The sequence below is a fragment of the Gigantopelta aegis genome, chromosome 3 (genome assembly GCF_016097555.1).
Source record: "Gigantopelta aegis isolate Gae_Host chromosome 3, Gae_host_genome, whole genome shotgun sequence".
Lineage (NCBI taxonomy): Eukaryota > Metazoa > Mollusca > Gastropoda > Neomphalida > Peltospiridae > Gigantopelta > Gigantopelta aegis.
This window is the reverse complement of record NC_054701.1, coordinates 51,923,575-52,040,726: the sequence shown is the minus strand read 5'-3', so window position 1 is coordinate 52,040,726 and position 117,152 is coordinate 51,923,575. Positions and strand designations below refer to the sequence as shown.

The 117,152-nt window shown below is 37.3% G+C and overlaps 4 protein-coding genes and 1 long non-coding RNA gene across 6 annotated transcripts; 2 read left to right on the top strand and 3 right to left on the bottom strand.

The window, feature by feature from the left end:
• Positions 1–3,854: 3,854 nt before the first annotated feature.
• LOC121368216 (glutamyl-tRNA(Gln) amidotransferase subunit C, mitochondrial-like) lies at positions 3,855–27,313 on the bottom strand. Its single transcript, XM_041492850.1, has 5 exons — positions 27,178–27,313; positions 24,050–24,100; positions 17,683–17,852; positions 15,182–15,285; positions 3,855–4,219 (listed from the first exon to the last, which is right to left on the bottom strand). The coding sequence occupies exons 1-5, from the start codon at positions 27,250–27,252 to the stop codon at positions 4,167–4,169; spliced, it is 453 nt and encodes a 150-aa protein (XP_041348784.1). The 5' UTR covers positions 27,253–27,313; the 3' UTR covers positions 3,855–4,166.
• A 170-nt stretch (positions 27,314–27,483) lies between these two features.
• On the top strand, positions 27,484–31,985 carry LOC121368218 (TP53-regulated inhibitor of apoptosis 1-like). The gene is made up of 2 exons (XM_041492851.1): positions 27,484–27,658; positions 31,524–31,985. Exons 1-2 carry the CDS (start codon positions 27,515–27,517, stop codon positions 31,608–31,610), a joined length of 231 nt encoding a protein of 76 aa, XP_041348785.1. The 5' UTR covers positions 27,484–27,514; the 3' UTR covers positions 31,611–31,985.
• Positions 31,986–34,120: 2,135 nt separating this feature from the next.
• Positions 34,121–40,713, bottom strand: LOC121368215. Its single transcript, XR_005957486.1, has 2 exons — positions 40,559–40,713; positions 34,121–34,808 (listed from the first exon to the last, which is right to left on the bottom strand). It is a non-coding gene; the product is annotated as an uncharacterized LOC121368215 (long non-coding RNA).
• Positions 39,639–63,205, top strand: LOC121368214 (nuclear speckle splicing regulatory protein 1-like). Of its 2 annotated transcripts, none has more exons than XM_041492849.1 (8): positions 39,639–39,659; positions 43,898–43,985; positions 46,527–46,595; positions 50,944–51,075; positions 52,173–52,380; positions 54,569–54,668; positions 58,228–58,320; positions 60,447–63,205. In XM_041492849.1, exons 3-8 carry the CDS (start codon positions 46,557–46,559, stop codon positions 61,195–61,197), a joined length of 1,323 nt encoding a protein of 440 aa, XP_041348783.1. In that variant the 5' UTR covers positions 39,639–39,659; positions 43,898–43,985; positions 46,527–46,556; the 3' UTR covers positions 61,198–63,205. The 2 variants fall into 2 exon arrangements, with proteins under 2 accessions (XP_041348783.1, XP_041348782.1); XM_041492848.1 differs by lacking the exon at positions 39,639–39,659 and adding an exon at positions 40,722–40,797.
• A 3,010-nt stretch (positions 63,206–66,215) lies between these two features.
• LOC121390752 (crystal protein-like) lies at positions 66,216–102,573 on the bottom strand. The gene is made up of 6 exons (XM_041522659.1): positions 102,478–102,573; positions 95,923–96,149; positions 78,661–78,775; positions 74,090–74,285; positions 67,596–67,726; positions 66,216–67,221 (listed from the first exon to the last, which is right to left on the bottom strand). Exons 2-6 carry the CDS (start codon positions 96,075–96,077, stop codon positions 66,229–66,231), a joined length of 1,590 nt encoding a protein of 529 aa, XP_041378593.1. The 5' UTR covers positions 96,078–96,149; positions 102,478–102,573; the 3' UTR covers positions 66,216–66,228.
• Between the last annotated feature and the right edge of the window lie 14,579 nt (positions 102,574–117,152).

Genomic DNA, 117,152 nt, shown 5'->3' with positions numbered 1-117,152 from the left:
GGGTAGGTGTAAACCACTTGCACCGACCAGTGATCCATAACTGGTTCAACAAAGGCCATGGTTTGTGCTATCCTGTCTGTGGGAAGCGCAAATAAAAGATCTCTTGCTGCCTGTCGTAAAAAGAGTAGCCTATGTGGCAACAGCGGGTTTCCTCTAAAAACAGTGTCAGAAATACCATATGTTTGACGTCCAATAGCCGATGATAAGATTAAAAAATCAATGTGCTCTAGTGGCGTCATTAAATAAAAACAAACTTTACTTTACTTTCAAGTATTATAGCATTGCACTGTGAGATCACAAAGTTGCGAGAGTTTAGTGAATTAGGCCTCAGGTTAGTTATATGGCAATTGTTCATGTTGAAGTATAAATTGAACTAGATAATAACATTATATTCTAAATACCGATGATATTCAACACACACCCCCCCCCCCCCCCCCCACACAATTTTACTTAATTTGTGCCAAATGACTTTAAATGATCGTAACATGACAGGGTACATACTCTCTTTTTAAACCTTACCTTATATAACATTAAGCATGTGTTCCAATTTCTAACAAAACGTGCTTGAAATTTGTTTTGCCCAGTTGTTTAGAAAAAAAGATGGGATCTTTTTAAATTCCCAATAATAATATATGATGCATATTTTATTTCATTCTACACCAAAACCAAAGATTAAACAAAACATATATAAATTAATATTTCATATTTTTATTCAAAAGCATCTTTGGAACAATTAGTCAACTTAAAAATATCATTTGACTTTATTCAGATTGAGAAACAATCAATTTAGTGAGTACTCCTTTGTCTTTGGCTAGTGGCTGACAGAGGAAACAATTTCAACATACCATTAAAAACATACACATTCCCAGCTAACCCACAGGTTTATTTTCTATAACTGCTATACCAATGCAAATTATAATAGCCTGTCATTAAAAACCAGTTATCTACATACAGTATCTAGAAGCATGTATTGCACAAAATTAATATTGTAAAATAAATGCATTTTTCGTTCCAGATTTCCCAGTTGACATGCAAATTACCCTGACCAATTAGATACATTTAATAATCAAAAGTAAATTTTTAATAGCACTTTCTGGAAAAAACCCTAGACTTATAAATACATTTTTTTTCTTTTTAAATCTTGATTTTGACCCCAACAAAATGACACCCTAAATGTCAAAATGGCATTAGTATCTAACTTTACCATAAACCGTACTCTATATAGATCTCAATAAAGGTCAATTTAGTGTGGATACCTATCCTCACTATAAACCTTACCCTGCACAGATCTCAATAAAGGTCAATTTAGTGTGGATACCTATCCTCACTATAAACCTTACCCTGCACAGATCTCAATAAAGGTCAATTTAGCGTGGATACCTATCCTCACTATAAACCTTACCCTGCACAGATCTCGATAAAGGTCAATTTAGCGTGGATACCTATCCTCACTATAAACCTTACCCTGCACAGATCTCGATAAAGGTCAATTTAGCGTGGATACCTATCCTCACTATAAACCTTACCCTGCACAGATCTCAATAAAGGTCAATTTAGTGTGGATACCTATCCTCACTATAAACCTTACCCTGCACAGATCTCGATAAAGGTCAATTTAGCGTGGATACCTATCCTCACTATAAACCTTACCCTGCACAGATCTCGATAAAGGTCAATTTAGCGTGGATACCTATCCTCACTATAAACCTTACCCTGCACAGATCTCGATAAAGGTCAATTTAGCGTGGATACCTATCCTCACTATAAACCTTACCCTGCACAGATCTCGATAAAGGTCAATTTAGCGTGGATACCTATCCTCACTATAAACCTTACCCTGCACAGATCTCAATAAAGGTCAATTTAGTGTGGATACCTATCCTCACTATAAACCTTACCCTGCACAGATCTCAATAAAGGTCAATTTAGTGTGGATACCTATCCTCACTATAAACCTTACCCTGCACAGATCTCAATAAAGGTCAATTTAGCGTGGATACCTATCCTCACTATAAACCTTACCCTGCACAGATCTCGATAAAGGTCAATTTAGCGTGGATACCTATCCTCACTATAAACCTTACCCTGCACAGATCTCAATAAAGGTCAATTTAGTGTGGATACCTATCCTCACTATAAACCTTACCCTGCACAGATCTCAATAAAGGTCTAATTTAATGGATACCTATCCTCATGTAGCATATTTGTAAAAACCTACCCTGCATGAAATCTCAATAAACTTAATTTTCGCCTAAAGACCTATAAATGACCCTGCACAGATAACCTTCAATAAAGGTCAATTTTGCGTGAGTACCTACCCTCACTATAAACCTTACCCTGCACAGATCTCGATAATTTTGGCAAAGTGCTACCATTCATTTTTTAAAAGACATGTTTTAGACACATTGTTTTAATATCAAGATTTCCCCATAGTTTGCATGCACACTGTAATGATCTAATGTAATCATATCTTTGAAGAGTAAACCTTATGTAGCATATTTGTAAAAAGCCCTACCCTCAGTTATGAAACATCTAAAAACTTAATTTTCGCCAAAAGACCTTAAATGACCCCCAAAATAACCTTCAAAGGTCACTTTTGCGTGAGTACCTACCCTCACCATAAACCTTAAATTGTACAGACCTCAGTAAGCATTGGTACTCATTTCTAACAAACCATGTCCCAAAATGTGGATGTTAAATTATGGATCTGCCCCTGAAATTTCAACCAGGAAGCACCCCTACTACATGTGTAATGGATATATCTATAAACCAAAGTAATAATATGAACATTATTGATCAATATTATTGGAAAGAATTAAAAGAAACAAATTATTTGTGTCATTTACAGCATATTATATATTCAGAAACAATGGTCTTAAAAATGTAGGTCAAATTGACCAATTATGAAAATCCAGAAAATCAAAATGGAAAGTTTGAATATTAAGTGTCACAAAACACAGTTTTAAAGAGTTTAATCTCCCTTATAACTGAAATTTGGTGTCTGTCCTGTGGACTGTTGTTTTGGGGTAGCAGCAGATCGAACAAAAATTTACTTTGACATACCACTAAAAGTATGCAAATTCCCAATTAACGTAAAGGTTTAGACAAGTAAGAGTTGCAGATCTGAAATCTACACATTTTTTTTTACACAAAATCAATGTTCAAACCTTCCTGACTCTTCAACATAGATAAATCGACCTGGCTCCTGGACTAATAGGTCAGGTCTTATATCAGTTAGTTTTTGGTGTTTGCCTATAACCCATACTTCTTCGCAATCAAGGTTTGCATGGTTTTTATGATTTTCTTTGGTGTTGGCGCATACTGTAACAAACGATACCCAAACAAAACAACATGTTTTTAATCATATTTCTTATCATGCTAAAAAAATTTACTGACACCATTTTAATTGCATTAACATCTTACAATACTTCATCTCGTGGGAATTAAACATACAAAGGCACTGGAATTTAATGATACATGTAATCACATTCCTTGATATCATTTGTTTGCATTTCTGTTATTTCAAGTTTTGTTTTGAGACTGTTTATGAAGTTACAAGCACTCGCACAAACATATGCCACAAACGTTTAGTTTAGCGTTAGGGAGACTGGGGTTAACTAGGACAAAATGTACGTATATTTTTCACTATAAAATGATGACCAATAGAAATACAGGCACCAAACTATCGCGCAAGGTAAACAACACATTTTGGATTTCCTAAAAAATTCCATGGGTATATTTAATTACTTTCCCCATCTAGAGACAATCGGCCAGTTTAGCCACTATGCGAGGTTAACTAGGTAACTATCGGTGAAGAATGTGCATTGGCCTATAAGCTATAACTGAGATAGAAATGATATTTCTCCATTTATTTGTTGGCAACACAAACTATAGAAGTACATAAAAAATTAAAGTCATATCGCTGCAATGTTGACCTTGGGATTGGTGCTGCTTTTGCAATCGGACAAGGTGTCTGGCCAGCAAGAACCATCCGAACAGCCTCTTTTACGTGGTCCACATCTCTACCAAACATGGTAGTTCTCTGCCTGTTGCTTATAATAATTTATATTTTAAAATTTGGCATTTTGCTTTCAAATGTTTCTCATTCATAAAAGGAAATGCTAATATGTACAAACACAGGAAATCTATTCCATACTACACTTGTATCAGGACAGTTTCTTTTTATAGTCTGTGTCCTTTGCTTTCAGTGGTATATTTCCTGAAAAGGAAGTAAAAAACCCAACTTAGATTTATCACCTTATTCTTTAAAATACTTTTAACATTTTTAATAATAATAATAATAATAATAATACAATAATAAATACTTTATTTAATGAGGGTAACTCAACAAAAGCTAATCTTCCTTGAGGCCATCATGTAAAAACAATACAGATTAATGCTTGGCTCAGACTGTCAACTACATGCAAACAGTTGGCCAACTTTCTGCTGTCACGACTTCTATGACTGTCTAGTTGCTAGTCTGAGTGCTCTTAAGACTTCTACGACAGCTGTTGTATCCAATTTAAAAAATGAATTGGGTCCAACATTTGTTGCTAGTCTGAACGGGCATTACAACTCAATGCGACACCCATTTGTTAGTCTGAGCACATTCATAACTTGACTGGACCGTGGTAGAAGTCGCGACAACCTGAGTTGGCAGTCTGAGCCTAGCATTACAATACATACCTTTATGAACAAATAGAAATTACATACATGGCATTAAACATATATATATATATACACAGTCAAATCCGCTTATTTGGATGTGCCTCGTGCAACAAAAATATATTCAAATAAGCGGCATATTCAATAAACCGAAGGTACAGTTTCGACATACGATATACCCAATTAAGACCTCTTGTTGATTTATGCAAACCCTAATTACGATTCTCCCAATTTGGGCCTCATGACATGTGGAATTTTCGTCAGAAACCGGTAAGTATTTTGTGTTAATAAAATACCGATTCCAAGTTCCATATTGTGACTCTGTTGTCATTATCAAGTTTGTCTATAAACTTGATAAATACATGAGGCAACAGTTAATGCCGTTTGTACACCTAGAAGTAGAAGAGACTAAACATCTAATGACCCAGATAAAACCACCGGAAGCTCAATTAGACTGGCCACAGTCAAATAATTAAAAGGCCATTATTAACTTTTTGATAATTAAACGGCCATTATTAACTTCTTTGTACATTTGTAAATCAAGTGCAACAAGACCCCACCCCCACCACCCAATAAAAAATCTTGAATAAGTAGTCATTTCCATGTTCTGTATTTTACCAGGACGTCTATCTGACTATTATCTGTGCGCATTTGTAACCGATTTGACAGGTAAACTAGACTGGCCAAAGTCAAATATCCGAAATATACAATAATCCGACATCCAATTAAGTGGATTTGACTGTATATATATATATATTTATCATATAATATCTTACATTTTCAGTGCAATCAAAGTATGTGATATTTTTCAGATCACATACTTTAAGAATTTGATAATGTTGCAAATTAGATGTAAATTAGTCGAGGTCTCAGTACTAGGTTTACTGACATTTAAGCAAACGTACTTGGGTGACACTCCATGATTGATGTATGCATTCATAGTCATCAAATAAAAACATTTCAATGGCAATTTGACACTGAAAGCTGTTCAGCGTTCAGAAAACAAAAAACGTTAGGCATAATTTTGATGTAAGGACATCTAAAATGACATCATTCGAGTTTGATGTTATTTCCATTCAAAAATACACCGCGCCACATATTCTTAAGTCATTTGAATATTTAGTAATGGCGGACTGGAATTAAAGTTGCGTGTATAGTTTACAAAAACATGTTGTATTAAGCTTGAGCTTATATGATAGAGAGATTATTACCCTTGTGTATTTCGGTATCGTCAATATCATATATTAGGAATAAAAATAATGTATTATGCTCGCCAGAGGCTCGCATAATACAATTTTTATTCCTAATATATGATATTGACGATACCGAAAAACACTGGTAATAACCTCTATATATAAATCTACAAATGATGTTATTTTAACAAATATTGCTCGAGTCTGTATTTATAAACAGCAGTATTTGGCTATGATCAGATAGCTTTTAGCAATTGATTCCAAAGTACTGGTCCAGAGTAACAGAAAGCATTTTAAAATAAAGTCACTTTAGGTCTTGGAATAAATAAATTTTCATCCTCTATATTTCTAAGGTTGTAGGGACTGTTTTCTCCAACACGTATATATTAAGAAGTCTGAAAGATAGTTTGAGGCTTTATTGCATATACTTTTATAAATTTGTAAACATTTGTGATATTGGATTCTTGTTTCTATTGTCATCCATTTTAACTGTTTAAATAGTGGAGAAATAGGATCTGCATCTAATATCCTAGCAGCTCTCTTTTAAAGTTTTAGTAAACATTCTAATCCATCTGATTATAGTTTCCTCAAAGTACACAGCAGTAATCAATGACTGGTAAAATATATCCATTGTAGAAGTTGCTTTTGCATCTAAATTTAAATACCTAATGATTTTCGACAAAAGATACAGATGCTTAGAGATCAAGGAACACATGTTTAACCCGATTTGTCCATTTTCACAATCAGTGTGTTTCAGATGTTCTGAATTTATTATAAGATATATCATTGGGAGTTGTGACTTTTTGTCTTGTTACTATAGTCATATATTTGGTCTTCTTTGTTTATACCCCCGTCACACCATAGCTACGTTGCCACTGAGCTCCCGCTGCGACCAAAAAATGTGGAAAGCGCGGGCAAAACGTGTTGGGAACGTACTGGACGCTATCTAGAACGTGAGAGGGTCCCCATGAGCGCCAGACTTCCGTGCTTGTTTTGAGCAGGCTCAAAACAAACGCAGAGGTCTGGCTCTCTGGCCCAAAGCGCACTGGGAGCATAACGGGAACTACCTGAGCGCAATGCAATCTATCTGAGCGTGTCGACAGCGTAGCAAGACCGAGTTGGTATCGCCGTCTGCCCAATCTGCGACTGAAGTACGTCAGAAGTATGACTGCTGTGCGCTTGTTCACGCTTACACTGCGTCCACACGGGGCTGCCAGTGTGATTATGTTGCTCCTGATGCGTCCATGGCGTTCTTACGAAGCTTGCTGTAGGTTCAATGAGCGTTTACAGTGCGTTTATAGTGCGTTCTGACTTTGACATGCGATCTAGTCACGTGCGTACACACAAATGGCATAAATACAACCTCATCATCAGTGTCACCTCCTCTTCACCATGGCTGCAGACTGTCAGAAGTTGCTAATAATTGGACAACAGATAGCACATATCCAGCAACAACAGGCACATAATGATGTGGCTGCTCTGAACATCATCAGAAGAAGGCGAAGGAGGAGGGCAAGGCCAAGGAGATGCTGGGTCCGACCATGGCTAGGTGAGAGGAGAAGAAGTCAGTTTGGCCACTACGACCGCCTGATGCCCGAGTTAAGGCATGAAGATCCTGCATCCTACTTCAACTTCCTGAGAGTAGCACCAGAAATGTTTGATGAGCTCTTTGCCAGACTTGGTCCACGATGCACGAAGCAAGATACCAACTATAGGAAGGCTATCGAACCAGGGATGAAGACTGCAATGACTTTGCGCCATCTGGCATCTGGTGAGAAGTATTCCGGCCTGAAGTTTGACTTCAGAATTCCATCGAATACCATGTCTGTCATAGTAAAGGAAGTCTGCCAGGCCATTGTAGACGAGTACAAGGATGAAGTCATGAACTGTCCAACCACCCCTGCAGAATGGGCTCCCATTGCTGACCAGTTTGAATGTAGATGGAACGTCACTCATGCCTGTGGAGCCCTTGATGGGAAGCATGTCGCCTGCAGAAAGCCATCGAACAGTGGAAGCATTTATCACAACTATAAAGGCTTCTTTTCCATTGTTCTGATCGGTCTGGTAGACGTAGATTATAAGTTCCTCTGGATAGATGTTGGAGGCCATGGACACATGTCAGATGCACAGATCTACAATGAATCTGAGCTGAAGGAGTGCTTAGATGATGGGTCCATAGGTCTTCCTGTCCCAGCCCCACTACCAAATGACGACAGAAACACAAAATATTTCATTCTCGGAGATGATGCCTTTGGGCTGCGGACATATCTGATGAAGCCCTACTCACAGCGCCACTTGACCAAGGAGCAGAGGATCTTCAACTACAGGATATCCAGAGAGCGTCGCATAGTAGAGAATGCCTTCGGCATCCTGGCCCAGCGTTGGCAAGTTATCCTGGGCACCATGCAGCAGGAACCTGGCACCGTACGGCTCATTGTGGAGGCATGTGTCTGCCTCCATAACTTGATGCGAATGCGCTATCCTGCCCTTCAGAATGCTGCTTTGGATCAGGAGGATGCCAACCATAGTATCATCCCAGGTGCCTGGAGGGCTGTTGCCAACATGCACGAAATCGACCAAATGAGAGGGCCCAACCGTGTCAGCACTACCGCCAAGAAACAACGTGAATACCTGAAGCTGTACTTCAACTCAGCTGCAGGGTCTGTACCATGGCAGGACAGGATGATATAGAAAGACCCAAGTGTGTTTGTCAGTGCTTCAGAGACAGTGTGTTTGTGTACCAGAGACAGTTTATCAGTGCTTCATATTCATAGACGGTGTGTTTGTGTACCAGAGACAGTTTATCAGTGCTTCATATTCAGAGACAGTGGGTGACTTCAGAATTCAGTGTGTGTTAGGCGTTACGTGTCGTCCTATATTACTTTCATACAATTAAACTAAACATTGTGCCCCTTTAATAAGTTTCTCCTCGTCTGTGGACAGATTGGTCGTCTTCTTCACCTTCTTTGCCTTAAATGATGTTCTTCTGGAGGATACTGGAGATGATTTACATGAAGGCTGATCAGGAAGGTCAGACTGGGTGCTGGCTGCAGGGCTTGCAGACCTGGAAGGAGTCTAAGACTCAGGTGTGGGGGGTGGTTCAGGCTGTGAACACGACCTAGTCGACCCTCGACCCCTGCCTCGACCTCTCTGCACTGGAGCCTTGCTGCCCTTAGCCTTTGGCATGGTTATGTGAGAGATGATGCTTCTAATCGTAGCGGCTACAACTGGACTGATCTCCTGAGGTCGAGCTCGCTGTATTTATAGGCGGAGCGCGAGCGTGGTCCAAACGTAGGAGAACGTAGTGAGATCGTAGCAAAAGCGACTTGGTCGCAACGAGATCGCATAGAGCGTAGTGGGAGCGCGCCGTTAATCAAACTGGGAACGTATAGGATCGCAGTGAGAGCGCAGTAAGCAAGTCAAGAGTGTACTGTGTACTACCTGCCTAATACATTTCACACATTTCTGTCAGTTTTCCATGATCACTGCGCTTTTCATGAAAATTGCAATGCAGTGAGGTCGCCGTGGGCTCACACTCTGGTGTGATGAGGGTATTATGAAAAAAAAATTGGAAAACCATTTTTCTACACCATTCAGATCTTGATATAATTTATCTTGAATTTAAGTAACAGATTTCCCTGAATTGTTGAATCATCTGCATACATAAATGTGTTACAATGTTTATTGTATAATGGAAAATACACATGCAATTTATGTATAGTTTAAAGAAAAGAGGTCCTAATATTGTGCCCTGTGGAACACCATAAATAATGGACTTGGGTTTTGATGATGCCATTCCTATAGTGACTTGCTGTATTCTGTTACTTAAAGCGGCAGTATCCGGAATATTTTTATTATTTAAGCATATAGAACAGAAAATCCAATTACGTTTGGTGCATATATGACGCCGCACTCTGCATTGCTTTCACTACGCTGGCTTATCCAGGTCAAAAACAAAGCCAGTATTTTCAAAGTGGGACACTTTTGATGGGCTCATACCGATCTCGGTTTTCATTGGCTTATCACAAGTATAGAACTCCCCAACAAGAGATCACGTGAGATTTCACAATTTTTGAACAAATTTAACTGTCTTGATTGAGGGGTCGTCTCATTTCTCCAAAACATATTTATATCCATAGAGGTATGGTACAATGCCTTTCCAGGGGTCGGTGGGTGGGGGATTTGCCTTGAAATTTTGACAGTGGCCAGCTGTTGGCATACACGTTACATGTAAGGGGGTGTTACTAATTACGTAACGCTCTAGGGGTAGAGGAAGAGGGTACTGTGTTCGATTTACGTAACATTTTTCAAGACTATATGTTATTTTTATTCATTACTTAGACCTAAAAAGGTGTTTTTTGGAAATGTGTGGTCAGTCTAGGATCGATCCCCGTCGGCGGCAGCGTTCAAAATAAGGCTTGTCCGCTTGTCCGAGCCAAGTGAGATTTGGCACGGACAAGCAGAATATGGCTTGAACTTTTCAGTTGGACAAGTGAAAATTTTGGGCTGAAAAACATGTATTTTGCGATTTTGTTTGGTTTCCGTTATCATTTTTAAATGCAGGAAACGGTACTATTGACGTGCATCTTTTCTGCGCATTTCCGGTCGATTGGGATACCCCAGTCACGAAGTACGGAAATCCCAGCGAATATCAGGTCAATTTAGACAGCTGTTAGTGTACGACTCGAGTATCGTAAATATGGAAAGCTGGTTAGGTGTAACACCGAAACCAAAGGCAGGAGGCAGCATCAAAATCAGTGATGCAGTCCACGGCCGGACAAATGCTGTCCAAAATGAACAGGGCACTATTTGATCAATTAAAACTGAAATTTCGGATCGTCCATGCACTAGTGAAACACGCCAGACCGTTCACCGATTTTGTCTGGCAGTGCACCGTGGACGAAATTATTTGTGTAGTTTTATTCCAATGACCATGGAGGTTAACTGAGATAATAAAGGTAAGTACTGTGGACAAGTGAAAATTCAGGCGGACAAGTGAAAATTACACCAGACTTGTCCTGTGGACAAGTGAAAAAGTTTGCTTATTTCTATCACTGGGTGGGTATATAAAAGACCATGGTATGTGATATCCTGTCTGTGGGATGGTACATATAAACGATCCCTTGCTAAAAAAAAAAGTAGCGGGTTTCCAAGGCGCGTGTGCAGGGATTTCAGTGGGGTTGGGGTTATAGACTGTGTTGAGCGAAGTTTATATGGGCCATGCTCCCCCAAAAAATACATTTCAATTTTTTTTAAGCTTGGGCAAGTAAGGGTTTCGACCTCCAATACCCTCCCCCTGCACATGAACCCGATTCCTCTCTAAGATTATATGTCAAAATTACCAACAGCAGATGGATGGAAGGATAGGATATGTTTTATTTAACGATGCACTCAACATATTTTATTTACGGTTGTATGGGGTCGGATGATTATTAAATCAATATGCTTTATCTTTGATGTGGTTAAACACCTACCCCCCCCCCAACTTTACCCTTTCCAAACGAAATAATATTTATTTGAATTTGTCGATTTTAACACGTAAAATTAAGAAGTGAAAACGTTCATTGTCTACTTTAGTATATTTTATTTAAAAAATATATACATGATTAATGTGTTACTAGTATACAAACTAAACTTTGAAAGTTCTACTAACACTTTATAAAATATCAATTCTGAAATAGGAAGGTACGACTGTCGATAATACGTTGTCAAGATCAAACCGGTTTTAACTAAAGACTCTAGTGCCGTATCCTCAACCGAACGTTCTTCGTACAACGCAAGATTTCTCTTTTAAATTTTTGAGACGAACCCTACAATTTTAAATCGGCAAACGCACGTGTTAATTGAAACTGACAACAGGCTGTTGTTTGTGCTTTGCCGAGCTATATGATAGCACAGGTGACGAATCAAGCATATACGTTTGATATCTGTTCATAGCGAACACACACAACTTTTTTAAAAGTGCATTTGAGCTTGTATTTCACATTTGTACATGATGTTATAATATGGTAACCAGAGAATGTAACTTTAAATAAGAGTGGAACAAGTCAAGAGAATTCCCTTTGCAACCATAAATGTTTTAACTTTTGAGTCAGAATTGAATGGTCTACAACATCAAAAGCTTTTTTGAAATCAAGAAATATGACTCCATTTAGATTTCCTTCATTCATTTTGTGTAACCATTGATCAGTTATATCAATAAGTGCTGTTTGGCATGAGTGTTTTAGTCTAAACCCTTATTGGGAAGAATATAAAAAGTCAAATTTTGTTACGTAATCATAAAATTGCTTGGCGATGTGGGTTTTTTTTTAATTAGCTTGGACAGTGTTGGCAATACAGATGATATTGGCCTATAATTTGTAGCTTCAGTTTTGTCACCAGACTTGAAAATTGGGATAACTTTAGCATTTTAAAAACATTGTGGATAAATCGTTAAAAATAACTTTTGAAAAATAAGAAATTGACAAGGCACCTATTTGTGGCCCTAAGTTGTCATCTGCAGACGATTTATTGACGTTCAAGTGCTTAATCTCATTATAAAGCTTATTTATTTGTACAGGTGCTATCTTAAACTTTTCTGCATTAGGTTCCACTCTTTCGAGATTTGGCATATCACATCCAGAATTATTTCTCAAATTTTTAACACAAGAAGTAAAGAAGTCATTAAATTTGTTTGCAATGTGTTGCCCTATTGTCTGTTTTCTGCTCTGCTGAACATGAAACATATATGGATTAAGTTCATGGATACATTTCCATAACGATCTGGATCTCTAGTCATTTACAGCAGCAGAATAACAGTTTTGTTTGGCTTTGTCTGTAATTGGTTTAGTTTTGTTCCTCCACACCTTATATTCATCCCACATAGGGGAAAGAGTTTCACAGGTTCAGTCTAGAACTAATAGTAGGGGCATTCCAAATCAATCACTTTCAGGATGCACATCTCAGATTTTAATGAAATTTGGTACACTTATACCGGTAGAAGTCAATGAGAAAACCTCTGAAACAAAATTTAGACTGCAAACTCAATTAATTGTCGATTTAGAGGTTGTTGATTTTTGACCTTGTTAAGGATACCACCCATCTTTAAAAGATATTGCATGGGGGAATGAGAAAGGTAGAGGTTGTCGTACCTGCTACTGATTTTTAGACTGGGGTTGTCTCTATGAGATTACAATGCATGTTTTCTAACAGAAATAATCAATTCCAGATCCAGTTACAGTGCTTCAAATATAGTAATATTAAAACTACCTTATTAATGCCATTCAAATATTAAACAATGCCATTGTTATTTCTGGGGTTTTGGTCAAAACACTCATCTTTCAGCTAACATTAATTTTTTATTACATACCTATTCAATCTTACTATAGTGATAAAGGCCTTTTGAAGCCGTGTAATAAATGTATTCTGTATCACACATATGGGCAATGTGCACCGGAACTTTTAAATGGGGAATTCCCTTTTTCTTTTTACTGCAGTTAGTGCCTTTTATTTACTTACGTCATAGATGATTTACAAATGACGTCATATCGTATTTGAAACATTACACAAGGCTTCCACAGAGTATGATTCTTAATGTTAAATGAATCCATGAAAGGAGTTTTGATCATAGATTTAACAAAGTGTTGTTATGACGTTAAATTAAAAACCGTTTTTGTAAAACATAAAGAAGGTATGTAATAAATACAGAACTTCTCATACGTTGTTTTCGCTTCCTATTTATTGCACTCGTTTATTTTGCGAAAGAACATTCTATTTGACTGCTATGCGGTCTTGTGGCATATATTCTTGTGCAAAAATAAACTTGTGCAATAAATAGGAAGCGAAAACAACGTATGTAAAGTTCTGTATATATCCATCATATTTCAGTGAATAATATTTTATTAGATAACTATGAAAGAAAAAAACCCCAGGTGTGTGTGTGTAGTTAATTAGGTTCTTTGTGTATAGAAAATGCTTATACATTTAAGTAGCAAGCAGTTCTTTGTCAATTTGTAATGATGCATTGTAAATTGCAACTGTGATGTAACATGTTAACCCATCAGTCACTTGTTGGATTTTGCACTAGCTAATATAACTTTATTAAATAGTATACAGGGATGTGATACCCATTTGAAAAAGACCTGTGTGTACCATAACCTCAACATGGTGCAGAGGAGTATGTACTGTTTTCTTATTGCCCAAGATTATTGCCCATGTATCCTTAGCATGGCTGTCTGCTGGTTAACTGCAGCACCATGTCCCCTTGTTGGACTCTCTGAATCTGATGGGTGGGGCATGGTTGAAAAATTATCAAACTATATTAACATAGATAAAAACAAATCTACAACATTTGTTGGGATTCTGAAAAGAGTCTTCACCAAAATTATGGATGTTTTCATAAAATGCAAAGAAATCAAGGCGATTTCTTCAGATATTTGACCATGGTTCCTCATTATTAAATCTTCAAACAACGGAGCCTTGCAAAAATTGTCACCTTTTGCTGTTCAGAACGGATTCCAAAGTTTAGCTAGCGAGCTGATGAATGTCAAAAAGAATGGTTCTGTGTTGGTTCTAAATGTCTTCTCAAATCCAAACTTCTATACAAAGGTCATGATTCGATCAAAGAGTGAGTGAAGTTGAGATATATGTAAAAGATATTTCTTCTCAGGGTGTTTTATGTGTCAAACAGATACATAACCTCACTTTTAATAAATCTCTCCTTCCATAATTCATCAAGGCGGGGTAATTAAAAAATACCCATTGTACCATTTATTCTAAACCCCTTGAAGTGTTTAAAATGCCAAAAGTATGGACACTGTCAGAACACTTGCTATGGCAAGATGACATATTCATGCTACAGGCAGTTTATCAAGAGTGCAAGACATTTCATACTGATATATCATCTATCAACTGCAAAAGAAATTACTTTGCATACTCTCGGGAGTGCCCATGGCATGTATTATTCTGTCTGTTGGATGGTGCATATAAAAGATCCCTTGCTACTAATTGAAAAAGTACACCGGCTATTGGTTATCAAAGAAAGGTACATACATGAAGAATTGAAGATCAACATCAGTATAAAAATTAAAAAGCAGAAAACATCATACAGATTACCCTACCCTATTCACCAGAGTGTTATCAGACTATCTTTTTACTTTGTAAAAGCTAATTATAGCTTTTTGTGAACTATCTGGTGTTGGGGTGTAGGGGGGCAATACGCAAAACATTACCAAACTGTAAAATTAAAATATTTTTGGTCATTATGCAACTTTCATAAAGCTCTTTAAAAAAATTCACAATGTAAGAAATCTCATACAAGGCCCCACTCTCCTCCATTCACTTACCTGGTGGTGCAACAAAGTAGTCTTCAATAGTTTTGGAAGCATTTTGCAAAATTTGGTTTTTGCAATTTCCTTCTGTAACTTCATCATTTCTTAAATATAATTCTCTAAAAAAAAAAAATGTTAAACAGAACAATACACTATGTGCTGACAAATTAAAAAATCATTTTCCATAATTCTACTAGTAGGTATTATTAAGAATATTTAGATAGGTAACAATTCATTAAAGCATTACATTTCGTTTTTAAGAAGACAAAACACAGCTTATTGATTGACACAATTTCATGGGGATGGTTTTATAATAAGCACCGATACTAGTCAATATACTGGGGATAGTTTCATGCTCCTGGGTCACTCACTATGTTCATCCACACCATTCATAAATGAGGATACATTCTAGTGGTTAAAATGGGACAAGCACAATAGATGCATTTTCAGTGATATACAAGTCACAGTTTCTGAATCATTGGTATGTAAAAAGACACTCTCAAAATGCAAGTTTCTCCTAAAAGTTTTTTTCAGATGGACCCAACAAATGAAGTGTTTATATGCGTAACCTGTCAACAAAAAACATTTGTTTTGGTATGGCTGAATTTTCTAGTGCTTTCTGAGACCAATGGTAATTGTTAATTCCAAAGGTAAACCTAATTTATGTGTTTTATATATTAACAATAGTTTTGATGATGGTTTTGCATGTTTTGTCTATTACTGCTATATTGCCAGATGAAACAATTTGGTAATAACTTTAACGTTGCTGTGATGCAATCAAGAAATACTGACATACTGAGTGAAATGGTACTCTAAAATATATATGAAAGCAAGGTTAGTTAGGTACTTTAATACTTTAAGTCATTGTTTTACTTAAGATGAAACAAAATTGGTACAAATCCAGTGCATCAATGATTGTATTTGCATCTCAGTTCTGCGTTATGTTGTCAGTAATTTGCAAGGCAACTTGTCATTGGCTGAAGTAAGAATAGCTCCGAACTTACATATACATACTGAAAGGTAGTGTATTCCAAGATGTGTAATAGCTGCTAGTCAGACATGACAAGCAGTTTGTGGCAGTCTGTTATGATGTTTGTTCAGCCTTTTTGTTAATGTATAATGATTTCTTACACGTAATCTTTTGTGTCTCATGGACTAATTTAATAAGTAACAGAATACAGTGGAAAACAATCAAAGATAAATGAATAATAGAGTGACTTTCAACAAAATGTGTTCAATTTATGCTTTGAATAACAGTTTTATGTCGTAAAAAACCCCAAACATTTCTCTCATATTTTATATAAATTATATTAAGATGATTTAAATTTACTGTGTACGAAGCCAAAACGAATGTGCAGCAAGCATCGGTCGTTGACCTTAAACATAATAATTATTAATAATGCAATTTTCTATTACAGAGTATCTGGATCAAATACAACCATGTTTGAGGAAGGAAGAAAGGAAATGTTTTATTTAACGACACATTCAACACATTTTATTTTACGGATATATGGCATCAGACATATGGTTAAGGACAACACAGATGTATAGAAAGGAAACCCGCTGTCGCCACTTCATGGGCAACTCTTTTCAATTAGCAGCAAGGGATCACAATGTTTGAGATGATAATGTATGCATGGCCTTTTTTATTTTATATCCACTCGGACAACAAAAAAAAAAAGAGTTGGTTTTTTTCAAACAGAACTAAATTAATTGTGCATTTTTTTTGTCCTGGTTCTTGAAATCAGACAGAAATAGGCAAAACATTTTTTTTTTTAGAAGTTTTATTATTATGTATGGTGCTCATTATCAAAATGTTTGTTTTTAAAAAAAAAAAAAATTCTGTATGAATTCTGTTATTTAAAAAACATTTTTTACTGAAATTATAGGGCTACTAATTACTGCACAGCTCACAGTTCATCGTTTTATTATTAAGTTAACCTTTATGTGTTTTTGACAAATGTCATGACATAGCTAAAAATTATTTATTTTTTTATACAATTTGTGTAAACATGGGTCAATATATAAATAAAACAACAATGTCCATTTGCTCATGGAATTTAAAATTATATTTTGTTGATTAGTTTATCTTAATACACTTTATATTGGAGTATTATTATGATGCATATACATTAAGAGATCCATTGCTGCTAATCAAAAAGAGTAGCCCATTATCTGTGTAGTCATTAACCATATGTTCATGTATAAAAAAATATGTGGTGTGTCCTAAAAACATTGGTCTTTCTTCTAGTTGGAGATTCATTTTGTATGTGTAGGATAAAAAAAATGTCCACAAACAGATGTTATTCTTCACTAAGGGTGACTATTTTTGCCATTTTATTTAAATCTTTACCAATGTTTTCATTTTGCACATAATGTTTGTTTTTTTAAATTGTTATTTCCAAAACATATGTCCTTTTTTAAACATTGAGCCAAATGGGAATTTTTGACAAAACCCCACTTATTTTTGCTGGTAGAAGGTTTAGCTAGTTTTTAGCATACCAAAGCCCATCTACCTGTTTTCTAGAACTGTGTCGAGTGGTGCCACTCCCTCAGTGTCCACATTGTACAGCTGGTTGGCTGACTGGATGGCGGCTGTCAAACATTTAATTCCTGCATCACTGCTAAATTCAACAAGAGAAAGTCGCTCCAACTGATCAACTAACAACTTGTCGATTTTTGGAACCTGAAAGAAAATATAATACTAAACTCTTCTTACAAAACAATCAATATTGAACCCAAACAAAACATGTTATATGTTCTCAAGACATCAGTCAAACATTTTAAAAATGAAAATTAAAAATCTCAAGACTTCCTCTGAACAAGAAATGTAATTCTTTTGAATATTTCTATCATCAACTATTAAGATCCAGCAACTGGAAATATTTAACTGCTTGGTATATTTTAGGTTGTACGAAATCAAATCCCATAGGCGACAATGTTACCATATGTGGTTAAAAACACTATATGCAATATATCAACCAAACTATGACCAATAAATATCAGTAACAGATTCATTGGCTATTGGATTTCAAACATTTGGTAATTCTGACATATAGTCTTAGAGAGAAAACCCGCTACATTTTTCCATTAGTAGCAAGGGATCTTTTATATGCACCATCCAACAGACAGGATAGCACATACCATGGCCTTTGATATACCAGTCATGGTGCACTGGCTGGAATGAGAAATAGCCCAATGGGCCAACAGATGGGGATTGATCTTAAACTGACTGTGCATTGAGCAAGTGCTTTACCACTGGGATAAGTTCCCATATATCAGTACTACAACCCTTCCCTCAAAGTATAAATTAAAGAAAGCGGAACTTTTCATGGCTCATTATTGATATAACTGATTTTTTACAACACCTCAATTTTTTTTCACAAAATAGGGTACTATCAGAGACTTTTCGACAGGTGTGTTAGTGCATTATACACAATTCCGGTTTCTAAATTTGCATTGTCGTAACGCACCGATCGGTATATTCACTCTATTATTCCCCACCTAATTATGAGCATATATGTGACTGAAGCATAGAATGGCTAAAAATTAAAGTAAATAATAAAAATCTACTAAATTCTGCAGTTTGTGGTAAAAAAAAAATAAGAACAGAAGGAAAAAAAAGAAGAAACCATTAAATGTGTACATATTTGACTGATAATACTTGAGTGTTTGCAATAATAAAAAACCAGTAACAGCATTTAATCAAGTTTTAATTTGTAAAACACCACATTCCATTCTTCGCTGTTTACGTCCGTGTTCTATTCAATGTTTGTTATCGTGATTTAACATGAAGATATACGTGTTTAAAAAAAAAAACCCCACAAAACCCCCCCCACAAAACAAACAAAATTATTAAAGTTATGGTAACACAAATACATATACATGTATATACACATACACATACATACATACATGCATGTACATAAATATGACTTTTCACCGGATATGACATTTATGGTTTCGGTAGATCTATATATTTCATTGCTATGTATATAATAAACATATATATATACACACACACACACACGTATATATAATGTAAAATCGAAAATTAAAAAAATTTATACACATGTATGTGTATACACAAAATAAAAACAAAAAATCAATAACATACATATATTTACAGAAATAAATATTAAATTTTCAAACGATAAAAAATAAATAGGAAATTTAAAATATTAAATATACTGGGGTTTTTTGTTCATTTTCTTTCTCTTTTTTACATATAAGTACAGAAATAAATATTAAATTTTCAAATAATAAAAAATAAATAGGAAATTTAAAATATTAAATACACTGTTTTTTTGTTATTAATTTTCTTTTTCTTTTTTTATATGTAAGTAGAAATATAGCAATGCTTTTTCATGCACATTTACATGAAATTAGAAATGATAATGGTATTGTTTCGCAATATTTATAATATTTTAAAGTAAATAATTTAATTTGTGTGTACAAAATGACATAATCTGATAGGAATTCCGATTTCACTGAGCCTGTTTTAACATACCAGTAAATGTATTTGACATACCGGTAGCTAAATATTCAACTTTTCAGTACTTATATTAAGAAAAGTCCACTGTAAACTATCTTAATCATGGTTATTTACCAAGAAAAGTCATGACTTTCCATGATTTCCACTGATAATGAAATTAACAGCAACTGCTTTAGACATTATACTTTTTCTCTCTCCAAAGGCTGTAAAAGTAATAAATTATAAATTAAATAAACGGAATACTGGTATTTCACAAATGTGGATTTCTAAAATCAGATGCAGCAATAAATAATTATGACTCACTTAACAGTTTTCTTCTTCAAATACCTGTACAAGTGTACTCTATGTATACAAGTACACTTATCGTTTATTAATAGTTTAAAGTGAATATAGGTACAACACCAATTAACTTATCACTAATTACATTAATTTCAAGAGATGCATTACATGCAGTATTCACACATGGCTTGTTTCATGTTCGATATATGATCACAGAAGTTTACTTGCTTAGCATGTACATGTATTTGATAAGTACATAAACAATAACTATCTGGTATTTACATTTTCAGTCAAAAAGTGTGGGGATTTTCAAAGCCAACCTAGAATTTATCATAATGTAGTCAACAGTATTGTAACTGTTATATGGCTTAACAGTCACTGCAGAATAAAATGTTTGGTTTTTGCTACATTTGTCCAAAATAGTCAAGGTAGGCAAAAAAAAGAGAGACCCCCCCCCCCCCCCCAAAAAAAAAACCCCAACCAAACCCCCCCAAAAAACAAGCATTTATTTTAAAAAGTAATAAACTGAACAAATATTAAAATTTCTAGTTTCTGGATATTTATGTAAATAAATTCTAGATTATAATTGGGAAAGTATTTTATTGTTATGGTCAAAATGTTTGGGGGTCAGTAGCAAAAACCAAACAGTTTGTTCTGTTATATCCCTCTAGTATTTAATCAAATCTCGCACTGCAAAACAAGCTCTGCAGTATCTTTAGAATAACTAACAATGAAAAGAAAATGAATATTTTTATTACATCTCAGCACATTTTAAATTTGGTGTTAAACATCCATTTCAGAAAAACAGCCTTCATAATTTTGGCCCATGGTCATTTGGACATTTGGCATAGATAATGAATCACTGAGAAGATAAACCCATGGCCACCACACAGGCTACTCCTACCAATTACTTTAATTTCAGCATTTTCACTTTCATTTGAGTTACATGTATTTGTTTACACCACCATCACAGCATTCTTTGATAGTATTTTTAACAGTAATTTCAGATATGCTTAGTATATTTTTAAAAAAAGCATCCTACATGTACATACATATTACATCTTACAAAACAGATACCCATTGCAACTAGTAGGCCTCCTGTAGACAGATTAACAAAGGAATAATCAAATAGAGTTTAACAAATGAAGAAAAGAAAATTTTATTCTGCCTTGTGCCTAAAAAAAAATGTGTTTCTGGGAACAGCCAGTCTAAATTTTTTTAAAACTACACTTGTACTCTTTTTAACCTAAAATAAAAAAAATTAAAATAGGGAAAAATAATTAGGAAAAGCCTTTTTTTTTTTTTAAGGTAGGATCGGTTTCAAGAAACACATTTTTTTTACGCCTTAATGGGCACACCACATCTTCACTCTTCTGTCTATATTGTATGTATGTCTTGAAAAAAAAAAATCTTCTTCTTCAAATGGTGTATTAGGGGCTGCGGAAGAGGTGTGGGCTGATAGGGCCACAGACTCCTCTTTTTTCCTGTTACTGTGCTCAAAAGGCCGGAAATGCCATAGGTCCTATGTTAACATCTGAAATTTAAACTTATTCCGGGTGAGCATGCCTCTGAACCCCCACTAACAGGTTCGGGCCCTCAAATACATGTTTTCTCTCTCTCTGTCTCTGTCTCTGTCTCACACACACACACACCACAACTTTTGAACTGACAGCACACTACTAGTACCCCCACCCCCACTTTCAAATACACTCCGCTGGCCCTGTACATAATTTAAAAAAAGTGTGTTGTTTCTAAAACACTTTTTCTTTTAGTTTTGTGAAATTATTGATTAAAAATAAATAAATAAATAATCGACAACAAACATGATCAATACCATGGGGGGAGGGGGGGGGGGGAGACGACGAACCCACCAAAACCCTCCCTCTCACCAAAAACAGTGAACAAAACACACAAATAAACACATGTCCATATAACATACATAAAAGGAAGAAAATATAATATTTCAACTAGATTTTATTCAAATAATATATAAATAATAATTTTTTAAAAATCCACACACCAAGAATGGATATAGGTTTTTGGCAACGTCTCGTTCTCCAGCGATTCACTGTTTATTTTTGTTGTATTTTGTCATATAATAGATCCGTTATGCAGTCTTTAGCCATTCTTTGTGCAATGCCTCAACGTCTGAAAAAATATGACCACTTTTCCTGTTCATACAGTGGTGGACAAAGTAATTTTATGCGACCAGTTGCTTCAAATCACACGACCTAACAGCTGTTTAAAGCGAGACTATAGTGTGTATAACAACGACAACCTCTATGGGGGACAAGGCTACTTGACATAATGGTACTAGATGAAATAAAATTGCATACATATATTGCCCAAGTGAAAATAATTTTTTGGACAACAAACACTATCACATTTATTACAAAGTGCTATTAACTGCCCTATCAAAAGTTCACTGCACTTCAAACTTTGACCCAGCCGAAACTGAGAGTGAGATTTGTCATTGCATGTTTGTTTTTCAAGTGGGTATTTGTACTTTATTGCAGTAACTATATAAAACCTCTCCGAATAATGTGTAGATGAAGACGCAGGTAGGTGACAAATCAAACTACTCAAAATGTCAAGAACAGGAAAATGGCACGTACTAGATAACCAGTGAAATGTTGCACCCATGAGCATTATTAAGTGTGTCCACTGATTTTCATGTATAACCTAAATATGTAAGGAAGTTTTATCATTTACAAATGAATGGGATAAGATACAAATGTAGATGTTGGGCTTCTTCAAAGTACGAAGTACGAGCTCAGTTTTTGCAACACTCAGATTAAATGGGGGTATGTGTCTATGTGTACGCAGTGTGCACATGCATGCGCGGATACTTGCATGTGTGGTGATGGTGGTGTGTGTGTGTCTGTGTCTGTGTGGGTGATCAAGCTCCACAATAATGAAAATCTGTACCTTTCCCAGATACTGGATGGTACATGGAATATAAAAAATCATCTGCATTAAACTCATTCTAATTACTGTAAAAAGTGGATCCACAGGCTTTATTAGCGTCCATTTGGATATGGTAAACCATTTAGTGATGCTTACAGTTCTTCAGTTTGTTTAGCTATACTGACATTGTGAAGGCACCATGCAGTGTCTTGTCTGATCAAATAAAAGGTCATGTTACATAATAACATTGGTTGTGGTTAGATCTACAGTAGGGATCTTACTTTAGTTACTTATATAACAAGGTGAAGTGCGGAGGGGCTGTTCAACAATTACACAATGCTCTCCTAGGGGAGGGATACCATGGGATACATTAGATAACGTTATGGGTGTGTGTGTAATTGTTAAACTGCCCCGAACATACTAAAGTGCTACACTCCAAAACCATTTTAAGTTAAAACTTACATCTACTGCACAAATAAAGCCTAATAAATGTTCTTAAATACATTATCAAAATGTGTACCTATACCTATTATCTAACACGAATATCAAGACGACCCTCAAGAGAAATGATACCCAATATAAGGTAGCCCTGTGAGACAGGTGGCTGCTTAATAGAGAATAACTAGTTAATGAAGCTTGATATCGGCTTTATTCTATGAAGGTAAGAATGGGAAATTTCCCATTCATCCTGAACAGGATAAAGCCGATATCAACCGTCATTAACTGGTTATTATCTTTATCCTGCAACCCAACAAATTTTGGAGTGGATAAGTATTTTATCACTGTTTTAACAAACTTGCATTCGAACACAAGCTGTCAGCCAAGTTGTGGCCTGAATCAAGACTAGTTACTGTACTTGTACATTTCACTGTTTGAGACACAAGCTGACAGCCAGAATCACATCGATTCGCGCCAGATATCACTTTTGAATATTCTTCCTGTTGTTGTTCATTGATAGCGCTGTAATTATTTACTGACTGTATATTCTTGTGTCCTGTTATTTGAATGATATCTGTGGGTGGAAAAGTAGTTCCCTTTGTACGTGATGTCAAAAGTCATAACATGCTAGTATACTGTTATGACTTTGCTTTAACAGGTCATCACAACAGGCCAGTAGGAACACTGGTTGCAGGATAAAAAGGATTTCACAGTGCATGGATGTAGCAAATACTAAACCATGTACTGAAGAGCCATATTCTTACCTTTGGAATTTTTTCTGGATCTATTGTTTCCCATGTAGGTGAAGATGGAACCTAACAAAAAAAAACAAAAAAACAATACTCTGTATATATTACATGTACTGTACATATACATTTTTGATTAAGTTGTATACCAACGTATTTAATTACATGTAGGTCTCCAAGCACCTTAGCAACGGATCCCTATTGTAATCGTTAGGAGTTATTTTTATTTTTCTATATTATTCTGACAAGTCTGTGAATCAGGAAATAAACACTTATTCCAGCATGCACACTGGTAATGGGCATGCTTTATGTGGTGCTCCACTGCAACCTGAGACTGTAAAATGTTCTCCAGAATACAAGATTTCTGGACAAACAGTTGTTTTCTGGAATCATTGACTCTACCAAGTTCACGGTTTTGCACTTTTGTTATTTCCATCCATTTGTCATATGCACTAGTTAGCTTTTCAAATGATTCAATGACTTTGCAGCATACATTCTGGGCTGACAATGCATTTCTTCTTTTATATACCCACAAATAAAGATGCTGTGTCACATGGAAGAGTGGCAGATTTCCTTGCGCCAAAGGCAGCAACTATATCAACTACCATCGACAGTTCATCGAGCTTTATGTTATTGTTCTTACTGCCACCACCATATCAGAACAAACATTCTTGAGATATAATACTTTCCAAATCATTGACCCCCCCCAACCCCATTTAAAAAAACGCTCCATGGGCCTGTGACTATACATGTATATATTGTAGTAATAGTCATATTTTTAATGTAAAACTCTATTGATTTTACACCCTTAGATTATGTTTTCAAAGTTTAGCGCCCTTACTGGCTTCCATACAAAAATGATCAATGTGTGACCTCATATTTTTACTGACGTCACTCACCTGTAAGTAAAAATAAATATGCACATGCAAACAACACTTTGATATATACTCAGTGTCACTATTATAGGGTCGCTCATATTGTTAGTACTAAACATGTTAACGATGCCCATTCAACACTAATTATGAGGCGTGGGACGTAGCCCAATGGTAAAGCACTCGCTCGATGCATGGTCGGTCTGGGATTGATCCCCGTTGGTGGGACCATTGGGCTATTTCTCGTTCCAGCTAGTGCACCACGACTGGTATAACTAATTTGGACTTTCGATTTACATAGCTGCTAGCCCGAGTACTCTGACTGTAAGAGAGCTAGACGGACATTTGGACATAAATACGCTCTCATTACAGTCGGAGACCAAGCTATGTATTTTTTTGGCAATTCCCAACAACCAAAAAGTTGGCAAAGATTTCCGCTCTAATATCACAATCCTATGTTTGACGTTAAATACTTTTACATCGATCATTTTCGAGTTAATTGATTTAAAAAATCAACTTATTAATCACTAATACACACACTACAGAAAGAAACCTGACAGCACCCACATTCAGCTAAGCTTCGCAAACTCTGGACAGCAGAATTCTAAGTTCGCCGACCTATATCGTGACGTTGTGTCACATGATCGCCCACTCAGCCATTCCGTCTACTAGGCGGAATCGCCCAGTGGGCGATTACGTGATCTACGTCACGAAATAGATCACCGAGCTTTGTAATTCTTGCGACGGAGTGTCACGAAGCGTAGCTGAATGTGGGTGCTGTCGGATTTCTTTCTGTACTATGTGTATTAGTGATTAATATGTGGATTTTTTTAAATCAGTTAACTCGAAAATGATCGATGTAAAGGTATTTGACGTCAAGCATAGGATTGTTGTGGTATTAAGTGGAAATCTTTGACCTTTTTGGTTGTCGGGAATTGCCAAAAAAATACATAGCTTGGCCTCCGACTGTAATTGATGTCCAAATGTTCCCGCTAGCTCTCTTACAGTCAGAGTACTCAGGCTACATAGCTGCTAGCCCGAGTACTCTGACTGTAAGAGAGCTAGACGGACATTTGGACATAAACACGCTCTCATTACAGTCAGAGACCAACCTATGTATTTTTTGGGCAATTCCTGACTACCAAACGGTAGGCAACGAATCCCGCTCTAATACCACAACAATCCTATGTTTGACGTCAAATACCTTTACATCAATCATTTTCGAGTTAAGTGATACAAAAAAATCCACACATTAATCACTAATACACATACTACAGAAAGAAACCCGACAGCACCCACATTCAGCTATGCTTCGTGACACTCCGTCGCAACAATTACAAAGCTCGGCGATCTATTTCGAGACTGGGCGATTCCGCCTTGTGCAGCAGTTACAGGGGTCGTCTCATAAGAGGAGGCAGTACGTAGCACATACTTCTGCCGTATCCTGTCGATAACACCCCAAATGTATCCTTCAAATTCAAAATGGAATCAATAATGTGTAATTGTTTTGGTTTAATGACGTAATGAAATCCAAATTCATCCAAAACGGCATTAGCCAACTCTTCCATGTTGTAACTTCGCTTGCTATGAGACGGACCCTGTAACTGCTGCACAAGGCGGAATCGCCCAGTGCGCGATCACGTGGTCTACGTCTCGAAATAGATCGCCGAGCTTTGCAATTGTTGTGACGGAGTGTCACGAAGCGTAGCTGAATGTGGGTGCTGTCGGGTTTCTTTCTGTAGTAAGTGTATTAGTGATTAATATGTGGATTTTTTTGTATCACTTAACTCGAAAATGATTGATGTAAAGGTATTTGACGTCAAACATAGGATTGTTGTGGTATTAGAGCGGGACTCGTTGCCTACCATTTGGTAGTCAGGAATTGCCAAAAAAAGATATAGGTTGGTCTCTGACTGTATGAGAGCGTGTTTATGTCCAAATGTCCGTCTAGCTCTCTTACAGTCAGAGTACTCGGGCTACATAGCTTCATGATAGCATTAGCACCTGTCTAGTCACAGCTCTCATTTTACGTTATTAATAAACAATATGTCTGTCCGTGATCAAACGTTGCCAGTTTCATAAATTTTCTTTTTCTTATTGGTATTCAAAAATTAACACTTCAAACCCCAAACTGGTATGGGGCGAAATGGCATGGGAGCAAACTGACTGGGGCGAACAAGTTTGGTGGCGAAACGTCAGGCACCACGAAATTGACCACATAAGAAACCCCATTAAATGTCAACAGTGAAAATTAATTTATATGCAAACATATACCTTTGAAAAAAAAGAACGCATACTAGCATGACCTCGCAATGATGACATTCGACAACATATTGCATTTAACATCATGACATTAAATCATCTGCTGCACTTGACGGCAAGAGTATCAGTTAAACAACAGCGCAGTAATACATACATTACAAACATTTTCGCAGTTATATGTTTAACGAATCCCCGTACCAAGTGTGTTATTACTACATATTGTAATTTAGTAAGGGATTCATTTTAAAGTATTATATGTTTCGAAATTGTATCGGGAGTAACATTTGCCCTATTTTTTAGAACCTGCAAATACACTGTTAAAGTTGTTACAAAGTACTTCCGGTTTAAAATGAACAGCGTGGGGGAAGAATGTCAGGACTTGAAACACAAGTATGATGAATGTTTTAACAAATGGTTCTCAGAAAAGTTTTTAAAGGGATCTAAAGAAGACACGTGTGCACCTCTGTTTAAGGTTTATCAGAAGTGTGTGAAGGTACACAAACTATAGAAAAGTGACAGCATGATATTTAGCTCGTCACCTCTAGTAGCCCTCCCCTTATAGTTATAACTCATTTACTGTATAATGGCTTATTCAGTTATTGATATGTTGTAGGGGAGGACTAAAGGGGACGGTGTGTAATACTAATACTTTGGCAATCGTCAACGACCAAATGGTAGCCACCTAATGTGTCTAAAATACAACCCACCCACCTAAATTTAATGTCGCAGAGCTTTAGTTCGATTTTTCCAGTCATGACATTAAACTTGCACGTTGTAGCGACAAGCAGGCAAAGGGCCACAACTCTATTCAAGTATTAATTTTGATTAAAAGATGACCCCATTTGAGCATACCATTGGTGCAGGGTTTTGTACTTTTACTGCTTGTGCCCCACAGATGCATCAATAATTTTAATAAAGTTGAATAAACAACATTTGCGATCCTTTATATCAGTATCATTACAGTGTAGATAAATTTAGAAATTACTGTTATATTGGTATATACTATAGTTTCTTTTGGACGTCAGTATAGAATACTAATATAAACAAGTTCCCGTAACAGACAATATTTAAATATTACGAGTGTGATCTTGCTGATGTATGATTGACAGGACTAGCTTGAATGAGCAAAATATTTTGCCAAATTATCTATTAAAGTTAACAAATTGCATAAACCCAGTAATTTTCATACAAAATATCAATTGTATTATTTCGCTAAATGAAAATACAATTTGCCAATTGTTTTTAAAATTGGCAATTGGCGAATTTGGCAAGTGCCAGAGCTAGTCCTGATTGGAAACACACTTATTGTAATATAAACAGTCTCTCACGGGATATCGTTTAGTATTCTCTAATTACTAACAGTACACCATGGAGGGCTACTATCTTAGTGAAATGTTTATTTTTGGATCTTAAAAACTATTTTCAAATTACAGCATGCAAATTAACTTTTTAAAAAACGTAATATACAGCGTGTGAAACCTTCTATATACACACACTCTTTTATACAGTGTAACCCCTCCAATTGACCACCCATATACTAAGACCATATGTATATGTAGCAGGGGTGGGGAAAAGCCCTTTTTTCCCGGTCTGGGACTGATTCTCGATCTCTGAGACCGAAATTATTTTTGTAAAACGTACGTTTGCCGGTCCCACTTTTGTCATTCTTGTCAGTCCGAAGCACCTGTCAATTTCTATTATTGGAACAAATTCCTATAGTCAGTGGACCGGCCTGCCCAGACATCAGTATCTCGTGCATGATTTAAAATAAGAAATAAATAGTGGTCAATATGGCTGGTGTTTCAGACGTTTGTGATTTTAAAGTCTGACAAAGTATATCGCCAGTCACTGAAGTCGTACCTACAGTAGTATCTATCGACTGCCACTAGGCTACACATTTGTCAAAGTCGCTGAGCCGGTCAAGAAATTAAACAGACCTTAACGATAACACCATTCTTGGTTTAGAGAGCCATCACGGTATTACACTCCAATTAAAACAAAGAACCAGAATTTTCAACTGGTTACAATCAACACCTGTCAACACCTATGTACAGAGCTCTGTCGGGTCGAGTGTCCTAGTCCGAAGCAAGAGACTTTTGTGCAATACAAACTGCTTAAAGTATACTGAAATAATCTATAAATGTATTTATTGTTCAATGTAGTGTATCCAATAATTATAAAGGATTTTAAAATTAACAAAAGGTTTCCACCTTTTTTGTTAACAAGTGGGAGTAAGCAGAACAGCTACATGTACTGGTTATCTCTAGAGCCAGTAGAGGTCAAATTTCAACCAATCAGTGATGACGTTATTAATCTCTTTGTCTAAACATGTGCTAGCTCAGGCTGTCAAACACTTCAACGGTGCCATCTTTTATATATATAGGAATTAAAATTCATAACTTTTATTCCTTTTTTATATTATTTATTCCATTATGTAAAATATATACAATTTGTGGGGTTTTTTGCTGATGTGATAAAAAAAAAGATTCATGTTTTCATGTGTATCGTTTCGCGTTCATGATTCAAGATAAATCTATACAAATGTCACTATGATTTTTAAAAAAACCCTATTTGACAAATATCGTCTTTTAAATGTTCTTTTTTTTATTCCTTTCTTCCCCCCCTCCCCCCCCCAGTAGTGACGACATCATTTGGGACCGATTGACAATTTTATTTTTCCCCACCCCTGATATGTAGTCATAAAATACTAGTCTTAAAGACTACTGGCTATTGTGGATTCCGACTGCTAATGTAATTTTCTGTACTCTGTACGTTTTTACTCCACAAATGAGACTTCTGCACTAAGTAACCTATCATACTGGTACCAAACAATAAACTGTCAATTAATTTACTGAATGTATGGCACTTGGTCTGTTTATTGTGTAAGTTGTACATAAGAATATCAAAAAGTATAAGTTGAATAACATGTCATTAGTGAGTTCCGTGGTCTAGTGGATAAGCTACTGGACAATCGAGCTGACGACAGTGGTTCAAATCCCATCAAAGCTGGCTCACACATTCATTCGTCCTCATCTATCACCCTCTGCCTATCATTCTCATTATCTTAATATAAAAAAACTTTTCAGTTTCTCCCACAATTTCAATCTGTTTCAACCCTTTCTGTCAGTTTCCTCCGACTCTTGTCTTCTGAGCTGTCGACACCATCACCTATCTGTCTCATCTTCATCCACGGGTCCAATCTCTGTGTATTGCCCTGCACCCACCTGGCATCCTTGTCCTCTGCCGCTAATAAAAGCTGGTCTGACCCATGGTACTAATGACCGCCGGTAGTAGGGGTGCATAGTAGGTAGTTACAAGTGTCCCTTAACAATGCCAAAAGTAACTACTGAACACTCCCCGAAGTGGTCAGACTAAGCCCACAGCTAAAAGCTAATGGGGAATGACAGGTGTGTGGCACAGATAGCCACAAGAGACAAGCACCTGTCACGGTTAGAGAGACAAGAACTGGGATGTGGAGGTGGACAGTGAAAGAAGTTGAAAGATAGGAGGAGTTGCCAGATCTGAAGGAATGAAATGAAATTCAAAGGAGAGAAAGGAAAGGGGGAAGTGGAATAAAAAACCCAAAAAAACCCCAAAAACCCATAAGCATCTGTAGAATGTGTATGGCCCATTATTGCGTGCTTCCATAAAACACCATGTTCAAACACGCCTTTCCTGAGCACAACCTCTGACTTAATCAGAGTTCTGCATACAACAGGGAAGTATTAATTTTCATCAAAGTATATGTATATTCTGTACAATTCTTCATTTTGTTTTTGAGTAAGACACGTGATTCATAAGTCGTATATTCATACTGCTTTTGTGGCAGTATACGCCCATGATCCCTGAGGCAGTGTTGTCTGTTGAGACTTGTTAATTTTCAACGTGTACTAGTTAGGGGAATTATCAATCTAATTAAAATTAGCTCCACTGGTTAATTAATATTACATGTGGATCTAACAGCACCCTGTTAGAGCTCATGTCCAGTTGACCGTTTATTCGACCAATCAAAACCATACTTGCATAATCATGCCAGTGATTTCAATAGAATTTGAAAACATTCAGGATTTTGTCGAGGTTATACAAAATGATTTGGGTGAATTACGAAGTATGCAGGAAACTAATTTCAATATAATTTTTTTATATAAAATTCATTTCAAGACGAAAAACCCCCCAAAACGTGATGGTATAGCCATAAAATCTGTTTATACTAGTACACAATGCAGAGTTTATTACTGCACTTTTACAAACTAACTTTTTCATGCAATTTTCATAAAATTTATTTTTAATGATTTATTATTTTTTTGTATGTTGTTGTTGTTGTTCTCATTATTATATTATTATTATTATTATTGCAGAAAGCCATACAAGAGAAAAAGTTTGATCTGTATGAAATTGAAAAAAATGTCTTGGGGACGAATGAGGAGAAAAGCCCGCCATCATGACCCTGATTTGGCACAATGTGTAACTTATGGAAATCACCTGTGTTCGGAACTGGCCAAATCTGTTTTATGTGACTTATATTAAAGTTTGAGGTGCAAGAATATGAAAACAGTAATTTTGAGGCAAAGTAGATAGATTATATATTGCAATGTTTTGCTATTTTTATATTCATAAAAGATTCAAAGCCTTTAGTTGCAAAATTTAACTGCAGCGGTTTTTGTAGAACTTACATACATTTTATAACTTATTTTCTGATGGCAATATTGTCGTCTTGTTTAATATACCGGTATCCACATTGTGCATTGTGACTAGAGAGGTTTTCTGAATTGTGCTGCTGTTCCTTGGAAGATTTCAGTGGTTATAAATTGTCAAAATTGTTTAATAATGTTTGTTTTTATTCAGGCTGTATGAAAAATTGCACTGAAGTTGGGACTATATTTTATAGTAGTTTAATGAGGTGTAATATGCCTAAGCAGACTTTCTGCCAGAATGTAATGTAACGATACATCATAAACATAAATCGGATCATAAGTACCCTTATTAGGTGGTTATGGGTTAGAAATCTTTTCAAATTGGACACTGAATTTCATATACTTTTTCAAATTTTAAACAGCAGTTATCTTACAATAATTTTTCTAAAAATTATAAAAATGTATCCATTAATTTTCAAGATTTTAGTGTACCTAATTTTACCTTTCATACCCTCTGGCACTGGCAGAAACCCTGCTGAGCAATATTCTCATGCATTTTATTACATACCTATTCAAACTTACTATAGTGATAAAGGCATTCTGAGACCATGTGATAAATTTATTTTGTATCGCACATGTGCGATCTGGACCGGAACTTTTAAATGAGAAATTTTTCTTTTTACTGCAATTAGCGCCTTTTATTTACTGACGTCATATATGATTTACAAATGAGATTTACAAATGACGTCATTTCGTATTTGAAACATTACACAAGGCTGCCGCAGAGTATGATTCTTAATGTAAAATGAATCCACGAAAGGAGTTTTGATCATAGATTTAACAAAGTGTTGTTATGACATTAAATTAAAAACCGTTTTTGTAAAACATAAAAGAAGGTATGTAATACCAGTAAATACAGAACTTCAAATACGTTGTTTTCGCTTCTCATTTATTGCACAAGTTTATTTTGTAAAAATAAACTTGTGCAATAAATAGGAAGTGAAAAACTTTATATGTGAAGTTCTGTATATATATTGCATATGGGTTTTTTTTCCAAAGATATAAATTTAAATTGATAATGATAAATAAATAGAATATAGTAAACTTGCTACCATTACCAAGTTTGTCAATCAGGAAATAACTTCATTGTTACTTGCTAAAGCTCATGACAATTGAAAATTATTTCACTTGGAATATGATATGATATGAAGTTGTGAAGTGGAAGTTCTATTAATTTATTACCTCAGCAGTTACTCATAAAGGAAAATATTTTGTAACATTAGCTGCTATTGGATGATTTAACTTGTCCAATAAACCAATGACGTTGTCAGTACTAAATTTGATGTTGTCACGATTTGGCATACACGCATTAAGTAGTTTAAAGAGTGCGTTTATGGCTTTGTTTTTAGTTTTAAGCTTCATTACTTGTAATGAAATGTTAGTTTTATGCAATTTATTATATATTTTTTTTTTAACAATATATAGAACTTTGGCTTTTAAAATATTTCTGTGAACATTATTAAAATACAAGGTTATAGCAGTATTTAGAATAGTGTGTAAAGTGGTTTACATAGTTTCTGTATACTGTAGAATAATAAACTTGGTACCTGTTATTGTCAAATTTATTTCCCTCATGAAATAATCTTTACTTATGACTTGCTAAAGCACATGGCAAGTAAAAATGATTTTAGTCGAGACATAAATTTGATAATAACTGGTAACTTTTTTTATTCTCCTCAACTTCTGTGTTTATGTTCCAATGTTAAATTTTCACATTTACCTCCATTTCTAACATCCTAGATCAAAGAAAACTGGCTTATAGTTGCCCCTGTATACGTTCATCTTAATGTGTAAATGTTTTAGTTAAAAGTTTTAATTTTTAATGAAAATACTTTCCAATTTACCTCAATTTTAAGTGTTTGCATGTAGGTCCATTTCTCGCTAACTAGATCACAGTTTTGGATTTTTTTTAAACGATACCACAAGAGCACATTGATTTATTAATTATCGGCTGTTGCATGTCAAACATTCGGAAATTGTGACATATAGTCTTAGTGAGGAAACCCGCTACAGTTTTCCATTAGTAGCAAAAGATCTTTTATATGCACTATCTGACAGACAGGATAACACATACCACAACCTTTGATATACCAGTTGTAGTACACTGGCTGGAACGAAAAATAGCTTAATGGACCCACTGACGGGGATCAATCCTAAATCAATCACACATCAAGCGAGTGCTTTACCACTGGACTACGATAATGTAGATCAATGAAACTTGGTTTATATTTTAACCATATGCAACTATGAGCAACACCAAGTAAGGAAGCAAGACATTTAATTCCATGGAATTCCTTATAATAATGAAAAACATTGCCTACAATTACTAGTGTGATGGTTCAACACCGAGATCTCCTAAATTACATTTATAACCAACTTAATTTTAATTTCCATATCAAATTTAATATTGTCTCATGAGGATCAAATGCTGGTAGTCCTGTGCAGGTGATCTCTTCTGTCATTTAATCAATCATTAAAACAGAATTTTTAAGTAACGAGTTAATAATTCCACTACTTTTTTGTTTACACACACACACACACATACCAGGCCCATAGGCAGTATTTTGAGAGTAAGGGATCGTTTAGGCTTATGGTGAGACACGAAGTGCCTCACACGAGGGCGCTGCAATTTTGTGGTGACGAATATTGAAGAAAAAAGTCACCATTGGTGGGGGGTCGACCGACCCCCTCCCAACCTCCCATTTGCTACGGGCCTGCAGAGATTAATGGTATAAGTCATAATTCCAATGAAGGAGCCAACTAGAACAGGACTTAACATACGCATAGATCACAGTGTATTGTATACAGAAGCTGGGTTGCTTTGATCATCTGTCTCTTGTAAATTAATGTAAATTGATTGCTGTTTGTAATAGTTTCTTGGACGATAGACAAGTACAGCAAGGAAGACGTACAGCACCAAAAGAGCAAGAAACACTCCAACGGTCAAATCTGAAAAATAACAAACAAAAACAAACATTTTAAGATGTAGCTTGTGTTTATTGCCTCACCACTGTGAAGGTAAAATCTGAGGGATGTATGGGTCACCGGTATATTAAAGAACATGGTGAGTGTAATAACCAGTCGGTGGAAACATACATTTATAAAATATCCTTTGGTGCTATTCAGGTAAAATAGACAATGTGGTGGCAGCAGTAAACTATTTTCTATCAATTCTAGTGTTCTCATTAATGAAGGCAGCCAGTTAAAATAATGATCATGGCAAAAAATATCGTGTGGAAAAATAATCACAGCAGTTTTGCAATTGCAGAGATCTAATGTCGTTTTTGTTTTGTTTGTTTGGGGGTGGGGAGGGGGCATAGCAAGTATTGCCTTCAGTTTAATAAAAAATTATGGCACCAAGGCAAATTTTTCATTTCATTAAAAATCCAATGACGGCAAACCAGTTTGGGCACTACAGCATGTTTTGGTGCACAATGGCAACAATCAACTATTGGATGTTAAGAATTTGGTTATTCTTTCATATTTCATAATCAGCAAGGGATCTTTTATATGATATACCGATCGTGAGACAGGAAAAATATTAATCAGAGAAGAAGTCCACCGAGGGGATTTGATCCTTTGACCAAAACACCTCAGGCGAACACTGTTGACTGATCTAGATCTTACCCCTAGTCTGTCGGTATTAAAAGACGTAAATAAGTAAGTAAATTTATGTAAAACAAAGAGGCCTATCGGTTCCACTAGTTAATTTTCAATTTTGTCAGTTGTAAATAATTCATTAATTTGTAACGACCACCGTACAATATCCAAGTTTAAGAATATTTGAAAATGTTCAAATTGAATGTTTTATTTTTATTTAAATTAAACAATTTGTTTTTTTAATATTACAAATTCCAAAATATCTCTCTTATTAGTTTGTGAAAACTGTCCCAGAGAATCATACTACCAAATTTCAGAACTATTCAGTGAAAACGGCAGACGATTTCGGTGTTAAATTTCTATTTACATTTATTTTTATGAAATAAAAATTCACAAATTCTAAATTTTCAAATTATCTCTGCATATTAGTTTGTGAAGACTACCCCTGACTACATATGACCAGCGTGTTATATGTCAGATGCTTTTGTTTTAATTACAGGTGTCACTAATGGGTTACTTCGGGCGTCAAAGTTCACCGATTTTTTGTGTGGCGTTTTGCTTATTTTTCATACCAAGTTTTCGCATTTTTACTGGTTTAAGCCAAAAATTAAGACCAGGTGTGGATTAGAATACGAATGTATTTATTTGGATTGCCGATCATTTCACCGCGTGTTCCACATATTGCAATGTATATACATACATCTCTAGTTAATTAACATTCATGTTAAAGGTGAATATAAAATTGAAGTGACAAATGTAAAATTAAGTATGTATATACTATTTTGTCTGACTAGAGCCTTAATTAAAAACTTACTTCAGTTAGTACAGCCATGTATATTTAAAGGGTTTAGCATTAATAAACACATTTTAAGTTCATCGTGGATGGCAATATTTTTGTTTATGGTTATTTTTAATGATTAAGTCTTTTAAATATATGATTCTTAATTCATGAAATTTGTTACAATGAAAAAAAAAAAAAAAAGCCCACAAAAGCCAAGAACATCTAGAACCGCCTCCCAAATTAAACCCATAAACAAGCAAAACCACTGCTAACTCATTTTAAGAACGAAGTATAAACGACATGGGCGGGATGAAGCCCAGTGGTAAAGCGTTCACTTGATGCGCGGTCGGTCTGGGATCAATCCCCGTCGGTGGACCCATTGGGCTATTTCTCGCTCCAGCCATCGCACCACGACTGGTATATCAAAGGTCATGTTATGTGTTATCCTGTCTGTGGGATGATGCATATAAAAGATCCCTTGCTGCTAATCGAAAAGAGTAGCTCATGAAGTGGCGACAGCGGGTTTCCTCTCTCAATATCTGTGCGGTCCTTAACCATATGTCCGACGCCATATAACCGTAAATAAAATGTGTTGAGTGTGTCGTTAAATAAAGCATTTCCTTCCTTCCTTATTCATATCAGCATTACTACCAAACAGCTATATTGGGTTGCAAACGAATCACTACACATTTATACATGGATTCCAATTAATTTTGAGGGTAGAATGATGGAAATACATGTTAAACAGGTCTCAGGTTAACACATTTTGCCCGATAATCTATATCATGTTAGCCCGAATTCGACGTTTGTATCCCGTCTCGTACGCTTCAATGTATCTGTTTGCAAATTAGACCGGCCTCGGTGGCGTCGTGGTTAGGCCATCGGTCTACAGGCTGGTAGGTACTAGGTTCGGATCCCAGTCAAGGCATGGGATTTTTAATCCAGATACCGACTCCAAACCCTGAGTGAGTGCTCCGCAAGGCTCAATGGGTAGGTGTAAACCACTTGCACCGCCTCGGTGGCGTCGTGGTTAGGCCATCGGTCTACAGGCTGGTAGGTACTGGGTTCGGATCCCAGTCGAGGCATGGGATTTTTAATCCAGATACAGACTTCAAACCCTGAGCTAGTGCTCCACAAGCCTCAATGGGTAGGTGTAAACCACTTGCACCGCCTCGGTGGCGTCGTGGTTAGGCCATCGATCTACAGGCTGGTAGGTACTGGGTTTGGATCCAAGTTGAGGCATAGAATTTTTAATCCAGATACCAACTCCAAACCCTGAGCGAGTGCTCCACAAGGCTCAATGTAAACCACTTGCACTGACCAGTGATCCATAACTGGTTCAACAAAGGCTATGGTTTGTGCTATCCTGCCTGTGGGAAACGCAAATAAAAGATCCCTTGCTGCTAATCGGAAAGAGTAGCCCATGTAGTGTGGTCCTTAACGATATGTCTGACGCCATATAACCGTAAATAAAATGTGTTGAGTGCGTCATTAAATAAAACATTTCTTTCTTTCCGTTTGCAAATTAATACGGTTCAGGTACAGATGTTTCTAATCTGTTCGTTCTACAGTGATGATGACCCAAGGCAAGCATTGTATACAGCGGAGATTCGTATACAGCTTATGCTTATTTGAGGCGTGCAGGCACGTGACGGTGCGTCCTAGCGGATGATACTTACGTTATGTTATTCAATGCTACTAACAGTAGCCTAAGTTCCAATAACGAGCTACTCTCGGATACTAAAATTCAACAATTATATATAGCTCCCCTTTACCTTTCATGGACCGTTCAAAAAGAACCCAAATCCTTCATTGAAACTGCGCAACCTTTCTGTTTGGCTTAATCCTACAGGACTTTTCAAAATTACCATAGCACTAACCACCACCCGCTGCCGACTCGTCTCCCACCCACCCAACCCCTTTCCTGTCCTGGGCAGAGGAGCCGGCCAAGGCCGGTACCTGTGCCCATGACAGGCGTACGCTACAACAGCTTGCTTTGAATGTTCAGGTAAAACCCTATGTCCGGATTTAATGCTACTAAATGCAGAGATCGTTATACTTCCTGCAAGGAACATCAACACCCAAAGGAATCAACTTCAGATATAAAGTGAACATTATTTTCCTACTGAGATGATATTTTGGATTACGACAGCACAATTCAACAAACCCGTATCATGTTCAAAATACCACGTCTTTGTTTAATTTTAATGCCAGGATGATGATATAAAATTCTAAAGAAAACTACAAAAGAGCAGAATATCAGGAACTAGAAAGCAGGTGGCTGACATTCGGTGTGTTCTTGTGAAATAGAACATATCGGGATATTTTATGGGAAGCCGTAAGGGAAAGCGGAATATGGTCAGTTAATGATGACGTAGTAATAAGTTGTAGACTACATGGAAGGCGCAAGACTATGGGGTCCGGGGGCATGCCCCCCCTCCCCCGAAATTTTTAAATTTAGACGCTCAGGGAGGTTACATACTTAAAACGTTAATATCAATAACCAGTAGCTAGCTACGGCTCTGGTAGTGACAATCCTACATTAAAGCATGTCACGTGGACCAGTAGATCATAAGCTTTGAATTGTTAACTATTAAACACACTATATATGGTCATTTGGTTACTACGGGAGTGAACTTTTACCGATTTTTTTTATGACATTTACCCAATTCTTCGTACTCCAGTTGGTTCTGGGGGAGAATCCCCCGAATTGTTCTACAACTGACGTAAATTTGCTACCAAGAGTGTCATTGAACCAGTTCAGCTATTTAAAAACTTTTTTTTTTTAAATAGGCCTACAAAGACCTACATAGTAAATTGAAAATAGTACATTGCAAAATGATAAATTTTGTATATTCATTGTTTGCTATTATTTGCGATTATAAAATTTTGAAACGAATTATTGATTGTATCGTTCCATTCTTCATTGTAAGTAAATATTTCATTTGATTCAACAATTTGGTAATGACTGGTGTTTATACATGTATACGTAAGAATACAAAAATATATTGTGAAAAGTGCCAGGCGGATGTTGCCGACAAATTTGCTGTCTTTGAGCAACTCATCTGCAGTGTACGGATTATCCCAGTATCCCGGAGATACCAGAATTTAATTTTGAATACCAGACTTCAAGAACCCAGTATCCCACCGGGATACCATATAAGGTTCTTGGTTTTTTTAATCATGCATTTTTATTTTTTGCTGAAACAGTGAAAGTCGTCATTTACTGGTGAAGTTAAGTAACAGTATTTTTTAGCTCTTACTCAGTCTAATGCTATGCCGTAACAATATCTCCCCCAACTCGTACTCAGTCTAATGCTGGGAACCGCTAAATTGCTATCGTTCTTGTTGGATGTTTCCTCCCTTCAAATTTTATTTGAGATATTGATCGATTCCACATCTGCAGAAAATTGATACAGGTAGGTTTATCGTTAGTAATGTCAAAAACACTTATTGATTACTGCTAAATATTAATTTATGTCAATATTACGCAAAAACAGATGTAGCAAATCTTTTTGCGAATTTCACGAATTCTGTGATTTTGATTGTGGTGTAGCAATAGATTGGGAACGAGAACGGTGTCGTCCAAATTTGTTATGATGTTATTTATGAATTTCATTTAAGTGGGATACTAAATTCTCAGGTGGGATACCAGATTTTGAATTGTTAGTATCCAACTGGGGTACTGCCCAAAACTTTTAATCTCGAACACTGCATCTGTCTGGTCAACCAGTCAATTTGTCAAATATTGTGAATTCGCCGATTTCCTAATATTTTTTTACGATTTGATAAGACAGGAAGGAAGGAAATGTTTTATTTAACGACACACTCAACACATTTTATTTACGGTTATATAGCATCAGACATATGGTTAAGGACCACACAGATATTGAGAAAGAAAACCCGCTGTCGCCACTTCATGGGCTACTCTTTCTGATTAGCAGCAAGGGATCTTTTATATGCACCATCCCACATACAGGATAGCACATACCTTTGTTACACCAGTCGTGGAGCACTGGCTGGAACGAGAAACAGCCCAATGGGTCCACCGACGGTGATCAATCCGAGACCGACCTCGCATCAAGCGACGGCTTTACCACTGGGCTACGTCCCGCCCCCTAAATAACTGAACAGGATGTGTTATCATAAATAACGATGGCGTTCTCACAAAGAAATATCAATAGCCATTTCCTTTCATTTGTTAATGGCATTAATACTGGGTCCGCCAGAAGTGGGTGAAGTTTACTATACTATAGTAGTACTAGGTAGCCCAGGACTGGGTATAGCCTACTGTAGGTTTATTAAAATATGTATCTACCTATTTGCTGGTAACCTAGAACTGAACGTGCATCTCTCTCTGTCATTCTCTATAAACTGATGTTGACTGACTGACTGACTGACAAATCTATCAACATGCCTCTATTCTCAAAAGTTTCAGGCACGTACCCACTGGGCTCATCAGAAGAATTGCATTATAAAAAATGGGCGGGGCAAACTACACTCAAAACAAGAGTAATGTCCCTTGCATTGTTTCAATATGGACGTGCGCGATAAGAGGTGATTACTAGTTTATTAGTTCAGGAACATTGGGGTTTAACCCGGAAATAAATAGTACAAAGCTGATTTTTTTCCAGGATAGATGCAAGAGATAATTAGTAATAACATATCAAAAGTCCCCAAGTTTCCGAGGTGTACTAACTTTACTACAGACGTGTTATTGTCATGTTATCCATTTGCACATGCAACCCATTTTCGTTATTTATCTTAGGCAAATTAAGCCTGGTATCGGGCGCACATTTTTGACATCTGTGTCGGATTTTTAAGAACAAGAAGATCAAGAATAAAAAAAAATATATATATTGTGGAATGTACGGATGTTTTATTTAAAAACGACAAACAAATACATTTGAGGGTAGCCAGAGTACTCTATAAAAGTATACGGGTATGCAGTCAAAACGGCCCCATGATGAAACGGCCCAGAACATGTAAGTCAAAACGGCCAAAGAAAAAAGTCAAAACGGCCAAAGAAAAAAGTTAAAACGGCCAAAGAAAAAGTCAAAATGGCCAAAAGAAATGGTCAGAACGGCCAATAGGTACTATCACGTTAAATTGATTCCCATTAGTAATAATTAGTAATCAATATAGCCTATATAAACATATATATCAAAACAACCAAAACAACGGAATCACTGGTAACAATTTATTAGCCTACACAACGCAATATACTATTGTAATTAAGACCACCAATTAACATTTTATTTAACAACACTGAATTCAATCACAGAAAGGGGTGGAGGGTTAGTGGACCATCTAGGTTTTCCGGGTGAGTGCGTATCGTCTGAACGAGTTCCTAGTGGCGCTGCTCACCCGGGGGCCACAACGGGCCTGTCCCCCAATTTACTAATATAATTAAGACCACCAATTGACCTTGTATTTGAAAAGAATTATAACAATTGAACGTTATATTTTTGACGTTCATGCGATAATAAACACCAAAACTGTTTTGGTGTTTATCATCGCATGAACGTCAGAAATATAACATTCAATTCTTAAATAATAATGAAAATAATATACACACACAACAGCTCATTATAAGCTCAATGGGCTTTGAGGTAGGGTTGGGGTTTGCTTGGTGCAATCTCTTGTATAATGGCTCGGGAGATGGGTTTGGAATGGTTATAATAATAACTATTCATGTTTCTCCAAAACTTACCTGTACTTAAAATCTACATATTAACACAGATGTACTAGTACACTAACCACATATGTAGATTTTAAACTCTTTGTTTATTTAAACATAAATAAGACGCAGATAATATCCGTGTAGTTAGACCGTACTATAAAAACTGTCTTTGCACAGTTATCTTTCTTGACACTTGTGTAGATGAAATACATTTTTAAAGTATTATAACTAAGGCCGTCTTGACTTTTTTCAAGGGCCGTTATGACTTTTTCACTTTGGCCGTTTTGACTTTTGTTAAGGGCTGTTTTGACTTTTTCACTTTGGCCGTTTTGACTTTTTTAGGGCCGTTTTGACCAATTATTGTAAAGGACCGTTTAGTACTGGGGCCGTTATGACTACAATCCCTCTATAAGAGAGCTAGACGACTACTAGATTAGTAGATGGACATTTGGATGGTTATAAAACTCTCGATACAGTCAGAGACCAAGCTATGTAATTTTTTTGCAATCGCTGCCCATCAAACGGTAGTCAAGGATTCCCGCTCTAATACCACAACAATCCTATATTTGATGTCAAATACCTTTACATCAATCATTTTCGAGTTCCTTGATTTTTAAAAATCCACATATTACTCACTAATACACACACTACAGAAAGAAACCCAAAAGCACCCACATTCAGCTAAGCTTCTGGAAACTCCGATAGCAGTTTACTAAGGTCGCTGCCCACTCTGATTCCGTCTTCCAGGGAACATATACAAAAATACGAAAAGATTAAGAATAATAAAAAAAAAATATTGTATGGATGTCTTATTTAAAATGACAAACAAATACATTTGAGGGTAGCCCGAATACTCTGTAAGAGAGCTAGATGGACATTTGGAAGGTTATGATGCTCTCATTACAGTCGGAGACCAAGATATGTAATTTTTTCGCAATCGCTGCCCATCAAACAGTAGTCCAGGATTCCTGCTCTAATACCACAACAATCCTATGTTTGACGTCAAATACCTTTTCATCAATCATTTTTGAGTTCCTTAATTTTAAAAAATCCACATATTACTCACTAAGACACACACTACAAAAAGAAACCCAACAGCACCCACATTCAGCTAAGCTTCGGGAAACTTATAGATGATCGAGGTGGCAAGCAGCGTGCAGGACCGTTCAGAACAAACCACCAAATTTTAAAAACATTTTCATATGACCTAAAAACTCCATATATTTGAATACTTTAAAATACTATTCGAATATTTCGAATGGCAAATTAGCAAGTGAATATTAAAATATTCAGACCGAACACTAATGTACAATGTAGGTGACGAAAACTGGTTACTGATGTATTTTGGTTAAGTCACAATATTATTTTTTTTAAAATTATTTTAATCCCCTTCATGCTAAGCACATACGGCTGTAACCAGAGATCGCCACTGCTGCCTGTCTTTTGCCAGCAGCTCCAGCAGCCCCCAGCTCAGACTGCCCTCTCGGATTTCCTTCTCTACTGTCCTTTTCCATGTTTCTTTCGGTCTTCCTCGTTTCCTTTTTCCCAGGAGGCATCCATTGGAGTGCCACTCTTGGTAGGGCTGTTTGAGGCATTCTGATGACATAGCCAATCCAGTGCCATCTTCGGTGCTTGATCTCCGATACCAATGACTGTGTGGAGGTTTGTTTATGGAGTTTTTTGTTGGTTATGATGTTGGGCCAGAAGATATTCAGAATCCTGCGAAGGCACTGATTTTGAAAGACCTCCAACTTCTGACCCGATGGTCTTGGTCATTTTCAAGGATTCTGCTCCATACAGTAGTGCTTAAGGCAGTGCTTTTAAAAAGGCGTATCTTTGTCTTCAAACTAATCTTATATACAATATTATAGTATAGATAAATTCAGGAAATATTGTTTACAAATTTTTTATAATATTGACAATAGATTTTTTGCAAGTACAATGTATAAGTTTATATTTTGAATGTATATGTAGGTATGGTTTGATCATTCCACAAAGACCGAAGTCTATTTCCCTTAAGAAGCCTGCTGTTCGAAATGTGTTTGGAGATGACAGTGACGAGGTAGGCCCACTGGTTTAGTGTTTTTAGGTCACTGAGCTGAAGGCTCAAGTGACCTATTGCAATCTGTTTTCATCTGTTGTTCGGCATGTGTACTCTTTTCACATTTTCGACTTCTTCCCCAAAACTACTTAACCAATTCCAGTCATATTTTGTGGAAAGTTTCCTTAGTACATGGGGAAACAAATTTTTGATTTGGTCATTCTGATCCCACCAGGGGTCTGAAGGGTGGGGCACAAAAGACAAAAATTAAGCCAATTAAAAAAATCTCTTCTTTCACAAATTCTGTAAAGGTCAATAGATGGTTTATCTAATTTGTTAATGTCATTAATGTTTTGTCCCCTATTTTGTCCCCAGGGAGGAGGAGAAGTTTACTATTACTATATATAGTTACATAGTGAAATGCATTACACACTTATTTTTTTAACTTCTCCAAAACGGAATGGGCCTGAAGAGGTACTCAAAAGGGGGAAATTGAGCTAAAATGGAAACAAAATTAGGCTATTTTGAAACTGTAACTAAGGAAATATTTGTGAGCATAAAATATTAGCTAATTTAGCGAGGTTATATAAGACTAATATTTCATCATGCTAAACTTAAGAGACCTGCAAGAGACCTGCAAGAGACTTCTGAAAAACTTGTGTGATTGTTTTGTTGATGATTAACTGAACATGCAACAATGGTTACATACTTTTGATGATAGCAATAGTTAGCTTGCATGTTACCGAAATTTTCTACTAAATCTAATTTTCTGTAAGCTGCATAATATGAAGATATATCAAAAGTATAATTTCAGCTGATCATGTTATTTTTTTTATGTCTGGTAGTGCCGACATCACTAAAGTTTTATGTCACTCATATGTCACTTATTTGGATTTTGCTAAATTTTAAGAACGCAAATATTTTATGATTTACATTACAGTCAAACTTTGATAACTGCACCTTTGATCTTTTGAAACTTTGATCTCTCGATCTGAAGTGACGGTCCCGGCCGAGTTGCTATACAAACTAGTAATAACGGCCTTCGAAAACTCAAACTTTGAAAACTCTATAAATTCGATCTCTCGACCTAATTCTTTGGTCCCACCATAAAGATTTAATAGAGTGTGCACCTCTAAAACTTGACGCGTGTCGATTAATCAAAATGTCATTGCCGATAGTATTTTTAAGACGAATGTATTGTTAATCATGTCAATCAAGCGAAGTGTGCCTGTCTCGTGTGGTCTTGGCTGTTGAGGATTAAGGTGACACTTACAGAATAATAGATTGCCAACTAAGCGGAACGAACTGATCCTGTATTTGGTTGTCGGTGTTTGTATACGTAATACCTAATTAAATACACACTTCAAAGAGCATTTGTACTAATTGTTAGCGCTGTTTGTCTTTGCTCTCAAAGGCATGAATCGTGTCAAACTTTAGCTTTTCTATTTATGTACCAGTCATTTAGTTATGTTAAAAATTGATACATCACAGATCGAGAAATCTAGGGAAGGATCCAGTAACATGGGGATAGCCAGATCAGTTTTAAAACGTTCTGCTTTCTTGTCATCCAAGCAATCTCGCATAGGGCCCAAAAATGGGGGTCAGTGGCCAGATTGGAGAAAGAAAGTAGAGGTGTGAAGTGTAAATAATATTGTTATTTGGCATTCAGTGTTTTATTTGTTAGTTACATTCCGCCATGTTTTGACATCTGTAAAATACCTCAATTTTATCATTTACTTTCTGTTATTTATATATGTATGTAAATGCCATCTTCTTTTGGGTTTTTTTTTCTGTCTATAAATACATTTAGCCTTTATGCCCAAGCATATATTTCAGATTCATCTGGGTTATCTTTTTTGGTTTGTTATTTACTTACTTTTACAATATACGCAACATGAATGTACCACAGGTGTTGAAGATGCCAACAGCTGAGGTGGGGTAAGATGGGGTGGCGTGGGGTATGGTGACAGTGATATATTAATTCGCCTTTTAACTGGGGATGCATAGTTCAGAGTTCAGAGGTAGGCAACAAAGTGCAGGCTTCTTACAATATTAAGTGAAATCAACCAGCTGCAATGCAGTTTCACATTTTAACTAATACATTAATTTCGAAACCTCGAACTATTTCCTCGTCCCCTTTAAGTTTGACTGGTTATTGATTTTTTGTGTGGATATATGTACCTGTAGCTACATATATATTGTATATAATGTTTTATATCTACATGTATTTTTCAGTTGTGTGGCTAATGTGGTTTGAAAAACATTTTTAAATTGGTTTTTAATAACTTTGGTATTAATTAGGTTTTGAATTAATTATTAAATGGTTATAATATTCAGGACATGTTGAAAAGTCATTCATTAGTAAAATAATATTATATTAACTGAAGTACTAAGTTTTGTGGGAAATAGGTCACTTCTTTTGTTGTTTGTAGCAGAAAGGTACTATGTTTTTAATCCACTTACCGTACATGTATGTTAACAAATAATACATGTGGGTACATGTACATAATCAAAGAGATGTCATTAGTAATAATAGTTCACTGATTACCATTTTATTTACAGGAAGCTTCCAAGCTTCAAACAAACTCAACTATGCAGTTGAAAATTAACCAAACAAAAGTGAAAAAACAGGTAAGTTTTTGAAGAAATTCACTCCAACTCTGCATGGTAAAGTTCATGTCAATCAATCAATAAAATATTTACATGCTCCTATACCACGAAGGTTTCGAGCATGTCTATCCCAGGTTCGGCCACCGGATGCCAGTAGTCCAACCTGGGACAGAACAATTACTGGGGCAATTTTGATATTTAAACAAACAGGGAAAAAGGACTTTACAATAAATAATTTTGTGCGTTATTTTCCCAAACAATATTTAATATACAGCAAACAACTAACAATTTGTAACTCAAATTTAGATCGGGCAGTCCTAAATATAAATATATTTTTAAATGTTTTTTAAATATATTAATTAGCCCTCAAAATAGGGGTGGCAGGTGACTAGGTTAGGCTTCAGCCACAGGAGGGTTTTTTTAATAGGGAAATATGTTTTACTTAGGGGCACCCATCGTATTGGGGACTTCGGTGTGGCCGAAACCGGGGAAGGCTCGGGGGGTGGGGGGGTGGGGGGGGGTGCAGTCCCCCGGACAAACCTAACACCCCTTACGGCCAAAACCGCCTACGCCTACCGCCCTAACCATCTTCCGGTGGAGTATCCCCCACCCACCCAGCACCCCCCCGGCCAACCCAACCATTGTGCCCTCCAGTCTTGGTGCCCCCATCCTTAGGGGCACCCATCCTATTGGGGACTTCGGTGTGGCCGAAACCGGGGAAGACTCGGGGGGGGGGGGGGGGGGGCAGTCCCCCCGGACAAACCTAACAACTCTTACGACCAAAACCGCCTACGCCTACCGCCCTAACCATCTTCCGGTGGAGTATCCCCCCCCACCCAGCACCCCCCCCCGCCAACCCAACCGTCGTGCCCTCATCAAAAATTAGGCCCAAGGGCCAACGATTCTACCAGAGAAGAAGAAAAAATAATAATAATAATAATTAAAAAAAAAAAAAGTATTTAAACAGGGAAAGTTAAGCGTCTGGTGAGTCTGGCAATATAAAAACGTATCCAGGCGATTCCAAGTCCAGGGGCGCCTCTCCATAACCCTGGAGAAACAGAACGTTATGCCATTCATCAGACGCTGGCACCACTTTAATTTAGAAACCTAGCGCAAGTTCATGTCATACATGTACATCTGTAGAACTAATTAAATGTAATCGGAAGAAAAGAAAGGAATCGGTTATTGGATGCCAGACACACAGTAATTATGACATTGTCCAGAGATTGAGAGAAAGCCCCCTTATCTATATATATATATATATATATATATAAAAAAAATTATTAGCAGAAACATATTATTCATGTTTTCTCCATAACATCCATTTCCAGTGGACAATGTTTTAGTAATGAATAACTGGAAGTCGGATCATGACATATGAGGGTAAATGAATAAAATTCTGGTGATCCTCAAACTTTTAATTCTAGAATATAATAGGTCATCTCCAAATCAATTTATGATTCATATGAAGTTAAAGTTGTGTAAATAACCCGCGAACAGAACCATCGGTTGTGTGAATTACTATGTCGTGCATTTCTACAGTTTACATGTAATGGATTTTGATGTGGTTTCTAACAGACCTGTCAACCCTCCCGGATTCCGCGGGAGACTCCCGGTATTTGATCAAGTCTCCCGCGGGAAAAACATTTCTCCTGGGAAATCGTTATTTTCTAAGCATAAAAAAAATTCAACCTACTGTGGCTGTGTATTGACATTCAGTGTTGCCATATATAAAACTATCCAATTTAGTCCTAATAACTCCTCTTTCTCGTAAAATGTCTTCCAACTGGATTACATAACGCAAAGTTCTATGGCTGGAAGTGCCAGAGTAGACTGCGAACGCATGCATCAATACACCCGATGTCAAAATCACATGCCAAAGCGAGACAACAGAAAGACCAATTAGCTGTATAAACAATACTTGTATCAATTAGATTTGTAGGTTTGTGCAGTAAAATGTTAGCAACAAGACTACACTTCAAGGGATTATTTTCCTACAATTAATAAATCTTGTTTGACATAACGTTACTCACGGAAATAGGTATAATTCCGGTATATTTCACACGATATCAGTAATGAGCATTTACTTATGATTAGTAGAAATGATTAGTGGAAATACAATGTTTATTGCATGGTTATAGTGATTTTAAATCAGTACAACGCCATTATACCTTATTGTAGTAAAAACTGAATATTAATTTATAAGATTTTTACCTATATAAATTTCTCTTGGGTCTACTTTTCACAAAACACAAATAACGATGATGCAACCTGTAAGTGTAATACCGTAAATGTACTAATTAATGTTTAAATTTGTTAGTGTTAAGATTTTTGGATAAAAGAGTTCTTTTTAAAAATATGTATTAAATTATAATAATATTTAAAAATAATTAAATATATAAAATATATATATATATATATATATATATATATATATATATATATATACTCTTCAAAAGAAGAAACGCAAAACCACATTGTCGTAACATTTGGAGAATTGATTTAATTATTGAATGGTGAGTCCGATAATTACCAAATGTTGCAGGATTGTTCACAATTCACTCTAGTCCATTGTGAGTAAGTGATAGGACACACCACCAAGGTCAAGGTCATCTGGAGTCAATACCGGGTGTGGCCTCCGCGTGTGTTGACAACTGCCTGGCACCGCCTGCCCATTGAAGCAACCAGAGTACGGATGACGTCCCGGGGGATGGTGGCCCACTCGGCCTGCAAGGCTGCTGCCAGCTCGGGCAGGGTCTGGGGCTGTGGTTGTCGCTGTCGGAGGCGTCGGTCCAACTCGTCCCATAGATGCTCAATTGGGTTCAAATCCGGTGATGTCGATGGCCAAGGAAGGACATTAATGTTGTTGTTCTGTAGGAAAGCCGTTGTGAGACGTGCTGTGTGAGGCCTGGCGTTGTCATGTTGGAACACTGCGTTGGCGTTGGCCATAACTGGAACGATGTGTGGCCGGAGGATCTGGTCAATGTAGCCCTGTGCATTCAGGTTGCCCTACACGTGGACCAGGTCAGTTCTGCCAGTGTGTGAGATGGCTGCCCACACCATGACACTACCCCCGCCGAATCTGTCCACTTCCTGCACGCAGTTTGCCGCATAACGTTCACCACGACGCCTATACACGCGACATCTTCCATCATGACGTCGGAGCAGAAATCGGGACTCGTCACTGAACCACACCTGTCTCCATCGCAGTTGAGGCCATTGTCGATGAATCTGGCACCACTGCAGTCGGAGTCGACGGTGTTGTGGTGTTAAGATGACACCTCGAACTGGACGTCTGGCACGAATTCCTACCTCACGTAGGCGGTTCCGTACGGTCTGGTCGGATATCCTGCGCAAACCTGGTATTGCTGCGGCTGTGGAGGTGGCAGTAGTCAATCGTTCCCGAAGGTGGCGTACCCGGATGTAGCGGTCCTGCCCGGGGGTAGTGACCCGTGGTTGACCGGATCTAGGGAGGTCACGTGTTGATCCATGTTGCTGGTAACGGTCCCACAGTCTGGAGATGGTGCTTGGGGACACATGGAATGCCCTGGCAACGGCCGTTCTGGATTCGCCTGTGTCTAGTCGGCCGATGGCATTGTTTCTCTGCGGTTCACTGAGACGTGGCATGTCCTGGATTGTCAACTGTCGGCCAGATACAGAGGCCAGGCAAGCGAACACCCTGCACTTTTATACTGTCGGTGTTCATGTTGCACGTGCAGACAACGCAAGTGCAGTGGTGACATGGTTTGCACGTGGCTGCGTTTTTGCGAATATTCACATTTTGGAACTTTATTGTACAGTAGCTGCGTTTTATCGAATGTAACCGTGGGAATGTGTTTGGGACATGCAATGACCTTATATTCACAAAGCATGAACTGGTAGGAAACATAAAATTGGAGTTATAACCCATTTGTACCCTTTTGCGTTTCTTTTTTTGAAGAGTATATATATATATATATATATATTTTTTTTTTAATACCAATAACTAAGGTTGAGAAGTATACATGACATTATGTAGTGTACATATAACTTATTGTAGTACTTTTTAAAAAGTTGTGTTAAATCGTGTGCAGTTAAAAAATCTCCTGTTTTTTGACAAAATCTCCTGCTTTTTCAACACACACCTCCTGCTTTCTCTTGACTAAAGGTTGACAGGTCTGGATTCTAAATCTCCACAAAAGTCACCTTGCAGGCATAAATCACTGACCTCCTGACCATGCATGTAGTTTTATTGTTTAATGTCAAAAAAGAGAGAAAAGATTACAGTTCTTTTTCGTTTGTTTGTATGGTAGGATTTTATTTACAGTGCTTTTCTTATATACATATTATGGTAATGATTCATATATTTCATTCTTTTTCATACCTGAAGACCCAAATGGAAATTGACAAGGCTCTTTCTGAAGATCCAAATGTGTATGAATATGACAGTATTTATGACAACATAGTTGCTAGCAAATCAGCAGCATGTGTGAAGAACACAACACCAGCAAATGAGAAAAAGGCATGTATTTCCCTTCAAACTGTACTTGTGATTACATGTAGGGCAAGAAAAGCATTCCAAAGAGCTACTGGAAATGTGACACGCCTAATGAGACCATGACATTATCAGGTGACCGTAATCCATTGTTTACACTACATATTACAGGTTTGTAGGAATTATGACAACTGAAGTGGCAGATGGGGGACACCATCTCTATTGAGGGGACACAATCTCTAGTGTGTGGATGCTGGTCACATTTTAATCTTTATTCATATAGAAAGGACAAAAAAACAAACATATTGTTAGGCCTACAGGCCTGTATTATCTTCTAAAGTTACTTCTTTATCATTACTGACTGTACTTTTCAACATTGCATGTTGTCATTCAAAAGTCTTGTACCCAGATTCTTACCAAAAGCAAGTGTTTGGATACATTATGGCATGTGTGCTTATGGTTAAAGGAAATCTGTGTTTTCCAAACTTTCATTGTATACCATCAAGAGTAAATGTTATAATCTGCGGGCCAAAAATAATGAATAAATTATCCATCATAAATGGCTACACATTTTTTATTGATGATATTAAAGTTGCACATTGATAGCTTTGATCAGTGCTGGTGTGTTAGTGATGTTTTCAAAAACAAATTAGGCCTATTAGTTATATTCTACTCATATTGCATACTATTTACTTAATGTACCTGCAATTTGTACGTGGGTCTAATGCAACTAGCGTACATAGGTCTACTTTTTATTGGATCATGTTTATATTTGCTGTCATGAGCAACTGGGTGCATATATTTTTCACTAAAATGGTAACTGATGACAAATTTGTTTATATGCTGTGGTGTAATAACGACATCTCCAATATTGAGCATTTGGAGGCTGAGTGTAAAATGGATTGTAAGTGTAGAAGAGCCTCAACAAAGTTGTATGGCCTTTCTTAATTTATAATTAGTAGATCACAGATGCAATTGCATCAGCATGTACAAAAATTAAACTAATAAAATCTCTGTATTATTTACACAGAATATTATATAGTATTTTCCTTCTAGTTGAAAATGTTTGATTAATAAGAATGTTAAATATTATTTAGTAAAATTGTTGTATTATTCTTCCACAGCCAAAGTACATAACAGGTCTTTTAAAAGCTGCAGAGGTAAGGAAGAGAGAAGAAGAGAAGCGGATGGAGAGAAAGGTTCAGAAAGAAAGAGAAGAAGAAGGAGATAAATATGATGACAAAGAGGCATTTGTAACATCAGCATACAAGAAGAAGATGTTGGAAATGCAGGAACAAGAGGAAAAAGAAAGACAAGTAGCAGCAATGGAAGGTGAATTATCAGTCCTCACAGCCAACAGGTTACTTAATCACCATAGTGAATGATGCCCTCAACACATGGCAATATTATAGCCATTGGTAGCTGGGATGTCCAGATCATTCCTTGGCTTGAAATGTAGGGGAAATGCACATGGTGAGAGGTCAAGTAATGTATTCATAAAATGATAACAAGTTTTTTTCTATCTAAGGGCTGGGTTGTAGATGCATTATAGATTGTGTGAAATGATGTGTGATGATCCAACACACTAAGTGGATGCTTTTAATCATTTCACATTCCAGCTAGAACTTTTTTTATTTCATATCTTCTACCAACAAAAATTTTGTTTTGTTCATTTGCGCATTTCAAACTAATTTCTTCAGATCTACTACACCATGTCTATCTAAATTTGGTGGGGTAACATCCTTGTACCAATTTCAGATAGCATTTGGAATGTGTGAAGCAGGCATCAATATCAGTGACTTTGCTAGATGTTTTGGTGTACAGACATTTCAATCGACTAACTATCCCTGGACCCACCAATGACCTTTCTCACAGTAACAGGCCCTGAGTTAAGTTGGCTGTACAGGTTTGGTATATCCAAACCACAACCCTCCAAAACTGGTTGCAACCAGCCACCATTACTGCTTATCAGTTACACATCACTGCCCAAACTGTAAGAAACCAACTGAGAGCACACAACTGCTAAGTACATTTTGTATTTATTTCAACTTATTTTCGTGCTTATATTCAATTAAGATTCAAGCACACTGTCCTGGGCACACACACCAGCTATCTGAGCTGTCTGTTCAGGACAGTGACTGCAGGCCTCCCAGACCTATATTTCCTATAATTTTTATAGGATCCTATAAAACTCCTATATTGAGATTCATTTCCTATATTTCCTATATTTGACTCAATTGCTTTGCCAAAATGCCGATGAATGCCAATGAATAAAATTTGTTACTGAGTTATATTCACAGTGAAAGGCAGCCAGCCTGTCAGAAATTCAGAAGATGCTTTGAATGTGGGAGATCTGTATCAAGTGCCAATCAAGATCCTGCTCACCTGATGAGGTGAGGAGGATGTATTACTGATAAAGATGCACCAACTTTCAAAGTATCCTGGATATCGGCATGGACTGCTGGCAAGCCTTGGTATATATTTGTTGAGGTAGTAGATGGTATCTTGTGTACATACGCAAGGTAAGAACATACCATTAGTAATGTAAATGTCTTTAGAAATCTGTGTAAAATGCCTATAACCATGGTAATCGGTCCAAATTTCCCTATAAAACTCCTATATTTGACCTCAAAATTCCTATAAAACTCCTATATTTTGGTATGCAAATTCCTATATTTCCTATATTTTAATATGTACAAGTGGCTGGGAGGCCTGACAGTGGGTTAGTTGTTAGTGGTTAGTGAGAGAGAAGAGAGTGTAGTGGTTTTACACTTACCCATTGAGTTGTTAAAACTCAATCTGTGTTGGAGCCGATACTGGGCTGCAAACCCAGTACCAACCAGCCTTATATTCGATGGCTTAACCACGACACCACCGAGGCCAGTGCTAGGCACAGTGGCCAGTAAGGTGACCCATTCTGACACAATGCTATGTCTGAGGTGGCAGGATACCATATCTGATGGACCAGAATTTATTTGGTGAAATGTCCTCTTCACTGATGAATCTAGATTCAACTTCACAAGTGTTCATTATAGAGATGAAATCCTTGCTGCTGCTGTTCTTCTCTATGTTCAACACGATAATACATTCCACATGTTTCTGTATGAAAACCTCTTGGACATGTTGCCCTGGCCAGCCATGTAGTCAGACCACAGTAACACCTATGGTATGAACTTGTGGACATGCAAAATCTTCAGCTGTAGCATGTCCATGTAGAAGAATGGCACAATGTCCCAGTTATGTTGGTGAACAGTTTTATTCCATCCATGAGACGACGTCAGGCCTGCATTGATGCCTCCAGTGGTCACATGTTCTACTGATCTACAGGAATAATTTAACATTTTTGTGAGGACTGATTTTGATTTTCAGGGGTAGTGGCATTGGTGATTATTGTGAGGTTAGCATAGACCCACAAAGTTACATTATGTTACTGACACCTCCTTTGTAATGATGTATTTAATTTTTACCAAAATGTCATCCATGTAGTATATTTATTATTAAGTTTGTTTAATATTCTCAGAAATGCTTGATGTGACAAAACAGAAAGATATGAGTGGCTTCTACCGGTATCTCTACAGGGAAACGACTGGTTCTGTCACCATAAAGGAAACTCATCCTGAGTAAGTTCACTTGTTTCTTTGAACCCACCACATAACCAACTGCATAGTCACCATATCTCACTTATTATTGATACTTTGTAGAAATTATGAAATATGTTTGTAATCAGAAAAAAATAATGGTGTTTTGGAGCACAGACGTGTGATATATTATATTTTGAATCATGTGTCAGGCATTCCCAAATAAATGCAGTGTCAACATGATTTGTCAAGCTCATGTTGGGTAATGATAATGTATACATATTGCTTGACCGTTATCTGCGAAGTAGGGTAAATAGAAAAAACAAAAACAGGTTATTAAAAAAATAATGAAAACATGCTTATACATTAATTTATTTTAGTAACAAACATTTTAGACAGTGACAATCCTGACTAGTAATAAATTGATAGTTAGATGTTCGCGGACTATCCAGAAACAATGCCTAGTATGCCTTCAGATTACCACATCCATTTTTCACCCTGTCAACTTCATTATGTAAAATATGCCATAACCCATGAGTAATTACATACTGCTTAGGATGACAGGTTTTACATTTTTAAAGTATACCTAAAGCTATATAGTGCTGTGTATATAGCAGCATGGTCTGAACTTGGGTGGAGGTAGTGGACCATATCGTCTTCATTTTCCATGGACACCTATATGAATGGTCTAATATTGCACTGTACAAAAACAGGTTTTAGCCTTTGCAGGAGTGTTGGGCGGTGTGGTGTCTTTTGAACAGCTACTCAGATGGATGATCTGTAGAAGAAAAACACTGACAATACACAAACTAACAGCAAGGCTCTAACTGAAGAACTTGACACTGACAGCAATTTTGAGCCAGACTATTTTTAAAAAGTAAATTTTGCAGCAAATAAACATGACTGAAAGGTTATGTAATTTGCTGTGTGTGTTCTAATTATTTCTGATGCACAAAATTGCAAAGGGGGGGGGGGTCTAAAAGCATTTGCATAATGTTTGTTACTCCCTTCCACCATGGTGTGATTTCACCAACATTAAGGCTGTTTTTCTTTGGCAATCTACAAGATTAATACACACACACACATGCACACACACACGTGCACGCGCACACACACACACATGTGCACACGCACGCACACACACACACAATGCCAACAAATCTGATCATGTTTTCATTGCTGGATCAGTGGTCCGATTCTCTGATTGTGTTTTTGCCATCTCAACCAGTTCCCCACTATCAAATGTAGCAGGTTTCCTCTAAGACTATTAAAAGTGACCAACTGTTTGACATTCAATAGCTGATGATTAGTAACTCATTATGCTCTAGTAGTGGTGTTAAACAAAGAAAAACAAGAAACGAAACTTGTAAAAACAATAATAAGTCAACCAGCGGGGTGTCTGAAAGTCCATAGTATTTGCAAAGTCTGCTACATTATTAATCAAACACTGCATGTTTTGTTACACACCCCAAGACACCACCCCTAGGACATTTCGTAAGTTACAGTTACAGACTAGAATAACAAATAACATCAATCTAACTTTCACAGAAATGGAACCTTTGACATTATTATTTTTTTGTAATGGAGCCTTAATAGTAAGTTTTATTTCCTTATATCACAATGTCGTGGAGATTTCATTCTACACAGCATTTATTTTGCAGTAGAATATATTGGATTTTTTTTCAAGATGTATTTTTTCCTTATTATTAAAAATAAAATATACTTTATGCACTGAAAACAGATTGAAAGTAAATATTAAAACAGTAACTACACTGTTATTATTAAGTATGTGAATCTTGGCGCCATCGGACATGATTGAAAAACATTAAGCGAGTTCCAACTAGTTCTTTGAACTCTGTTGACTGTTCATAACGTGCTTTGCAGGAACCACTGGATTACAGTGTGGGGTGACAGCTTATACATTGTTGAACCGTGGCTATGGTGTCAAGTCTGGGTGTTTTATTTCCAGTAAAATGTTGAACATACATTGTACAAGTCACTTGAACTGTTATGGTCGACCTGATGATGAGATATTTGTAGATATACATCTGTGGAGAGAGATCGTCCCAATAGTTTTAATCAAATTTTCTATGTCATTTATATTATAAAATATACTGCTCTTTTCTGGTGCCGAGAGGCCTAATCTCTACCCCGCCCCTAAAATAAAAAGCTGTTGCGATTTGCAGATTTCCTAACATAAACTATGCCGTTATTAAAGAAAATTGTTTTAATTATGTATCGCATTAAATATATTCTGACACTTTGATGTAATATAATTAAAAGATAAAGATTGAATTGGCATGTCACTGCAGACTAACTATGCTGTTTATGGTAAACTGTCATTCCCTTACAATCACATTGTTCTTGATCGTGCACATGTCATTTGCATGTTGCCTGTTACTTTACTTTCAGTCAGAGAATACTGCCACTGGTGTAAATGAATCTTACAGCACATTGACAAACAACACAAATAACAAACTAATCATTCAGATTTACTTAAACCAAGAGTTCCAAGCATATTAACAGTAAAATTGCTGTGGACACTATTTTTTCCATGGCATTTTGTTTGCCATGGTCATGTTCTTAATTGCAAGGGTTGCATATTAACAGAATGCTTCTGTTTGCTGTAAGCCAATTTTTATTAGTGTCCACTGATATAGTCAGGATTTTATATTGTGTGGGGGAACCCACATTAAGGTGTGTGTGCGGCAAGCACATTGTCTATGAGTTCAGTTATGTGGAGACAGGAAAATATATAACGTGGTGTTTAAAAAAAAAAAGAGGTGTGATTGGGGGGAGGGGGAATTGTCCCCATGGCCCTCCTCCGGCTTCTCCAGTGTTAGTTGTCACGTAGGTTACATTAAAAAATAGTAAATTTCGTCTTCAAGTAGGCAGAACAGAAACCCCAAGTCCTGGTTCCTACAGATCTGCATCACTTAAGTTTGGAATTTTATAACTTCAATTTAGATGTAAACTAATCAGGTCAGGGAACCACTTGAATTGTATTGACATGACATTGTAATCAACGTACTAGTAAACAAATAAACATGTCTTTGTTTTCTATTAGCAGTGCTAGACATTATATTTATTGTATATAAAGCAAAAATGACTGTGTCACAAGGTTCTGCTGTCAGTGGCCCTGTGTACGGGGCCCCATAAAAACAAAAGAAGCAAAAACAAGAACAAACCATCTTGAGTTAATGTTCCAATTATAATCTCTTGACTTATGTTGTTTTAGCGAATTCACCATTATTTTGTCTTGAAATAATATATTTGTAATTATTTGCCATGTATATAGCCAGTCCTCATTTGCCACGACTATACAGATTATAATACAGGCTGCTGTACACATAGCCTTTCCACTCATTTCGACGTATGTTTTAAACTTCCCTTAGTAGAGTTCCAAGATTTAAAAATGGAACTTGTTCAGAGGGTTGTCATGGATTTCCATTCATCGTGGTTCAGTTAAAATGTGTTGGGTAATACAGTAGCCTGTAAATCAGTGGTGTTATGCCTTTAAGCCTGTTATAATTATTATTTTTCAATATGTTTCGTGCTGTTTTGCATTTGCAATAGTGCTGATTTGTGTTGTCTTTGTCAGTGAGAGCGATAAGGATGTGAAGAAGGAGCCAGCAGCTGATTGTGAACCTAATAGGGGAGACAGCGATAGTTCGGAGTCAGAGTGTGATCGCAGGTTAGTTTTAGCGGGGTCAACAAACAAGCATTACAGCATGCTGCCATATCAGTACACAGGTTAAGACTGCACATTTTACAATTAGTTGTTAAAGTTTTATTTTTTTATCAAAGACAAAATTGGTGTTCTGGAATTCAGAAGGACATTTGGTTTGATCAATAGACTTTGCTTTTAGCAAGAATTGCAGATAAATATATATTATAGAGTAGATGATCCACTTTATTTTCCTGTATAAAAAATGAGGATCTCTGAGATGTAGTTTAGAGCATTATGGAATTAAAGTATAACAGAATGAATGAATGAATGAATGTTTAACGACACCCCAGCACGAAAAATACATCGGCTATTGGGTGTCAAACTATGGTAATGCAAATAAATAAAGTGATGATCAACATCAGTATAAAAATTCAAGGTATAAACAAAAACAGTGTAAAGAACTGTGCAAAAACACAAATATCACAGAATCTTACGGATACTGAATCTTACTCAAAACTTCAATTTTGTGCTGTATTGGCCATTCTCAAAGAGAATGTTACACCCCTGCACCACAGTGAGGTTGCAGCACACGCAGGGGTAAAGTATAACAGAATTACGAGCGAAGTAACAGATGAGATAATCATACATACACCTGTCTCTTAAAAGTGAAAGTTTGTTTTGTTTAACGACACCACTAGAGCAAATTGATTAAACAATCATCGTCTATTGGATGACAAACATTTGGTCATTCTGACGTGTAGTCATCAGAGAAAACCCGCTATGTTTTTACCAATGCAGCAAAGGATCTTTTATATGCACTTTCCCACATACAGGAAAGCACATACCACAAGCTTTGACCAGTTGTGATGCAATGGTTGGAATGAGATTTTTTTTTCAATTAAATGCATCCACCAAGGTGATTCGATCCTGTGATGCAAACACCTCAAGTGAAGACTCAACCGACTGAGCTAAATCCTGCCTGTCTCTTAAAAATTACCTGCAATATTTTGGTGGTTTTAGCAAAATTTCTATTTCACCTGCTAGGCCTAAAAAATGGACTGATTTTCTATTTTGAGCTATGCAGTGTAAGAATGTATTGAAAAACATGATTATAGACAGCAAACTTAGAATGTTTGTACTTAATTTGGGCATACTTATTTTACCCACACCCTTTACCGCCTCAAGTTTTGGTGCAATCTTACATCCTGTCTGTGTGTGTCAGAGGAGGGGTGAAGTTTACTAGAGGTTTTTTTAAAAATGAAGTTATATTGTAATTTCTTCACAACTACTAGGTCATTTACAACTAAATATGGTAGGAAGCTTCCTTGACCCATGAAGGAAAAAAATCATGAATTTGGTAATTCTGACCCCTCCCCCTAAAAACTGGGTATGATGCATTCCATAAGTGTGGTAGGTTGGGTCAACAGTTTACTCGGGTAATCGTTTAGACCCATGGGCCTCTTGTTGGTATATCAAATCAAAAATAATAAATCAACATGTAATTATTAAAGGCATACTATCATGGATTTAAGGAAATTGATAAAAAAAAATGAAAATTACATAAATTTTTGGAAACCAAATCTAGCTATCGCATCACCTTAACTGAACCATGATGGAGGGAAATCCATGTCAACCCTCATGGCAATTTTAGTTTTTTAATTAGAGACCATTGCCATAATTCAGTTGTTTGTACAAAATATGCTTAATAAGTGGAATATGGTGGTTACATAGATGGTTGAATAAAGTACATTTAGGGACAAATCCAATATATATTTTTTCAGGTAATACTTTGTTAGGCCATTTCATAGGTCAGTGGTCTGATTATATGCCTTTAAGACTAAAATATTTTGTAAGTTGATGAAGCATAATTGAAAATGCATCTCTGAGCACATAACATGTACCCTTGTCACTCGACCTACATAAAAATTATCTAAATGCTAATTATTCATGATCAGGTCTGTTTCCGCATTGTGATTAATGGCCGCCTATATTTTAATTTCCACCTGCTATTTTTATTCCTAATGATGACACTGACTTTGGTGAATGAAATGTTCTGATCCTTAAAAAGGAGAATTAATGTTGTGAGTATAGATGTCTTTTTAACTCATTAATTCTCAATAAAACGTAGTAAGATTTTTTTTGTTTTTCAGATCTCCACAAAATCAAAAAGCTCAGTCAAATTTAAATCATAGAGAAGGTAAGAGACGTGAACATTCAAGGTCAGAGGAACGTGAAATTATAGATACAACACAAAGATCAAGATCTAGAGAACGAAGGAAAAGGTCAAGATCTGTAGAAAAGAGAAGCCGGTCACGGTCTTTGAACAAGAAGTCAGAGGAAAGAAGACAAAGGTCACGATCATTAGAAAGAAGCAAACATTCTAGATCATCAGGCCAAAGAAAACTTTCATCGTCTCAAGAAAGAAATAGCAAAAATAGAGGAAAACTGTCAGCAGATGGAAGAAACAGGTCACGGTCTACAGAAAGAAGAAAGAGAAAACACAGGTCACGGTCAGTGGAGAGAAAACACAGGTCAAGGTCGGTGGAGAGAAAACACAGGTCAAGATCGGTGGAGAGAAAACACAGGTTAAGATCAAGAGACAGACACTCTAGTGACGTTATCAACATAACAAGTGACAGAAGTTTTGACCAAACAGCTGTGTCTGATAACATAGATAAAAACATCAAAGACAGTAACACCGAAAGTTCTGCTGTGAACACAGAAAACAATTTAAATACTAAAGAGACAGATGATGCTCAAGCATCCGATAATAAACACAGGGTAGATGTTAAGAGTAAATATACTCGGAGAACAACAGATTCAGCTGTAGAAGAAGCAAAGAAGCGGTATTTGGCTAGGAAATTGGAGAAACTTCAATCCAGACCAGTTGAAGAGGGTTAATTTTAACAACACGTGTTAAATTTCCCTCATTCATCTCTTTTAGCACTAATCTGTAGTTTTGTAAATGCCGTTTGACATGAGTGAGACTTAGGAAAACCTGACTGCTCTTTGTGAAGAAGATTGTTATCATTCAAATAGGAATATATCAGATTAGCCACATGTTTTTAGTGATCTTTGAGTGTTGGTAAAATGGATATGGGTCTATAATTTCCAGGATCTTCCTTTGCACAATTTTTTAAAATAGGTAAATGTTTCCTTTGCACATTTAAATGTATGAGGGTAATGATTTGTTTTGACACTTGGGTTGATGATATGCATTATTGACTCAGTAATTTTGCTGCAGAGAGTTTCATGGTCTTTGGTCTGATATTATCAATCTGCAGATTTATTCACATTCGTGTTTGGAGTAGTTTCTCTTAAATGGTCATTAATGCTATTAGGATTACAGTTTGAAATATTTTTAAGTAGCTTATCAGGTAACTCACTGAAGTATAATATTTCAGTTGAATAGATTAGCAATTTCACTTGGTGGTGATGCTGAGGTACGCTCATTTAGATATTTTTCAAATATAACCTGTGGCCTGATTTTCTCCAATGGCCTTGTTTGTAGTAACTTTCCTTTGCTTTCTTTATTAAACAGGTAACTTTGTTTCTCCAAAGTTTATATTTCTCCCAGACTTTTTGTTTGTGAAATGTGTCACACGAATGTCAAGCTTTAATTTCTGGAGTTAACCAGCAAGGTTTGAACGGTTGCTTTACTCGTTTAGTTTTCATTGGTGTTTGGTTATAAAGGATCTAGGTAAAAAGTTTGTTATTATCCACATGGTTCAACATAACCAAGTTAATAATAATCATATGAAGCACACATGTAATAACAAGGGTGATGATGTAATTTTGGAAAGCGATGTCATAACATGACATTGTTTTCTCCAGTCCCAATTCAGACTTTGCATGTGAAATATGTCATTTCGTCGTCTCCTAGTTGTGGTTGAAACATTTTGAAACGGTCCTTGTAATTCATAAACATTAACTAATAATATGGATAATAAAGAAATTATTACACTCGAGTATGTGTCGTACTGATTTTTACGAAACGTGTGTCAGGACACAAGCTCATATAATAATCTCTATACATTTTCCAATAGTGCTCAGTATTACATACTGTTTTATTTTATTATTATTATTTTTTTTATTATAAAGTTTATTAACCTCAGAAATAAGTTTGGTTGTTTGAGGGTTGGGGGACCCTGATATCACTACCTTACAGTCATGTTATAGGTTAGAAATTGTACATAATATATCAACTGAAAATATATAGGTGTATACAGTACATTACACTAGTAATATGAATATTCGTACATGAAAAATAAGCATTTCTGGTTTTAACAGGTTTTAAATTTCAAAATAGAGAATAGTACACTTTGTGTTATTAATCTGTGCCTATGGGGATAATATTAAATGGTATAATCTAACAAAAGAAAAGAAGAATGAACTTGATGTAAAGAAAAAATTAGGAAAGTTTTTTTTCTAAGAAATCCATTTCCAAAACAAGCTACGGTAGTTGTTTTCACTATTTTTTCATTTGCTGTTTATTTATTTTTTAGTTCATTCTGTAAATCACTTACAAAAACATTTTCCCTGAAGTTTTTGAAATCTCTGTATGTTATTGTAATATGATTGGATGTTTTTGAACACTGTATTGTTCTTCTAGTTGCACAAACAGGGTAATGGTCACTAATGGCATATATAGGTACTGGAGTTGCATAGATCTGTTCTGGCTTGTTTGTATACATGGGATCTATTAATGTTTCTAAGTCAGCTGTGATTTTCGTGGCTCTGGTGATGATAACATATTACAATTTTGCTATTCTCGAGTTAATTATGCAAACTTTTATGCATGTAATTGAGATTGATTAATCAGGCCCATTTTTTGGAAGCAGAGGTGGTCTGTGTCCCCCACGTTTTTGTACCTACTCTATATAAATAAAGATAAACATGTGGCCCTCCAGATATGTTTGTAGTTATTATGACAAATGTGAAAATAGCTAAATAAGGTTTGCGACTTTGAGAATGCACTCTTCTGGAGAGTTTTTGCTGTTTTGAAGATTGTAAACAGGTTTCATCGAAGGGTCCAGAGTTTATACAGATCTGAAACTCGGGACTGGAAGTCTTGTATTTATGCTATTAACGGAGTGTTTTCATATTGGCCTTGATATAGGTCCAAAGACTTGTATTGGATCAAGGCTTGCTGTTTTGGATTGAGGCAACATCAAGGACAGTACACCCGGTTGAGGCCCAATAAATATGTCCAAAAACCTGTAACTACATGTAGGCCAATGTGAAAACACCCCTTTAATAATAGTTTTAGATCTGCTATGATTTTCTGATATTATTTGTCCGGCATCAATCCATCTCATCTGCCAAAGTTTCCTTTGAAGTCTTCTCTTATCCTGCAGTTTGATTGAATTGTTCTGAAACTTGATACAATGATCCTCTGCGGCACCCTTCACCAACTAATAGAGATATTTAGGTAATTGTGAATTTTTATTAAATGTTACTAAAATTTGAATTAGAAATTTAAAATTCTCCTTGTTTTGATCAAATAGTTCTGAAACTTGGTATTATAATTTTCTGGAGAAGACTTCCCAACCTAACAAAGAGATATTTTTGAATTTTAAAAATTTAAATAAAAAAATTAACATTGAAAATGTTTAAAGATTGTTAAACTTGACACATGAATATTCTAAAATAGTCTTTACAAATTAATAAGTTGTTTACTACTGACAAAATTGAAAATTAAATAGCGAAGCTCTATAGACCAATATATCTCATTAATAATCAACCTCTATGCAATTGTGATTAAGATTTAGAGAATTTGAAAAATATTTAAAACAATGTTGGCCTCAAGATTTTTTTCAGACGGAAAAACAAAATTGTGTGCAAACCAATCTTACGTTTTGTACAGTATCTAATATGGATGTTAATCAATGAAAGTATGTGTAGTTTGTCATTTTGTGCAATATAACAGCCAAGCAACAAGTGACTGAAAACTAAAATCAGTTTTGTTTTGCACACCCGAATGGGCTATACTTTATTACTTTTGGAGTCAAATATCTGCATGTTTGGACAGTTTGCTTCTTTTGTGTTTTTTTACACCAGGTGCGCTAAAAATAATTCAAATTTTGTACGTTTCTCGTGTTGGAACATATACATTTTCCCTAGAAGAAGGTGGTTGGGAAATATAATAATTGCTATTGTTACAGACTATTACATTTAGAGGAAAACGGACAGAGGGGAATTAAACTTGTGTCCAAAACTAAATGCTTCTTTAGATGGATGTCCAATTGCAAGAAAGGTGATAACAATAGTCGGTACACCAGTATTATAATCAATATATTTTGAAATAGAACTAATGTGAAATTTACTTTCTAAAAATTACAAATTTATTGTGGAAGTTGGCTCTTTTTATGAATTAAAAAAAAAATTGTTAGCAGAAGCAAGTCTTTTTTTTAGAGAAACAGCAATGTGATGCAATCTTTCCCAAGGTAACTCAATAGAAAAATATATCAGAAATAACATTTTATCAGTCTATGGGCAAATACAGGATTTTGTCATATTACCAGGTTATGACAGGTATGATATGGGCGATTTGCAACATATTTTAGATAGTTAATTAATGTTTTAATTAAATTATAATAGTGGAAGCATTTTGGAAGGCCATACACATTTTTAGACCTGTACCCAATATTTGATATTTTATTTACCACAATTATTTTGACATTAAAGTCGGTGTTTCTTTGTATTGTAGGACATGTTTAATCAAATATCTATCCATATTTTGTAAAACACACATTTTCAATTGACTGCTAGTCTTTCCATTGTATTTTTAGCCAGTTTAATTACTGTCTGATTTTGTCAACTCAGCTGCCTATTTAAATATTAATAACTGCTTTAGACCCACAAAATTTAATTAAACAGGATGCAATTTACTTTTACTGCTGTTCCATGTACTTCATTTTAAATTAAGGCTGCTAACTGACTGAAGAAACAAAACATACCCGATATTTGCGGATGCATCACAATATTCTGTAATAATAGTCATCCCAGTAAGCCAGCAACAATTATATATTATTAATACAAAATAAACCAAAGTGTCAAAGTGTTGAAATAACTGTATTATGTTTGGTACATAAATTAACCCACGTACTGAAATAATAATCGGAGTGTTTTCTTAGTTAATTGGTCTTTTCTTTCCGTGGTCTGTACCTGTGGTTCCTGATTGGCAGGTGTATATTTAAACGGTCCCCAGACACTGTGTCTAGACACACTAAAAATACGTGCCTTTTTTTATTAAGATCACAGGATATTGTATGTTAACCGCACGGATACCCCTCTAATCGTAATCGATCAGCCGTCCTGCTTTATTACTGTAAGTAATTCTGTAAAACCCTTGATTAAGTCGACTTTCCCATCTAAAATCACAAAACTGACCAATTACGTAGTCCCAAAGAAAAGAAAATTATCACTTGGGTATCGTGAGTGGTCGTTTTTGCTCGAACATACCCAACCAATAGGCCATATAATATGCATTTTTTTCTTTGGATTTTTTTAAAAAGAAAAATACTATAACTCCATTTCGTTCTATTGATGCAAATTGAAATATATTTAGTTAAATAGTTTATTATACTATCAAGTCATTTATGTTGTTTTACAAGTCAGGTTGATGAAAGCGAAGCGCCTTGTCGTAAATTAGAGCGTTTGTTTACACTGTGCATAGAGCAGATGGACGGAGCTGACGTCACTTCGCCCCAAGCTATACCACCGGATGTCACAAAAACAAAACAAAATGTCTACCCCCAGTTAGCAGGAATAATCATGTTTTTTTTATTAACTCTAAAATTACGCGTTTTTCATTTGTTAAAGTGTCAGTATGTGTTGGTGGTCCGGGTATGCATCTTTCCAACACATGCATGTCTTGTTTGAGTTTACCTTTAATAATATAATAATAACAACACATTATGAGCAACAAATTTATAAACGGCTGAAGTGGTAACCAATTTTGTCAAAATATTGACAAAACTTCTTCCTGTGTGCTCGTGTCAACCTCTTGTCTGACTCAGCAAAATATTGAATAGAATCGCCATTCTCATTTGAATCCATGTAGTTTGGCCAATGGAGAATGCCATCGCTGTGCTTTTTGTTTGGATTTCCATATTTGGCAAAGTTGGTCCAGTAGTGTATCATTCTTGTGGAGAGAGAGTGTTCAGCTTCAGACACATCATAGCCTGCGTTGGCTACCGTACTGAATAAAAAGGGTAGTTCTCCACCATGACATGCCCCCTGCATACACCCCGAATTATTACCAAAAGCTTCAAAAGACAACGGCTGACCGAAAATGTAGAACCATAATGCATCATCATGGTCAGTGACGAGATCCGCAAAGCGACGACTGGAGCAGTAAAAGATGTAATCAGTTATTAAGTTGGTTAAAAGTTCCTTCGTCCCATTGCTATCCCCATACAGTGTATGAAGCCCAGTAGCCAGGGAAGGAAAACGCGAGGACACTGCCAAAATTCCTAAACTGACAGGTAGATTTAGTGGAAAGATCGATCGTGCATACAGAGCCCCGTCTATAGAATTCGTTCCTACAATGATACTTTTACCAAATTTGTGAGTCTTTTCAATTCTATCCAGTAGGTTACGCGGGACATCTTTCCCATCCATGACCGGACCGAAGGGCTCGAATTGAAGAAGAAAGTTGCGAGAGATTTTCTTGGACGTGTTGTTGTATGCTGTTAAAATGTCTTCTGCAGTTTTGTTTCTGTAACATTCCACATCATTAACCTTGCAACCTAGCTGCACAGACAACTGGCCTGTTTGTTTTGATGCTTCTTCTAAAGTTTTAAATGGTATGGTGAACGGGCAGCTTTGAATAATGGCTCGTTGGAATAGTCCATTCATAGACGACGACAGCAAATGAAGAACAACTGACTGGGCACCCGCACTTTGGCCAAATATAGTAATCTGAAAGAATATTCAACATTTACTTATAACAGGTTAATATATATGTTACTTGGGAATTTGCAATTTGAATAGGTGAGCATAATTTTATTATGTTTACCCCTCTCTTTAATTTATTAGTTTTCCATCTCAATTCACGATCCAGTGACTGCTTCCATCTTTCAGCTTCTTTAGCTTTCCACATCCCTTTTACTGTCCAACCGTGACTTGTGCTCTTTTCTTGTAGGATATGTGCTGAGAAAAGAAGTGCCTTTTTCAAACAGCTGCCCTTGGAAACACTTGACACATTTATATGGATGTGTGCTGTCTGTTAATGGCATTGGTCATCTCTGCAATAATTTTTTGCATATGATAATAAATTGAAAATTATTAGTTACCTTAGTATTGGATCCTCCAAAATAGTTAATATTATCGTGAATCCATTTCAATGCTAACTTTTGGTCTTTTAGTCCGAAGTTACCAGACGCCAGGTGCTGATCTTCCACAGTTGCCAGAAACCCAAACGGCCCTTTTAATTAATGGAAACAAATATTTATATTAAACAAATAATTATAATAATTGTGTTTGCAGGGAAGGCCTGTAGGAGCCGGGAGGTGTACAGCCTCCCCCCACAACCACTCGACAAAACTATAAAACAAAATGTGTCCTCTTATTAAACATAAAAGTACAGCTTGTCTCCTGCTCACTAGAGAGTCATTCAACTTGCACTGTTGTGGAGCCAGCACAGAGCCCATCATCTTTGAGTCGATCGTTGAGTGCCACTACGCGACCGGCTATGTGCTCGACAAGACCCGGATTATATATGATATTTTGTTTTTGTGCCACTATGCATGAACGATTTGTATGGTATTAATACAAACATTTGTGTTTAAATTTGTAGATGTGTATCACCCCCACTGCCTCCGGTTTGTTTGGAAAACTTACACCCCAAACGCATGCACTAGTATATTCATGTAAGTCTATTTACTCAAATATGTCATGTGAACGGATTTGCTGACAAGAGTAAAATTACTCCAGGAGTAAATGTGTACCTACTCCTGAGGTGACACAAAAGTACATTTATTTGTATGCAAATTCATCATGTGAACCCTCAGCAAAACTACACACATGAGTATTGTCCTATTCACTTGAGGTTTTGGAGGTTACATTGCAGTTTTCATCTGCTCATGAGAAAACGTGAGTAAGAAAAATGAAAGGTCGAAGTTGAAATGAAACTAAAGAACTGAAAACCTCCCAACAAAAACAAGACTGAAACAAAAAAAGCGACATATGAGGGTGGAAACATGGCAATATCCTTGTATATGATGGCTAGAGCGAGTTCAAATGTCCAAGTCATAACAAAAATATATAATCATGGACTAAACGTCTGTCTCTTTCTCTGTCTCCCTCCCCTCTCTCTCCCTCCCTCTGTCTCCCTCCCTCTCCTCTCTGTCTCCTTCCCCCTCTTCAATTTATAAACCTAATGTCAATGAGTAATGTCACATATATAGGCAGATACAGACAGATAGAAACAGATATACATACGTAGCAGACTGAAGACAAAAATATGATTTTTATTTCCCTGATTATAAGTGCCTGAAAATTGTTTTGCATCAATCAGTAATTAAGGGAAGAGATCCTAGGTTATGATGGATTTCAGGAGCCAGTCATTCAGAATGCCTCAGAGGATCACCAATAAGAATAAATGGTGGGTTAACATATTCTGAAGAAATACTAATTTTCAGTCAATGTGAGAAGATGACATCTATTTTATCCATGTAGAAGTGCCTGCAATATGTCTTAAAAGTTACACCATACCAGTAATTGTTGATGTCCTTGATATTGTATCTAACACACACACACACACACACACACACACACGCACACAGTGGGGAAAATACAATATTTTTATTTGCAAATAATCTTCATGGGAGTCCTGTGATCCAATGATAAGAATGTGACATCCATTAATGGCTTATGCACAATTAGAAAAATAACATTTCTTTTAAAATGCATGTATGACTTACTACAGTTTATCATCTTTAGAAACACCAACATACTCGTTTATTAGGACATTTATTATAGTACTGCCATGTATACTTAGTACAGTGGTCGATGCCCACTCATTTAAGTGAAAAATTAACCCAGTTTATTATTTATTTTAATAATAGTAATAAAATCCACCAGAAAGTTTACCACAAAAACATTTCTATCCATTCAGAAATTATGAAACCATTCGTAATGATTATACATATATCCACCATGTTGATTTCCTATCGTTTGGCTACACATTATTTTCATAGGTTGGTCCAACTGCAAGTGCTGCACATACTTTATATCACTTACTTTTCTTCGATATAACAACCGTTCCATCTTACGGAATACACAAATAGAGAATTAAAATGTATCAGCATTTTTGTATAATTAATATAATGCCCACCTATTATTAAATGTTTTATTAATATGTGAATGCTCATCAATTTTGCATTTACTTGTGTGAGTAAATTTACTCTTGAAAAACTTTACACGTGTATATTTTGTGTATGCGTTTGCGGCTTTAATTTCACAGCACATATAGTTCTATCCAGTCAAAATAATGATGAACCCACCACAAATTGCAACAAAAGGTTTTCTTCAAAACAAATTTATTAGAAGGGTCTCCAGAATAAAATATTAAAAGTCTAAAAATATATATGCAGACGAAGTTCACTTTTTTCAAGATGGCCGTCATAAACATCATTTGACAATATCTTGACCTGAAATTTTTATTTTTATACTATTTTAAATGTTGAACTATTGTTAATAATATTGTCAACGACAATTAAACATAATGTGAGCTTTTTTCTCTTTTTTTTCTTCTGATATTTAATTTCAAAATAGCTAACAAACTAACTTAATTTTGAAATAATTCCTTTTCTATGTGAAATCTTCGATTATATCAAATGCTATGATATATGTGTATTTTGTTTGGGGATACAGGGATATTATTACAAAAAAATACAGAACAAGAAAATTAAGAAATGCAGTTAAATTAATTATATTAATGAGAACTGAATATGTTTCTTGAAGGTTTTAGGCAATGGAAACTATAAAATGAGTAGAGTTATTTGAATTTGCTGGAGATATTATTATTGTTCTCTGCTGTTGCTGCCTGAACACACTCTACACCCAGTGAATCAATTTGGATCAGCTTTTTGACAAGAACTGCTCACATCATGTCTTTCAGTTACATCACACTGTTTCGAGGTTTCCAGTCCTGATGTGCCATTGAATAGACATGCTAGGGTGGCTTCACTGGAATGCACTATGTCATCTTGTGTAGCATTTTTATCCAAAAACATCTAAAGGCAACACACCACCATTCGTTGTGTCATTACTCGTTTTAGCAGCTTTATATAGTCCAGTTTAGGAATAGTTCCTCTTTACAAAATACTACAAAATTCTTATATACTTTTTGAAATCTTTCTTTGATGATTACAAGTAGGTTGACCTCTGTAGTATTTAAATAACCCATTGGTTTGAAGTAACTTGTCATATTACAATGTAGTACTAACTGATAACAACTATGCGAGTGGTATAGTGTCACTTGTGTAACAGCAACACGGGGCGGTGATCATGTATGGGGGCTGTTAGCTGAAGCATTTCGTAGTCGACACGGTACTTGTCAGTTGAGAGCACTTCCAAAAATGAGTAGTCACATGACTCTCTCGATAGAGTATTTTTCACAGAATATATTCAGACAGTGAACTACATGGCGTAATTAATTGTGGTGTGTAACCTAAAGTGTGGACCAATGACTGATGTTCGGTTAAGTCTGAGGAATCAATGTTTATTATTCCTGGCTTTTGTCAGCCACGAGAATTGCCACCTAATAAAAATATTTCTATTTTACAAATACACCAACCAATGATCGGTGGCCAAACAATGTAAGTGTAGTATCAAAGAATGATTCATTTAAACTCTTCACTTTCATCCCCCTTGTTTCATTGTGTGGTGCTGCTTCAGTAATGCAGCAATTATGTGGTGTGTTTGTTCCTCGACACCTACAGAAAACTGCATCATAGCTGAGCTGCTAAACACCCACATTTCACAGTAAGCAGGTGGTTTTGGTTTAGATTATGGTTGCTTATTGAAGAGGGTTTAAGTGGGTGCTAGCATAACTACACGGAAGAGCTACCGATAAAACTAACAGGCAATGGGACAGCAATATATTTGAAAGGGCATTAGCATACAGCAAATGTCCTTTCAAATTAATATTGTTGCTGAGACATAATGGATTGAAAAAAAGTCCATTCCACTAAAATCAGAAGCCATTGTTGAGAAAGTGATTCGTGCACAATTTCAAACATCCATACACATGAAGATGCCACGTATTTGTTTCGTGAAAATGTGAAGCACCAACACCATGTTCACCGACATCTACATAGAGTGAAGGCGGCACACTTTAAGTCATGTAGTGTACATAATTATATTGGTAGGCCATCAATCATTGGAGGTGTATTTTAAATTTGGTTACATTTTTGCTGGACAACAATCCTGTTGTTACTACATATATTTCTGGCCTATGAATATATGGTTACTTAGTTCTATTGGTGATGACGTATCATTTGTAGATATAACCAATATGTTAATTACTAAGTGCACTGTTAAACTGAAAAATGTTGGTGTCAGATATATGTCCCTGTTTTAAACAAATTGTCATGGTTGATAAAATACAGTGGTGATGTTTGAAATTTATATTAAAAAAGAGAAAACAAGAATGACTAACCTATTCCACTCTTAGCTAACCATCAATCATTGGTTGTGAGTTGTGGCCATTTTGCCATTTATCACAACACGGTTGGTGGTACAAATTACTTGTTCTGTATGATGCAACTTGTATTCATTTTTAAATACACCCCTATGCCAAAAATAATGTCAATACTGGAACGTTTGTTTTGTTTTAGAAGCCATTTTAGTAGCCAATATGAATTCATGCATCCCCAAAACTCCACAACTGAAATACTAATTATTGTTTTGCGATCAAATAGAATGTATCTTACGGCCAGTTCTTTCTTTTGGTGGCCATTTTTGTAGCCATTACTGGAGTTAAAATAATGATACAATATTCCAGTTAGCAAACTGTTGTCATAAATCAATTCTTTGAGTCCTAAGACTCTGTAATTCACATCAAACTAACATTTGCCCTTCATGTATGTGATATAAAATGGATAAATAGCAATTCTAATATTCTGGACACCATAGTGCTGGCCATCTTGAATATAAGCGGTGATAAAATATGACCACATTAGTGAATGGACACCACAATTGAAGTCCTTGCATTTTATAACCCCGTTATTGAACTTAATTTTTTTTACTGAGGACAGGACACACGAGAATTCAAGATATGGCGACGTCTTTCTTTTGGTGGCCATCTTGGATTTAAATTATAACTCAATATCCATGTTAGCCTAAGGTGATTATAAATGAATTCCTTAATGACTGAAACTTAATCACTGACATCAAAATCTTGATCTTGATGATGCAAAATGCAATATATTTTCATTTGCATGTTTTGACAGCCATAGTGGCAGCCTTCTTGGTTTTAAGTGGTAATGCAATATCTTGATTAGCCAACTTCAGTTTATAATGAATACCTTAACTCTTAAAACCCAGTCATAAACATTAAAAAAAGGTCATAAGTGAAATATTGCCAATTTTATGTTTTGGCAGCCATCTTGGATATTTAAAAATGTTCAAGGGTGCCAAGTTTGAACCTCTTGAATTTTCAACCAGGATCCTCCAATGAAAACCACACATACACACACACACACACACACACACACACACACACACACACAAAGCAATTGTGGATACCAAACTCAAATGTTTGGTCTAAAATGGTATGGTATGAGACTAGAGTATGGGGGGATTTTATTCAACATTTTTGTTACCATAGTAACATTATATTCTAGTATAAGGAAGTTTTAAATTGAAATACCTTTAAATATGAACAGTACATACTAAGATATTCCAATAATTCCAAAATAATGTGTATCTAATAATGCTGAATGATATATGTCACCGATACGAGAAATTAGATTAAAAGGTACCTATTTTGGCAGCTATTTTGCATTTTAGGCAAAGTTACAACCCAGTTAATTTACAATAATATTTAATTGTCTCTGCTGATCTTAAAAACCATAGTTTAGCATTTACAATCGGTACTAAATATACATTTGAAGTCAAGATATAGTCAAATAAAGGCTTATGACAGCCATCTTGGATTTATGCTAAAAAAGAGTTAACTTCTCCTGAATATATTCTCCTAGACTTTTTGTATGTTAATTTTGAGGTTTTTTCTGATAACAAATCCAAAGAGAAACCTTTTGTTGCAATTTGTGATGGGTTTGGCTATTTTTGGGCCGAGATTGACTGAACTAATACATTTAATACTATTTTCAAAGTAGCGGGAAGAAAAATAAATACATGCATGTCACCAGTTCAGGGAAGTTCCCCAATCAAAGGATTTTTCCGCTTCCCTCATTCATTAATTAATGTCAACTTATATCCAATTACAGTTCAAACACGCTGTCCTGGGCACATACCTCAGCTGCCTGAGCTGTCTATCCAGGTTAGTGGTTAATGAGAGAGAAGTCGGCATAGTGATCTTACACCTACCCATGGAGGCGTTAAATCACGCCCTGGGTGGAACCCAGTACCTACCAGTGTAACCACAAACTACCGAGGCCACCGCCTGCATTGTAGAATACATATTAAGATGGGATTATACGCGTGTGGGTGGCGGATTGGGGTGGGTTTATATATATATATATATATATATATATATATATATATATATATATGAATATATGTGAAAATGAATGTGAGAAAGAAAATAAGACATAGTTACCTAATCTGTAATTAATTGTGACTAGAATTACTTTTCCCGTTGACACGAATACTTCCCCATCAAAGAGTGGGGAACCGCCACTATAGTACTGAAAGTTTCCACCATGAATAAACACCATAACTGCATAAGTCTGGGACTGTTCTTGTGAATCTGGTAATGGCCGATACACATTTAGAAATAAGCAATTTTCCGATACCTGTGGATGATAACAAATTCGTTTGATATACATATACTAGTAAATACAAATATTTAGTTCATTTAATAGAACTTTGAAACAACATTAAACATTAATTAATTAAATAAAATGAAATAATAGGCCACCAAATGAAGCTATGGGGGTTTGCTATATTTCATTGCCCCCCCCCCCCCTCCCCCCCCCCTTCTTCGTGATAGATTCCATTGGACACTGATATTCGTAACCACCGTGTACGGTCGTACACACCGATGTGCACCCTTGTAAAACGCTGTCCTGTAGAAATAAAGATTTCCTGTTGCGCTGAACAGAGATTTTGGAGAAGATTTGAATCCGGAAAGAACGTCATCTGACGGGTACAGTTATAGGTGTTAAGAAAACAAAACTGATACTGAAACCGATGTAAACAATTACAGTACATGTTAATCTGTGTAATGTCAGAGTTACATCAGAAACGATCGTTTATTGTTGTATGATAATCAGTCATAAAGTAAATAAATGGGTAAAATACGGGTTTGCAGTCCAATTATGAAACAATATATAATTGTCAGATTTTAAAACGCAGCATGTGTTTAATAATAGGATTGCAAACCTGTATTTTATCAATTCATTTATTTTATGACCGATTATCATAGAGAATTAACCGATCGGTTCGAATATCTCTAACATGACATAGATTGACATACTGTAATTGTGTAAATGGGTTTCAGTAGTTTTGTGGTTTCTTAGCACCAAAAAACGTACCTCTCAGAGCACGTGTTCCTTCCGATTTCATATTTGCACAGAAATCTTGTATAGTGCAACGGGAAATTTTTACAGGACAGCGTTTTAAAGGGGTTAATGTGGGTCACTATTCAAACTTTGTCTCGCTTTAGGATAGGATAGGTAGATAGAATAGATGTTTAACGACACTATGTCAAACTATGGTAAATGTAGGATAGGATACCATATTTTCACCATAGTTTGTGACATCCAATAGCCTATGTATTGTTCGTGCTGGGGTGTCGTTAAAAATCTATTCTATCTATATATCTTATCCTATCCTAAGGCGAGACAACAATTAAATAGTGACCCACATTCACCCCAGTAAAATGATAGGATACCATATTAACGTTCAATTAAGGATCAAGCACGTCTCTCCTGGGCACAATCTCAGACTTCGTCCGAGACAAAAGGGGGAAAGAGGGAGTAGAAATTGGTAGAATTTGAAATAGCAATTAGTGAAAAAGTTAATAGAATTTAAGTTAAGCATAATATAAATAGAACTGCAATTCTAAAATATTACAGAAAGCAACAAAAAAAGAAGAAAAAAGGCCATTGTAAGATGAACTGTTGTGAGATAGGTGAATTGTATATGTAATGCAGACTTGCATAGAATGGTATGTAAATTCACCTTTTATGTTTGTAAGACTTGTGTTTAATATAAAAATATTCAAAATATCCATGTAAATGTTTCAAACAGCATGTACTGCACCATACTTAAATAATTCTGACTTCAGATATTAAATACAATACAATAATAAAGGTTCAGAATGTTTTAAGTACGGTATGTATATACACATGTACATAGAGAATTAGAGAATCAGGAACTGCATAACTTTTGCTGGTGAGTATACCCTATGTACTATATGCATACCACATATATTGCATTGCTTTGTGGTTTGTTGTTATGAACATGTAGTTTAGCATGAATATCATTCATAATTTGGTCTTAAACCTGTTCAAAATGTCTGGATGTTAACTTCAAAATTGCCATGCAGTTTTTTCATATACATTGTATTATGTTTGTAATATTCAGGGCATTTCAAATTCATTACTCATACTTAGTCAGATGCCAAAAATTTATTATATTTTTGGTGGAATACATTCACCACTAACCCAGTTTAAAAGTAAAAGCAGAATTATTTTCAAATATTTTTAGAAAATTAGGTGAAATATTCACCTTGATCAGAAATTTGCCCTGTTAAAAAAAACGTGCACTACGGGCACATCCACCGTGGTTTCTAAACGTTTCGTACCCAACACGTTCGTACCATACCGTTTCGTAACCACTAGCATACCAGTTCGTAACCAATTAAATAATGTCATACATTACACCTAACATTAATATATTTTTTAAATATACAATTATAATGTTATATTACAAACATATTGTAACATTTAGCAAAACAATTGTTGTAATAATCACTCAGTATCTTTTATAAGCATTAAATGAGCAATTATGTGCTGTGCATCACTGAAGCATGCCGTTTCGTAACCAAAAAGCATGCCTTTTCGTAACCAAAAAGCATACCTTTTCGTAGCCAAAGAGCAATTCTTTTGTCTTGTAATTTGGTGTCGATTCCACAGTGCAGCGATGGTGTTTATTGTTATGCATAACCGTTCCAAGATATCGATGGGAATATTTCGCAAGACCGATCCTCTCTTCGTACGTATATATGCTCAAAACAAAAACATTCATACACGCACACGTACTTACGTGCGCACACGCACGCACACGCACGCACATATAACAAAAATATACATTGTCCGATATAATACATTTTTGATAGAAGAATACAACTTTTTGTTTTAATTTATGCCTTTGTTTGGTATGCCTTTGGGTACGAACTGGTATGCCTTTGGGTACGAACTGGTATGCTTTTGGGTACGAACCGGTATGGTACGAAACGGTATGGTTACGAAACGACCTGATACCACATCCACCAACAGATTGCCTGCAGACAAGTTGATTTGAATATGTCTATGGATATACTTCATCTTGAAAAATCCCTATGGGGGCGGGGGTGGGTGCGGTGGGTGGGGTGGGGGTGGGGGGGAGGGCAATATAGTGGGCCCACGGTCTAAGGGTGTCTTCCAGTCGTCATGGTTGGTATAATGGTGCGGACGGGCCCGGCTCCGGAGGATACGAGATAGTACTAATATAAAACAAAGTATTGTTTAGAAAACAGTAGCCAAGTAGAGGCTGATCCAGTTTTTATTTTTTCTAAAGAGTAGAGAACAAACGTGGCGTTTTGCAGGAGTCCTCGAAGGAGTCTGCTGAAATTAACCGCAAAAATGACGCGATGGCAAGGAATGTTGCCAAGAAAGAATCCACCGTGGTGGTGCAGGCTGTAGAAACGAGAATCTTCTCGGTCCCAATGGCCGAATACATTTCAGTAGAAAACTCCATTTCTCTGACAAAAACAACAAACATTCTGAGAGTATTGCTAAAGCAATACATGTCCTCTATCTACAAATTTTCCTATCTCCTAAATTCAATAGCCATAAGTCTGTAAAAAACAAAGGTAAATCGCCATGAAAGTTAAACTTGATCTGTAACAATACACAAAATGTCAGCTCAACATCTTGAGTCATTGCAAATCAAAATTCGGACAACATATCTCCCAAGTTCAAGAACCATAGCTTTGTCAGCTCAATATTTTGGCACTGTGAAAAAAAACACTGATAGACAGGCAGACGGGCAGACAGGCAGACAGAAGGATAGAGATGAAACCAACCCTCCCCCCTCCCCCGGTAGGGAACTAATAAAATGGTGAAACAGGCACGTTCTATGGTGAGCTCCAATGTCGGGCCTATAAGGAGTAAAAAAAGTTAGATATACTTTGCCAATACTTACATTTATGAATGGCCATATTTTAAAAAGAGAAAATTAAACATTTATTAAATTAAAATTATAATTTATTTAAAGGTGTTCTCCCCCCTCCCCCTGTTCATTGTTTCTTTTTCTTTTATCATGTATTGAGTGAACATTAAGTGAAGCAACTATTAGCAACACCAAATACTTTTATTTTATTTATTTATTTATGATTTAAAATAAATCTTTTCTTTTGTTTGCATTTTCTATATTTTTTTCCCGCTCTCATTCTTGAATGTTTTAAATAAAATTTTACTGTAGCTATAGCGTTTAAATTGATGTCCTAGAAGTGTACTAGTTATACCACACGCCTGTAATTATTGAAATTTATTAAATTAAAATTTGAATTTTTTTTTTTTTTTAATTTTAATATAAAATTTTATGAAAGGTGTGTTTTTTTGTTTTGTTTTGTTTGTTAAACATGCGCCGAGATGGAAGCAACCGAATGCATTCATGATAGGCGAGGCATTTAATTAGTTAGAATTCTGTGCTGTCTTTATTCTATCATAGTAACTTTCCTATTGTGCACACAATTGCATGGGTTTAAACCAGGTACCTTGCGAAGTATACAAACCTAATATATAGCTTCGGTTTAAACGAAAAAGGAGAGTGGAGACAAAAATAAAGATATTTGCATTGGTTTTGTAATCGTTTCAAAATGTTAAATATTGCTTATAAATGTTAGATAAAATTGACTGTACCCATGTTTTGCCTCAATTACATGTAGGATGTTATGCATACCCGTTTCTGGCAAACGTTCTTCGGCACTGATCCACAGTGCTGGTAGCACATCGGTCCCGTTCTTGTAGCATTTAGAGTGCCAGACCATGGTGGAATTTTTTGAGGATCCGAAAATCTAAATAGTATAAAATGTAATGTGTTAACATCTTCACACACTTTGCTAATAAAGAACCTGCAGGTCTACGTGTGTTTGTCATTCAAATTATCCATCTGAAGAAATAAATCATTCCAGAGCTTTAAAATCGGTCCATTTACGTCTTAACACTTACTTATATGTATATAGATTAAGATATACAGCAAATTATGCTATTCATAATCACTTTACTATAAACTATAATAATTGAGTAACCGTTGGATACGTTTTCTGATATGTATCTAACGGATACGAATGTAGTATTCTATTTCTTACACATCTTTAAACAAAGAAAAAACGCTTAAAATAAATTTAAACAATTTTTCCAACTACAGCTTATATATGGTTCTTGTATATGTAGTTAACTTGTACATCATTGCAGCTTTGGAATTGCTTTATTCCAGGGTTGGTGTGCCTTACACTGATCTTAAACATGATATTAACCAATGTATCGGTCAACTTGGCAAGTTGATTGGAACGGTGCGGTTGCAAACAAACGTCATTCTGTCAAGCCAGTCCTGGGAGAGTGGCAGTCCTCTTATGGGTGGTGCAGGAAGAATGAAATAGTCTTGTACAGTGATAGCATCGATCATACATCCTTGACACATTCGTTTATTCTGAAGAAAGATCATCCACCGCAGTGAAAACTGTCAGTATACACTGACGGTTAAACCATTTTTTGGTGGCGTGTAAAGATATACATGTATATATGGAAGACAAAATGTGATGAAATCATTTTGATTTCACCTACAACTTATTTTGAACTTTTTACGACACGTTGAGTTTTATTCAAAATTTTAATATATTTATCTGTGATATTCATACACACGAAATTTTAACATACTTGATATTTATACTTTACACAGCTCTTTTTTAATTTTATATTGATGTTGATAATCAAAGCATGCATTTTTTTTGCCATTGTTTGACACCCAATAGCCGATGTATTTTTGTGCTGGGGTGACATAGATGGTTTGAACCAATAATATTTTTTTTTATGTAAGTAATTCGTAAACCTGTATACAATGGACATATCAGAATAAAATGATATTCGTCTTCTATATCGTCCTTATTGCACAATTTACATTTTCTTTCAGATCTTTCTATACCATAATATCTTCCTTGTTCAATGAGCAATTGATGGGAAGATACACGAAATTTTGTAATAAGCGTGGCATAACATTGAAGTAATCGGTTTCGATCGTGCTTTTTCCCCTAGGCCATCTAGGAACAGCCAATCATTTGTTTTTAAACCGATATCACATGTAATATGCAATAAATACAAATACAGCTAACAAAGTTAGATTAACAAATGCTAGTAAATCTTATAAAAAGTGTATAGAAAAAGCCATTTCAAAAAGTAAATTCATTACGGAAAAGAAAATGCGACAGCTACGTTCCGATGACCCAAAAGAATTTTATAAAATACTTAAGGGACCGAAAACACCAGAAAAACACACACCTTCAGTGGATGACTTTTTAAATTTTTTCAGTTATCTAAATAAGAGTGAACAAAATGATACTGTACCAGATTTTAATATAAACGAAGTAATTGACGAAGTAAATAATAATGAAACCATAAACGGAAAATTTAGCGAAGACGAAATTAAAAGGGCCATAAGTCAACTGAAAAATAACAAAGCGGCTGGCACCGACTAAGTAATTAATGAATATATTAAATCTACTGCTGACTTATTCATTCCAGTCTACGTTAAATTGTTTAATTCAATACTAGATCATTCTGTTTTCCCAGATGAATGGCTTAAAGGTACAATTATCCCAATCTATAAAACAATAAAGGGGGACTCCCCCCCCCCCCCCCCCCCGCCCCCCCGTTCCCCCCCGCCTCATTAACCCAATCTATAAAAATAAAGGGGACCGCTCATTACCTGATAATTATCGACCCATAACTTTACTCTGCTGCTGTTCTAAATTATTTACAACTATACTGAATAACCGCTTAAAAACATTTATTGAAGAAAATGATATTTTGAGTGAAGCGCAGTCAGCTTTTCCAAAAGGATATTCAACAATATATACCATATATTTACATTACTTGATAGATATTTAAAAAAACAAAAAACCCCAGAAATTATTCTGCACTTTTGTCGATTTCCAGAAAGCTTTTGATATGGTATCTCGTACACACTTATGGCATAAGCTACTGGATTATGGCATAAACGGTAACATTTTTTAAATTATCTACCAAATGTATAAAGGCTTAAAATCATTAATATATGCAAACAATCAGAAATCTTCATTATTCCCATGCAGCAACGGCGTCCGTCAGGGTGACAATTTATCCCCAGTCCTATTTTCCTTGTATCTAAATGACCTAGAAAAATATTGAATTAATTTTGAATGTAAAGGAGTTACCCCCATCGATGAAAACCAACAAAACCCGCTCGACATCGGCATTGGCATTCACTTTCTTTGCTTACTTTATGCAGATGATACTGCTATACTAGCTACCAATGCCGCTGATTTACAACACACACTAAACGTATTTGATCAGTACTGTAACAAATGGAAACTAAAGATAAATATATCAAAAACTAAAGTTTTAATTTTCAATGGAAATGCCAGAGATTATAAATATACTTTAAAAATTGGAAAATATATTCTTGAACATGTTAAAGGGACATTCCTGAATTTGCTGCATTGTAAGATGTTTCCGACAAATAAAATATTTCTACGATTAAACTTACATATTAAATATATTTTCTTGTTTAGAATATCAGTGTCTGTATATTCAATGTGTTTCTGGTCGTCTTTATATTTGTAAGAAGCCCAATCTGGATTTTGCCTTCAAATAATTTCGCGAAAAAATATATTTTAGGAAATAAAATGAAATTTAACCTAGTACAACTTTTAAAATGATCAGAAACACCTTTAATATACAGCCACTAATGTTTTATGCAGAAAAAATATATTTGGTATGTAATTACAATCGTTAAAAAGTCTCTGTTAGTCGATAACATATTTAAAATTGCAGCAAACTCAGGAATGTCCCTTTAAGGAATTTAAATACCTTGGGGTCACTTTTAGCAAATTAAATAATTTTAAAACGACCAAAGCCCAATTAAAACATCAAGCAACTAAAGCTATGTATTTTGTATTGGCGAAATCTAAAGACAATAATCTATCGATTGAGTGTAAATTTAAAATGTGTGAATCAATGGTTCTCCCAATCTTGTTATACGGTTGCGAAGTTTGGGGATATGGAAAAAACGATATATGCGATTCTATTCAAATAAATGTCTTCCGACACATCTTGCCAACAAAAAAATCCACCCCATTATTTATGTTATACGGAGAATTGGGGAAAGTGCCCGTGGAATTAAATATTCAAAGAAGAATGGTTTGTTACTGGGCACACATTATTTCAGGGAAACAATCAACTTTATCATTTCTTCTATACAGATTTATGATGACAGATCATGTTACAAATAGAATAAATTATAATTGGCTCACTAGTATTAAAAATATTTTGAAGCATTTAGGAATAAGCGATGTTTGGATATCATATACCTTTTTATCGTTAACTTGGCTCTCACAACAAATTAAAATTAAATATTTACAAATATGGAATAATAGCATATCAATGTCATCAAGAGGCAAAACCTATCAACTTTTTAAAGAAGAACTCATTTTTGAAAAATATTTAAATATAATTCCCGAAAGGTTGTGGAGATTAATTATAAACATTAGAACGTCAAATGACTATTTATCTGTCGAACCTAGAAGGTGGAATAACATATTATTTGAAGACAGATTGTGTACTTCATGTGATGAAAGTGACATTGGTGATGAATTCCATTATTTATTTATATGTACATTTTTTTCATAATTCCCGAGTAAGATTTTTACATCCCTATTATTATACTATACCAAGCACCTACAAATTCAAAGAACTAATGAGCAGTAAGAAAATAAGTGTATTAAAGAAGTTGGCGAAATTTATAAATGTAATTTACCAGTTTTTTAAAACGTCCTGGTAACTAAATAACTCATGTCACAATCAAAACTGTTTACTAGCTATATTACAATTATTATTATTATTATTATTATTATTATTATTATTACTGTACCATGTACTGCCATTACTATTACTACTACTGCTACTACTACTACTACTATTATTATACTACTACGACTACCATTACTAAATGTAATTTACCAGGTTTTTAAACGTCCTAGTAACTAAATAACTCATGTCACAATCAAAACTGTTTCCTAGCTATATTACAATTATTATTATTATTATTATTATTATTAATTGTTATTACTACTACTACTACTACTACTACTACTACTACTACTACTACTATACTGTTACAGTTATTATCAATTAATATCATATACAAGTAAATACATGTATTATGTATTATCATATGTTATTATTTCATCCTCCTGTAAACCATCTTGTCACATTTATACTATTTATTATGTATGTTCCTCTAACGCCGTTGTGGAACGGCCTGAGTGTAATAAAGTTCTGTTCTGTTCTGTTCTGATGGTAAAGTCTTAAAAGCAGAAAGTAAGCCCAGTCGTTAATATTGTATTATTAATATGTATTATGACTATATCTCTGTTGTCACGGGGATCCTATAATACCCGTAACTGAATAAAACACGATTATCCAAATATCTCTCCTAATTGTATATCTATTAGATCTCACTGTATAGGGCAGTCTAATACCCGAGTGGCTCGGCTCTAGGTATAATCAGAGATAAGATCTTATATATATATATATATATATATATATATATATATATATATATATATATATATATGAAGCATGTTTAGTTCACTAGAAAACACAACAAAACACAATACACTTTGAAATCTGTATTAACTCTAACGCTGACAAATGTACTTGCCGCAGTAGTTAATTAACAACAACAATATAATAACAACCTAGGTGTCTAGTTTACACAATATTCTAATCACTTCACCGTGATACAACACACACACGTGTGATAATTGAGAAACGCTTCCAGGGGAACTTAATTAATAAAGGAATTACAACTCTATTCCTAACTGATTAATTTTTAATTAACCCTTAAATACTCAGTCAGTAACCTTGTAATACAGAATTAATACTGGTACATCTCGCAATAAAGACAATAACCTACAGTTTACCTAGGTCCTCTAGGATGACCGGCTAAGCTTTATCTTACCAAATACTCGTATAAATATATTAGAACAGTGAAGCCTACAATTTACTTCGTCAGATTACCGGAGACACTGTCTAAAGAATATTGGTACAATACAGTATTAAAATATTTAAAGTCACATCAATCACATCAAGGTTATACAACAGAGCAGAAAAATATATTTACCAGTCCAGTCGGACTACGTTCCGCGGGAGCCTTCCAATGTTTCTCCCCATTATATCTAAAATCCTATCTATTTATTCAAAAATCTCAGAGACAGCGAATATCGCCTGGGGGCACAACGCGGTACCTCACCTATCATGTGATATTTCCACAACTCCCAGAGACGGTATATTTTCTTAGATGGCCAGACTTACTGTCACCTAGTTCGCCAGAAATACCATGGTCGCGCGGAGGTATTACGTAACCACTCTCCACATGGCCTCCACAACTGGTCTGGGTGTGTATTAGGGGTACGGTCGCTCGGAGGTATTACGTAACCAAGTGCCCACCTGGTCTAAGTGCATATTGGGACGCAGGACTACCACCGTCGCGCGAGGGTATTACGTAACCAAGCTGCATACAGCCCTCTAAAACAATTAACATCGCCACAGGCGAAAAGATAAGAGCATGTTCCGTCACACACCCCCAGCTCAAAAAGGATATTTCCTCTACCCTAGGATTAGGGATATATACTACATTTAAACAAAACAAAATGTGCGTTAACCGACGCATCCGGGCATTTATAACACAAGTAATAAGGTGACTACCAGTAATCACACTGAGTCTCTGAGTCCCTGGTATACAATAAAATATATAAAAACAAAAACAGAAATCAAGAACGTCAACACATTATCACAACGTTCAACTTCGGGACAGGGCATCAGCGATTACATTGGATGTGCCCTTGATATGTTCAATGGTAATTGGGAATTCCTGCAGAAGAAGACTCCATCTCAAAACTCTCTGGTTGGTGACTTTCATTCTGTAAATGAAAGTAAGCGGATTATGATCAGTAAAGACAACCACTTGATGCAATGCCGATTTCACGTAGATCTGAAAATGCTTCAGAGCTTGTACCATGGCCAAAGCTTCCTTCTCTATAGTGGAATAGTTCACCTGGTGTTTGTCAAACTTTTTGGAGAAGAAACTTACAGGATGGTCCAGTCCATTTTCGTCTTCTTGGAACAGCACAACTCCAGCTCCCACGTCACTGGCATCCACAGCCAGCTTGAACGGCATTCGGTAGTCTGGTGCTGCCATCACGGGAGACGAGGAGAGCATCTGCTTGAGACGGTTGAATGACTTCTCGCATTCATCTGACCACTGGAACTTCGATTCCTTCTTTAGTGCCGCACGTTTTACAGGTTTTATCTGATAGGCATGCTGTCGACTCGGTGTAGCGTTGGGTTCCAAGCGCACATCCTGGATTAAGGTATTGGTAACCGTTGGAAAGTCCTGACAAATGGAAACATTTTCTTGTATCAACGTAGTCAGCTCTGCTGGCTGGGGGCTGTTAAGGTGCAAGTCCGGACTCAAGTCTGCTAGAATCTGGCTGTTGGTTAATTTGATCTCTGCAGTCTTGACGTCATCACAGGAAATTGAGTGATTCTCAATCTGGACAGGTAACACTGGAACTATCGGCAGTCTGTCAAAATAACCTTTTAGCAAATTGATGTGACAATATCTACTTTTCCTAACCCTATCAGGAGTGTTTATCACATACCCTGTCTCATTAACCCGTTTGTGCACAACATAGGGACCGAAATACCGGTTCTGTAATGAACCCCGTTTAATGGGAAGGTACAGCAGCACCTTATCCCCTGGTTTAAATTCCCGACTCCTAGCCTTCTTATGAAACACTGATTTTATTTTGCTCTGAGCATAGCTCAGATGCTTCCTAGCTAGTTCGGTCGCCTGCCACAACCTATCTCTAACTCTCTTATTCATTAATCCTCCCTTGTCCATATAATAACCTGACATCTGATCCTCCATCTCACCCTCAGTTAACAATGTAGTGCGAGCTGCCAACAAATTTGGATCAGCCCCCTGCTTTAGGATTAACTCTTGTCTATTACAAGGTAAGTCCCTTCTATCAAACACAACTGGTTCATTTACCCTCTGCGGGAGGTCAACAGGTTCCACCACATTTAGTTCCTCAGTTGACTTATCTACCATTTTACTGATAACCTCATCCACTCCAATTTCATGGCTCACACACGTATCAGACAAATCACAATATTCCTCTGGGTCTCGTGCTACCCTTCTGGCCAAAGCCCTAGTCATTACACACGCAGGATAACTAATCTCATCAACCTCACACTCTTCTATGGGTAAAGGGCTGTCTTCAATTAACAACTGGTCACCTTGCGGCTGGCAACACTGACTAGTCAAATCGTTACCCAACAAAACTCCTATGTTTTCAAAAGGCAAGTCCTTCACAACACCCATAGTGACTGGTCCCGTCACAAACTTCGAACACAAGAAAACGTTATGTAATCGGACAACCATATTTTCTCCAGTAACCGAGGTTAAGGCCAAACTACGTCCTGTATCTGAATTCTCTATACCAGCTAAACAATCTGACGTTATAAGAGACTGGCTACACCCTATATCTCGATAGATTGATATTGCCTTAGGACTCAACTCTTGTTTTACACCACAAACCATACCAGTGGACACATACGGGTTTACTTTCTCTGCCATGGGACTAACCATTAACTCTCTCGCTAACGGAGCTGACCTCACTAAACCGACCACTTGCGCATTATCGCGTTTCCTTTTAAAACAGTCCATGACAAGATAGTTATCCTTTTTACAGTAACTGCAATGTGGACGAAAAGTTCGTGCATTGGCTGATAATGCAGGTTTATCCTTACTTTGCCCACCAGGTGCATTCCTTGACTGACTAGCTGACCAACTAGATGACTCTCCCCGATAGTTACTTTCCCGGGAAAAACCTGGCTGAAATTTCTTCTTATCACCCTGTTGTATAGAGCTACCCTGTACTGCCTGAGCTTTGTGTATTAACACGTAATCATCTGCCGCTATGCCTGCCTCCTCTATTTTTTTGATATCATGATCCTCTAAATGAATACGTAAGATAACTGGTAATCCATTTTTAATGTCCTGTAAGATCAACAATTCTCGTAACTCGGTATATGACCCTACCTGATGAGAAATCACCCATTTATCAAACATCCCTGCTTTCTTAGCCACAAACTCATTATAAGACTGACCCTGCGTTTTCTTCAACTCGCTATACCCTAAACGATAATCCTCAGGTCGTAACTCATAAGCCCTCAACACTGCAGACTTAACTAGGTCGTACTGACTTGCTCGCTCATCACTCATTGAATTATAAGCTACGCTAGCCTTCCCCTTAAACTTAGACACAGCTAACAATGTCCACTTAGACTGCGGCCAATTTAGCTGCTTAGCGGCCCGTTCAAAAAGTTGGAAGAACAAATCTACCTCCTGGTCGTCAAATACAGGCACTGATCTATAAGCCTCCGACATGTTAAACCCATTTCCTGCCCAATCTAATTAAAATTAGCTCCACTATTACATGTGGATCTAACACCAGCCTGTTGGAGCTCATGTTCACCAATCAAAACCTTACTTGCAGAATCCTGCTAGTGATTTAAAAATAATTTGAAAACATTCCGAATTATCCTGAGGGTATACAACATGTTTCGTGTGAATTACGAATGCCTTAAAACATGTTTTATTTTATAAAATAAATAATTTGTAATGTAAAACTGTTGGGGTTTTTTTATAAATAAATAAATAAATTTTAATGTAAAATAGAAGACTGATAACCCACCCCGTACGTATTGGTATGGTTCGCTGTACTACGGCCATTAAAATAGACTCGTCCGATATTTTTAGAATTTGTATGCTCCCAAATAACGTTATAAAAAGCGAAGTGTGATTGGTCAATATTTAAATTATTATTTGCAGACGAAATGTTACCTGGACATTGGGGACTATGCAGTGTTGTTAGTTTTAAATCACTGGCAGGATTCTGCAAGTAAGGTTTTGATTGGTGGACATGAGCTCCAACTGGCTGGTGTTAGATCCACATGTAATAGTGGAGCTAATTTTAATTAGATTGTTTCCTGCCTCTCGTCTAACTTCTTCAGTATTCAACTTTAACTCATTTTCCACTTTTAATTTTGCTAACTGGAATTCTCTATCCCTATCTCTCTCTCTCTTCTCTCTCTCTCTCTCTCTCTCTCTCTCTCTCTCTCTCTCTCTCTCTCTCTCTCTCTCTCTCTCTCTCTCTCTCTCTCTCTCTCTCTCTCTCTCTTCTTTTTCTCTATCACTCTCTTTATGTCTCTTTCTCTCTTCTCTATCTAATGCACGTTCTTCTCTTTCGTACTCAAGTTTTTTAAAAGCTAACTGTTGTTCCACACTTAACTCATTTATCTCTATCTCTGGAACAATCTCACTGTCTTCCATAACAGGCCTATCACCAAAAACTTCCTTGTCTTTATATCATCTAATGTTTTAGCTGATGTTAAATCAATTTCTCGCTCACTCGCGATTTCAACTAATTCGGCCTTATGCACTCGCTTAATCTCCACTACACTGAGCGTAGGCCTATCCAGCAAATTCTTATCCATGTTTAGGTATGACGCACTTATTATTATTTTTTTCTAGTTGCTACTTCTAGTAAATTTGTAAAAATAATTTATAAAGCCTCCATTTACAAACAATACTTTTTAAATATGCATGTCCCGTTTCAGATCCGGGACGAGCACCCCAATTTTTACTCCTGTCACGGGGATCCTATAATACCCGTAACTGAATAAAACACGATTATCCAAATATCTCTGATAACTGTATATCTATTAGATCTCTCTGTATCGGGCAGTCTAATACCCGAGTGGCTCGGCTCTAGGTATAATCAGAGATAAGATCTTATATATATATATATATATATATATATATATATATATATGTGTGTAGCACGTTCAGTTCACTAGAAGACACAAGAAAACACAATACACATTGGAATCTGTATTAACTCTAACGCTGACAAATGTACTTGCTGCAGTAGTTAATTAACAACACCAATATAATAACAACCCAGAACTAATCACTTAATTAGTTAATCACTAGGTGTCTAGTTTACACAATATTCTAATCACTTCACCGTGATACAACACACACACGTGTGATAATTGAGAAACGCTTCCAGGGGAACTTAATTAATAAAGGAATTACAACTCTATTCCTAACTGGTTAATTTTTAATTAACCCTTAAATACTCAGTCAGTAACCTTGTAATACAGAATTAATACTGGTACATCTCACAATAAAAACAATAACCTACAGTTTACCTAGGTCCTCTAGGATGACCGGCTAAGCTTTATCTTACCAAATACTCGTATAAATATATTAGAACAGTGAAGCCTACAATTTACTTCATCAGATTACCGGAGACACTGTCTAAAGAATATTGGTACAATACAGTATTAAAATATTTAAAGTCACATCAATCACATCAAGGTTATACAACAGAGCAGAAAAATATATTTACCAGTCCAGTCAGACTACGTTCCCCGGGAGCCTTCCAATGTTTCTCCCCGATTATCTAAAATCCTATCTATTTATTCAAAAATCTCAGAGACAGCGAATATCACCTGGGGGCATAACGCGGTACCTCACCTATCATGTGATATTTCCACAACTCCCAGAGACGGTATATTTTCTTAGATGGCCAGACTTACTGTCGCCTAGTTCACCAGAAATACCATGGTCGCGCGGAGGTATTACGTAACCACTCTCCACATGGCCTCCACAACTGGTCTGGGTGTGTATTAGGGGGTACGGTCGCGCGGAGGTATTACGTAACCAAGTGCCCACTTGGTCTAAGTGCATATTGGGATGCAGGACTATCACCGTCGCGCGAGGGTATTATGTAACTAAGCTGCACACAGCCCTCTAATACAATTAACATCGCCACAAGCGAAAAGATAAGAGCATGTCCCGTCACATCTGTCCATTATAGTTTGTATTCAACTGATTCGGAAATGTAACAATACTACCAACAGCAGATATGTTTTTCGAATTGGAATATCGTTAAAAATGCATTCATTAATTCATTAGTTAATTAATTACTTACTTAATTTATTTATTCGTTCATTTAATCGTTCATCAACACATTCATCCATGCATTTTGTGTAGCGAGTTTCCTCTCTAAGACTATATGTCAGAATTACCAAATGTTTGACAATATATGCTAATTAATAAATCAATGTTCTCTAGTGGTGTCGTAAAACAAGCACAAAATCATCCATGCATTAATTCATTTATCCATCCATCTATCCATCCATCCATCCATCCATCCATCCATCCATCCATTCATTCATTCATTCATTCATCAATTTATTCATTCATTCATAGTACTGTTCTATGCAACACAATTTAATATTCGTTTCCTTTTCTTTCAAATTGCGCTCTCTGCAATACTGCACCTAATTTCCCTGTCATTTTGTGCAACACCGTCGATAACGTTATAAAGAAATTTACACATGGACTGAAGCACTCTAATGATTATATATTTTTACGGAGTTTTTAGTGATCAGAAAATCGACGTTTTGGTAGGCATTATTTAAAACTTGTTGACACGTGTGGTTATGGAGTGTTCACAAATTATATGGTGGAGTAAAATCTATCAATAAACACAACATAACCATACAGACATGATAATACCCCCACCAATACGACTATGGACACAACTACACTTGGATTCAACATGTTAAACAGTTATTTAACAACCTAGGTATGACTGATATATGGTTGTCTCGAAGATTTTCAACAAAAAAACAACTTCTTGAATATATCAAATTGAGGCAGCATAACCAGTACCTTCAAACTTGGAACAATAACATTGCATCAACGTCTAGAGGAAAAAATTATACAATTTTAAAAAATCAGCTAATTTTAAAAAATACCTCACCATAATGCCTGAAAAACTATGGATCATTATTCTTAAATTCAGAACATCAAATCATTATCTCCCGATTGAAATAGGATGGTGGAATAACACTGGTAGACCCTCTCCGTAGACTGGCACTTCGAGGAGGAGACGAGCTTAGTAACCCATTTAGAAAAGCCTCGGTTTCGGAGGGAAACCCCGACAACAGCCACGCGTAAAGTCGGAAAACCTCCTGCTTCGGATGCCACTCTGTCTGTCGCAGTCTCTGACTGAGCAGATCAGGTATCAACGGCAATTGCACCGGCTCCTGCACTAAAAGTGACAGGAGCTGAGGAAACCAGGTTTGAGCTGCCCAACTCGGGGCTACGAGCGTGACACGACAAGGTTGCTGTCTGATCTTTGCCAGAACCTTGCCAAGCAGAACCGGAGGGGGAAAGGGGTAAAAATCCAATCCCGTCCAGTCCATGCTCAACGCATCGTACTCCAGTGCCACTGGGTCTGGTACCGGCGAAACAAACACTGGCAACTGACTGTTCAGGCGAGTGGCAAACATATCGAGTTGAGAACTCCCCAACAACTGAAGAACTCGATAAGCCACCGTCTGGTGCAATAGCCACTCTGTCTGAACAGGGGAAAGACGACTCAAAGCGTCCGCCAAGACGTTCACAGACGAAGGAATGTGTTTGGCCGATAACACCACTCCCCAATCATCGCACCATTCTAGAATCTCCAAAGCCGCATGACTCAACGACAGGGATTTGGTGCCTCCCCACCGATTGAGGTACGCAACAACCGACGTGTTGTCCGACCTAAAAAATAACAGTCCTGAAATGGAGACAAGCACGACGCACCACTTCCATCTCCAACAGGTTGATGTGATGACTCCTCTCTGAAGGAGTCCACACCCCTGACAGATGTTGATCCAAAAGGTGTGCACTGAACCCCCCGAGGGAAGCATTGGTAAACAGGACCAACTCTGGAGAAAGTGGGTGTAAAGAAACGACCTGGGACATACATTTGTCCACTAGACACTCTTGGATCGGGTGAACGAACCAAGGCCCCAATGGTATCACCAAATCCCAATTGAGACCATCCCACACTCGGGACAAATGCCATTGAAGCGGTCTCTTGAACCATCTGAACCGCACATTTAGGGCTGCCAGCGACTCGAGATGGCTTATCAACACATGAAGCGTGTGCACCGACGCACTTTGCTCCACCAGAAGATGTTGTGCCAACGTCGTGAAATTGTGAAGTCGCGAATCCGTCGGAAGAACTGACGCCTCCACAAGGTTGAAAACCCCAATCGGAGAATCATGTCGATCAAGAACTCCACGCCCACGAGACATGCCGTCTGTGACGCTGCCGGAATTAACCAATCGTCCAGGTAATTGTGCATCCGTATACCCAACAGATGTACACGCCCCACCACTGCCTTTGCTACCCGAGTAAAGACGTGAGGGCTTGTGGCCAATCCGAACGGCAGAACTCGAAATTCGTAAGCTCTGCCATCGTAGAGGAACCTCAAGTACTTCAAAAAATCCTGATGGATTGGTACATGCAGGTAGGCGTCCTTCAAATCGATGGACCCTGCCCATTCCCCGACCTGAAGCAAAGCGCGAATGGACTGAACCGTCTCCATCTTCATAGATGGAATAACAACAAGAATTCAGTGGCTTCAGGTTTTGAATCGGCCGCCACTCCCCATTCTTCTTCTGGGCGAAGAACAGATGGGAATAAAATCCCGGAGTGCCCAAATCCACCTCCTGGAAGGCTTTCTTGTCGAGAAACAGGACAACCATCTTCTCCACAAGTCCTCGTTTGTCGACAGACGGTACCGCAGGTAACCGCGGGGAGGAGGTCAGTGGAGGGGGTGATGAAAACAGAATTTTGTATCCATTGTGGACAACCGACAAAACCCATGGGTCCAGATCTGACAGTTCATGCCAACTTTGAACAAAATGGCGCAATCTGCCCCCCACAGGAAGATCTGCTAACGGAACCTCCATAAGCAGATGTCAATTGTCCACGCACCCTCATCCCGGCTACTTCCCACCCCTGTGCGCCTTGCCCCGAGTGGAACCACAAAACGTGTCAGCTTGCCACGAAAACGTCCCTGTTTCGACGAAACACGGGCATTACCCGACTGCACGCCCGAATCAGACACCACAGGGATCTAATAACTGTCAAGAAAAATCGATTTCTTAGCAGGTGGAGTCTTAAAAGTAGATGCTGCCTGGCGGTTTCGAGCAGTTCGGGACTGAGTAGCAGGGACAAATGCCGCTTCTTGGTCCATGACCAAGTTAAAATTGGACCCAAAAATTAAAGGTTTCCGTTACTGAGTGACTACGAAAGTAGGTTTTAACCACACCCATCGCTCTCAGTCCCGCCAGGTAGTGATCCTGATGCAGAAGTGGACTGTTGGCAAGCTGAGCGACGTGATGAGAAGCTTTAGAAGCCGCCAACAAACAACCCTTAGCCATCGGCGGAAGACCCGTGACTGCTTTATCTCACCCAAATAGGAACGTACCTAAATGGTTATTGACTTGAAAAAGAAGTTTAAATAACCTCTCCAAAGTCTCTAAATCCGTGAGTGGCACACTGACATTAGGAGATGGGTAGCAGTCTGCCATCACCCTAGCGGAAACCACAACTGGATGTGAAAGGAATACGATCGCTACCCGCAATCAAAGCATCAATCTCCGCAAGAGATTCATGCGCCTCGTGCGCTAACGACAAGCTGAAATCCTGCCACGGAGCCAAAAGAAACACCCTTGTAAGACGGAACAGCCTCCTCCGATGGAATTGCATCCGCGCACATCTGTCGGACCTGTTCCTGTACAAAACCAAGAACCGCCTGGTAATCATAATCGCCGTCTGGCGTACCATCGGCCAAAATGGGAATCTCATCGAGCACCAAACCTGGTGCCGACCCTTCCCCCGAACCACACATTGATTCGGGGGGTGGAGGGGGGGGGGAATCCTCTTCCGACGAAGAAATTTTCTCAAACGACGCGCCGTGAACCGATCGTAATGGAAACGAAACTGCATGGGCATGACGATGCGGAATGGCCGAATCCGCAAACTGGTCCAACCCCGATCTCGCTGGAAACCCAAGCGGTGGAGGGACTGGTGGAGGTGATTCTCCTAACCAGGCCATGAAATTCTCAAAAAGAGAAACATAGTCCCCCCGAGCCCGCCCCTGAGGGCGATCCGAAACCATCAGACAATGAACGAAAGGTTCCGCCCACGCAGTCGAGGGATAACGCCTGGAACCTCTACCAGATTGACCATCGGTGCAGACACAGGCGCACCCAAGAAAGCTGCAGTTTCCCGGATCCCTGCTGAAGTAGACAACGGGACTGGTGGTGTCGGTTGAACCAGACCGTCAGGAAATTCGTACACGTACGAATCCTGCGCCGAATTCTGAACCAAACGTACCACGTGTGGATAAGCCAACCCAATTGACGTAGCCACATGCGAACGATCTAAAAGCTGATGTCTCTGTACACGCGCCCCAACAACAGAAGAGACGCCCACTGGCGTCGCACCCGAAACAACGCCACCCGGCTCCGTGACCGAGATAACGTTGTGAGACTTCGCGATTTCGCCAAGTGGCTCGATCACCGAAGTAGCGTCAAGAGGCGCGTTAGTCAAAACAGCGCCCTCGGACAGCACGACCAACCCTCCACCAGAAGTCTGGTGAGACGAACGGCGCCGCGAAACGGACGTCATTCTAGAGCTAACGGACCCCTCCACAGAAGGACCGATAACTCTGCCCCCATCAGCGAGATGGGAGTCGGAACTGAGAAACACAGTCGTTCTCGCCATGACTGCACTCCCTCCGACTGACGCCCCCGTTACAACCGCAACGGGTGCCGCCTCCACCGGCGGAGGCAAAACCAAATCCGCAGGTGGAACAGAGCCCGACCAGCCGAAGCAGGGAGCAACAGCGCCCCCTCAGCGCCAAGCGGCGCTGCGGGTTTACTGGTATCACCATGAAGATGGCAAACAGACGAGGAGGCGCCCTTGTGTCTACCACTTGTCCGCGAGCTCTTTGAACTGGACACCGACCGACGGCAAGTCGGTATGGAGCACGACCCGGAGGTTGCCACTGTGGTCCGCCCGTCCCGTTCACGTCTAATCATCCTCTTACGCTCGGCGTCTTTTGACAGCTTCTTAACCTTCCCCCACGTGGAGGGGGACCAAGTTACACAGATATGACACTGCCGTTCAAAACAATAAGAACGGCATGCCCGACACAACAAATGCTGGTCAAACTGGGGCAGTCGTTTAAGACAGAGTAAGTAAAACAAAATTACAAATTAATAAACAATTTGACAAAAGTTTACTAGAGCAAAACTCGAACACGACTGCAATGGAGGACTGCAGAATCAAAAACGAGGATACACGGTCTACCCATGCGCGGCAAGGGGAGATAATTCTGCAGTGGAGGTTATAACTCAGGGTCGTTTTGCATTGTTGTTGTGCTAGTACGGTACGCTAAATAAGACTATATATAATTTAACTATTCATATACTATATTATTTACTATTTAATGTTCTCCTGTAAACCCTGCCCTGTCTTGTTACATATTATATTATGTAATTATTCATGTTTCCCCATATGCCGTTGCCTAACGGCCTGGGTGTAATAAAGTTCTGTTCTGTTCTGTGTGTTCATGGTGTGTTACCATAAATAACGATCCATGGATGATGTTCTCAATAAATAGTGTAACACAATATATCAAATGGAATTCGTTAAATGGTCATCAAATTGAGATTTACAAGACAAACATCAGTATATTTTGGAATCCTTGTGACCATTTACAAGGTGCGCGGTTTTTTGCGCAAACGCACACGTAAACAAGTAGTTTCTATGGCTATCAATAGTCGTGTCTCCATATGGGCGGCAATGCTCACTGTAGTACCGCCTGTGCCGCACCAGGAACCGAGCACATGAAAAAGAAGAGAAAAAAAAGTCCCTTACAAGGCGATAAATCGCTAATCGTTAATACACACCTTTCGGCTGTAGCATAAGGTATACCCAAAAATTTGCTGCATTTTGAGGTTCGAATGCCCTTCAAGGAACCAGAATCTGTGGTAACCGTTTCATACTGTATCCCATCTGATATGTGCACAAATAGGCAGAGGAGAAATACGACCGCTGAAGCCATCTGATGCGTTTAGTACACTTGTACGCAGTCGCCGCACTCCACCGTTTACTAGTGTAACGAAGTCAAATGGCACTGTTAGGAAAACAAACGCATATATATATATGATAAATATGAATCACGAAAATTTGTTCGAGAATAATATGAGTACATCTTGCAATATTTAAAACCGATACTAGGAAATGTGAAAGGGTAGTTGACACAAACGCGTACAGAATATGTAGCGGGGAATGTACGTGTAAAACATAATCGACAATCCTCGTATTCACGGCTGCATTCTTCAACGTATATCTCGCTCCAACCAGTGCATCACGACTGGTACATCAAAGGCCGTGGTATGTGCTATCCTGTCTATGGGATGGTACATATAAAAGGTCCCTTGCTGCTAATCGAAAAGAGTAGCCCATGAAGTCGCGACAGCGGGTTTTCTCTCTCAATATCTGTGTGGTCCTTAACCATACATCTGACGCCATATAACCGTAAATATAATGTGTTGAGTGCGTCGTTAAATAAACCATTTCCTTCCTTCTTCAACATATATTTCATATTTAAAAATTAACATATTCGTTAAAATAGCAAAGAACATTTACAAACTAATAACCCAAAACGATAGGATCCTATGTGCTGGCATTAAGCGTTGATGCACGTGCTAAACATGTTCTCTGATTTCCGATTTAGTTTCCGACAATTTTCGCTGTGTTCCGCCAGCATATATTACTGTCACTTTTGTCCTGTTCAGCTATTTAAAACCGGAGTGTTTTTGCTATTATTACCTTTGATTCTTATTCAGTATTGTTTTTATTTACATACTTATGGAAACAAACCAAAACCCAAACAAATTTCATATTATAATCCTTCATCAAAAAGGCACGAAGTTTAATTATTTCAATTAGAAACAAATATCTGAATGTTTTGAATGCGAATTCTTTTAGCTGTCAATATAAACAGTTGCATTATCCTGTTGAAACACGCCTGTATGCTGCTGCATGAACGGAATGACAACTGGCGTGATGATTTCGTCAGTAATGCTGAGCATTCAGATTATCACGAATGATGAAACTGTGGTTGTTTTATCCGATGTCATCATATGCATAGGGGCTCCCATTTTGTCCTGAATTAAACGAAAATGCCCGAATCCGGACAACAACATTTATTCATACTAGCATTACTATCAAACAGCTATATAGGGTTAAAAACGAATTTTTACATAGATTACAACTAATTTTGAGGGTAGAATGATGGAAATACATGGTAAAAAGTTATCAGGTTAGCACAATTTGCCCGAATATTTTTATAATTTTTGCTTGAATTTGATGTTTTGCCCTCGTGTCTCGTACGCTTATGGATTGCTGCCCACACCAAAAGGCTACCACCACCACATCGGCCACTTTCAGTGCAGGAGGCAACGTTGTACCACTGTCAATGCCCAATGTGCTCAGACACATTACTGACAATTTTCAGATGTTCGTGTATGGACCCCCAAGCACCATTTAACGACATGACAGTCACAAATTTAATTTTGTATTGAATATCTCCTGTTACTTATACTGACAAACAATGCCTCAATTAAATCCAGTGTCTGATTTTAGTTTTAAGTCACGAGTTTTCTTTGATTTAAGCACATTTACCAAATTGCTAAACATTTTTGGTTTGATAAAGAACAAGAGAAGTGTGTGATGTTACATACGTTTCGTGCGACAAGTGACAGAAATGTACTACTTAAATATATTAGCTTGAAAAAAAAAAGACTTTAAAAAGAAATGTACTTTAAGAAAGAAAGAGCACAAGATCAAATCTAGAGAGGAGTTGAAGAATGTATTATATTAATAAAGCAACCACTAAGTTCTGGTCTAAGATAAAATCATTATTAAGTACAAGTAACAGAGCAGTACCAGATATTAACTTTGAGCAATGGTTTGAATATTATAAACAGTTATTAAACCCACAACCATCCGATGAGGACTTACAATTTAACGAAGAAGTAATACTTTATCAGAACACAATGATTTCTGTGCAGAATGTGAGCTGATACGTCAGATATAAACAAAGACCGAACAAGCGGTTTAAAATGCTAGAAGTAAAATGAAGAATGGTAAGGCTCCTGGTGGAAACACTATCCCGACTGAGTTGTATAAATATTTAGCAGAAAAACTTGTACCCTTATTGTGTAAGTTTTATTATAATAATTTCATGTCTGATAATTTTCCAGAAAACTGGATTACAGATATTATTTTACCAATGTTTAAGAAAGGAGACCCAGATGCTACTGGCCGTTATATTGGTATATCTTTACTTGATGTAATAAGTAAGATCTTGACATCAATATTAAATACAAGGTTAACAAAGTGGTCAGATGGTTGAAGAACAAGCAGGTTTCCGCAAGGACAGCCCAGTGATAAAGCGCTCGCTTGATGCGCGGTCGGTTTGGGATCGATCCTCGTCAGTGGGCTCATTGGGCTATTTCTCGCTTCAGCCAGTGCACCACAACTGGTACATTAAAGACCGTGGTATGTGCTATCCTGTCTATGGGATGGTACATATAAAAGATCCTGACAGGGATGCATATTAAGCCATTGGCTGTTTGGAATGTATATACATTAGTTGGCTTTAAGAAGAGGGAGGTAGCCATGGTATTTTATAAATCAGCATATAGATGATATATTCTTGTTACTATTTGCGGATGACCTAACATTGATAGCAGATACTGTTGTTGAACTACAAAGAAGATAAAATGTTCTAGAAAAATACTGTGATAAATGGAACATGAATGTCAATCTAAAAAAATCTAATATTATTGTGTTAAAAAAGGTAGTGTTTTATCTAAAAATGAGAGCTGATTCTATAAAGGAACATGTATGAAAACAGTGAACTACTATAAATACTTGGGTGTTATATTTTCAGTCAGATTTAACCGGACAATGTGTTGTAAAACATTAGCACAACAGGCCACTAAAGCATTGAACATGATTCAACATTGTATTGTTAAACTTTGAACGCGTGACAGTAAATGGACTTTTACATTGTTTGATTCTATGGTGCAACCAATATTAACCTATGATGCAGAGATTTGGGGAATAATGAACAGACGTGAGATTGAACATGCACAAAACAAGCTATTCAAATGAATTCTATGCACTGGAACAAACACAATTGCCAAGAATGAATGTGGTAGATATCAACTCAGTGTTTATTATATGTGCAAACTAATTCAATATTTCCTGAAGCTACGAAAGATGGACAATAATAGATTATCAAAACAGTGTTATAATACGTTATTTCAAATGGACCAGAATGGAAAGAAAAAGTGGTGTGCATATGTTACACAAATTGGGCTTTGGCCATGTATGGGCGTTTCATGAAACTGCTTTTGTAATATCTTTAAAACAGAGGTTGAAAGATGTTTACTTGCAAAACTGATATGAAACTATCTAAATTTAAAAAAGGTGAATTCTATTCTATTCTATTCTTGGTTGTGAAAGATATTTGTATAATGATTTTTCGTATGCCATAAGACATGCATTAGCAATTTTGCGTTGTTTTACACGTAACGTAAAAATAAAAAACGGGCGTAGGTTTGGCATTCTGTGAGAGGACAAAATATGTAAGACTTGCAATACTGGTTTTATAAAAGTTCTCGTGTGCCCTGTTCTAGGTGACTTAAGAATGTTGTTTTTGTTTGTTTTTTTAAACCAAAATATTGTGTTAAAAATCCTCTACTTAATATAAAATATTGTGAACCTTTTTTCAGTTTAAAGAATAGTTAACTATGACAAATCTAGCTATATACATTAAGAAAGCAATGGACATACGTTACGAAATTCTGCAGTATTAGTATTAACATAGAATGTGTGAAAATATGAATGTGAAATACTAGTGTTTCGTTATGGACACTATAATGCAGGACATGTTTACATTAACAAGGAGGTGATTGTTTTTAGCTTTTTATCCCATTTCAGCTCTCTGTTTGTCTAAAGTGGAATATATGCCATGTTTGTAACGGAGCAAAATACATGAATAGGTGCTACATGTACTTGTTTATATACTGTATTGAAACTTGAATGTATACCATGTTTATACACTTTTGTATTTGTATTGTATTGCTAATATAAGCTTTTGCATATGAAAATATTATGTTCTGTGTGTGTGTGAGGATCATTACAGGTCGTTTCATAAAGTCAAGACCGTGTACGTTTTGTCTGTATGACAAGTGAAATGTATTCCATCTTTTTGTAATCTTTTCTTGAAACATATAACCAAAATATCTACTACATTCATTTTTTTAAAAAATAATATATTTATTTTAAATTTATTTCAGAAATTTTCTATAATTTACGGAATCTGTATTTTCGCTAATACAACTAGGGTCATAATAAAAAGAACCCATCCCAAAAAAACCTCAAGTCTCACAAGGTCGGGGTGTAACAGAAAAAAAAAAAAAATGTTTTATTTAACGACGCACTCAACACATTTTATTTACGGTTATATGGCGTCAGACATATGGTTAAGGACCACACAGATTTGGAGAGGAAACCCGCTGTCGCCATTACATGGGCTACTCTTCCGATTGGCAGCAAGGGATCTTTTATTTGCGCTTCCCACAGGCAGGATAGCACAAACCATGACCTTTGTCGAACCAGTTATGGATCACTGGTCGGTGCAAGTGGTTTACACCTACCCATTGAGCTTTGCGGAGCACTCACTCAGGGTTTGGAGTCAGTATCTGGATTAAAAAACCCATGCCTCGACTGGGATTCGAACCCAGTACCTACCAGCCTGTAGACCGATGGCTAACCACGACGCCACCGAGGCCGGTGGGTGTAACAGAGTCCGCAGTAAGATGTCTGGTGGGAATTCAGTTCGAAATTTTTTGTTTTAATAGGGACTCTTCATACCTTTTGTGTAGTTGTCACTCACCCAGGTACGGCCCTCAACGTCCACAATATGTCCCCTTGTTCGTATCATACTGATGGGGAATAAACAGCTTTTTTCTCTCATTGGAATGTTGATAAAAAGACAAATTATCTATGATTGCACGTGCTATTGCAGCATGATGTAAACGACGGGAAAAACAATGCTAGAAGAGGGAGTGAACACAAGCGTACCTAGAACGTTTATACGTGTTATCACGTTGTGATACTTGGAACACATTTATTGAAAATAGATGGGACCTCTAAATATTTTTTCTGGAGATACATAAATCAATATATTGTGTTGAATCACTGTCGCAGCTGAAGTGGGAGTGGAATAAATAATTGAACAGGACAATAGTATCAGACTTATAAGGTTTAAATCACGTTTGTTTGATCATCCAGATTTTTGGCCTCGTGGGTTATTTAGCATTGTGCTTGTTTACAATGTATAAGTCCTGTCAATAGTGAGTTCGAATCTCTCACCTGGATGCACAAAACGGGCAAATTACGTTGTTTCATAGGTGTTGATTCTTGAAACAATCTACACCTAGAACAAGTGTGACGTCACAGGTATAAAGCTGGTTATAAAAATTATAATTGAACTCAATTGGACAATGGTAAATAAAGCTATACAAATAATACTACCATTCTCCAATCATGAACATTTTGCGTTCATTGTGGATTAATTTTAAACTTTAGTATATATATATGCCTACATACACTCTAAGTGAGAAGCTGTACAGTATTTAAAATGTTATCTACACAATGGCAGAAAAATGAGGACAGTCTGTATAAGGTTTGATATGGATTCTAACCAGTAACATAGGTGGACACGGCGAAATCTGCATACACTCTAGTTTCATTTATAGCTGTATATTTAATAATTATTACCTATAATTTATAAAAGTTTATCAACATTTGATATAATAAATGCATTAGTTAAATTAAGTTTACCAGAAAAAATATGTTAGGAATGTCTTTCGTAGGCCTAACTTGTTACCAATGTATCAGCCATCTATTTCGCTTCAATTTAAAGGTGTATTCCCAAAGTCACAAGTGCTATATTTTTGCTATTTTTATATTTGTTTGTGATAAATAACGTCCATATAATAAAGAGGTTTTATCGTAGGCATGTATACAATAGCAATCGCTAATAGGTCACTCGTTCTACCCCAACGTGCCATCTGAACAAACTATATATTTCTTAATAAAGTTATTGTCAGTACAGTCTGGATGTGTTCTATACAGAATTAATAAACAAGTACATCCGATAGTTTCCAGCATTAAGTTTACTCAAGAAGTGTTCTTTGAATTGTGTATCTTTGATAATTAAAAAATGCCAAATATATAAAAATAAATTCGAAGAACGAGTTTCAAACTTTAAAAATATGTATATATTTACTGGTGCCACTTAGCATTATAAAGAATACAATTAATAAAATGAAGAATGACGCATGAAAGAAAATACAATTAGGAATGACGAGATTACATACCGTAAATGAAATCTCGAAAGATCAACTAAATTTGAGAAGGTACAAAGTTTGGTTCCGGCAGTTTAATCCGTCCAAACAGTTTAGATTGGTGCAAACCGTGAGAAACACAGTGAATCAATAATGAGCGGCACTTCGTACCAGCGTTAATGCATTTCAGTAGCATGAGGTGTTTCCACAGCTGTTTTAGACAAACGTAACAGCTGGCATAATATATATATAATTGTGAATGTAAAATTACTAGTTTTCAGTTGAAGGTTCCGGTAATGTGATGCTTAATTCATTCATTCATTCCAACTTATTTTTGTGCTTATATCCAATTAAGGTTTAAGCATGCTGTCCTGGGCACACAGCTCAGCTATCCAGGACAGACGGTTAGTGGTTATGTTCATAGAAAGTAATTATTTCATTTGGTCAAACAATAGCTAAGGTGTTTATATATTCAGCATATGCACATACAGACACAAATTATACATTGTAAAAAATTAATTTAAAAAGTTGCATTTACCCGCATTTGTCTTGATCCACTGTATTTGTATAATGCAAGAAATTGCATTTCAAGATATCTTAGTTTTGAAAACATTTCAAGATATTTAGTTTTGAAAACATTTCAAGATATCTAGTTTTTAAAATATTTCGGGGGAGCATACCCCGGATACCTCTAAATGCTCGGACGCTTCGCACCCTGATTGTCAGGTTAGCCCCCCCCCCCCCCCCCCCCCCCCCCCCATCACCCCAATGTTCGCTTACTTCAGCCGTGCCTGGCCTAAATAGACAAATATAGCTAAGTAGTGCAAGGGTGAATGTGGTGTCTGCCTGGGATTCTTCCTAAAGTTATATTTCTATGGAGTAGCTTTAACTCACAGCTGGACATATATAGCCCTGTTGTAAAAAAAACAACCTCGCCGACTCTCTCACTGACCATTATACTGGACAGACTGTCCAGATGACCGAGCTGTGTGCACAGGACAGCGTGACGAAAGTTAATCAGATATAAGCACGAAAATAAGCTTAAGCCATGCAACAATAAATAAAACTGTGTCGAATGCGTCGTTAAATACATTTCTTCCTTCCTTCTTTTTATAAAATAGCTCCCAATCTGTATGACCGATATCATACTGACCTACGTCACTAAATGGCGAATTCAATGAAAACCACGCCGAAGTCCCTTGTATTCATTATGTTAATGGTGAAAGGTAAAAACAAAAATATAAGGCATTCAGTGTGAAGTTCCAGCGTAAAATACAGATTACTTGTCAAAGGTAGGTGGGTAGGTAGGAACTAATTTAATGTGCTTAAATCCAACTGATGGTCGAACTCGGACATTTGGTCTATAGGACGACCATGCTATCCGAAAGTGTCATTTTCGTCCTGTACGACCCAGCAAATCTATATATTGATTTATTACAAGTGGATGTACAATGTAAAAGCTTCAAAATATACAAAAAGAGATAAAATATGGCTTCCATGTTGAATGTTCCGGATACAAAATATGTTTGTAGACAGAAAAAAACTACACATGTTATAGATACAACATTTGATTAAAACTAAGCATAACAAAATGACTAGGAATAATACAGTAGGCCTATACGATAATTGTTTCTTAAATATATGTATACCATACTTCAACTACAGAAATCGTGTATGGTTGAATGGTGAAGTATATTAACTTTCCACTTGAAATCTTCGTCCAACAAACTTCCTTCCTTTCTTTTCTTTTCTTCTTTCTTTTCTTTTCTTTTTTTCTTTTATCGCTAATTAATTTTAATACATTATAGTTCAGCATAAAATTGTCAATCGCGAGTAGGTAATATTAAATCTGGTACTATGACTATCTGAATGTGCCAACACTTTGGAGTATTTCCTGGATAACTGCGGCCACCTCAAAGGCATATTTCACGATATGATATAGATACTTGAAAAATAGTGAATGACATAGGATATCAGTTTTATCCTGTGGATGCAAGAATGGAGAATTTCCTTTCAGTCAGAACAGGATAAAACTGATATTCTACATTCTCAGCTGGTTGTGACCTTTATCCTATAATGCATCTAAAACTGAGGGGAAATAATATTTTATTATTTGTTTGACTCAGGTAAGCCTATATTATACGACTAAGCAAAATAAATTAACTATTGATACGTCGAGTGACTAAGCAAATGTATCACCCTGCTTTAATCTGTCAACATCATGTGCGAATACAAACAGTAACAGGATTAACACTATAAACTATAATATTGGTTGTCACCGTATTTGTGAACAGTAACAATCATCTAGTTATAATACCATATCTAACGAATTATGTTTTAAAAACACCAATGCTTGAAAAAGAAAAATCAAGGCCATCTTTAAAAAAAAAAAAAAAAAAAAAAAAAAGTTTTCAATAATTCCAATATATATATATTGGAATTATTTTAAAACTAAAAGTAGTAGAGACTAAATTGCTCTATAAAACAACTATATATTGTTTACTTAAGAAAACTGAGAAAAAATATTAGATGGCCTAAACGAAACGATACCGTTTAAACGTGACAAGAAAATCCCTAGTAACAGACGTGGAAGGTCTATTTCCAGACGCGTGTGTAGGGCGAGGGTTTCAGGGGTCTACCCAAGTACTACACAAGCAATTCAGTGTACATATGATCATTCTGACAATTGAATATGTCTAATGTTGTTTCGTTAAGAGAGTTCTGGGTAATTGTGGCCGAGTTTGGACAACATTGTCTTGATGAAAAATGACGCAATACGAAGATGTAGGCCTAGTCGGTATATTGCTGAGCAAGTTCCATAGTTTGGTTGAGGCCAATTTTAATTCACGGAATGATGACCAACACACCTCAGGTGGCGTTCTACTCCACACAGTGATTGACTTAACGCTCGGCTAGTTTCAGTCATGCCTGCAGCATTGCTGATAATGTAGCATCTGTTGTCTAGGATAAACTGTCACCAGTTTCATAGGACATATTTCTATGACCACTGAAGGCATACTGTCAAAACTTTCATGGACATTGCATCTTCTGGTTTCATTTTAAGTTATAAAATACAACAAACATCCACAAAATAAATAATTTATTTGACAAATAAATATAAAATAAAATGCAGTAGAGCAAACAAATGTTAATAATCTTCAGTACCAAAATCTGCTTAGAAAGAATATAAGACAAAATACGATGATTTTACAAATAGGTAAGCATTGAAATAGTTTAAGTGTAAGTATAATGTTATTTATGCATTGATTGTTAGCTATCATCTTTATTTATTTACGGATATAGGATTTAATTCTTATTTTGTTTTTATATTAGATCTATATTTCTAACTAAAATTAAAATGTATATATATATATAGTCAAACCGGTCATAAGGGGTCACACAAGGGAGTAAATTAAAATGGCCACTTAAGACAGGTGGCCACTGATTACAGGTTGCGACATATAGTCTTTAAAACATATGTTGTTGTTTCTTGTTTTAGCGTCTTTACTGCTAATTAATGGATGTGTGTTTCACAGTTTACTATAAATAAACTTTTGACATGTCGCCTCCTTCAGGAAAAACTGCAACTGGAATGTATTAAATTAACCGTTCTCAACAAGTTTGTTTTCTCTTTCCATTTAATTATTTAATTTCTACTTCATGCGGTGTATTGTTACAGTAAGTGAATCTACAAATGTCAAGCGTAGCCTGCTCAGAGGCAATTAGAAAGAAAGTTTGTTTTATTTAACGACGCCACTAGAGCACATTGATTTTTTATCTTATCATCGGCTATTGGACGTCAAACATATGGTCATTCTGACACTGTTTTTTTAGAGGAAACCCGCTGTCGCCACATAGGCTACTCTTTTACGACAGGCAACAAGGGATCTTTTATTTGCGCTTCCCACAGGCAGGACAGCAGAAACCATGGCCTTTGTTGAACCAGTTATGGATCACTGGTCGGTGCAAGTGGTTTACACCTACCCATTGAGTCTTGCGGAGCACTCACTCAGGATTTGGAGTCGGTATCTGGATTAAAAATCCCATGCCTCGACTGGGATCCGAACCCAGTACCTACCAGCCTGTAGACCGATGGCCTAACCACGACGCCACCGAGGCCGGTCCAGAGGCAATTAGATGCTTTCCATATTACAGGTGCATTTACGTTATAAATCGTTTGGGAGGGGAAGGCAGGTGACCGCTGAATACAGGTAGCCGCTAGGACAGGTTTGACTGTATATACATATATATATATATATATATATACTCTTCAAAAAAGGTAGGGGAACTCTAATAAGAATTTACAATTTCCACAATAGTAAGGTATATTAGCTGTGGGGAATGGTTATATAATAATAGTGAATTAATTGGGCAAACATTACAACCGGTAGTTCAGTATTACAGTAGGTTTTATGACCATCTTGAAGGACGATTGGGGTCAGAAGTGAAATTTGAAAGTTGACGTTTTTTTAAATCAGTAAATCGCAAATTCAAACAATAAAAATGACTAAAAACAAAACAATAACAATTGTATGATCAACAGAATGAAAAATATTGACAGAAATAATGGAAATTGTCAAAATCGAGAATGACACCCAATGCACGTGTACGGGGCAACTGCGTGATGCATGTGCAAACTATGGAATGTTTCGGTGTGCTGATAAACAGACCTGAACGTTCTTTACTGGGATGTCTGTGGTCAAAACGTATGTTCAGTCTAATAGTTGATATAAACATTAATATTTCAGGTTCCCCTACTTTTTTTGAAGAGTAATATATATATATATATATATATATATATATATATATATATATATCTATATTAGAACATTTGTTTCTAATTTTCATTATTATTCATACTTACCTAGTACTAGCACAACAACAATGCTACACGACCCCGAGTTATAACTTCCACTGCAGAATTATCTCCCCTTGCCGGATATATAACATACACCCGCGCATGGGTAGACCGTATATCCTCGTTATCGATTCAAAGTCCGGAATGACTGAATAAAAAAAGACCTCCCTCGGGGCGGGTGGGAGGTAACGGTTGTTGTGCTAGTACTAGGCAAGTATGAATAATAATGAAAATTAGAAACAAATTTTCTAATGGTCTTATTCAACTTACCGTACTAGCACAACAATAATGCTATAACAGACGTGATATAACACCGTTAAAGCACGAGAATTTAACATTAAAGGGAGGAGGTAAGAAAACAAGGACTTACCCATTCAACCAGTAGTGTTCGTCTCAAGTAATGATACAGTGAAAAAGCAACCCAGATCATACGAGGTATAAAATGTCAAAGTAACTTTTAAATTGAAGAACTACAACCCCAATTAAAAGTAAACCAAGTTAACAAGGTGAGGAAACCCGCACACCAAGTAATGGTAAAAGACACTTGACTGCCCCAGATAGTCAACCATCCACCCCCCACTCTCCAAACAGGAGGTGGAGAACTATCTCCCAGAAAGACTGCCGCTAGCGACCGGAAGAAATAAGGGTTGCCCCCTACTCGTGGCCCTGCGCACCGAAACGACTTGCTGCCCTGCAATGACTGTTTGAATCCGCCGACTTCCGTCCGGACCAATAGCCATATCACAGAAATAAAACCGGTCAAACGTGTGTCGACCTTTCCGCAGAACATGATCACCTGCCTTCTCATATGCCAGTTTGATGGTTGCAGCAATCCATCTCGACAAAGCATTCTTCGTAATGTCTCCCGGTTGGCGTGTGAAAGAGATAAACAGTCTCTTAGTGTTTTGCCGGAGATTTCTAGTACGCTCCAAATAGAATTTCAAAGCCTGCACCGGACAAAGAAGTCTATCAGAATTATCCGCAGAAAGCATACGAGATAAACACTGAATGATGGCTGGAGGAAACTCTTCCCCTGGCATCTGGTTCTTAGCCACGAAAACAGGATCAGTACTTAACGTAACTGACCCGTCCGTATTGTAATCCACCAAGTCATGCAAAAAAGCATGAATCTCACTAATACGATGGCAAGCTGCTAGTGATACCAGAAACAAAGTTTTCCACGTCAAATAACGAAGACTGGCGAATTTCAAAGGCTCGTAGGGCTTGCCTTTGAGTGCATGCAGAACCAGAAAAACGTTCCATTTAAACAAAATGGAAGGATTCTCAACTGTGTTTTGCAACGACTTAAGCAAGTCATGGAACACGAGATTCGTTGAAAAATCTTGACGTCCACCGAGTAGTGAAAATGGACGACTGGTGACTTCTCATTGTTTGAACCTTCAGCTGTCTTTCCTGGACAAGAGCCAGAAAGTACTCACCTAAATCATTAACAGTAGGCGACAAGGGATCCACGTCCCTCTCAGTCGCCCAACGAACCCAAGCACGCCAGTGACACTGGTAGACCCTCTCCGTAGACTGGCGCTTCGAGGAGGAGACAAGCTCAGCAACACGTTTAGAAAAGCCTTGGTTTTGGAGGGAAACCCCGACAACCGCCATGCGTGAAGTCGGAAAACCTCCGGTTTCGGATGCCACTCTGTCCGACGCAGTCTCTGACTGAGCAGATCAGGTATCAACGGCAACCGCACCGGCTCCTGCACTACAAGTGACAGGAGCGGAGGAAACCAGGCTTGAGCTGCCCAACTCGGGGCTACGAGCGTGACACGACAAGGTTGACAACTGACTGTTCAGACGAGTGGCAAACATATCGAGTTGAGGACTCCCCCACAACTGAAGAACTCGATAAGCCACTGTCCGGTGCAACATCCACTCCGTCTGAACCGGGTAACGACGACTCAAAGCGTCCGCCAAGACGTTCATGGACGAAAGAATGGGTTTGGCCGATAACACCACTCCCCAATCGTCGCACCATTCTAGAATCTCCAAAGCCGCAAGACTCAATGACAGGGATTTGGTGCCTCCCCACCGATTGAGGTACGCAACAACCGACGTGTTGTCCGACCTTAACAAAATTCGACGATGTCGAATAACAGTCCTGAAATGGAGACAAGCGCGATGCTCCGCTTCCATCTCCAACAGGTTGAGGTGATGACTCCTCTCTGAAGGAGTCCATACCCCTGACAGATGTTGATCCAAAAGGTGTGCACCGAAACCCCTCGAGGGAAGTATCGGTAAACAGGACCAACTCTGGAGAAAGTGGGTGTAAAGGAACGACCTGGGACATACACTTGTCCACTAGACACTCTTGGATCGGAAGAATGAACCAAGGCTCCAATGGTATCACCAAATCCCAGTTGAGACTATCCCACACTCGGGACAAATGCCATTGAAGTGGTCTCTTGAACCGTCTGAACCGCACATTCAGCGCCGCCAGCGATTCGAGATGGCCTATCAACACATGGAGCGTGTGCACCAAGATGCACTTTGCTCCACCAGAAGACGTTGGGCCAACGTCATGAAACTGAAAAGTCGCAAATCCGTCAGAAGAATGGACGCCTCCACAAGGTTGAAGACCACCCCGAGATAAGTGAAAACCTGCGTTGGTACTAATTCCGACTTGATCCAATTGGGAATAAACCCCAATCGGAGAATCATGTCGATCAAGAACTCCACGCCCACGAGACATGCCGTCTGCGACGCCGCCGGAATTAACCATCGTCCAGGTAATTGTACATCCGTATACCCAACAGATGTACATGCCCCACCACTGCCTTTACTACCCAAGTAAAGACATGAGGGCTTGTGGCCAATCCGAACGGCAGAACTTGAAACTCGCAACTTCTGCCGTTGTAGAGGAACCGCAAGTACTTCCAAAAATCCCGATGGATTGGTACATGCAGGTAGGCGTCCTTCAAATCGATGGATGCTGCCCATTCCCCCACCTGAAGCAAAGCGCGAACAGACTTAACCGTCTCCATCTTCATAGATGGAATAACGACGTAAGAATTCAGCGGCTTCAGGTTTAGAATTGGTCGCCACTCGCCATTCTTCTTCTGGGCGCAGAACAGATGGGAATAAAATCCCGGAGTGCCCAAATCTACCTCCTGGATGGCTTTCTTGTCAAGAAACTCGACAACCATCTTCTCCACCAGTACTCGTTTGTCGACAGACGGTACCGCAGGTAACCGGGGGGAGGACATCAGTGGAGGGGGTGATGAAAACGGAATTTTGTATCCATTGCGGACAACCGACAAAACCCATGGCAGTTCGCGCCAACTTTGAACAAAATGGCGCAATCTGCCCCCTACAGGAAGATCTGCTAACAGAACCTCCGTAAGCAGATGTCGATTGTCCACGCACCCTCATCCCGGCTGCTTCCCACCCCTGGGCGCCTTGTTCCAAGTGGAACCACGAAAACGTGCCAGCTTCCCACGAAAACGTCCCCGTTTTGATGAACGGGCATTACCCGACTGCACGCCCGAATCACACCACAGGGATCTGATAACTGTCAAGAAAAGTCGATTTCTTAACAGGTGGAGGCTTAAAAGTAGACGCTGCCAGAAACTCTTCCCCCACCACCCCAAAATACGATCGCTAACCCGCAATCAAAGCATCAATCTCCGCAAGAGATTCATACGCCTCGTGTGCTAACGGCAAGCCGAAATCCTGCCGCGGAGAGTCCGTCGCTAAAGGCCGGTTTCCAAACGAAATACCCTTGTAAGACTGAACAGCCTCCTCCGACGGAATTGCATCTGCGCACACCAGTCGGACCTGTTCCCGTACAAAACCAAGAACCGCCTGGTAATCATAATCGCTGTCTGGCGTACCATCGGCCAAAATGGGAATCTCATCGAGCACCAAACCTGGTGACGACCCTTCCCCCGAACCACACACTGATTCAGGGGGAAAATCCTCTTCCGAAGAAGAAATTTTCTCAAACGACGAGCCATGTGCTGACCGTAACGTAAACGAAACTGCATGGGCATGACGATGCGGAACGGCCGAATCCGCAAACTGGTCCAACCCCGGTCTCGCTGGAAATCCTGGCGGTGGAAAGGATTCTCAAAAAGAGAAACATAGTCCCCCCCCCCCCCCCCCCCCCCCCCCCCCCCCCCGAGGGCGACCCAAAACCATTGGACCCTGAATGAAAGGTTCCGCCCACACAGTCGAGGGATAACGCCTGGAACATCTACCCCGATCTGACAGGTCCGGATTGACCATCGGTGTAGACACAGGCGCACCCAAGAAACCTGCAGTTTCCCTGATCCCTGCCGAAGCAGACAACGGGACTGGTGGTGTCGGTTGAAACGGACCGTCAGGAAATTCGTACACGGACGCCCCAACAACAGAAGGGACGCCCACTGACGTCACACCTGAAACAACGCCACCCGGCTGCATGACCGAGACAACGTTGTGAGAATTCGCGATTTCGCCAAGTGGCTCGATCACCGAAGTAGTGCCGAAAGACGCGTTGGCCGAAACAGCGCCCTCGGACGCCACGACCAACCCTCCACCAGAAGTCTGGTGAGACAAACAGCGCCGCGAAATGGACTTCATTCGACCCCTCCACAGAAGGACCGATAACCCTGCCCCCATCAGCAAGATGGGAGTCGGAAATGAGAGACACAGTCGTTCCTGCCACGACTGCACTCCCTCCGACTGACGCCCCCATTACAACCGTAACAGGCGCCACCTCCACCAACGAAGGCAAAAGCAAATCCCCAGGTGCAACGGAGCCCGACCTGGAAGAAACCTGGAGCAACAGCGCCCTCTCCGCGCCAAGCGGCGCTTCGGGTTTACCGGTATCATCATGAAGATGGCGAACAGACGAGGAAGCGCCCTTGCGCCTACCACTTGTCTGCGAGCTCTTTGAACTGGACACCGACTTGCCGACCGACGGCAACTCGGTATGGAGCACGACCCCTGAGGTTGCCACTGTGCTCCGCCCGTCCCGTTGACGTCTAATCAATTTACACAGATATAACACTGGCGTTCAAAACAACAAGAACGACATAACAAATGCTGATCAAACTGGGGCAGTCGTTTAAGACAACCCCCCTCGGCACACACACGCAACCGGTTGGAGCTCGAGGAAGCCGTGTCAGACATTAACCCCCTGTGTAAATCACCCAAAAGACCTCGTATGACAGAGTAAAACAAAATTACAAATTAATAAACAATTTGACACATTTTTTACTACAGAACTCGAACACGACTGCAGAATCATAAACGAGGATATACGGTCTACCCATGCACGGGTGTAGGTTATACATCCGGCAAGGGGAGATAATTCTGCAGTAGAGGTTATAACTCAGGGTAGTATAGCATTGACGTTGTGCTAGTACGGCAAGTTGAATAAGACTGTGTGTGTGTGTGTGTGTATGTGTATTTGTGTGTGTGTGTGTGTATGTGTATTTGTATGTGTATGTGTATGTGTATATGTATCTGTATGTGTGTGTGTGTATATATATATATGTCAAAGCTTACATGTACACCTCAGTACTTTGTCCATTGTAGTTTGAACTGTTAAGATATTAATTATGTTGTATGCAGCCTATGCACAGTTAAGTGTCAAATGGTTGTTTGCTGTTACATTATTGTATATCATTGTGTTGGTTTGAACGAGAAATAGCCCAATGGGCTCACCGACGGGGATCGATCCCACATTTCCACAGAAAGCATCCCAAACCGTTACACTTCCTCCTCAGAATCTGTCAACTTCACTTCACCACGTCGTCTCCAAACCCTCTGCCTGCCATCGGGAAATCGAAGTGTGAATCTTGATTCATCGCTAAACGCAACTCTATTCCATTCTAGTCGATCGCAAGTGTCGTTGTGCCTACAGTTGACGTTGACGTCAATGGAACTGGGTCAAAATGGGTCCAACATATGGTCACTGTGCGTGGAGGCGAGCGGTTCGCAGCCGATTTCGGATCATTTGCGCGGACACCTGAAGTCTGAAAAATTAATTACTGGTTGCTGTAGGTCCTAATAGACCAAATCAATTCCTATTGCCGATAATGTTAACGTTTACTAATAAAACCGATATAAGCAGCGTATCAACACACCCAGAAGTACAGCAATAAAAAGTGTGATACCTCACATCTAATATACCTGCAAGATTTATTTATAGTCAATGGATAATAGTATTTGCACAAATAATCAATGTCACATATTACTACCAATCACACCCACAGCTGTTTTTACTCCATAAATATTTCATGGTGCACCTCGAACTTTGACACGGAACTCTCTTCTTTGGTACTATGCAACCTGTAGCTGTCATGAAACTGTTACGGAGGTGACCTAACACAATATGATGGTCATCTCGCTATGATGCTACACGTGGTCTACCCAGTCAGGGGCGATCGGCTGTGGTGCTCGTGTCCGCAGATCATAAACTGCCCGTCGACTACAACCCAACGCCCTTGCATCGTCAGCTACTGACGTTCTCGCGTGCAACATTCCAACGGCATGTTCACGCTGCACATTTGTGAGGCGTGGCATCGAAACAGGTCGTAACAGATATCGTTTTAATGTGGTTTTTTCTTCGTCAGACTACTGTGAGCAAGTAACGATGAAGGCACGTGTGCTACTGTAGTCACGTGTCCAGTGTAAAACCACTTTTGCCTCAGTGGTGCTGTGCACGTGCTATGGATCAGGTCACATGGGCTTCAAATGGAGTGTAGACATTGCCATTACAATATTTATTACTGCAAAAATACCTGCTTTCAACACTCATCGACTTTATTAAAATTTTAGATTGTGAAGTTTTTAATTTGACTGAGTATACTTAACGTGTCACGTCAGGAATTAGTCTTAGAACTGAAGAAACAAAACATATCTGAGTTTCTTTCAGATGCATCGCAATGTTCTGTAATAACAACCATCCCAGTAAGTCAGCAATAAGTATATATTATTATTTTTCAATACAAAATGAACCACCATTGTCAAAGTATCGAAATAACTGTATTATGTTTTGTTCATAAATTAACTTATGTACTGAACTAATAGTGTTTTCTTAGTTAATTGGGTTTTGTTTTCCCCGTGGCCTGTACCTGTGGTTCTTGACTGGCCTCGATGGCACAGTGGTTATGCCACAGGCTGGTAGGTACAGGGTTCGCAGCCTGGTACCGGCTCCAACCCAGACCGAGTTCTTAAGGGCTCAATGGGTAGGTGTAAGGCCACTACACCTTCTCTCTCAATAACCACTAACCAACTAACCCACTGTCCTGATAGCTGGTGTGTGGCCAGGACAGCATGCTTGAACCTTAATTGGATATAAGCATGAAAATAAGTTGAAATGAAATGTGGTTCCTGATTAGATGGTTCCCAGTCAATGTGTCTAGACACACTAAAAATATGTGCCTCTTTTCTTAAGATCACAGAGTATTGTGTGATAATCTCGTGGAGATCCCTAAAATCATAACAACATTATCAGCCGTCCTGCTGTATTACTGTAAATAATTCTGTAAAACCCTTGATTAAGTAGATTTTTTCCATCTAAAATAACAAAACGGACCAATTACGTAGTCTCAATGTACTCTACCAATATAGGCCTAATAATATGCATTTTTTCTTTGGATTTTTTAAGAGATAAAAATACTATTTATTTTGTTCTATTGATGCAAATTGAAATATATTTAGTTAAATAGTTTATTATACTATCAAGTCATTTATGTTGTTTTACAAGTTAGGTTAATAAAAGCGAAACGCCTCGTCGTAAATTAGAGCGTTTGCTTACACTGTGCATACAGGAGTTGGTCGGAGCTGACGTCACTTCGCCCTAAGCTATAGCACCGGATACCACAAAAACGAAACAAAATGGCTGCCCCAAGTTAGCAGGAATAATCAAGGTTTTTTATTAAATCTAAAATTACGCGTTTTTCATTTGTTAAAGTCACATTGTGTTGGTGGTCCGGGTATGCATCTTTCCAACACAAGGCTCATGTTTGAGTTTACTCTCCCTTTAAACACTTAAACACTTGTAAACAAAATGGGAATTTTAATTAGTTTTTAATTCATGTTTGTTAAACTAAGATACAAATTTATATGGTAAAAATGTATATGGTAACTGTTAGATGAATCGTGATACCAATCAAACTATTAGTGCACAAACGGGCCTCGGCATAAAGCTTTACTTTGAACAAATCTGCAAGACCAGTTTTAATTGAACCAATGGGCGACTTAATTAACTTTAATCACTTCAGCAAGCACACACTAATTAATACCAATTTGTCGTTTATTTATTTTATTTTATTGCACTTACATTTAATACATAGTCTGTACATGTATCTAATTAAACTTTCTAACCGATGTTAAGGAAACATCTGATGAACCAAAAACATTTCTAGTTTGTTAACATGCACCACTATAGCACACTGAATTATTAATCATCAGCTATTGAATGTGAAACACTTGGTAATTTTATTATTTTTCATTGATAGCAAGGGATCTTTTATATGCACCACCCCACAGACAGGACAGAACATACCACAGCCTTTGAAATACCAGTTATAGGGCACTGGCTGGAACGAGAAATTGCCTAATGGGCTCAGCGACGAGGATCGATCCTAGACTGACAGCCTATCAGGAGTGTGCTTTGCCACTAGGCTACGTCGCAGCCTCAACAGTCACAGATGTAACTATAAATCAAGTTTCATTCATTGGGCATTTACACTTCCAAACAAATTAAGCTACATGCAAAAACTTAACTGTGACCTAAACATTAAAGTATCTTAATTAAAAATTGAAAGTTGAATAAATTTTACAATTTTTTAACATGACTATAAACCAAGTTTTATCGGCATAGGTCTGACAGAAATGGTGCTAAACATTAAAACTTCATCAGATAAATGCCAAATTAAGTTGACACTATATTGCCATCCGAGTACAAATACAATGTACCTCTAGCTCGCTTTGTGACTGCATCTTAGCAAGACAATAAAAGTTATACAAAAGTGAGAATAATCATAAATATTTTAATATGTACAGAACTACAAAATGATGTCATGACAACTGTCACACAAGTAAACAGGATTGTAAAAGATTGGTTAAGCAATGTACATGTAATATCCTACAATTAATAAGTCAGTTTTAAATATGAACATTAATGGTTAATAGGTACATATAATAATTGTCACCACAAAACCATAAGTTATACAGAATTAAAATACTCCAAAACAATACACTGCATACAAAATGTGTTTACCCCAAAAGAGTAGTTTATGAGTATACACTAGAAACATATAGCATGTCACTAGATGACAATCACTCTCCTAATACCTACTGCACCAATGTCAGTGAGGTTCGCACCCTTCACATCCCAGTCAACAAACTATATTGTTAGCACACACATTTGTGTTGGACATCAACACAGATAAATACAGATCAGTTTCAACAATCACAAAACAAGACTTCTGCAGAATTAAATCTCTCGCCTACCACAAACGTTTTTGATTAAAATAATAACAGTATAATTCCAATTTCAAATTTCTCTCGACTTCATATAATTCAAATTTCAAATTTCAATGGTTGGTACAATCTGATTATAACAAATGATCGATGAAATTCAAACTGATTTCCAACACTTAATTAGGAGAATTAAAGTTTTTTTGTATCACAGTAAGCATGTGGGTATTTAAAAAAAGAAAAAAAAAGTAGTAGTTGTATTAACCCAATACTATTTTATAATTACAACATCTTTAGTAGTATGTTGAATTATTCGTTATGAGAAAATCTATTTAAAACTAATCTCCGAACAAATATTTGTAATCCATGTAAATGTAATTTATCTGTAATATGTTCATCTACCGTTCGATTTACTGATTCG

Coding starts and splice junctions, on each gene's coding strand:
- LOC121368216 (XM_041492850.1), bottom strand. CDS start 27,252: ATGATGTTAAATGCAATATGTTGTCGAATGTCATCATTGCGAGGTCAT. Junction 24,101..27,177: donor TGCGTTCTTTTTTTTCAAAG/GTATATGTTTGC, acceptor TTTTTTTGTTAG/GTTCCATCTTCACCTACATG. Junction 17,853..24,049: donor ATCCAGAAAAAATTCCAAAG/GTAAGAATATGG, acceptor ATTTTCTTTCAG/GTTCCAAAAATCGACAAGTT.
- LOC121368214 (XM_041492848.1), top strand. CDS start 40,778: ATGGACGTGCGCGATAAGAG. Junction 40,798..43,897: donor ATGGACGTGCGCGATAAGAG/GTGATTACTAGT, acceptor ATGTATATGTAG/GTATGGTTTGATCATTCCAC. Junction 43,986..46,526: donor TTGGAGATGACAGTGACGAG/GTAGGCCCACTG, acceptor TTTTATTTACAG/GAAGCTTCCAAGCTTCAAAC.
- LOC121368218 (XM_041492851.1), top strand. CDS start 27,515: ATGAACAGCGTGGGGGAAGAATGTCAGGACTTGAAACACAAGTATGAT. Junction 27,659..31,523: donor TTTATCAGAAGTGTGTGAAG/GTACACAAACTA, acceptor TTATTATTGCAG/AAAGCCATACAAGAGAAAAA.
- LOC121390752 (XM_041522659.1), bottom strand. CDS start 96,077: ATGGCTTCAGCGGTCGTATTTCTCCTCTGCCTATTTGTGCACATATCA. Junction 67,727..74,089: donor CACAATTAATTACAGATTAG/GTAACTATGTCT, acceptor ATTAATTAAAAG/GGCCGTTTGGGTTTCTGGCA. Junction 67,222..67,595: donor TTGGAGGATCCAATACTAAG/GTAACTAATAAT, acceptor ATATTCTTTCAG/ATTACTATATTTGGCCAAAG.